Below are 144,179 nucleotides of genomic sequence, written 5' to 3'. Positions count from 1 at the left end.
TAAAAGCAAGATTTATTATTTCTAAAATTGCAATGGAAAAAACATCCGTTTGAGCTACCTAGATTGATGACTTAATGTTTGAACACTCATGTCTTTATTTTTATTTTTAATCTTGAGAGGGGAGTATATGTAGTTGTATTCTTTGAGCCATGATTCTCTGAATTTCTTTTGATGCACTTAGCCCACTGACCCGACCAATGGAAAAAGGTTTCCCACAGGCTCTTTGGAGTACAGGCCATGTCTTACATTTGTACGTGCTTGTATATCATGTAATGGCTTGATCCTAATTGGGGCCTGTAGGTACTGCTGTACTATAAATATTTATAAAAATTGCTGTAGCCCTATCCTTGAGCTTGTCAGTGTAGCACTATCAGTGTTTATTGTATCCATGACATAACCTGGCTTTGCTATAGCAAGGATTACGGTCACCAACTTTCATCCATTTGTAGGTCTGTGGTCCTGCCATTGTTACCAAGAAGTCTTAAATGAAGTAATTAGTTTGAATTATTTTATTATCCAGTTAAATATCCTATGAGAAAAATAGCATGCTGAATCATCTGATGTAATTGAAGACTAGCCTTGTTTTGTGGCAGACATGTTTTGGTAATGTCACCCAAAAAACTGTACAGAAGAACTTCCAATGAAAAAGAGACCTATTGGCTTTTCCATACAATTTGCATTTAATGTTAATGAAAAGCTGAGACTTAATACTTAGAAATGTGTTTACTTTGAAAATGTGCAGGCTTGGAAATAGGTGTTTTAGATTTATCTATTTGGATTGAAGAAACTTTTTTCCAAGTATAACACCGCTCAAATGTTACCTATAACTGTTAACTCTGTAGACCACTACAGAGCACAAAATATTTGCCCAACTGGTAAATTGAACTGTAAGTCCCACTGTGGAAAATTGCTTTGCTGTGCTCCAAACAGCAGTTATCTTAGTAATTGTACCTGAATTCTCTTGTGTCTAATAGACCCTTGATGTCCTTTTTACTGTGGTAGAATTATTTTACCTTAATATTATTAATTGCAAAACTAAGATATGATGTATATAGAGTAATTTAAAATATATTATCAGCATGATTTTTAATTGGTGTTCTGGGTAAACAATCTTTTTGTTCCAGTTTAGAGTGCACATACCCAGCATTTCACATTCTAAACTGGAGCTCACAACAAGGAGCTTATCAGAGCAAATTGTCTAGTCCATCCCCTTCCTCACTCAAAACCTAATGACCCTTTATCATCATGGTTTAGATTGCTGGACACAGATGTGAGAAAATACAAGTAATCTACAGGTAACTACAGTAGCTGCACTGATGTTCTCAGAGAACTGACTGCTGGGAAGATAAAAAGCTTCCCACAGAGTCTGTGACTTTCCAGCAGCAAAGCACATCATGAGCTCATACATGAAGTTTTATTTGCTGAAGATTCACAATAAGATGCATTAGGACATTCAGCAGGGACCCTTTTTAGAAGAGCACAAGAATTCTGTTAGGTTATTAGCTGTTGCACTAGTGCATGGCATCACACTAGAACAAGAAAGGCCAACAATGCTAACAATGTCTGTTGTTAAGAACATCAAGGATTATAATGTGACATTAATATTGAAATAGTTAATTTCTTGATTCTAGATGGTTTAATTTAGTTTGTGCACCTTTTCTTGTAGAAGGTATTCAGACTGAAGTACTGTACTAAAAGCAGTTTTGTTAGGCATTATTTGTGCTTGAAACGAATTCTCAAAAATGTAGCAGTAAATTATATTTGAAAGGTCTTATTTATGGCCAGATACTATGCATGTGTTAGCATTCTTTATTGTGATCAGGAATAACACAAAGCTATTTATATGCAATTGAGTAATTCACCAGAGGGAAAAGAAATAGTCCTTGGATAAAGTTCCTGCACCGGTAGCTTAGATAAAAAGTTAATGGTTTCCTTTACTATTTAAAAGATGATCGTTTCAGTGATATTTATTTACCTTTTTCATTTTTACCCATAAGCTGGAAGTTTGTCCATTACTGCAGATAGAAATATAGATTTTAATCCTTTTCTAAACTAATTTAGGTGTAACCACATCTTCTTGTGTAGTAAGGTGAGCTTGTAACCTAAAATCTTTCTATAAATTAGTATATTTGGTTCTTACGGTGGGAGGATGGGGGAGCAGAAAGATAAGTGGCCCCAGCGAGCTGTGTTTTTCTTGCTTCGAGGCATATACATTGCAAGAGTAAATATCTATAGAAGTAATTGTTGAATAGCATTTGTTGTTTAAGCAGGTGACAAGCATTTAATTATAATAATGGAATGCTTTATAGAAAATATTGATTCTATCAGAAAATTGATGCTAACAAGACAGACAACTATTCTGCTGATTAAATCCACTCCCTTCTACTAGGCTCCTGTATGCCTTTGCAGCTTGTCAGGCTGCTCTATCAAGAGTCAGTTTATTCAGCTAGAGAGCCTGAGAGAGAGTGGGGATTGGCTGCAAGGCTGTGGCGATCAAACCAGACCAGTGACATCTGCCAACAGCAGCTTTGATTTTGTGCGTTGCCATTGATTGACCACTAGAGAAAATTACAAGACACTGAATGCCATACAGCTGCATACTATTTTCCACTTAAAACCCGATCACTCTCATGTACTAGTCCCCCATTTCTACCTTTCTTATGGCTTTTTCTACATCTTGTGTGGACATAATTGGTAAAAACCATAATCTCATATTACAATGATCAATATAGCACAATTGCACACTGAAGAAATGGTTTGAAGCATAATCACACAGAATTTGTTTCTGATTTTGATTTCCTAATATAGATCTGAAGCAGGAAGGTTTTTTCCACTTACTTTTATTTAAACATTTTGCTAACAAAACTGAAAATTCCAAATATACTCTCTTGTCCTTGTTTCTTTGGTGAGGGAGAGCAAAGAAGCATACATAATATAAGACTTGGTTTTACATTTTTGTTCATGTATCACCAGGTTAAGTATAATAAAATCCACCTGCAAGTTGCAGAAAATGGTTAATAGCTCTTTATTTTGTTGTTTTTGTTTTTTCATGGAATATAGTGGTTTATATTCTGTAGTAGTTTGGAATTCTCAACAGCAGCAAATATACTGAAAATTTTTTAAAAAAAACCTTGTCTGTTACAAAGTTTTGTTTGAGCTTTTTAAACTGAGTGATTAGCAGAAATAATGACCCTGTCAGCCTTAATCACATTAAAATGTGGTTAACATCATTTAATTTTTTCCACTTAATATGCAAAAATTTCCAGTAGATTTGCAGTGAAGGCCATTGAAATTCCATTAGAACAAGAATAAAAATTTCAGGCATCATTTATTCAGAGAAGGAATAAAGGTCTCGATTGAAAACTGCTGAATCTTTCTATTAGAGAAACTATGAATCATTATATTGAACTGTACCTTCAGTTTCTATAGTACTGAATTTGACTTACTTTCAAATGGATGAAAAGCATTTGTAATTTAATGCTTTATGAAAATGACAAATAAAATTTAGTAAAAATTTTATAAATAGTTTACCTAAAGGCTTACTCCACAGTATTTTGTAACTAGTAAAATTTTCACTAATACAGAGTTTAAACTTGTTTTAATTAAACATTTAGAAACACTGCATGTTTACAGATTAATAAAATATAAAAAGCCTGTTTAAGTGCTATATAATCCAAAAACCTATTCCCTGTGTCACAATAACATTCTGCAACAAACTAATAAAGGCAGGAATGTTCAGATAAGGTCCAGACATTACCTTAAGTTGTCTCCTCTCCCTGCAGTTCCACACAGGTGTTGCTAGGATATGAAATATTGAAGATCTAGTATACTGATAAGGAGACACACTGAAGGGCAAAGTTTCAACTGTACCTTTAATTTTTCTGTCTGCTTTCAGTTTAACTACAACTGAATAAAACACATTAAAATTAAGTTCTTCTAAGCAGGTTGAATGTAATGAATGAAGGAACAAGAAAAACAGATGTATTTTTATGATCTCTGTGCTTTTGTAGACTTCACTGCATTATATGGAATGGTTTTTAAACTGATTACTGTATGTATGTACCTGATAAGCAGGAATGTCTTTCTAGAGCCATTTTGGTATCTTGAGTAATTAAATAATCATACAGTGGATTGTTGGAGTTTTTTAGTTTGTATTTTGTTCCTGGGCCATTTCAGACTATTACATAATTATCCTATGGTCTTCATGGTAAAAATCCTGGTTAAAATTAAATAAGAAAATATACTGCACGTGTGCATGACATTTTTAAACTTCAGCATTTTGTTGACTTGTGAGTGTGTGTGTGTGTGTGTGTGTGTGTGTGTTTGAAATACAGGGAGGAAAAACTCATAGTAGAGTAGTCTCTTGCTAAACTAATTTGTTTATTCATGGTTTTTCCAGGGGATGGGACTTGGCTATTTTATTCCTTAAGGCCCCAGTTAGCAAGGTCCTTAAGTACATGCCTAACTTTAAGGATGTGAATAGTCCCACTTAAGTCACTGGACCGAGGCCTAATTTATTACTGCCACCATATTTGGGCCCCATATCAACCCTCTCTCCAGTTAAGGATGGTTAGATACAGCTCTTAAGATCCTTTTAATTCTGCTCTGTCCACTGCCCAGTTTTCTGGCCATGCAAGCAAAAGACAAAAATATGAGACTTAAACCCCACTTCCTACATAGTAGTGCTGTGCATTACTGTTGTTCACTTGGGCCAGTTAATTCATATACTTAAAAGAAATAGGAGAAAAGATACAAGAGGAAAGTCTGAAACAAACTTCAGTTGCTTTAGCATTAACACATGAAACGCTATTTAAGTTGGCGTGGCAGAGGACAGGAGAAAACCTGTGCTTATGGATTGACCTGTTTCTGATTCTGGGTATCGAGCCCAGTACCAGACATCAAGAGCCGGCTCAACAGGACCCTGCAGATCAAGAAGTGGAGGAAGACCATCCACAGCAAGAGCTGGCTTCCTCTCCTGATAAGGCTGTCTCAGGAGAGGGCTTGTTGACTCCCCCAGATGACTATAAGGCACACCAAGAATTGTTAGGGTTGCCTTAAGTCTGTGCATAAAGGTGGAGTAGTACCTAATTCTGCATTTGTAAATTCAACTTTCATGATAAAGAGATTGCACTACAGTACACCTGTATCCCGATATAACGCGGTAAAGCAGTGCTCTGGAGGAGCGGGGCTGCGCACTCTGGCGGATCAAAGCAAGTTTGATTATAACACGGTTTCACCTATACCATGGTAAGATTTTTTCGCTCCCGAGGACAGCGTCATATCGGGGTAGAGGTGTACTTATATTAGGTGAATTGAAAAATACTGTTGTTTTTTTACAGTGGAAATATTTGTAATCAAAAATAAATATAAAGTGAACACTGTACACTTTGTATTTTGTGTTGTAATTGAAATCAATATATTTGAAAATGTAGAAAACATCCAAAAATATTTAAATAAATGGTATTCTATTATTGTTTAATAGTGGGATTAATCACGATTAATTTTTATACTCCCAATATTTCCTAATCTCAAAAGCCAAAGGAGGTCTCAGACCTATTTTAGATGTGTGTCAGCTCAACAGCTATCTCAAAAAAAAAAAAATAAAGTTTGGCATGGTCACCCTGGCATCCATTATTCTCTCTTTGGAGACTGGTATGCCGCCTTCAGTTTAGGAGAGACCTACTTTCATGTATTGAGATACCAAGAGCACAGAAAGTTCCTCACATTCACAGTGAAGCATTTGCATTACCAGTTCACATTCAGGCTTCCATTCGGGCCATCTGCAGCTCCTTCGTTGTTCACAAAATGTATGGTTGTGGTAGCAGCATTCCTCAGGAGACTAGGAGTGTAGGTCTACCCTTTACCTGGACAAATGGGTAGTCAATGCCCGGTCCAAAGCTCTGGTTATATACAGCATTCAACTCATTCAGTTCGTCTTCAGGGCATTAGGCCTACTGATCAATGCAGATGAGTTTATCTTTTGCCTGGTACAGAAGATAGTTTATAGGGGCAGTGTTGGACTCTACCCAGGCCAGAGCATTATGCCCAGAGTCTAGATTTCAGTCTATTTGATCTCTCTTGACAGACCTCCATCATCCAATCGCAACAGCCTGAAGCTGTATGAGGCTCCTAGGGCACATGGCCCAATGCACATATGTACTACAACACACAAGAATGTACCTCAGATCCCTACAGATGTGGCTGGTCTCAGTGTACTCACCAAGCAGTCTTCATCGGGATACTGTGCTCTTGGTACCTTCATGATTGCTAATTTTGCTGAATTGGTGGTTGGATTCTCTGTTTTCTGTGGGTGTTCCCTTCCTTCGCCCTCAGCCATCAGTTACTCTGATCTCAGACATGTTGGCTCTGGGGTAGGGAGCTCACCTGGGGCCCCTTCGAACTCAGGGTCTTTGGTCCTCGACAGAGCTCGCTCTTAGTATCAACCTTAGAGAGCTCAGGGTGATTCAGCTTGCCTGTCAAGCTTTCCAGTCTCACATCTGGGAGAGAAACCTGTTTGTTCTTACAGACCACATCACAGCAATGTTTTACCTCAACAGGCAGGGAGGAGCTTGCTCATTCTTCCTGTGTCAGAAAGCAATTCACCTGTGGGAATTTTGCATAGCCTATTCAGTTAACCCCAAGGCCTCTTACCTTCCAGGCGTGCAGAACAAGTAGGGTTTTTTTCCAGCCAACATGAGTGGTCTCTTCACCTGTATGGAACCAAATGCATTTTCCAACAGTGGGGCACTCCCTAAATAAGCCTATTTTTAAACAAGTACAACAGAAAATGTCACCACTTCTGCTCTTCGCAAGACCACAGTCCAGGCTCCATCACAGATCCCTTCCTACAACCTTGGACAGTAAATATTATGCTTTTTCTCCAGTCTCACTCCTACACAGAGTGCTGCTAAAGAACAAGCGGGATCACTCCTGGGTAATATTAATAACCCCAGTGTGGTCCCACCCAACACTGGTTCTCCACTCTACTGAACCTCTCAGATGCAACTCCAGTCTCATTCCCATTACATTTGGATTTGATCTCTCAGGACCACTCAGCTCCGCCCAATCCTGCAGTTACTTCATTTGACGGACTGGAAGCTCCATGGTTAAATCTCAAAGAGTAGGCTTGCCTGGGGTAAGTTTTCCAGGTCTTATTAAGAAGCAGAAAGCACTCTACCAGAGCTAGCTACCTGTCAAAATGGAAGTGGGTCTGTGTCTGGGATGGTCAAATCTTAGTCTTGCCGATGCATTCGTCAGTTCAGTATTTGCTGGACAATCTGCTTCACCTGAAACAGCAAGGCTTAGCAATTCTTTCTGTTCAGGTTCACCTGGCAACAATATCTTCTTTGCACCCTTGCATGGGTACCTGTTCTTTTTTATTTATTTATTTTTCCTAATGACATGACAATTAGATGTTCCAGAAGTCCTAGAAAAAGTGTACATTCAGTTAAGGGAGCCTGTTCGCCCTTGGGACTTTAACTTGGTTTTGTCTAAGCTTACGGGACCTCCATTTGAGCCTTTAGCAACGTGCTTTTTCCTAATTGTTATCACTTCTGCCAAAAGGGTCCCTGAGCTGCACATCCTCACATTCAATCCACTGTACACAGTCTTCTTTAAAGATAGTGTATGTATGCTCTTATCTGAGCTTTCTCTTTATGTAATTTCATATTTTCACAAAAATCAGTTTATTTGCGTGCGTATTGTACCCAAGACCAAATGCAAATAGGGACGAGCATCACACATTGGTCGTCAGACAAGCACTGGCACTCTACATAGATAGGACTAAACCATTTTGGCGTTCCACCCAACTATATGTTGTGGCTATAACAGACAGAATGAAGGGTCTTCTAAAAGAGAATTTCATCTTTGACTACTTCTTGTATTCACACTTATTATGATCTTGCAGGCATTTCATTACCAGATAAGCTGACTGCTCTCTCCACAAAATTGCAAGCATCCTCAGCGACATTCCTAGCACAGATCCCTATCCTGAACATTTGTAAAGCGGCAGCCTGGTTATCTGTGCACACTTTCTCCTTTCACTACACCATCACCCAATACTCACAAGATGATACCAGATTTGGTTGAGCTGTACTACAGTCTGTGTGTACATGACCTCTGATTCCTCCACCTAACTGCGTGGAAGTCACCCAGAGTGAAATGCACATGTGCAACACTCGAAGAAAAAAGTTACTAACCTTTCGTAACTGTTGCAAGTCCCGGCGCCGACTTTCATCCCGGCACCGGTCGTACTTGCGGCCTACGTCCTCTTCACGGCACCGATCTACATCTCGGCACCGTCAGGATCATCGGTACCGATCAGAGTCACGATGTAGTTCTCGGCATCGGTACGAGCGCCGCTCCAGTTCGAGGGGCCGCTCCCGGTACCACATCTACAGGCGGTCATCCTCATCTCGGTCCAGATCCGGGTCTCCGCACCGACATGGCCAGCAGTACCGATCCCGATCACGGTACCGCTCACTGGCACCACGCAGGGACCGATCGTCTACGCACGGGCACCAATCGGCACCGTATCACACTGAGCCCATTCAGCTGCGTTCGGCACCGCCTTCGCCTTCGAGATCAGCGTCTCACTCCTCCGACGGGGCTTCACGATCAGCATACCCTCCTCAGGGTCATGCTGCTGCTGACTTGGGTCACTGGCAGGAGGGGACAGAGGACCCTGCGCAGGACCCTACGCATTGGTCTTTCTGGACCCCCTGGGCAAATCACCAGGCGCAAGGGGCTTCACCATCAGCCTCTCGCTTGGCACGCTCTGAACCCAGAGTCCCGGAGGCCACCATCCCCCGCCCCCCCCCCCCCCCCCCCCCCCCCCCCGGGGGCATGGAGGCTCCCGTGCCTACACCACCTCAGGCCATGGACCCCGGGGCAGGGGATCCTCCACTTTAGGGACCCTTAGAACAGGACCCCCCTTTAGACCCCTTGCCCCCGGAGGCATCCTCCTCATCTTCCCCGGATGAGGCGGTGGCGGGCACAACAGCCTCGGGCCCGCCCCAATAGATCATCGTGCCCACCAGGACCTGTTACGTAGGGTGGCGCGTAATATGGTCCTCTAGGCGGAGGAGATAGTAGAGGTGCAGGACCCAGTGGTGAGCATCCTGTCGGCTGGTGCCCCATCCCGGGTGGCATTACCACTGATTCGGATGATTCAGGCTAATGCCACTACCATATGGCAAACCCCTGCCTCCATTCCACCCACAGCCAGAGGGGTAGAGAGGAAGTACTTCGTCCCCTCCAAGGACTATGAGTACTTATATACCCATCCTCCACTGTGCTCACTGGTTGTGTCTTCGGTGAACGCAAGAGAGCGTCATGGCCAGCAGGCGGCAGCGCCCAAATCGAAGGACGCTAAGCGCTTCGATTTGTTCGGGCATAAGGTGTACTCGGCGGGGGGTCTGCAGCTCAGAGCCGCGAACCAACAGGCGCTCTTGAGCTGCTACAGTTACAACTCATGGAATTCCATGGGTAAATTCAGAGTTGGTTCCCCAAGACTCAAGGGAGGAGTTCGGGGCCTTAGTGGAGGAGGATAAGAAGGTGGCTAGGACCTCCTTACAAGCCTCCTTGGACATAGCGGACTCGGCCGCCAGGACGCTAGCATCGGGCATCGCCATGCGACGCGTCTCCTGGCTCCAGGTTTCGGGCTTGCCACCAGAACTGCAGCAGACCCTGCAGGATATACCTTTCGAGGACCAGGGGTTGTTCTCGGAGGAAACGGACTCTCGATTACAGAGCCTCAAGGACTCGAGAACCATCATGCGCTCCCTGGGGGTGAATGTCCCAGGGCCCCAGCGCAGACCCTTTAGGCCCCAGCCTCAAAGGTCCTACCCTCCCCTGCCTCGTCCGAGACAGGACTTGGCCAGAAGGCGGGGACGAGGTGGTAGGCAAAGGTCGACCACCCCTCAATCCGGTCAGAACCAGGGCCCGCCTAGGCCACCTTCAGGTCCTAGACAAAACTTTTGAAGGTGCGCTTGAGGACGGCGCCCCAGCCACTACCCAGGATCCATCTCCTTCCTTTCGGGATCGCCTCTCCCGTTTCCACCGTGCTTGGTCCCTCATAACATCAGACCGTTGGGTCCTTCGCACGGTGGAGAGGGGATATGCTCTACAGTTTTCTTCGTCCCCCCCGTCCCTCTTCAGGGACCCTTCTCACGAGCATCTCCTTATACAGGAGGTTTTTGGCCTCCTCTCTATGGGAGCCATAGAGGAGGTGCCACCAGAGTTAAGGGGCAGGGGGTTTTATTCCCGCTACTTCCTGATCCCCAAATCAAAAGGGGGTCTGCAACCTATTTTAGACTTACGCGGACTCAACAAATTCATAGTAAAGTTGAAGTTCCGCATGGTCTCCTTGGGGACCATCATCCCTTCCCTGGATCCTGGAGACTGGTTCGCCGCCCTGGACATGAAGGACACATATTTTCACAAAGCAATCTACCCCCCACACAGGCGCTTCCTTCGATTTGTAGTAAACAAGGTGCACTACCAATTTGCCGTCCTTCCCTTCGGCTTGTCTGCCGCTCCGAGTGTGTTCACAAAATGTATGGCTGTCGTTGCAGCATACCTTCATCGGCAAAGGATACAGGTGTTCCTGTATCTAGACAGTGCGGCCGCACCAGGGAGCAAGTTCAAGCCTACGTCCAGATAATACTACAACCATTCCACGAGTTAAGCATCCTACTCAACAAGGAGAAGTCCACTCTGGAGCCAACCCAGAGAATAGAGTTTATCAGGGCAGTCTTAGACTCCAGACCCGCCCGAGCTCTTCTACCAGACAATCGGTTTCACACCATCACAAGCATCATTCGAGGGCTCCAGGCCTTCCCGATTACCACAATAAGGAGGTGTCTTGGCCTGTTGGGTCACATGGCCTCTTGTACTTACGTAACCAGGCATGCCAGACTTCGGCTTCGCCCACTTCAGGCCTGGGTATCATCAGTGTACCGTCCTTATCGGGACAACTTGAACATGCTGGTCACGGTTCCAAACTTGGTCTTGACCTCTCTCACCTGGTGGTTGGATCACAAGGCGGTTTGCGCAGGAGTGCCGTTTCACGCCCCACAACCCTCCCTGCACCTGGTCACTGACGCTTCATCTCTAGGTTGGGGCACTCACCTCGGGGAACACCATATCCAGGGCCTGATGACCGCATCCCAGCTAGCTCTGCACATCAGTGTTCGAGAGCTGATGGCGGTGCACCTAGCCAGTCAGGCATTTCTCGGTCTCCTACATGGCCGTTGCGTGTCAGTCCTCACCGACAACACTACGGCCATGTTCTATATCAACAAGCAAGGAGGAACCCGATCATCTCTCCTATGCCTAGAGGCTATCCGCCTGTGGGCGTTCTGCATTGTCCACTCGATACATCTCACTGCATCGTTCCTCCCTGGAGTCCAGAACACGCTAGCGGACTGTCTCAGCAGGTCCTTCCAGATGCACGAGTGGTCGATTCGTCCAGACATCATCTATTCCGTCTTCCAGAGGTGGGGATTTCCCCAGGTCGACCTGTTCACATCTCGAGCCAACAGGAAGTGCCACGCGTTCTGCTCCCTACAAGGACGATCTCCGGGCTCCCTGTCGGACGCTTTCCTTCTAACGTGGAAGGACCAGCTGTTCTACGCTTTTCCATTCCCACTGGTCCACAGGGTACTGCTCAAGCTACGCAGAGACCAGGCACGTGTGATTCTAGTCGCTCCAGCTTGGCCAAGACAGCTCCAGAAGCGTGGTGTACCAGTGCTATCGGTTCAAACACTGATCATTCTTCCCCTGTGCCCAGATTTGATCTCTCAGGACCACGGCCAACTCTGTCACCCCGACCTGCAGTCGCTCCACCTCACGGCGTGGATGTTCCATGGCTGAATCGGACAGAGCTGCAATGCTCGCATCCTGTGCAACAGATTCTGCTGGGAAGTAGAAAGCCCTTTACACTGACCACCTACTTAGCCAAATGGAAGCATTTCTCCTGTTGGTGCGGGCAGCGAGCCACGCCCCCCTTGCAGGCGTCTATCCCCTTTGGGCTCGAATATCTTCTATTCCTGAAACAGCAGGGCTTGGCGATGTCTTCAGTCAGGGTTCACCTGGCCGCTATATCGGCGTTCCACCCAGGAGGACCCGCTTCCTCGGTCTTCTCTAACCCAATGGTAGTTAGATTCCTTAAGGGCTTAGAGCGACTGTACCCACAGCAACGCCAACCTGTTCCGGCGTGGGATCTCAACCTGGTTCTCTCCAAGCTCCCAGGGCCCCCGTTCGAGCCATTGGCTACCTGCTCACTCATGTACCTATCTTGGAAGACAGTCTTCCTTGTAGCCATCACTTCAGCACGGCGTGTTTCTGAAATCAGGGCCCTTACATCTGAGCCTCCATATACAGTTTTCCATAAAGACAAGGTGCAGCTTCTCCCCCACCCTGCCTTTCTTCCCAAGGTAGTTTCACCTTTTCATGTGAACCAGGATATATTTCTCCCGGTCTTCCATCCTAAGCTGCGCTCTACCCGTCAAGACCAACGTATGCACTCCTTGGACGTACGCAGAGCCCTGGCTTTCTATATTGAGCGTACAAAGCCGTTTAGGAAGTTGACACAACTCTTTGTTGCAGTGGCCGACCGGATGAAAGGCTTACCGGTCTCCTCACAACATCTCTCGTCTTGGATCATGTCCTGCATTCGTGCCTGCTACGACCTGGCCGGTGTCCCGACACCGCACCTCACCGCCCACTCCACGAGGGCCCAAGCCTCCTCGACTGCCTTCCTGGCTCATGTCCCGATCCAGGATATTTGTAGAGCAGCGGTTTGGTCATTGGCACACACCTTCGCCGCTCACTATGTGCTAGTACAGCAGTCCAGAGATGACTCTGCATTCGGATCAGCGGTTTTACACACAGCAATGTCTCTCTCCGACCCCACCGCCTAGGTAAGGCTTGGTAGTCACCTAATTGGAATCGATATGACCAAGCACTCGAAGAAGAAAAAACAGTTACTCACCTTTGTAACTGTTGTTCTTCAAGATGTGTTGCTCTCATCCATTCCAAACCCGCCCCCCTTCCCCTCTGTCAGAGTAGCCAGCAAGAAGGAACTGAGGGGGCGCTGGGTCGGCTGCGGATTATATATCCAGCGTCATGAAGGCGCCACTCCAGGGGGCTCCACAGCCGACCCACTGGGTGTTGCTAGGGTAGAAAATTTCTCCGACGATTGTGCACGCGGCGCGCACGCACCTAATTGGAATGGATATGAGCAACACATCTCGAAGAACAACAGTTACAAAGGTGAGTAACCGTTTTCTCTCCTTTCATTTCAGACTGTATATTATAATGAACGTGAAAGTGGGTCTTTTTCTATCTTTTTGTTTCAAACAATTTACCGTTCCTGCAAGTTGTATGTATAAATCAACAGCCTGAATATAGATAGTCAGTATTTATAAATACTCAAAAATCAAATTCCACATATATTCTCTCATCCCACAGAAAGTATTCTTTCAACTTAGAGAATGCTTGTATTGACCTCCCTCAAGCATAACCTCCTTGCGCTTTCCCCACAACTTTCTGTAGTCTGCTGTTCTGTACATGAGGCATATTAATACAATCTTTGTCCCTGGATAAGATTGAGAACTTTATACAATCCAGAGCTACATTCTGTTGTCTGAAGCACCAGTTTAACTAACTCAGATTCTAACTTGAAATTAATATAACTTTTGTGTGAATGTCTAAGCTTTTAATTGCTATCTTTTTAGCCATAGTTGTGAAGAAAACTTTTAAAATATAAACTTGAGTGCTGCTTTCCTGCATGTACCACCACACAGATGGTCATCCTATATGGCCACCACAAACACAGGACAAGGAAGGCAGGGGAGGGCACTGAGCTAATGCTAGAGGCTAATGTGGGGAAGTTCTATGGCTGTAGAGAGAGGCGCAGAGCAGACTTAAGGGAGGAAGGCATGGACTCCTCCCACAAGCCTCTTCCATTCTGTCCCCTCTCTCATCCATCCCCGCTTCTGTCGTGCTGCCTATAGTCAATCTTGTTGACATGTATTTTAAGTAAAAAGTAAGAAAAAAGCATGTTTCCCATCTTCCTCTAATTTCTGTCTACTTGTCTGCCTGTGTGTCCTTAGATTGTGGGCTGTGTTGGTCCAGAACCACTCCTTCTTAACTATGGGGAGAGCACCTAGAAGATAGATACAACTGGAAAGAAATATTAATATTGCTATACACATAATATGCCTGGGATAAAAGCAAGGAAATGAAAAATTAAACCACCTAGTAATTCGTACCTTCTCCTCCTCCACTCACATATATGCACCTTACCTTTGCCTCCACCCACTACAGCCTTAACTCTGTCATCATTGAACCAATGTCTTTTACAGTAGGCATAACACATGGGGTAGATCATTAGCTGATGTAAATTTTCATAGCTCCATTAACTTCATTTGGAACTATGACAACTTAAACCAAATAAAAACTGGGCACATTGAGAGCTTTATTTGTCAAGGCAAGGTGAAGTAAGATGTAGTCAAGTATTAACATGACAAAAATATGAATCAGCATCTTGACGTATATGTGTAAAAGGGTCTGTTTTAATTCATCTAATCCCTAAACTTGGTCATAAGATAGCTTGGTAATATGCTGATTCTGAATAACTCCTAATCAAAGCACATACAGATCCCTGATGGAGTTGAGAAGGATAATATAAATGGCACCAAGAGAAATATTAGTAGGAGGTATTCTTATGTTTCATAAAAATTACAGGTGAGCATTCGAAAACGTAAAGCCTAACTCACTTCATTGTACAGGTTTGTGCAGCTCAGTGGTATCTCCCACAATCAGTAGAAATGGAGGAACAGGTCTCTACCTCACACTAACAAAGCTGCTCAAGCTGAAACGGTGAAAAAGAGGATGGTCATAGGATGCCATCATTACATTGGCAGAGTCAAGGTTTTATGGTTGGTGGTGTATAACTGATGTGGTAGTCCTTTCTTTCTTTTGTGGTTTTGTGTTAGGTATACATCAGGGAACCAACTTTCACAGCAAATATTTTTATATATGAATAATATATCATTCATTATCTGCTTTCAGCTGCAAGCTTCCAATTCAATGTTGTACAAGATATCAAACTTTCTTTTATCAAAAGAGGCACGATTTTTAGATTGTTATTATGAGGTACACAAATATGTTTTACATTTCCAGTGGTTTCATTTGAAGTTCAGCAATCTACAAATGCTGGATTTTTGGCAAGAGAGTTTCTGGTAACCATGGTAGTTAGCAGAATTCCACAGCAGTGTGGGTTACAGATAATCTGTAACTGCTGCCTATCATGCTGCTAATGTAAATTCACTCTTGTTTTGAACGACTGATAAAATCAAATTTGAACCAGCATTATAATATGACAGGTGGTGAACAATCTTTGTCAGAACTAATCAAACTATGTTCTCTTGGTAAGTAGGATTCCCTGGCCCTGCCAAAGGCTATCTCAGCTCAGTAGAGTCCCTAACCAGTATAAAATTTGCATTTCCCTTATGAATATATTGCAACAGAGGGTCCTGTGGCACCTTTAAGACTAACAGAAGTATTGGAGCATAAGCTTTCATGAGTGAATGCCCACTTCATCAGACGCATGTCTTGCGTCTGATGAAGTGGGCATTCACCCACGAAAGCTTATGCTCCAATACTTCTGTTAGTCTTAAAGGTGCCACAGGACCCTCTGTTGCTTTTTACAGATTCAGACTAACACGGCTACCCCTCTGATACTTATGAATATATTGTCATACATCGACTTCCATTCTTGCTGTGCTCTGTTGCTAACAAAGCAGTCTTTCGCAGAAGAGGTCACAAACCCATTTACATTTTTTGTTCTTCTAGGCTCTTGTAAAGATGTCAGAGAAATGTTTTTCATCTAGATTCCCATACATCAAGTCAGAGCATAAGTAATTTAATTCATTCTCATTAATTAGGACACTTATGTGTAGTTATCTGACACAAATAGTGCATTTGTATACTTTGTGAACCTGCTTTTTAATATTTAATGATGAAAAGTGCTCCATCAATACAGTCAGGGATCCTGAAGCAGAAAAAGTAAATGACTTGCCCAACCCACAGGCTGTGTCTATGCTAGAATCTTTCATGCTGCTGTTTAACACTGATGCAACTCCACCAGTGGTAGCAACCGTGGAAGCATTAGCATATACCAGGCTCCATCCATCCCCGTTTGAAGGGGAAAGCGCCGCTTCTCTCTGGCCGCTGGCTGCCCCTGCTGCTCCTCCTGAGTCCTCCGGCCCGTGCTCTCAGGGCCGCATTCCGAAAGGGGCTTTACAGCTGCAGGCCCAGGCCCTGGCGCCCCCTTAGCCCAGGGCCCTGCAGCCCCTAAAGCCCCTGCGTTCCCTGCTGGGGGAGGCTCCCAGAATCGCGGCTATGGGGGCGGTGCCACGCTGCCCAGAGCCACCTGCACCCCCCCTGCACCAAACAGGAGCTGCCCCAGATAAGTGCTCTGCACCTCCTGCCTGCCCCAGCCCTGAGCCTCCTCCTGCACCCCAACCCTGAGAGCCCTCCCACACCCTAACTCCCTCCCAGACCCTGCACCTCCAGCCCTGAGCCCCAGGAGAGGAATGGAGAAAAAAGAATGAAAAATGGGGGTGGGAGGGATAAGAGAGAATGCTCCCCCTGGGGGGGGGGGAGGGGAAATAAAGCTGAGCACAGGGCCCCAATAACTCTAAATCTGCCACTGGTGGGAGGGGGAGGAGCGGGGAAGCACCATGTCTTCGCTCCTCCCCATTCCTCCCAGGAAGTCCTAAGTGCTGCCAAACAGCTGTTTGACGGCAGGAAAGCACTGGGAAGAAGGGGGAGGAGCGGGGATGTGGCATGCTCCAGGGAGGAGGTGGAGTGGGGGTGGGAAGAGGCAGGCCTGGAGTGGAGTGGGGACGGGAAGAGGCAGGCCTGGAGCATCCCCCAGCAAAGTCAGCACCTGTTCTTCTGGGGGAAGCTGTGCTCCGCAAGGTGCTTCCTAGCGTCTTTGCCTGCCTCATTGTCTGCAGCGGGCTGTGCCTGTGTGGGGTAAGCCAGGGGCACCTCCCCACCACAGCACAGAACTGTAAGTATATAATGCCTTTTGTCTGCCCCAAAAAAATTTTCTTGGAACCTAAGCCCTGCATTTACATTAAATCTTATGGGAAAATTGGATCCGTTTAACATCGTTTCACTTAAAGTTGCATTTTTCAGGAACATGACTACAACGTTAAGTGAGGAGTTACTGAATTAGAACTGTTGCTTTGTTCCCAGTATAATCTCTTTTTTAGCTACGTATATCTTTCTAAAGTTTTAGCCTATTGGGCTGACATTTTTCAAGCCTGGGTCTCTGGTCAGGGATGACATTTTTTTTTTAAAGTTTGAGCAGAACAAACATTTTGCTGTTTTTGAGTGGAGAGAGTAAAAATAGTAATACTTTTCTCATTAATTACAAAATATTATTGAAATCTTTTTTTTAACAGCTCCAAAGCTAAAATCCAGGGGTGGGCAGGAGGGAGAGAGTTTAAATTTGGCATGGAAATAGTCTTCCCTGAGACATTCCTTTGAGCGTTCTGTTGAAAATTGGTTTTGATTTGGCTGTTGTGAGCCTTTGAGATTCACATGTTCCTCGTGCAGTATAGTTTTTCAACAAATTGGCAGTATTTTTAATGGTAGCCAAACATCTGGAAGGACGTTAAACTGTGCACAACTAACTTTTCTGCCACCATGTGAGTATGCATTCTGATAATCTTTTGATTTCATGATCAAGTACAGTTTTTTCAACAAGACCTCTGCCATATTAAGTGCACAGGATGGATGCGCAAGAGGGGAGAATTAAGTTTGCACAGGCAGCTATAAATTTGGCACTTCCCAACTTTTGAGTGCTTGATTTGGCAACCTAAATAATGTTCTTTTAACTTAGTTTTTAATACAATATGAAAATACGTCATGTAGTAGACTCTTTCTGTTCCACTGGAACTTTAAAACAATTGATATCCATTAACTATATCGTATAATAGTCAGATTTGAGCTGCTTTTAGAAAATGAAATGATGTGATGTTTATCTACAGAGAAATGTCAAAAACAATGCATTTATAGGATCTGGAAAATTTGTAAGTGCAAGCTAGCAATTGATAGCAATATTATAATTAGCTCTTAGTACAGATGGGTTTTTTTATTCATGAACATTTTCAGTTATGTTGACAACTGTCATGCTTCCACATGTGGAGCCTTTCCTTTATTAGGAGAGTTGTTGAACGTGAATTAGTGTTTTCAGGCTTACATTCTTGATTTTCTATAAAAAATGGTTTCAGGGCCATGTCATGCAGCTTATTGAAGGAGCTTACATTTTAGAATGATTTTAGATTCATGTCTTTTTACATTTGGCTGCATCTTAAGTTAAATGGTAAAACAGACATCAAAAGAAACACAGCCTAAAGATTGCATTTGTTTTCAATCAAATATTCTTTGCCATTAATATAATGTTAAAGAGAATGTTTAATAATACAGCCATCAATTAGATAAAAATAGATGGTTTTATGGCCGGGGTTCCCAAACTTGGTTCGCGACTTATTCAGGGTAAGCCCCTGGCAGACCGCGAGATGCTTTGTTTACCTGAGCAGCTGCAGGTATGGCCACTCGCAGCTCCCAGTGGCCGCGGTTCACCATTCCCAGCCAATGGGAGCTGCGGGAAGTGGTGGCCCCGGCCCATGCCGCTTCCCACAACTCCCATTGGCCGGAAACGGTGAACCGCGGCCACTGGGAGCTGCGAGTGGCCATACCTGCAGCTGCTCAGGTAAACAAAGCATCTCGCGGTCTGCCAGGGGCTTACCCTGAATAAGCCGCGAACTGACTTTGGGAACCCCTGTTTTATGGTAAGCCAAGCTTTAGTTTTGTATTTATAAAATGGATTTTAATTGATTTATAAAATGGATTTTAAAATACTATGTACATGTGTGTATTAAATTTTGACAGTAATAAAGGTTATGTCGTCACTATTTTTAGCCATAAAAAGTTCTTTAAAATTTAGCAGAAGCATTACTATCCCTGAAGCAAACAATGTACTTTCAAATAATAGTCTAAATACCTTTCGATATCACATTCTTGCAAAAATCCTACTCACTATTCCCCTGGGACAAATATTTTTTTATCCTCATCCTGGTAAAGGTGGATAAGTAGATTTTTGTGCTTAGACTGATAAATTTTCATGTCTCCTTTGCAAACTAATGAAGTCTATTTCATATAAGGCATATGTTTATTATTACATAAGGTGTAGTACACACTTATAAAATATTTAAATGTGTATTACATGATGGGTTGGCCTATTTTCTACTGACTTGCATAAATGTTAATACCTTTTTTAATTAAGTCACAAGTTACTGTGCTAATAAGAGTCTTATTTACACTACAAAAAAACAAGGGAACTCGGAGATGTGGCTAACTATTCAGGCTACATACATCCCTAATTCACTTTAGGTGAATTCTGTAAAGCTCTCATAACAATACATGTTGCTACATTTCATAAAGTTGTACAATATTTTGGTAGTGCAGTGAGTTATTGATGTTGTAACCTCGATTTTAAGGAGCTAGCTAGTTTTGGTACATGTGGGCTCATGTATCAGTTATTCAGAGATCAAGTATTTAACATGAAACTTCCAAGGTGTGTTTTGTTTTGTTTTTTAAACTAAGTAGGGTTTTTCTGTCTAAGAATCAGATTACTTAGTGTTGCCAACTCCTACGATTTTATCATAAGTCGCATGATATTTGATATTTTTCTTAAAACGCCAGCTTCTGGGATCATCTGACTTTATTCAGCTTTCTTTTCTTCTACCTTTCTTTGGACAAAAGCTTGAAAATGTGACCCAGGTGAAAAACAAGCTTAAATACCAGAAGGTATATATGACCCCCCCCATTTTATTATTTTTTAAAAAATCATGATTTTCAATCCAAGCTTAAGATTTTAGAGTGTCTGTTCATAATCTTTAATTAGTTAAGGTTAATTAGTTAAAGTTGGCAGGACTGGCATCAATGGCAGTGGGGAAGATTTATGCAGTATTCCATGATGTTGAGGAGCTCCACACTTAAGATAATACGGCCAGGGAGAGGCTGTTCCAAGAGCATCTACCCCTATTCTGTGCAAGCAGGATAGAGTCTCTACTCCAATCCAGTATGGAAAATATGACCCATTTGTTTGGATTTCACAAAACTGGGTGACTGGGCAACAAAATGGCAGATGAAGTTCAATGCTGATAAATGCAGAGTAATGCACATTGGAAAACATAATCCCAACTATAAATACAAAATGATGGAGGCTAAATTAGCTGTTACCATCCAAGAAAGAGAACTTGATGTCATTGGTAGGTAGTTCTTTGAAAACATCTGCTCATTGTGCCACAACCATCAAAAAAGTTAACAATGTTAATAACCATTAGGAAAGGGATAATGATAAACAGTAAATAGCGTAATGTCACTATATAAATCCATGGTATATCCACACTTTGAATACTGCATGAAGTTCTGGTTGCCCCATCTCAACAAAGATATATTAGAAATGGAAAAGGTACAGAGAAGGGCAACAAATGATTAAGGGTAGTGCACAGCTTCCATATGATGAGAGATTAGAGACTGGGATTGGTCAGATTGGAAGAGACACAACTAAAGGAGGATATGATAGAGGTCCATAAAATCATGAGTGGTGTGGAGAAAGTGAATAAGGAAGTGTTATTTACTCCCTTCACCTAACACGAGAACCAGGGAGTCACCCAATATAATTAATAGGCAGCAGGTTTAAAACAAACAAAAGAAAGTACTTCTTCACACGACCCCCCAGTCAACTTGTGTTACTTGTTGCCAGGGCATGTCGTGAAGGCCAAAAGTATAACTCAGTTAAAAAAAAAGAATTAGGTACGTTCATGGAGGATAGGTTCATCAGTGGTTATTAGCTATGATTGTCAGGGAGGCTGTTCTGGGTATCCCTAAGGCCTGGTCTACACTGGGGGGAGGGAGAATAACGTAGCTGAAGTCGACGTACTTAGATCAACTTACCATGGTGCCTTCACTGCGGTGAGTCGACTGCTGCCGCTCCCCTGTCGACTCTGCCTGCGCCTCTCGCCAAGCTGGAGTACAGGAGTCGACGGGAGAGTGCTCGGGGGTTGATTTATCACGTCTAGACTAGACGCGATAAATCAATCCCCGCTGGATCAATCGCTGCCCGCCGATCCGGACGGTAGTGAAGACACATACCCTTAGTCTCTGACTGCAAGATGCTGGGAGTGGACAATAGGGGACGGATCACTTGATAATTGGCTTGTTTTGTTCATTCCTTTTGAAGCATCTAACATTGGCCACTGTCGGAAGACAGGATTCTGGGCTAGATGAACCATTTGTCTGACCCAGTATGGCCATTCTTATGTTCTTATTAAATTAATCTACTGCTCTTAAGATAAAACACAGCACATATTAGAGTCTGAATTTGTGTTACTCATTGCAGGTTTTTAATTAGCACTAATGGCAATATATACCCAATTGCTCTTTAAGTCTATTGTCTTGTTTCTAGTGTTGTCAGTGTATATTTATTTCATTACATGGGAGTTTTATGTAGACCAGATCTTGCATTAGGCAACATGGCATTATTTCTAGATTGGTTTGTATATGGGTAATGGGCACAGGGTGAGGGGAATTGGATCCCATGATGTGAACATAAGGTGAAGTTCTATGTCATATTTCATGCTGGAGAGACAAGATAGTGAGATAGTATCTTCTATTGGACCAACTTCAGTTGGTGAGAGAGAGAGAGAAGCTTTCGAGCTTACTAAGAGCTCTTCTCCTCCTCCTAAAGAAGAGCTCTGATTAAGCTCAAAAGCTTGTCTCTCACCAATAGAAGCTGGTCCAATAAAAGATATTATCTCACCCACCTTGTCTCTCTAATATCCTGGGACTGATATGGGTACAACAATACTGCATACAACAAAGTATTTCATATGATATTTCCACAGTAAAGAAATTAAATACAGTAACTCCTCACTTAATGTTGTAGTTATGTTCCTGAAAAATGCAACTTTAAGTGAAACAATGTTAAACAAATCCAATTGTCCCATAAGATTTAATGTAAATGCAGGGGGTTAGGTTCCAAGGAAATTTTGGGGGGGCAGACAAAAGGCATTATACTGTATACTGTACAGTACTGTACTGTGGTTGGGAAGTGCCCCTGGCTTACCCCACACAGGCACAGCCCACTGCAGGCAAGGACGCTAAGAAGCACCTTTGCGGCAGCAGCGACAGCTTCCCCGGAGAACAGGCTTGGATTTTGCCAGGAATGCTCGAGGCCCGCCTCTTCCTGTCCCCGCTCCACTCCAGGCCCACCTCTTCCCACTCCACCTCCTCTCCGGAGCACACCACATCCCTCCCCGTCCAAAATCCTAAGTGCTGCTAAACAGCTGTTTGGCGGCGCTTAGGACTTTCTGGGAGGGAGGGGCAGGAGCAGAGATATAGCACTTCCCCGTTCCTGCCCCTCCCTCCCAGCACTTTGTGCTTAGGACTTTCTGGGAGGGGAGGAGCAGGAGCGGGGAAGCCCTGGGAGGGAGGGGGAGGAGACGGAGAAGCGGAACTTGTGCAGTGCTCCCTTGTAAAATCGCTGCTCTTTCACAGAATCTTACAAGCAGTTGGCCAAACGACATTATAAGGGAGCATTGAACAACTTTAAATGAGCATGTTCCCTAATTGAACAGGGACGTAACATTGAAACAACGTTAAATAAGGAGTTACTGTATTCTTGTCAAGTATTCTTTCTGTATATGTATCTTCAGTTCCTTGTTATGATTGTTTAGTTCGAGACATTTTTCGGTAACTGATTTTATAAACCAACTTCTTTTTTTAATACAAGGCCTCCTTTTTACCAGAATCTAAGAAGCAAAATTTTCAAAATGGCACTAGAAAAGCCCCATGTCCTCCAAAGATTGTCTAAAAATAATTATTTAAAAAATTTTAATACCATAATGTATTCCTGAACATTGAATATGGATCCATACTACTGTCCTATTGAGTATGCCTCAAAGATCTTGCCTTTTGTATTGTATTAATTTAAATTATATAAAGTTTTTTGTTAATGTATCATCTTTTATGCCTATATTTTTGTCATGTTATTTTCAGAAAATGTCCTTAACAGAATGGTATATAATATTAAATCATCTTTTTTGAACTCATGCAAAGTTCACCCATTTAAAGCTATACCAACTAATAGCAAATAAAAATAAATGTACAGTAAAATATTTTCCCATCCTCAACACATCTGCTCCAATCTGTTTTTAACCATGATTTCTGAAACATGTTGAACATGATTTGCTCTGGATTACACTTGCAGTTAAACTGTGTTCAACAATAGTTCAGTTGTGCCCATTGCTGATACCCATTGACAGCAATGTGGAATTTTCTTAGTATAGGTAAAGTTTTATGTTCAGAATTGCAGAGGCACCTAAAAGAGGATGCATGAGACTGCTGGCCTTCTGCCTGGGAGCATGTATTTGACCTGCAATGAAAAGACTGCAGTCTTCATTATTGTTTACAGCAAAAATATCTGTTACTCAAACGGAACTATAATCTGGATAAAAAGATTTGTGAACTCCTAAAAATCAGATCAAAATCAGGCCCTTTTAAACTAAATTTAACTTGTTTATTCTGGATCCTTTAAATTTGGTACTGGTCACAAATCACATTGTTACCTTGATGGACCTTCCAGGGGCTAGAGAGAGAGAGAGACATTGTAGAGCAAATTCAAAATCCTTCATTATCAGCAGCTTCACAAACTATTGTGGGGGAAAAAACATCCTGGATTCTTCAGTCTCTCTATGCTTTTATGGTAGCCCTACCATTCTGATGTTTCTTGGTCTAAGCTTGTTTTTCAGGTCGACCAGTTTGATTTCTTTGTTTTATAGTCTTCAGTATTTTAAGTTAGAAAAGTGTGATATCCATCAATCATTATCTCTGTCATCAATTTTTCAGTTAGCCTCCTGCAGTCTTATAGCATTTCTTTCAGACTTCTTACCTATTGCAACAGCTAAGCAAGTTTAACGTGGCTTGATAAGTCAAATCTATACCATTGGTTAGTATGAAATATAAAATAAATATTCCCAATATAAAGTTGCAGTTAGTAGAAACTTGGAAGGGTTGGATCTTTAGTAAAATCTCCATGTATTTTAGGGTTTACGTGATTCTTTTATCATACAAGTAGCCAGTATACCCTCCCTAAAATTTCCCCAGGCAGATGACCATACCACAGAAGCAGAAAGCCATATACCACTAAAAATCTTCTATCATCTTGGATGTCTTATCAGTAAAGTTCTTCTGTTTTGGCAATGTATGGTCCTTCCATCTGACTTTCTAGTTGAAATTGCAACTTAATTTTCATGTGCCCCAATATTTTTCTTCTGACTTGGAAGAGATCTAATTCTGTGAGGTTGCGTATGTGTGTCGATCCTAATCAGATGCCGGAGAACTATAGAATCATAGACCTGGAAGGGACCTCGAGAGGTCATCTAGTCCAGTCCCCTGCACTCAAGGCAGGACTAAGTATTATCTAGACCATCCTGACAGGTGTTTGTCCAATCTACTCTTAAAAATCCCCAGTGATGGAGATTCCACAACCTCCCTAAGCAATTTATTCCAGTGCTTAACCACTATACAAATATAGAGTAAGAAACAGTCACTGCCCTGAAGAACTTATAGTTTAAATGGACAAGATAGACAAAGGGAAAGCGGGGAAACAGTGAAACAAATAGGTGAAACAATTTCATCAAGATGACACATCAGGCCAGTAGCAGAGCTGGGACTGCCCAGGTCTCCTTACTCCCAGTCCATTGTCCAATCCACTAGATAATGCTGCATCTTTTATTGTTAGGAGTTGCCTTTCCTATTGTAATATGCTGAGAGTAGATCTAAGGTCTAATTTTAGACGTGCAAAGGAAGGGGCAAAAGAAGAGAGGAAGAGTAGCAATAGGTGGATTGAGAAGATAACACAGAGAGAACATTAGATAGAGGAAGGAAGAGAAGAGACGAAATATCTAGGGAGAAAGAGACAAGTGGAAGGGAAAATAGAGGTGGGGCAGTAGAAAAGAAAAGGGTAGCCCTTTTCAGATATAATGCCCCTTGTCATTCATTAACAAAGAAGCACTGTCTTGAATAAAACTGATTTAGGATTCAGAAAGTGGTAAGACCATTACGGATGGTCTGAATAGTCAGTTGGATGTAAAGTAAGACAAGACCAAAAAGTGCCCCGTATTAGGAAATTTTTGAAAATTAGTTTTTCTAAATGTTTTGTTTCTGATAAAAACGTCTGTTTAAACATCTATTCGTGTCCAGTTCACTTTTTATGTAATTTTAAAAGCTGGTCTTCCAAGAGGCCAGCACAGAACAGGATCTCTCTCTTTTCTCTTTCCCATTTATTTGGGACAATCAGGACTTTGTATGTAGGCTAAGCCCTGGTCTACACTGGGGGAGAATCGAGCTAAGTTACGCAACTTCAGCTACGTGAATAATGTAGCTGAAGTCGATGTACTTAGATCAACTTACCGTGGTTTCTTCACCGCAGTGAGTTGACTGTTGCCGCTCCCCCGTCAACTCTGCCTGATTCCCCAGATCATGCCTAGAGCTTTTTTTTTTTTTTAAATATACAGTCAACATTTCCAATCATCTGGAACAGTGTCTAGTTTTAATGACGGATTGCATATTTTGTTCGCAGCTCAGCCCCATAAGCACCACCACTTAAGCTCCTTCAGAACTCATGGATGTATACCATATGGGCCTGATGGCGTGTTGCTTTTTAAGTTATGTATTTGCTCCAGCACCTTTAGCAATATCTGAGAATAACTCTTCTTAATGACCAAAAAAGCAGATTCAGTGTAGGTATCTCCCCAACATCCTCTGTAGTAAAGACTGATGCAGAGAAATCATTTAGCTTGTCAGGAATGTCTGTTCTTCTTATTTTGTTTCCTTTAACCATTTATCAACTAAGACAAGAAAGTTTATTTCAGTCCATATTCATCTGAGCATCATCTTTGACACCAATATGAGGGAGACAGTGGAATAGTTCATATTGCAGAGACGTTCAGGGAGATACAGACCCCATCAACTGTCACACATTTCAGATACTGGGAATCATGAGCATTTTTGCAGAACTGCTGTCATGGACCAAGACACATCCTTGTCCTCTATTAAGAGCGCTCTTGACTCAATGGAACCACTAGTCAGATTAGTTTCAGGTGTCCATGTATTCTCAATATGGCAGACAGTCAAATCTCTCTGTTAGCTAGAACTACCAGAAAATTATTGACTATCATGCCCTCTCAAAAGCCTTAATGGACAGGTACTAGTGAAATTCTCCTATCCAGAAACGCCCAAAGGGCATGGTCCAGACCAGAAATGAAGGCAACCTCAACTTTTTCAATCTCAGAACAATGAGACTAGCCTTATTTTCTGGTTCAGGGGCATGATCAATTACCAGGCAGAAACTTTTAACTTGAAGGTGGATTGGTTGAACTGTCTGTCAGTCTGTTTGCTGGAGACTATGGTTCAGAGTTTGGGTCCTGCTTAGGAAGTTATCAACAAATTAGTGAAGATGAGTTGCTATCTGAGGCAAAAAAAAGCCCCCAAATCTTCTGTCATTTGATTTGTGGACCTGAGACACTGATTAAGCAAAGGAGCAGCCTAGCTTCCAGTTTTTGGCACACTTAAAAGAAGTGCAATTTACAAGTAGTACCAAAAAATTCTTTTTTTTTTCCATTTTTTTTTTAGGAGAAAATATTTTAATTTGGTTTTGTCCCATGATATTGTTACCATATAAACTATTACTCTGGTTATAAATTACAAAGGAGAGCAGAAAGTATTTAGTTACACTAGGTTCTACATACTAGGTCTTTCCACAGTTTCAGCTCCTCCTTACTCCTCTCATTATTTCTAGTAGTATAGACAATTGTCACTGGTTTTTAAAGTATGCCACTTTCGCATTCCTGCAAAGTTGATACCTTTGAGAGATTCATTTTGTATATAATATAGCATTTGGCACATATGAAAAATATGTGGAATAGTTAAATACTATATTCAGTATTACATAGTTTTCAGTTATTGTGTTTAAAGGGACACTGTCAACTTGAAAATACATTTTTTTAAAATGACTTAAAATTAGTTTTAGGCACTACACCTACCCCTGAATCTTTCTTCTACCAGTGGTGGTTTTACCATTATATTTTCCTATTTTAAAATATTTTTACCTCCCCAGTTACTTGTGAGAGATCCACAGAGAAACAGACTGACTCTACAGGGGAAACTGCATAATTAGTTTAACTAAGTGCTGGCAAATGCACAAAGTAAGCAAAGTTGGAGGAAATAAGTTTTCTCTTTCACTTATAGTTATTTCAGGTGTTGTTGTATTTTCTTTTAAAAAATCAGACAACTGCAATTCTTAAGTTGATAGTGTTTCTGTAAACTAAACAAACCATGAAGAACATTGTTCTTCCTTTCTGTCAAGTATAACATTAACGGTTGGAAGAATTCTCTAGGATTTGCTTACCTTAGCACAATTCCAAATAAGTGTAATATTGTCTCATCTTTTTATAGACATTTCCAGCATGTTCCTGTAATAATAATGTACTCAAAGAAATGTAGAAGTTGGCATTAATTGTTATTACCACAACAGTTTTTAAAAGGAATTTTGTTCTTTTTTGGCAACTTTGGTACTTAGCATAGGAAACCAAATTTAACATTTTGATTCTTGCATTCATTAAGTTATCAGTCACCAATATATGGTTTGAAAAGAGTTCAGAGTTTTTTTCCACCAGGCTTTATGCTTCTGGTACTCTTTATTTTGGTAGTCTGTTTTGGTCCGTGTTAGGGAAATACCTCAGTGTTTTTTAAGTATTTCCTGTGACATTGAAAGTCACAAAAGTGAAACACACAGACAGAGAAGCTAACTGTCTATATAGAGTGTGATGCAGTTACCTTATTCTTTTCGTGAGGCTGTGGCAGGTCTGATGTCAGTCACTTCAGAGACCTTTAGACCTCAGTGCTCATTTATTGCTAAAACGTACCAGCTCGGCTTCTGCATTATGAAGATCATCTGTCAACACTTTGAGATATTCCCCTTTGTTATTAAGCTTGTGATGCTCTACACTGTCAGGATTTTTGCCAATTATAGTTAAGGTACAATGGTGTATTCACTGGATCAAAGTCTCTCACTGGCGGTAGAGAAATGATTTGTAAGTCTTTATTCATCTGAATTGTACAATAGAATACCTGAGGAATGCAAATAATCCCTCCAAGGACTCAATAGAAAAGCTGTTAAAATGACAGTGTAGGACTATTATTATTCTGAATTGGTGTTTTATCCAAAGTAATTATTTCTTATCTTGTTGTTCCACAACAGTTCTTAGTTTGAGTTATGATGACCATTATTTACCAAACAAAATTTGTATCTGATTTTAGACATTATTTTTACACAGATTTCACTTTCTTTTGTTTGTATGGTTCATGCTTTTCTTTCACTTGGTCACATAGTACATTATCTAATTAGTATAAAAGCCAGAATATTAAGTGTTTACTTTTTAAACAAAATAAATGTACACCCTTTGAAGTACAGCTGTGAATAGCAGCATTTCTAGGTATTCTTTTGAGTAAAAGGCCAGTAATGGTAAATTGTGACTTTTGATATACGCATAGTTTAATAATTTGTGTTACATAAAATGTCAGTTGGAGAAATGCTGCTGTTCAGGGGTTAAATGTTCCATGAGGTTTCAGAAATGTGAACTAGTTGGTGTTATTTTTGGATTAGATACTTAGGAAGGCAACACTGTCCCAGTATCAGTCTTTACTACTAGACTATTTTCACTCGATAACTGAAGGAAAAAAGATTTGTATAATGAGCATTGAAAACTACTGGTGGGGTATTTACATAAGTAAATGATAGAAGAGCAGCCTTATATAACAAACGTGTGAAAACTGTTGAGTGAACTTTTATATTCTTTGTCCCATCTAAAACCCTACTCAGTGGGCCATACACTTAATCTCATAATAGCTCTGATCCCCTGCTATTTTCTCTGACAAATGTGTGTTGATGAACTTGTGGTTTAGTTCATTTTTTTTCTGAGGTGACATTTGCATTGATTATTTAAAGGATTGCAGGCCACACTTTCAAAGCGCTTTACCATAATAGCTGTTAAAACCTTAGTCTAAATCTGGGAGATTAGTGGGACTAAGAATAAGAACTCAGCAAGCATAAAACCCATACGTTATGTGGGTACTTTCGGTATGAGCCATCCATAGCACTATATTGAATTCTGTACCTTGGATCTCAAGAATATTTCCTAGACACCATACCTGTTAAGTTGACTTTCTGAGCATGTCAGGAGTTAATGGAAAAAATAACAGCCTAGTCTAAAATATTGCCATGTAAATAACATTACAAACACACAATCCTTTTCAAGTAATTTGTGAATGTCTTCATTGAATCTCCTAATATATAGTATTTGTAATCACAGATATGCTTACACTTTTAGTTTGTTAAATTATTTTAATGATCTTGTACTTATTTAAATATACTAGTAATTTATGAACCTACACACTAGTTTTTACAAAAACATAACTGTTTTGTGTTAGGATGGTAAACCCTTAATAAACTAGTTCTGCAAATCTATGTAGTTGTAATCTGGCAGTTCTGCTTATCTGAAAATTGGATTAGGTGGGGGTTATAAACAGCAAAGTATTACTAGTATTGCTAGAGTTATTGATAATGAAGAGAAATAGTGGCACATTTTTTTGACTCTTCATTCAAAAAATAAAACTAGTATTACTATTCAGAGGCTTTATCCTGTAGAAGTAATGGAAGGTGGGAGGAACTAAAAGAAACATGTGATCTTGTATTCATTAGCTATTATACACTCCACAATCAATAGCCAACAGAACCGGGGTGCTGCTTGCTATATAGAAGCCTATAGAGCCTTGTGTTCTTTCCACCTGCCGATGTCAGCTGCTGTAGCCTCTAGGACATGCTCATAAAAGGAGATAGATGAAGGAAAAACTGAAGATCCTATTTTTACCTTATCAAATGAAAGAAGTATCACTTTTGGAAGTCTAAGAAAAAATATGTCCATGGAACCTCAAAGTTTGACTGAAACAGGCAGCTTTACTTACACATGTTTAATGTCAGCCAAAGATTTAGTTATTTTCTAAAATCTATTCTTATTTCTTATACAATATATTCTGAAGTAAAATCAGATGATAGTAAAATATTAATGTAGTACACCTGAAGCAATTGCTGCCTGTTAATGCCTTGACCTTGGAAAGCAATACACAAAAAGATGGCATCATAAAACCGTGCAATTCTTATGAATATGTATGTGCTACTTGATAATAATGAATGTGGTACAGTCATGCATGCACTACAAGATAATGTTGTGCCCTTTTTTGTCTACAGGTTGATAAAAATTATAAAGTGGGTGGACAAGCATGACCCAGGTGCCTTGGTCATTCCTTTTAGTGGGGCCTTGGAACTCAAGTTGCAAGAAATGAGTGCTGAGGAGAAACAGAAGTATCTGGAAGAGAACATGACACAAAGGTTAATTAGCATTCATTTTCCCTACACTTTATTATCAACTATTTCCTTGCAGTAATTTAATTGCTTGTGCTGATAGAATAATAAATGACAGAGTAATTACCATTATAAAGAGGGAATCTTCTCCTTTCTTTACCATGAGACAGAGTGAAAAGATTTATTTTAAATTAAGTTTTTAACTGTCATCTGTCATCTCTCTACAGTGTTTTAATTATAACATAGGTATTTATGTATATTTTTGAGAAGGAATGATCACCAAAACTCTTTCGTCATCTATGGGGAATTAGGATGGTGAGAAAAATTTGCCATAATTTTTCTGAATAACTGTAATAAATTGTTTGAATATTGAATTTCAGTCAGACAATTGTTCTTTCATTAGCTAAGGTCCTGGAAATAATTTGCATGAGACCAAAAGTACTGTGTGATAGGATGATTTAAATTTCTCTTGTCATTCTGCATTTTGCAGAATAAACAAACCAAAATACTGTCTGTGTTGGTGTAGTAAAAAGTAATTCTCCTACAGGGTGTTTATAAAAAAAAACAACTATTCGGCTTACCAACATGTTTAAAAGTAATAAGAAAAAAGATCCAGTGTCTTCCAAATGTGTGCTTTTCCTTGTAAATTGATTACTTGAGGCATTTAGCTGTTTCTTGCCTTTATATTGAATGAATTGGTTTGATTTTATTTCAGTGCTTTACCAAAGATCATTAAGGCTGGGTATGCAGCACTCCAACTAGAATACTTTTTCACTGCAGGCCCAGATGAAGTGCGTGCATGGACCATCAGGGTAAGATTCATACTTATTCATCAGCTACATCCAGTTCCACACTATTGAATTCAGATTGATATCACTGACTTTGAAGTTTGTCATGGTGGCGGTTAGCTAGTCATTACAGATGAGGTTTTTGTCCAGGATAACTTTAATTATTTGTGAGCTGCTGAACAGTGAAAGTGGAGCTGCATTGATTGAGGCAGGTAACAATTGATTCTGCCTATTACATAGTCTGAATTTCTTCATCCTGTAGAATCTGTCTACCCTCCTCCTGTGGTCAGAGATAAGACGTACCAGTATTGTGCTTGCTTAATCTGTGTGACTGGGTTTGTCTGCAGTGAAATTGATGTTGCTTTTCATTTTGTATTCGCTAAGTTTGTTTGGGTTGCGGGTGGTTCTTTCCTCCTTTGCTTTGCTCGGATTACATTTTCAGTAATAAAAGCAATATAACATCATTATATTCCTCATGGATACACAATTGGGCTCAAAAACCTAAAATCAGTGTAATAATTAAGGTCTTTTACTGATTTGAATATTTAGAAGTAGTTTATTTTGATAGTTTTATATGTTCTGTCCAGTTACATATGTCTAAAAAGTATATTATATGTGTTTAAATATCCATGTAGACTGATTACAACTATAGAGATGGACTAATTTATTCCCTGAGGACAATAAGAGCGGAGCTGTAATGGTTTGCTTTTGAATGTAAATACATTATAATATAGAGATTAGTACTGAAAAATATTTTGAAATGCATATACTTACAAATTTCATTTTACAGATTATAAAAATATCAACTTTCAGAGGTAGTGAATGTCATTGAGTTTTAATCTGCTGCTTCCATTTATTTTAGTGCTATGTAATGAATTTCAGTGCTGCTTTGATTTCATTTCAAAGAAAATAATTTCTGTTTTCAATAACCACTGTAATTTATTCTGTTACATTTTTATTTTGATTTAATATTACTATAGATATTTAGGCATTTCAACTTAGATGTTAAATATGTTTTTCATGGGAATTTAATTGTAACTTTTCTCCACTCCATCCCCCTTGAAGTGATGACTCCTAGCCAAGGTTCGTTATATAGGTTCACAAAATAACATTAAATCATGGATGTATTGCTAGTCTGCATTATTTGCCATTGTTTGAAAAACAACCTTCCAAAACTCTAGCATTTCCAGTAGGAAAGATGTTTGCCCTTTGCTAGAAAATTTGAAAGCTGGTTTATCTTAAGACTGATTGCAAGTATCCTTGATTTAATGTGCAAAGATATTTAGTCAGGTAAGCATCAGTGAGTAGCCATATTAACCCAATACATCTTTTATTGTAAAAACTGTGCTTTACAGTGTCAGACTCCTTAGCACTTTAACATGCTTTATTAAGCAGCTTTTAGGTCACCATTATTTCTCAAATTTCTTTCCATGGTTGTGTGTGCACAGAATGTGTGCCCTTGTAATTCAAGACAGGCAGCATGCATTCTTCTACATAAATTTAAATTCTTTTTTATGAAGGTTGCATGAATATATGTAGTTATATATTTTCATTATTGTATTTATGATTAGAATATCATTGGATGGCAATTTATAAAAACATATTTGTTCTGTATTATCACTTTATTAAAATAATTTTTGAATGAGATGTAATATATTATTCAGGATTGAGATTTTTAAAATGTATTTATGGTTCCAAATATACTTATTGGATAGATGAAGTAGTCTATCTGAAAGATGGTGAACATTTATTTGGACTCAACTGAAGTCTTCGATAATTCAGCTTTAAAAGTTACTTAAAAATCTTTATTTTCCTCATTTTCTCTGGAAAGAACTGGAGATCAAAGTGAATCTCACAACAAAACACAACCACAGCTTATAAAATCAATACTGCTGTTGATACCCATTAGGAAAAAACAAAGCTGCCCTTCTTTAATATCAGTTGGTTTATCTGTGCTAAGGGCATCTATCTATATGTCCCAATATTGAGAATTCTCCAGTTGTATGCCTAACGTATTAACTGATAGGAAACAAAGTTTCAGTAGAGCCTGAAAGCATATGAGAAAGGAGAAACCTCTCTCCTGCAATCAATCTTCTTAAATGCAATTAATTTTCTTCTGGTCTTTCCTTTGACAGAAAGGGACGAAGGCTCCTCAGGCAGCAGGAAAGATTCACACAGATTTTGAAAAGGGATTCATTATGGCTGAAGTAATGAAATATGAAGACTTTAAAGAAGAAGGTTCGGAAACAGCTGTCAAGGTGAGCTCCCCATCTTTTCCAGTGCCCCTCCCCCATACACACCATTTTCCCATTTCAAGACTCTTCTTTCATTGGGAAGAAATCTCTGGTGGTAAGTGAATCTGACAGTTACCTCTAATAATAGACCACAGATGTACTGTCGTTTTATACTTGGAAAAGAATTAAAATACATTAGTTTAACTAACAGAGATGTGACAATTTTAGTAACTAAAATATGACAGCTTACAGACCAAATGTCAACATTACAAGCAAGAGTTGTAATAAAGTTTCACATAGGTTTATAATATCTAATCTTAATATTTTAGACCATGGTGATATTTTTGTAACATTTAAAAATATTTTGACTCTTTAGAAATTTGGATATTTTTAATGGGATGGCTAGCTTTCAGATTACTTTAACCTCCCCATTCCTGCCCCCTTCACCCCCACTATCTATTTCTATTAATAAGAAGTAAGTTTGTTGTGAAGTCAGCAGTGAAGGCATTACATTACAACTATGTATCAAATTTCTAATGCAAATGTTTAAGGAAATATTTTATTACTGAAATATAATAATTTTGTTGTTAGTAGTATCCTATCATAGACTATAGTAGGCACGATTAAAATTTTAACATTTGCTGTGTTCAGCAGTTAATTTTATGACAAAATGTGCAGGCTTCCTCGTAAGTATAGGACGAACTGCAGATACCATGCATAAAGTAAATACTGTGATGCAGTAACATCAAGATTTTATAGTGACCACATTAATTGTATGTAGACAATTCTGTACAATAGATAGTTTCCTGGCTATTACTTACAGAATAGGTTATAAGCTAATTAAATGAAAAACTTTTTTCTTGTACTGACGCTTTATAATTTTTTTTCTTGTGCTGTACACGTTCATGAAAATGAGGCATTTTATCTGCGTTCTCAACACTAGAGGGCAGAGACTGATTGGGTGCCCAGAGTTGTGCCCTTATTACTTCTGATAAATTAAATCTGATTTGCAGTTATTAAACATGGAGTAAAATTATACATGGCAAATAAATGTAGTAAGAAGAGCTGTATTTCTTTGTAATGCTATTTCAGTCTTAGCAGTTTTTGTTTTTATTATAAGGAAGTAGAATTTCTCTTTATTTCACATAGACTTGGTGAAAAGTCTTTTAAAAAGGTTAGTTAGGTTTAACCCACCACAATATTTGAAGGCTCCTACTATAATGAGTTAAAGAATTTAAAAGGCTCTGCCTCGTTTTTTGCAATTTGATAGTTTGAAAGCTATGCAAAACTGATTTCAGATTCCTTTTATTCTCAGTAGTATCACTAAGGAAGATGATACTGAGCAGCAGGGCTTTTATAGGTCTGTTTGAACCCCAGGAAGTGGGGGGGGGAGGGGAAATCCCAGTATAATTAGTTCATTGTAGCATGTGAACTATCTTGTGAAAAGGGAAGTAGAGTTTATAGTTGTACAACTAAACCACAGTGTAAATAAATCAAATATTCCTTAGTCAGAAAACTTGTTTACGTAGCTGGGACTCAAATTATACCAACAGTAATTGCTGAAATACACATATGAGTATCCTGCATAAGAGCTACGTCACCTTATTAGATATTGTGATCTTCAGTAAGTATTTTTCTGGTAAGTTTTGATTTAGATGTTTTCTCCCAATGTAAGAATCCAGAAATTACAACTTTTTCTGTGCTCCAACTGTAAATCATAATTAAATAGATTTTGTTATGAACAAATTTTAATATGTCTATAGAGCACAAATATTTACATTTGCTTATACAAACTTTTTAAAAGCCTAGTAAAAGGAAATCCTTGCTTTTAGAAAAATTTATGATATTACATAGGCTTCTTAAATATAAATTGAAAAACGCTGTCTCAAGCTGTAGACCATATTAATTAACTTTATATTGCTCTTAAATTTCAAAATTAAATTTGGGAGCTTTTGGATTCAGTTAAAATAACATTGGTATTTGGAGTTGCTTGTTTTGTATGTTATCAAGTTGATCGATTTTTAAGTTTGATTTTGTGTGTGTGTAACACCAGTACAGCATAACTAATTTAATGCCAATGCTGTGAACTATATACTGAATAGCTCTGTGTGGGCTTTGTAGTCTACAGGGATATCACATTATTAGCAATCATATCTGCTTAGGCAAAGCTGGCTTCTACAGATGGCTGCTTTCAAGTGCAAATGAACTGGTTAGACGTGTCTTGTTTAATACATACTCAAGATTCACAAATGGGTATTGATTTTTTCAACCAGTGTTTCTGATAGCAATGGAAATGGATTAAATGGTCTCTAGAGAATTTAAAGGAACACTGTCACTGTTAATTGTAAACTGGTAACAGAAATACATAAGTGTATATTAGTCTGTCAAAATGTATTTAATGAAAGAAGACTAGACCACTTTATGGCAGAATGTAGCGGTGTCCTAGAAAACCTGAACTGGTGCTGCTTTGTGTAAACTAGGTTATTCTGTAAATATTTGTGAATAATGCATCTCTCCTTTCTCCAGTTGAAAAGTATGTGTATTTATCTGTAAAAAGTCTACATACATGTGCATGCAGCTTACACTTCCTGATGATTCTTTGCAGCAGACTGTTTTATTAGTGTTTATGCTACCAATTAGTCTAATTACTCTTGACTTAGAGCATTATTAGTATCTTCAAAGGGAAGAACTACTAATATTACTTGAGAGCAAACCTTGTATATTCTAAGAAAATTTCCAGAAAAAGAAGTCAACATTTTTAAGGTCTTATTTCGGTATTAATAGACATGTCATATGGGATAGGGTCAATTACTGTAGCATTAAGTCTTTGTTGTATAGGCTCTTGCATCTGAGAGATTTACCGGAGGTGAAAGTCACTGGTCCTCCCATTTAAATTGGGAATGACAGCTACAAGATCATTGAGCTTCTAGATTCCTACACACCAACGTGGGAAATGTGGTGGTTTGCAAAGGAGGGTTTTGTGGCAGAAAAGTACCTAAAGTAATTATGTACCATTAATCTGACCTGTTCTGCTGTAATTAAGGTAATTAGTTAACAGCTTTTCTACAGTAGTATCTTAGCATGCCACCACTATGGTAGGTCATTGAGAAAATTGGCACAGCAAAGTCATGCATGGAAGCAGTTTCCCTTGCAGGAGAACTCTTCAAAACAGGAAGAGTATTGAGCTACAGGAGTGGGTCTCAACTTTTCCATGTTGTAGATCACTTCTTAAAAGTAAATGTTCATGTAGCCCTCCTTACAGTGTTGATCCCACACCATCCCTGTAGCCCTTACGGTACTTGCCTTAATAAAAACAAACCAACTTAGGTCAGCATCAAAGAGAAAAGAAAATTATCACACACTTCAGTGCAGGGAGGTACCAATGTGTAGTAGCATCCACACCTATTTTGTATCTGCTCTGTTTTTTCTCCCAAAGTGTAGGACTTCACATTTAAGTTCCAAATATCCTGTAATTGCCTCCAGCCTGCTTGTTCAGCCCTGTTCTAAACTCAGCAGCCCATCTTGCAGGTCACTTCTGTCCTTTTGTGGACTTGCTGTCCTAACTTTTGTGTCACCGATAAATTTGATTAGTTAAATTTACTCCAAACAAATACCTAACAAAAAGACTGAGACTTTATTTTGTGTTTCTCAGCCCTTCTCGTCCTGTGCAGAAGCATAGAAGGAAGCTCTGCTTGAAGAGTATTGCACGCCCAATTATAACTTTCTGACATGGTGGGATGATCTTTGTTTTGACTGTGCGTGCTTCTTCATTGATAGCGGCAGCTCAGCAGACCACCTGGAAGTGGTCAACAAGACCAGTATGAGAGCTGTGTAGTTAGGATACAAATCATTTTTGATTGTCTTTCTAGCAGTAAAGTCTTAGATTGCTATCATTAGTATTTACACTTGAGGACATTTTGGAGGTGGGAATAAAAAGCCTAAGAACTAAAAGAAAATGGTGTTTTATCCATTTTGTTGTAATGAGTCGCTGGTGTTTACAGACACATCAGAAATGTACCATTAACATCATGTAATAAAGCTTCACGATACCGGTCTAATCATATTTATGTGCTATCCGTTTAATGGAGAGAAAATTATGGTTATCTATGTATGTAAAATCCAGTTCTGCCCAAATCAAGAAGTCATTACAAGAATCAAACTCTGAATTTGAGATAATGGTACTGTTTTTATTTTAAACAAAAATAATGTTTTTAAATCTGGGTTTTTTTAGTAAAAACTTAATTTTAAAGTAATAACCTGTTTTTCTCCTGTCTTTTCCATTTACAGAGTGCTGGGAAATACAGACGACAAGGCAGAAATTACATAGTTGAGGATGGCGATATTATCTTCTTTAAATTTAATACACCTCAGCAATCCAAGAAGAAATGAATATTAAATGTTGCTCATTGTTCACAATAAACTGTGCTACTTCAAAAAGCATATGAATTTTTATTTAGACAGAATATCTAAAAACAGAAAGCATACAGTATATACCTAGGGGAAAAATCTCCCCCCTTCCCAATGAAATTACTCGTTTGTTTTGAATTAAAATATGGCACCCCCAGTGAACATACAAGTTCACTAAATGTGAACAGCTTTGCATTTCAAATGATTAAGACCCTACTCCAAATTGTAGAAGCTTTTCAGGAACCATATTACTCTCATGATACTTCATTAATCTCCATCATGTATGCCAAGCCTGACACGTTTGACAGTGAGGACAATGTGGCTTGCTCCTTTTTGAATCTACAGATAATGCATGTTTTACAGTACTCCAGATGTCTACACTCAATAAAACATTTGACAAAACCAGCCTTGGTGTGTTTGGGGATGTCTGTATTGACTGACTGTGGTGTGCTGAATGCGATACGGCACCTGGTGGATGCTGATTACAGAATTTAAAGACATGTGTATGATACAGTAACCGGCAGCGTGGGGCAGCTGCAATTGTATCTTAAAAGTGAGTCTTTCATGGGACTCAGAAGATTAGGATGCCAATGATTTGTCTCAAGTTAATGAATTTGTAGATGGACATTCATTGAAAGATGATAGTAAGGATAATAAAAAGATATAGCATAAGTGATTTTGACCAGAGAGAGCAAAATATATGTAGGAAAATCATATTATCTTTGAGGCTGAAGCTTTTTTGTTAAAATCATTCTGAAAAGAGTATTTAATTCCTGCTTTGAAATTGTTAAATTGCAGAGGCTGGTCCAGTGGTGCCCGATGTAAGATGTCCTCTGTTCAAGGTTTTAGGGCAATGGAGGAGTATGTAATAGTCTTGAAGAAAGAGGTCACGCTGTTCTGTCAGTCAGACAGTTCCACTGACATGGGCAGCAGCTACTTGCTTACCCCTTTAACCATGAACAAGAGCAGAGTTCTCTGGATATTGTGGACGAATGAGTTAAAATGGGGATACAACCAAAAATATTAACTCACTTCAACACTTAGAATTGCTCTGACAATGCATTCAATTAATTTAAGATACCTTGTTTGTTTTCTAAAATGCACCCTAACTCAGTTCGGTTTTAGACACAGCAGGGGCTCCAGTGGGCAGTGTTAGGGAAGAGAATGATAATTCCCAAGGTTCATAGATATGGCAAAGCTCCAGCCTTCCTGCGACCAATTTATTTTATTAAAAACTTTGAAAAGCAACTGATCCAGGCAAGCCTCCCTGTTTAAGATATTGGGAGAACTGGTAATGCTACAGTACTGGGTTCCTCCTGTAATGCTGCCTGAGCCACATTAGGTTCTCAGGAGGAGTAGGAGAAAGATCAAAGTCAGTGACACAAGGTGGCTTATTGTAAAACAATTGGCATCACTCCCTAAACTGCAATTGGCACTGGGGGGACAGGAATGCAGCTGACCTTTTGTTTTTAAAAAGCTTTATTTTTGTCATTGAGGGAGAGAGGTGAGAATGGTTATTTTGAAGCAGGCTGCAGGAGCCTAGGACTTTTATTAATCCCAGAAATTATATTGGCATCCTAAGTGCACTGTTCTCACTACCATAATTTTGATGATTTCCATATAATTGAAAGAAATTAGGACCACAATTTTGCACTGGAAGTACAATCTGTGAAGCGGAAAGAAACTAAACCAATCTGATTCTCTTGGAAGTCAGACAAGGTAATGACATCGGAGGGTAAGGGGTCATGCTGGGATTTAGCCACAATAAAAAGTTGAGAAGATGTGAGGAGATGAGAGGTCTAGCCAGTGTCCCAGGAGAGCCACTGTCTTACTTTGGTATAGAGACGTCAGTCCCCAGTTTGTAGCCCACTCATGAACTCTTTCCTGCCATAGTACAAACTGAAATCCAGCCTGAGGCCTGCAGAATAAATTAGGGTCCAGTCTTGTCTGTAAAGTTTCTATGGGAGCAGTGGAGTCCAAAGGTGAATAATGTTCTTATGTCCTTTAATCACTTCATATAAATGAAGAAATTATGCTAGAAACCAGAACTGCAGAATTTGGAGACTTCTTCATCTGACTGGATTTCTTAATTGCATTTTAATTTCATAATTTGACAGTAATTTGGTAGCTGTACATATTATAGCATTTCCAGTACCTCCCCAAATTTTAAATTTCATCACAGAAACTGGTCTGAACTGGTCTTATTAACTGGACTGAAAAGCTAGTCATCTCTCTCTGAATAATTCATCTGATTAACCTAATAATTTTAATTGCTCTTTTAAAAGTGTTGTTTAAAAAAGCATAATCTGGCAATTTTGCCTGTGATCAGTACTCTCCAGTCTCCAGTGCTGCCTGGCAGCTACCACAATAAATATTTGGGCACAGACAGTCCTCATTTTCTCCAGCAGGACTGAGAGTCTGCAGAGTTCTAAAATGTAAACCCCTAAAATCTAACTGTTCTTGTAATGCCTGTGAACACTTACAATTTTATGCACAAATTTGACTCAGTCCCACACAATCTAGGTGGTAGGAAACTTCACTTAAAACCAACCAACCACCTGTGCATACCAACCTGCACAATTGCTTCAAGACCCATATATGACCATGCCCCCACACACCTGTACAAATGCTTTGAAGTCCATACAGCTTTGCCCTATCAGTAGTGCAGGAGCCCCCACAAACTGGTCACTACAGTGGTTAGAATAGAATGAAGTGGAGGGAAAGCTCTTGCTACACCAGCCAAGTGAACTGTTGTGGGGGCACTGTTCCCCCAACCCAGAGAAAGGAAGGAAGCTCTCCCTTTACAGTTAGCAGAAGAGGGGAAGCTGTGCTCCCTTTTCCCCTTTACTTCAACACCTGAGTTACTGTAAACATGACACCCTTTGATGGCTAAAGCACAACACAAGCACTGATAGAACAAGAAAATTGTTACCTGCCCCCAGTAACCGAAAAATAGGGGAGGGAGTCTGGAGTTTTGCAACAATGTAGGCAGAGCAGAAAGAGGCCTGGTATTGCCGTTTATGGACAGCACCATCTCTGAGCAATCAGTAGTTTCCAGCATGACACTTTGTTTCTGAGGCACTCCAAAAATGTGATGTTTCAAAGCTTGATAAAGCATAAAATACATCACTAAAACTTAAGGCTTCAGACTACTGACTCAATGGATTCATTAAAGTATAGAAGGCCAGATCCCAGTATCTGGCTGACCTTGGTACAGGACCTGGATTGTCAGGGGAACAGGACTTAAGCCACCTTTCTGCTCCCTTGATCCTGGGTCTGACTGGCTCAAATCAGTCCCACAGGGAATGTTTCACCAGCCAGGGATCACCAAATTGCAGTTCTGTAGCCACACCCCCTTCCTCCCAGCCTGTCTATGCTTAAGAGTGAGGGGGAGCATGTGGTAAAGAATCAGCAAAGCTGGGTTTATGCCACCTGAGGGATCCCCTAATGTTGAGGAATCTCCACCGGCCCTTTCAGATTAGCTTTCAGGTCCCCAAGAGCAGCACAAAGGGGACGGAGATGAGGCCCAGGATCTGGTCCAGAGTGTATAGCAAAATGTAAAGTGGTTGTTTCCAGAGAATGTTAATTCAAATGACACACACAGTTGTGGAAAATCTGAAACTAATAAATGTAGTGATCATAAAAAAAAGTTAAATTCAGGTGCATCTGAGCTCCTCTTGAAAAGTCTAAATGTTCGCTTTGGAAACCAGCAGCTAGAGTGCAGATTACCGTCAGCAGTGTATGTTTAGCTGATCAGCATCCTTATGGCCCCAGAATATTTTATTTGGAATGCCGGGTTTCAGCATTTTTGTAGTTGTAGAATATAAATTCAGTATTCAGTCTCCCTGAATTCTGCTGCCTCAGGCAACCACCCAATTCACCTTTCCTCAAAGGTCACCCTGAAAACACCCATAAATTGCATCATATTTTTCTTTGCTGTGTTTATTTGCACATTTAATTGAACATTTCACTTCCTTATATTTGCTCAATTTCACCTTTATTTGCTCTTTCACTGTGTGTCTGTTTTATGGTCCCTCGCTGTTCCAGCATTACATTTCCTCAATTCTATACAGCTTGACTGGGGCCCTGTCTGCTACAATTTCCCATCCACCTCCCTCCTCTCACCACACGTACACAGTCTGAGCTCTTCCCAGACAGTAGAATCTAGTTAATCAATGAACTTATATATCAGGGAGTCTGGGTTAAAAGTAGCTGGGCAAAAGCCTTCTTTTCGTTCCTTACATACCTCTCCTGTCATGCGACACAGAAATCTTGTCACAATGACTATACTGGGGCTGGGATGGCTTAACTGAGCTCTTTTCAGAACTATATTAATTCTGGTCATGATTGCCCAACTGTTTCTGCTATGGGCAAAAGCCTCACCTGCTGAGAGCCTCCTGTAAAGTACTCTCCAGCCCTGCTGGCTCAGGCAGCAAGAGCTTCCAGTCTGGAATTCAGATGGGTGGGCTGTGTGGTAGCATGTGCTTCTACACCACCACGCTGACAAAGAACTCTTTGTAGCTTCAGATTGTCGCAGTGCTTTTCTAATGTAGTGTTTTGTTATGTTCTTAGGCCTGATCGCTTTCTACTTTTAAAAAATGTTGTCTTCAGAATTTTATGTAAGTAGAAGTCAGCCATGGTGATATATTGCCCTCTTTATCAGATGTGGTTAAATAGTGAGCATTACTCAAGCCACATGTACGTTTGGGCTATAAAATCCTGTTGTAAAACAGAAGCATAAGAATATAGCTAAATACAATTTGTAAAATTTAAAAACAAGCATCTTCTCTCTTCTCCCCTCCTGTGATGACCTCCTGGGTGCCCCTCCCTCCTCATAGACACTGGATTAAGTGAGATCATCTTTTAGAACATTAGTAATTTTTTTTAAACTAAATTGTCCATTTTCATTTTGACTCTTTGGAAAATACTAATTACATATGTTTGATTATGCTAATTCAATCATTTCACTTCAATTAAGCTAGGAAAACCACTGGATGCTTTGGGGGGGCGGGGGGAATCAAAGTGGTGGCATTCATCACTGTATTGTAAGGGATTGAAATCGCAATGTTATTTTAGCTTTTAAAGTTTTAATGTAAATTCTTTGTTTCTAGGTTCTCTTAGAAGCAGATGTTACTTGGCTTCTATCTACAGGTAGGATAGATTTCTGATCTTTGAGAGCAGGTACATATTGCAGCACATTGTAGCTTGTAAAATTGGTTACACGTGCACACCTGCATTCATAAAAGAGCTGAGTCAATATGTCTGTACATCAGAGATCAGAATAGCTCCCTACATTGACAGACTCCCATAGTCTTTTATTTTCAATATGTAAAACATTTCATTCTGTGCTCAGTGCACAAGCACTTTATAAACCACATAGCAAAATCAGCTACTGTTATTGCAAGTGCATGTGAAGTAGCAAATTAGCCACAAAATAGATCTTTCTCTGTATGAGAATGGAATTGAGTCTAAAGATTTAGGATGGATGAATAGAAGCACATATAGTCCTTACTGGCCCTTTAAAATTCCACCTATCCTGTAGAAAGGGAGTGCCTTTACTACAGGAACTCTGTTATTCAGTGGAATTCCACCTGCAAGGCAGGACATCTGCACAACAAAAGGAATTTTAAAGAGCCCAGGCTGTGTAAAACTGAATATGTGCAATCAGGGGTATGCAGTATAGTGAGGGGTGTTTCTGTGAGTAGAACTGATGCAAGAATCTCAATGCTCTATTGACTAAATTTTGAGGAAGTGTTCCTAAAAGAGTGGGCCTGTTAGCACTAACTGGGACCCGGTGTAGCATGGATAGCTACTAGGTGCTGCTCATTCCTGACTTGCAACAGCTCCACTGTCCCAGCTCTGAGCAGAGATTGACAATTATTGCAGATTCTCATGTGATTTTTGGAACATTTCTCCATCCAACTGAGACCACCAAAAAATTTTGAGTTGTGATCCAAGTCTAATTTGAACCCAGGCTTCGATCTGGTGCGTTAAATCACTTAACCTCTAAACCCTTAAGTAACTGGCAAGTTGACCTCCTGAGGTCCCTTTCAACCCTGATATTCTATGATTCTATGAACGGAAAGTTCCCAGGTGGCTGAAACCTGGGGACTAGCTAACTTACATGGTTTTGGTGAGGCCATTTAGGGGGCAACGTGCAGAGAAGGGGAGAGGGTCTGTGACAGCTGAGAAGGGAGACTGGGTCAGACTCCTTCAGACCAGGAAGCCAAGAGAAATGAGAGCCTCTAGCAGGGACTTTGGTGTTGCCTTCCAAACAGAGATCAGAGTGACACTGGTTCCTGAGAACAGTGAGTGGGGAGACCCCTCAAACAGCCAGGGTTTAATTTATCACAAATGTTTAATAATTAATGTTATTAATTTATTATAAATCAGTTTGGTTTTGATTCATACTGAGAGACTTCATCCATTTAAAGAGACCCCCTAGAAGTGTTGGGTTGATGAAACAGCTGATGAGCACCTAAAAGGGTACTTGGAAAGCGTTAGAGCATGGCTGCCCCTCACCTGCTAGACAATCATGTGGTAGCATGATTACAGCTGTAGTGTAATAAGAGTGCATCAGAGCACTGGGAGAATCCACTGCACTAATGGGCTAGTGAAGAGGCAATCACAGGTACTGTTTCAGCCCAAATTTACCTTCTATACTGGACCCAATTCCTTACCTTCCTGTTATTCCTTCATGGACTTGTCAGATTCTTGCTTTCCACTAAAAGGAAAAGCTCTCTCTTGCAACATGTGAAACCAACAAGGTAAGAGAGCTTATGTGTTTAACATCTGCTTTGATGTTTTCTATGTTCTGTTGCTGAAGGGACACATCACCCAAAACAGGCAGTAAAGGCAACTGCATTTGCTCTCCTTTAAAAACTGCAGGAGAAAACTACTAACTATAAGAGTTAAATTTCCCTAACATAATAATTATGTGCAAACTATTAGGCTTTGGTTATAAATTCTATTTAAGTTTGAAAGCACAGTATTATTGGCGGTAATAATAGTAACATCAAACAGCCTTGATAAGATCAACAAATTACTAAGTATAATTGTTTCTGCTGGGGTGTGTACAAGGAGATAAATAGCTCATAAATTAAACCTGAGTGCCTGAGGGTGAGTCATTCATGGACTCATAGCTGTCCTTATACTCTCAAGCAAAAATAATTTTCTCTTCAATAATTATACAATTTCAGCTCTTAGAACTGCAATCATAAGTACATATGCCTGGAAAATTAAGGGGAAAGTGCAATAACGGGTTACAGGAGTCTAACTTTAATAACAATAAAAGTCTTATTTGTTTTCGCAGGAATAGTTTAATTGAAGTACAGTTTTTGAAACTGGATTTAAACTCATGTAGAAGAGCAGCAAAGTGGAGTCCTGACTCTCCCAAATGCTGCTGGAAGCAAAGGGGGCTCAACACGTAGCACGGTCTCTCCTCAGGACAATTAAATCTTCATGTATGATTTTTCTCATAAGCCCTGGGAAGCCTCTCTAAACAGGGATGTTCTAGGGCCAAAGAGCACTAATACAACCCTCTGTTTATGCAAGTTCTTTTCTCCCCCATTACAAGAAGAGGGAGCATCCTAAGCCACTGTTTTGGTCTCCATGTATTTCCTAATGCTCTGCCAGCCATTTATTATGACCAAAATGCCTGTTTAAGCATTACTCTGTAACACTGAGTCAGAGATGATCATGTTAAGAGATGAAATTACCATTGTTGGACAAGTGATGGAAATCACATTTATTATCAGACGGTGGTCACCCAGTGTTAAGCTGCACACCGAGAGATAGAACCTAGTGCATTCTAGAATCATTCCAATGATTGCTGTTTCTGCCTGTTAGACCTAGAATAATATTCCTTCCCACCCTCTCTCATGTTTCTAGATGTTTGTGTGGCTGGAAAGAAGGTGGAAATTCTTTCAGTGTAGGAAGGAAAACTTGACTGTGATAATTAAAAGTGAACTGTCCACTGTGTCATATGCTGGGTAAAAGGATGCTTTCAAATTTTGAGGGACACTTGGTAGTGAAGCATGCTGTGACATTCAGATGGCTGAAACGAGTGCTGTCACTCTGAGCAAGGGAGCTGCAGCCAAAGGAGTTAGAAAAATATGTCTAAAGAATTGGATATAGCCTGAATCCCTTTCCCAAATGCCCAAGAGGAGATGGCAGTTTTGGTCAGCTTTAATCACAAGTTGGATGACGTACCAATAAGATGTTTAAATTACAGATTGGTTTACCCCAGAGAAGTGCCTAAGACACAAGATCAGGTACAGCTCCAAATTTCCTCTCAAGTTCAGGGTCTTTGTATCTTTAGCCCATCCCTAGTTAAGACAATCAGTACTGCAGAGAACGAGGAGAAAAAAATTCCCCGCTCTTTATCCCTCCAAAAACAATTCACCTCCACTCCTGCCTGCACATGGGAAGGAAAGAAAAGACGTATGCCTTCCCCACTGCCAAAGGCCTCACCTGTTCCTGGTGTCCAAAAATCAACTTTCTTCCCACCTTTGTCCAGTGGTATTTCTGCCCCCTCCACCACAGTTGAAGTGCTAACCAAGAGCTCTGCAGTGCCATTTCAGTGACTACAGAAGAGGAGGTTACTCACCCTGTGCAGTAACTGGAAATGTCGGCACCGCGTCCGTCTCGGTGCCGAACGGTGCCATAAACAAGGCAGGCAACTGAAAGCCTGAAGCCTCGGCACCGGAGCTTCGCACCGCTGCCGCAGCCTGAGGCGGCTTTCGTGCGGTGCCTGAGGAGCCCGGCTCTTCAAAAGTGCTGAGGTGAGGAAACACAGGCAGGGAAACTGTTGACCTGCCTGAGGCACTTTTGTGCCTCACCAACTTCTTTGTTGGAGAGGGCTGCCCCTTTTTTCTAGCTTTCTTCAGTTTTTTTGAAGCAGGGGGGCTGTGGCGGGCAGTAGAGCTGGAGTCGGCTCCTGGGTCTGAAACTGACCCGATAGACTTCTGCAGGAGGAGCAGTTTCAGTTTAAACTCCCTGTCCTTCCGTGCCCTGGAACTGAGTTTGGTCCAGTGGGCACATTTTTGGGGAATGTGTGTTTTCCCCCAGGCATTTTATACAATGAGAGTGGCCATCAGAGAGCGGAATAGCGTCCTTACACGTAGAGCAGCGCTTAAAGCCTGTGGAGCCAGGCATGGTAGAAGCGGCTGCGGCTGAGAGGAAAAAAATTTTTTTTTTTTTTTTTTTAACAGATAAAAGAACTAATGAGCTACATTAACAAGAACTGACAACAAACTAACTACTAGAACAGGTCATTGTAACAAAGTGAGGGATTTCCTAACGAGTCTGCTGAGCTCCGTCTCAGGCCGGGGACGGTAGAGAAGGAACTGAGGAGATTGGCCACGCATGCGCACTATTATCCTAGACTCACTGCGGGGGAGGGGGGGACAGCCTCTGCGCATGCGTGGCCAGTACGAGTACTGCTACGAAAAATCTCCGAGTGAAGGCGCAGGGACGTACCAACACCTAGAGTGGAGCACCCACAGGGACATCTCTCGAAGAAGAAAGAAAAGGTCTCCTACATCATCTGAATAACAAAGTCCATTCTATTCATTCTGTAGATGCTTCCTGGATAGTAAGAAAGAGGGGAAGCCTTGGTGGAATGTGCACAAGGCCTCAGTCTTTACTGGATTGATACCTATGCCCCAGCAAACATGGCTTTCCCTCATAGGGTATGTCTACATGTGGAGCTGGGGGCGATACTTTCGCTGTCTTGTGTCGAGCTAGTGCACTAAAAATAGAATGAAACCTTACCAGTACAACCAGCTGAAGGAGTTAGATGCCCCTAAGTCTGTGCCTAGGGTCTTGGACAGACATACAGTGTGGGTGGGCTAGCCCTTCCTGCTGCAGCTACACTCTTATCTGTAGTGCACTAGCCTGCCAATAGCACACGCCTGTCTCCTCTAGCTGGGAATCACCCTTCCAGCTCCATGTATAGACAGAATCCTAGAGTAGTAGGAACAGGCATTGCTGTGGCTAGAGAGGTGGTTTTAAAAAATGGAAAGTTCCTTCTCATTCCCATTTTAGGGTTGCCACCTGCCCAGGTTTTCCCAGGATCGTCCCTTTTTTGAGCTTGTTGTCCTGGGAAATCTGTCACAGTGCTCAATACGTGCTGCCAGCTGCCTAGTTTTATCAGTTCAGGATCATCCCACATGTCCCCCCGGAGTTGGTAACCCTATTCCCACAGCCTCGTTTCCCTGTATGAGACTGCCAGAGAGATCCCCACAGATCTCCCCACTACTGTCTTCATTGCTTCTGCCTGTCACTCACACGTCCGTCTGCTTGTTTAGCTAATGTAACATCCTGCTGCAGACACCCAAAGCTGTGAGCCACTATAACCCTGCCTCAGCAAGAGTGAGCTTTGCTGATGATTGGGCTGTCAGGTCCCTGCCACATCAGCCTGTCTTCCTCACCTGCAAACTCCTCAAGGCTCTCCCTGCCCAAACTTTGCCTAGCAGGTTACAATAAGTGATCTCTAGCCCCTGAGCTCCTCAGAGATGTTTCTCTGCAATGCACAGCCCCTATGACTGTGTATTCACAGAAGATATTAAGTTCACTGCTCTTTTAAAGAGTCAGTACATTACCCCAGTTAATAAGCTGTAAATATCCTCGTCCCTTCAAACACAGCACTGTGTTGGCTTGTACTCAAAATAAAACAAGTTTATTGACAAAAGGACATGGGTTAAGTGATACCAAATAGAAGGAATAAAGCTAGAAATGGTTACAAACAAAAGTAAAAATATGCTTTTGAATGGCTAAGACCTAATTCAACAAGCTAGAGTCTTTGTTCAAAGTAGTTTCCTCACTAACCTTCCTGTCACTGCAGCAGAGTCTACAGTGTGGACACGGGAGCACCCAGGGTCTCAGCTACTTGTATGGCTTCTATCACCATAGTACTGAGCATCTCACAAACATCAATTCGGTTATTTGCCTAAGCTCAGCCAGCGAGCGGGTGATACAGCTGGGATATGGGCTCTGATCTCTTAAGTTCCAGGCCAGACCTTTAAGCACATAACTATCCTTCTTCTCTGAACCGCATGAGCTGAAATACTTAACACATTAATTCCAGCCTGATGTATCTGCCTCTCAGATACATCACTGGGGATAAAATTCTGTTTTTAAACCACCTTTATCTAATTACAACTGTTGTACCCTGATGCCTATTGCTTCTCCCCTACCTCCTTGCTATTGAAGGCCTCTATCCAGGTTTTTCTTGCCAATACTAGCAGTGCTGTAAAGGTGCAGTCTGGTGTACAAAGTTTTAGCTGGTGTTCAAAGCTGTTACAAGGAAAAGATAATTCTGTTGTTAAACGTAGACTCATGCAGGCTGTGTTTCAGGCAAAGTCTCTGTACTGGACAGGTTCAAGTCTAAAAATGGCTTATTGATTTGAGGTAGGCATTTGACAAGCTGTGGTCAGCCATGGCTTCTCCAGCAGATGCCACTTTGGGAATAGAGGGAAAATAGTTAATTTATATTTATTGTCTAAAACAAAAAAGCTACAAGTATGCTCTTTTATTCCCGAATCAAAATGCTTTAACGACTGGAGCATTTATCACATTGGGGTTGTCATTGTTTTCAATGATGTGCCTGTCTGAAAGGAAAGCACTGATGCTTGGGCTGAATGGAGATTGGTGCTGCTGGTATTTGTGCTTTTTAAAACATTTTCTGTACTACTTTAAGAGAAAACTGTAAAATGGCAAAAATGACATATTATTACAAGTAAATTACACTGGGGAATAGCTTGAATACTGTAGTTGAAACCTAGAATTTGAAATAAGATGGAAATATTCATTTGCACATGGCTTTTGTTCTTATCAAAAACAATTTAGATTAAGAATGAGATTTACTTATGCCTGCACATATAGTCGAGCTAATGTTCAGTCACCTGGTTCTAATGCAGTCTGTCAAGCTCATCTGTCATGTGTTGCCACAATACCCCTCAGGCGAACCACAGCACACCACAAGAGTGGTATAAAACATTATTCGTTCTGCAGAGAATGGAGATATTAAAACAAAACAAAAAAGCCCATTGCTAATAAAGAGCTTGTGTTTAAAGAGAACAGGCGGATTGTGACTGGTACACATGGGGAAGGGTAATAGCTCTTTCTTTTCAATTGGACCTTGATAAAAAACAGCATGTTAAGTATACTCTGTTCTCCCATCTAATGAAGAAAAATTAATATATGGGAATTAGACGTTAATAAGGCCAAACCAGATGCAGGCTAACTAGTCAGGGTTCTTATAGGTAGCTAGAGTGGGACCAGGACTTCCACTTTCCCTTACAAAAATTGTCCCTGAATGTTTGGCAGGCCTGTTCTTGATCTGCTCTTCTATGTTTGCTAAAAATCTCCCTTTCATCTTTATGGCAAAAATCAAAGAAATCCTAGAAAGGCCACTGCTTAAGGGTTAATTTTTGCATTTATAAAGTCCACACGGGAAATCTCTCAGGGCTAGCTGCCCATAACTTCATTTGGGTCTCCCTTCTTGATGGCCTACCTGTCATGATCAAAGAGTAGCAGGAGATGCAGATTTTCAGCCTGGGGAATATTCTGGTCTAACATTTTCTCCCTGAATAAAATACTCCTGATGCCACTTGTGATGTGCCATTCCATATTCTTTATGAAAATATGCTTATGATATGAATATGACATAACTGAGATCTACTTTATGCAAGATGGCTCGTGTGAGATCTTTGGAAAGGTTATGATTTACTGAATGTGATTATTCAATTTGTATGCCTGTATCATTTCTGTATCTGAAATTAGGAATATTGACTATGTATCTATATTTCAACTGTTACTGTGGGTGACGTCCCCGGCTAACACTTCAGATACAACAATGGAAAAGCCCGACAGTGCTGATGGCCCATCAGCAAGAGCCAAATGGACTGGAAACGAGCTTAGTCTTCCTGTGGTCTTGTCACCCGATAATAAAACATAACCTGGGACTTCTTGTAACTTTCCACTGGAAGGGAAGGGGGGGGCGGTCAAACTAGGAAACAAAGGACTCCCGCCTTATGCAAATCCTATTTAAGGGTGGGGAGTGAGGCAATCCTGGGAGTCAGTTCTCCCCTGGTACCCCACCCAAGATGACTGCTGGAAACAGCTAAGACTGAACGGGGGGAAAGGGCATCTGGCCTGTGAAGAAGATTATTAGAACCATATTTAGGGTGAGAACTTGCATGTAACCTGTTTCTTTAGTGTATTAAGCTTAGTTTGCGTGTTCTGTTTTATTTTCTTGTTCTGTCTGCTACCTCCTTATCTACTTAAAATACACCTGACAGTTAATAAATGTATTTATGTGATTTCTAACGGGGGGCAAGAAGTTGTATACACCCTCCTCCACATTGAGGGAAGAGGTGAATTTTGTATAATGTTGGGTTTGTACTCCAAAGGAAGGTGGATATCTGGATGCTGTGGCAAGCCCCTTAAGCTGAGCCTTCCCAGAGCGGATCTCTGTCTCTCTGTGCAGCTGGGTGTGGCCCTGCCTGTGTGCTTGGCTGAGAAAGGCTGGGGAGCCTAACCCACAAGACAAGGTAAAGGGAACCCAGGCTGGCAGAATAGTTTGACTCAGTGGTGTCCCTGCACACCAGGTGACGTCCCAGGGGGTCCAACCTGTCACACCACTTGCTGCAAAATTTGGAACTGTGCAATGTACCTACCATTAGAATTTTAAGTGTTCTCCTAAACTCAAGCATAAACGTTGTTTGAACAGCCTCAATACGTATATGCAGGACCCCAATGTTCTTGTGTGGCAAGAAGCAGCAACTCTTCAATTCTGTTCCATCTCCATGAAATATCCTTGATTCTCAGTGTCTGTTTTGTCCCTTAGAAGTATAGCTATCTTTAAATCTATTTCTTCATGCCATAAGAGGTATTTGTGACTGATGATATGCTATCAAGGGCTTCTCCTATCTTCACTACTGAGCGTCACACCAGCCATCAAAAATGTCCACAAGAAATGGAAAGATGAAAGAGAAGACCAGATTGTTAAAGAATTGTTGCAATAGTTTTTCTGATCCATGCTTAGTTGTCCAGAAGTAGGTCCCTAAGAAATAAATATATATAAAATGCACTCCTCAGGCTTGTGTTCACCATTACCAGATTGTGAGAAAATATGTCTAGCAAAAGGCTGTTTAACCAGAAACTTAGTCTACAGTCAGTTAGGGTTTTATCCAGGCCAGCGAATCTGGGCATCTAACAAAGCAGCCAGCAACCCTGGTGATTCTTTGTTAATTTCCTCCATGATCCTACACCACTGAGGGTAGGATATGAAATACGCACTTCACATGAAAAATCAGGTCTCTAGCTGTTAACAGCTAAAATGGGTATTCGCTACAGAAGCAGAGTGAATATAAGTGGGTAGGTATGTTTGTTTAGATAACAAAATTTGGATAGAGTATTGTATACACAAACCGTTTGTTCCTAGAAGGGGAACATGGTAAATGATTAGGAGTAAGTTCTATAATCTTATCTGCAGCTGTTAGGAGGCAGCGTACGGGTATCTTGACAAGGGGTGTCTGACTTCTGGGGCAATGAGTCACCAAGGTAACTGTATATGGCACTGCTACTTACTGTATCAGTCTGTATCTAGCAGAGCTGAAGGTATCCTGTAGGACCTGACTGGCACCTGTCTGTAATAAGGCAATAAATCCCCTGAACAATCTAACTGATACTGCCTCATGGTTACTCCAGGTCCCAGACTATGTTACTGCAGGATCATGTATATTTCCTATAGGAAAATAACCCTCCTTGGGGATGCTTACTGTAGTTCTGTAAAGTGCTTTAAGCGCCTCCCGCATGAATGATGCTTCAGTGTACTGTGTAAGGCATTCTTATTAAGCAAATGATTGTTTATTGAGCTAGAAAACCACTTGAAAAGGTTGGATGTGCATTATGCAATTTAAGCTTGAAACACTTGCCCCAAAATTGTTGGGTCTATTTTTAAAAAGTAGAATGATCTCTTTGTAAAACTGTCCCATGTTAATTGTGAGGCTAGCTACATTTTAAAAGCATTTATACTTACATTTTAGCTATCATCCAGATCAGATCTTTTATTTAAAATAGGTACCTAATTCTTCTATAGCTCCTCTTAATCTGAGAACTCACTTTACAGATACTATGAATTCATCCTCACAGCATCCCTGTGGGGCAGGGGAGCCATTACAGCCAGTATCCTCAAAACTGGATACCTAGAGTTACACATCTAAATTCAGGCACCTCAAGAAGTGGTCTGATTTTTCAGAGGCACTAAGTAACCATGGCTTTCATGGAAGTCAATGAGAGCTACAACTGTTGAGCAATGCTGAAAATCAAATTGCTTTTTAGGTGCCTAACTTTAAGCACCCAGATTTGGAAAATGTCCTTCATTTCCATGTGTTTCAACATGCTAATATAATAGAGATGCCATACTAATAGCAAAGCATTTTCTCGCACCATTAACATAAACAGTGGCATTTTCTCGCACTCTGTGAACATAAACAGTGGCATCTATTCCGAGTCATGAGGTGTAAGTGTCCATATCCATTCATCATTAGTAAGAAAAAAATATTAGCAAGCAAGTTTGTTTTGAAATATCTCCCATGAGACAAAGAAATAGAACTATAGTTTGACAAAGTTGCATCATTATAATAATGAGCAAGTCTGCAAAGATGAGCACCAAGGAGACTGAAATACAATGATAGGGTGGCATAAGTCTGTCATGCCAACACAGGGGCATTAACTCTTCAGGTCTAACAAAACTAACTCAGGCCTTGATCCTGCAAAAACTTGCTATGTACTTACCTTCTAATCATCTGATTAATCCCAGGGAATTTAATGAAACTACTCATGTGCTTAAAGTTAAGCATGTGCCTACATCTTTGTCTAAATGAGAATACATCATTATAAGCACTGACTTGTAAATGAAGTCTGGGTCAAGTTAGAATACGATTATCACTGTCAAATAAGGAACTGCAGAGTTTTTCATGGTGAGAAATCAGGGGAGATTTATGTATCTTGGTTACCTAGTAGTTTCTCAACATTATATATATCAGCACTCACTGTCTGTGGCATCCTCACAGATCTTACTTGTAATGTAGTGAAAAACTAAAACAGTGTCATTAAATTCATAACCGATTTTGGATATTGCCAGCAAGACATGTTTAGGTTTCTGGATATTGTTCATAAGCCAAGCTTAGAACTCTTGAGCTCATCATGTGTCTTTTTCGTTTCCACATCTTGATAAATTCAGGGACACCCTCCTGAAAAGGTCTGTCAGCAATGGTCTCTTCCGTACACGCGCTCTTTTCCAGGGGTCTATGGTTCATGTCTCTGAATTGGAGGCTCTTGCCCACACACACTGGTTTGCGCTTTTGGTCATGCTACGCACAGAGCTGGGGGGGAATTCTGCTTCAGAAAGAGGAAAATAGATACATTTGATGGCTTTGTAAATGCATGTTTGCTCTTATTTCTGAGGCAGGGAAAGTTATGGTTTAGCATCCCTACACTACCCTCTAGGTCTTTGTGCAATCTCAGTTTCTATAGAGGACTTAATGGGGAATAGAAATCGTTTGGTTGTGGTGGTGGGGTACTTGAGACTTTTTTAAAGGCTGTATGTTGATAAAAATAGTAAGTAACCTAGACTACTTCATAATGGTTTCATCTTTAAGTTCATGCAAGTTTAGGGAGCTGTGAGTGACTAAAAAGATGAGTGGCTTAAGATTCACTGAGTGATACTGCAAATACAACTACTGAAATACCAAAGGAGTAAAGGATATGTAGACCTTTGCCCATTACATCAAGAAAATGAAAACGTTAGAAAGGGGGGGATTCCTGTGTTATATTTTTCAAGTCCTACTCCAAAAGGGGTAACCAGCCTATTAGTATAGGTGCCAGGAAACTTGCTTTTGTGACATCTTACCAAGAATACCTACATTCACTGGACCCTAGAAAGATCAATCCTGTCTGAAAACCACCCATTACCTAAGACACCTAATTTATATTAAGCTCAGTAAAAGGCACTGTCTGGCCCCCAACCTTCACTTCCAATGATAAAGAGGATGTTTTACACCATATGTGACACTTAATCAAAACCGATATTCTTTAACAAACCCTTAACCTTTACCATGCAGAAGTCACATGAGGCCAAGGGACAAGACACAGATCCAGCTCAGGGTGGCATATCCTTTGATTAAGATGATACAGATTTCCCATTTTTACAAGGGTTACGAATTCTGGATATATCCCTTTTTGATTTGTCAGCATTAAGTTTCTTTAGAGGTTCAAGCCAAAGAGAGACCACAACTAGTTCTATCTTCAACTGTGTATTAGGAGATAATTTCTCAAAATCCTCTACAGTAATGATTCTCAGATCGTCTGATCTTTCTGTAAGCAAGTTTTTCTGGAAACCTGGATTTAAACTATGGCACAAACCTTGCTTGTATCTGGGTCCTTTCTTAAGGAGGAGTATCTAAATACACTTATTCTACAAGCCCTGGAACAGACCTTTTTTCTTTCCTCAGGTCTTTTTCAAAGAGACAAATCTTCAAGTGAGTTCTTTCACCCTCCCTTGGATTTCTGGGGCAGGAGGTTTTACTTATCAAGTATACAGTACTTTTAGACAAGCGTAGCAAACTTCAGGGGGTTAGACAATTTTTACTATCTGCAGTATATTGGAATTCTCCTCAGTACAGTCCACTTTACTCCAGTGCGGTATTTTGTACATTTTTAGATAACCCATTTGTTCTAGGTTTTGTAGATATCCAATTTGGGGAGGCAAAACAGTCAGATCTTCACTGGTGTAGGGAAAAGTTTTCTGTTTTATCCATCAAAGATATTAACTCAGATTTCCTTTACCCATCTTTTGTAAAGCGCTTTAAAATCTACAGATTAGAAGTGCTACGTAAGTACTAATTATCCTCACAAGTGTTGGAAGAAAAACTAAATGTATGCTCTATCTTTTTTTTTTTTTTTTTTTTTGCTTCTCTGTGATGTATAAAGAAAGGAGTGTGTGTTTGGGGGGAGGGGTGTTTTTTGTTTACATTCTGCATATTTTAAACAATAGAAATGTAAGCCTTGTCTACTCTGTCAGACTCTGTGGATAACAGGAGAATTGGTAGAAATCATAGATGCCAAGAAAGTGAACCTCATTAATTGTGATTTTTTTATTCAGACTGTTCAAAAAAATGTTGTCTTTGCGTTTGCGAACACCTGTGTCACCAATACACTTAGGTCAAAAGCTCTTTTTGTTAAGGATTCATTCAGTTTCCCTTGTCACTTCCATTAGGCACTCATCCAAGAAGTCCTGTAGCAAAACAGGAGAGAGAAGACTTAACATGCCAAAATATACCAAGAAAAAAAAAGACAAGCAAGTAAAGCAGGTAACAATGTATTTAAAATCTTTTGGGCTTTCTTTATACATAATAATGGACAAAAAGGAAGAAAAGCCTTTTTTTTTCTTCATACAAGTTACTTTTGAGTGAGGGGTGAGAGAACTTCAATTGTAAATGGCGGCCTGTAATCATGTTAAATTATCTTTAAGGGAAACTTCTGTTTAGTGAATTCAAAGCTGACAAGCAAAAATCTGGAGGGCTGGTTCTAGTTCATGACATATAACATATGTCTTTTCTTCTCCGTCTCCTTCTAGTTTTTAAAACTTCAGTACTAAGCAGAAGCATTCACAAGGAGGACAAAGATTCCTGCTGTTTACCCTCAAATACCCACCGATCTAGAATTCTTAATCAGAGAATTAATTGAACACTGAAATCTTTAAATTTAGCAAAATCTCAAGATTTCATCAGGGCACTCTGCTGGAAACAGTCTTTCACTTAACATTTTGCAGAATTGAAGCTTAAGGAACCATGTTATTTCCTGAATCAAAAACATCAACGTTTGTTTTAACTAAATATGTCCTTTGTTTGGTTTTTTTCTTTTTATTCCAGATTGAATCTATATTGTATTTTCTCTGGGACTTGAATTTGCTGCACTGCAAAATACTTCAACACTCATACATTAATAGTCAATAAATCAAAGTAATCAGCCCCTTTGGAATACATGGAGGGGGAGCAGTACTGGGCAGGTTTTCACTGTTCCTGAAGCCACCTTTGATATAACAAGTATGTTTTGGTATTTTACATGACAGGAAGAAGAGCCAGCATCCTGTATCATTGTCTAATTAATACATTGACTATTTTTTATTTTCTTGCTATGCAGTAAGAATTGAAAAGGGCTCTAATCTGTCTTCCATTTGTGAAGTGTTTAACAGCATATTTTAAATGCAAATGCTTTTATGCATGGTTTTTTCCTTTAGGATTTTGTGGGAAAAAGAAATGCACATAATGAAGTGGTTAGTAGAGGAAGTAGAACTTGGTACTATGTAGTCCAGATTTCATCTGAAACACAGCTTAGCGTAAGTGGGAAGCTGGTCGCAAAGCACCAGGCAAACCCAAGTGCGTCCAAGAACGGCTGCACTCCGCAGCATTAGAAGGCAGCCTAGTACCGTATTCTGGTTACACAATGTTAACAAGGAGATCTTTGTGGCACAGAAGGGATTTATTCCCAATATGTTGTAGAGAGTTAATTAAGATCTATGCTTTTTCCTACTGGACCTATCTGAACTATCTTTACTGATAACAAATGTCTGATATTTATTTTAAAAATCACACGTTCCCCCGCCCCCCAGTATCTACATCAATATTTTTTAAATTTAAAGAACTTTATGTAAAGTATCAATACAATTCTTATTAAACCGCATCCACCCAAGAGCAAATATTTGTTTAAAATAGCTTTCTGAATGTGAAATGTGCTGAATATGTGCCTCTCCCAAGACTCTGAAATACTAAACAGCACTTTTCCCAGAGCTGGGGGAGAGAGAAGCCCAAGACTCTGCTCCAAACACCCCACAAATTGTGGGGAAGCCAAGATCCAAGCAGCTCATGCCTATCAATCCTTTTAAACTAAAAACTACTTCAGAAGTTTGTATTCTCAGGCATGGAACACAAAGCCCATTTTGCCCATAGTTAATGAACAGTAAACCAAATGCATAATGTCCCTGTAAATAAACACATTTATTCTCAAACTACATTCTCAAATGTAGGGTATTTAATGCTTCAGATTTAAAGCTTTCTTTAGCAGAACTTTGGCTCCACAGTTCACAGGAAAAACATGCCTCTAGGGGGCTGAAGGGCTGGATGAAAGTATTTACAGCTCTCTCCAGGTTGACTTACATGTGGGGTCAGTTAAAAGCTGCAGAGTCCCATGGCAAGGTGCCAGTTCTGTGTTTTGTTTTAAATTGAAAGCTTTTAAGGGGACTGGTCAATGGTTTTTAAGACCAAGAATTGACCCCCTACTTAAAATTGTTATGTGATGAGGGGAAGTCTTTTTGCATTCATTATATAAAAATAAACAAACATACCCCAAACCAACCACTCTGTAGCTTTGTGCTCCCTCTACTGACTCAGCTGCAATATTCCCAGAACTTAGCTCATATGTAAATCAGCACAGATCTTTCAAAACAGCAGACACTGGAGGAGTTGAAGTTGTTTTGTTAAATATAAAACCACCAACCCAATTTCAGCTCAATTCAAACACAAGAATAAAGAAAGATATATTCACTTTCACCATTTTAAGACAGTGCCCCAAGCAATGCCAAATAAATACTGAAGTATATAACAATGTGTCTCATCCTCTTTGGCGGCAAAGTCACTAGAGATTGTACCTTCTTTAGTTGTGCTGATTTAACCTTCTTTGAAAAAGGTAGGAGCTCAGATTCCCCAGCTTTAAGTGAGAACAAAATTAGTTCCCTCCTGTAACTTCATGCTCCTGCAAGTCTGTGGTGAACTGTTGCCTATTGACAAACGAAGTGGCTACCACAGTTCTGAGTGCTGTGACCATAATAATAAGCAATAGAAGACCCAGACTTCTGGGCTGGCAGGAACATTTCCATATCTGCCAGCCTTACTTAATATAGCCTGATACCTACTCTGTGCCCAGAGCCCGGTCAGCACTGGCAAAAACAGGAGCTCTAATTCACATCTGTGCAGCTCCACCAGGAACTTTCAACATGGAGGATGATTTTCGGTGGTTATCATTCTGTTGGTCTAAGCACGGTTTCACATCCACCGGTGCTAGCACTGGCATTTCTACCACCATATTGTTTAGACCAACTCCAAGCAGACTAGCTTTTAAAATGTTTGTTTATTTTTAAATCAATAGCTGGGTAACAGAGCAGCTGGAATGGTAGCATCATGTTTGACTATGGGGCATCTGTAGGAATAGGCAATTGGAGCTAGTGCCCCCTTTCTCTGCACTGACTTTTGACATGAGGTGGAGCTTATGGCCTTTCCACTCTACTGAAGTACATTTCAGAGTTGCCTTCACTAACTCTCAGCCTGCAGGGATACACAAAAACTTAACTATGTTTGCTGCTTTGCAGACACAAAAACAGAAAAATCATGTTCTCAGACACTAGGGAATTAAAAAGTGTCTTTTAATCAGTTCTAGCAATTGGAATAGAATACAGAAAAAAGGCATCACTTTAGGCAACATTATGGTATAGTATTGGGATCTCCTGTGCTGAACTGTTGACAAATGTTAATAGCTAAAACTCAATTAAATATTAGCCTGGGCAGCGAACATGAGCTTATAATAACTGCATGCTTTTTGGAAACTTTTTAAATGGCTAGTATGACATGCTTATTAAAAACTATAAACCATGTACAGTTAGATCTCAGCTGCCTATTTTCTGAAAAATAAATTGAATAAATGACCAGTTATTGCCATTGCAATTAGGCTCCAGTGTACGCTGCTGACAACATTGAGAAATTTCAGCGATGAAAATATCAAATGTCATGAGTTGTCAGAGACAAACAGGAAATTATGTTGCACTTTAAAGGTTTGTCACAGGCCAATTTTAATTTTACAAATAAAAGCCAAAATCAATTTATGGACTGTTATTAATTCTTTACACCAGTACAAGAAAACTTTATACCCCTTCCCTGTCAGGTGGAGTGAAAAAATGGTTACAACCATGTGTAATAATAAATCACAATGGATGGTGTTGAAGGGAGGTATATGGTGGATTACCTGAGGGGTCAGATTTCAGATGAGTTTTATTTAACACTGTCATTATTAATCTGTGAGACGGAGCACATTAACAAACTCACAGATAATACTAAACTGAGATAAGTTATGAACACTAGTGAAAGTAGAGAAATAATGCAAATGGACTGAAACATGTTAGAAAGATGAGCAGACAATATCAATGAGATATAACTTGGAAAAATACAAGCAATGCCTGGCAAAAATAATCCAGAATGCAGATAGTTAATAAGAGATTGAGACCTGGGAAGCAGCAGTGATGAAGAAGACCTAGAGGTGATAGTGGACAACAAATTAGACATAAATTTGTCAGTGGGCTAGGGCTTTAATACATAACATCATGAAACAGGAGGCTTTGGTGCAACTGTACCTGGAACGTTCCCCTCAGTTCAATGTACTAAATTACCAGTGAGATACAGTATTGACAAACTGAAGGAATATACAGAGAAGATCAAGCAAAATGATTAGGAGCAGGAATGAGTTATTTACAATGAAAGATTAACACAGGTAAATATGCATAGCTTGGCTAAGCAAGCATGACCCAGATTTGTAAAGGTACTTGTGTGTTGCTTCACTCAGCGTTGCAAGGCCTAAGTGATTTACCCAGCTAAGTCACATTTTTCAAAAGTAACTGAGGTACTTAGGCACCTAAGTCCCCTGGGACTTAGCTGTTTAAGGGTGCCGCTGCACTTTGAGCTAGAGAGGTAATGGCTAGTTTTAGGAGACTTACCCATGCTAGCTCTGACTGTGCCAGCATGCTAAAAATAGAAATGTAGCCTAGCGTCTTGGATGGGTACTCAGGGCTGCTAACCCCTCCCTCCACCCCAGCTACACTCTATTTTTATGTCTTCTAGAGCTGGAATTTACACCTCTCCCTCAAAGTGTAACATACCCTAAGTAACTTAGGCCTTGCAATGCTGAGCAGCACAACACCTAAATACCTTAAAAAATGGGCAATGAGCCTACAGCTATTTGAAGGGTGTAAATAGGAAGGAGAGAGATTATTCCTTTAGTATGTGATATGGATGCATCAACAGGGTAGCAAGATGAGATTAGAAAGGAGAATATCACAAAATCTTCCTGACCCATTAAATGTGTTAGGCTGCAGAATACCTCTCCCTAGGCAAGAGGAGAAAGCCTCACGGCTTGGAACTTTTAGAATCCTACTGCACAAAACATATAGAAGCAAATCATTCTACATCTGCAGGAAGATAGCGTGGATGCGCTAGTACATCTTTTCCATCTCTAACTTCTCTGTGCTCACTAGTAAGCTGTAAAGTTCCCTAGTCTGTCTGATTTTTAATTGTTAAAGTATAATTAATATGCTAATAAATTAATGCAAATTATAGCTAAGAGTAAATATATTTAAATATTGTGAGTTCTTTCCTTTCGATCTCTGCCATAGACCTTTTCTCTCTACATTTTGTCAGTATCGATACCACTGAAGGGAGCAATGGTGAGAGCACTAGTATACAATGGTGAAAGCACTAGTATAGGCTCTAGTGGGTGCTGGCATTTTACCCATTTGTGTCATCTAACTTTGCACTACATAATAAAACTCTAACATCACCCATGCCTTGGCTATGCTAGCGCTCCCTCCAGCCTCTTGGCTAGACTGGAGCTACTGCTGGTGTTGGTTATGGTGTGACATATAAGTTTAGGCCTCTTGTAGACACTCCCCAAGAGTAATTCTAGTTATTAGTTTAATTGGCCCAGATCATCCCCACCCCACCCATAGGAGGTTGTTCTGAGGGAGGAAAGCTCGGCAAGCCTCGGCCTCCCCGGGGGGACATCCCTCATTGTCCCCTATGTGAGGTGGGAGTTGGTTACCCCCTACCATGGAAAAAGCTGTGGGGCCCGTTCCCAAATCTGAAGGCTCCACAGGAGGCCAAGGCCTCTGCACTAGCTCTGGTCTCCAGTGTTCCCTGTTGCAAGGGTGGTTCAGGTGATGAGGGAAAGCTACGTAATTAAAAGAAGACAGCCTGGGGCTGTATTATCTTCTCCAAGAGGTATCTATGGTGCTGGATGATATGTATTTCCTCCGACCCTGTTCTCTCCCCACTAGCAGTGATGCTGGATCAGCAGGGAGGTCTCTGAGGGCTCTTGAAGAGCTAGGAGATAGTGCCCAGGAGGTGGGTCTGAGGAAAGCCTCTTCCTTATACAGATCTCGAGGGGATGATCCAGGGCATTGTATTCAAAGGATGGAGTAAAGTGGTGTCTATTATATGCATATGGGTGGAGAGACTTACTTAAGCACACATGTTATTGAAAGTAATGAATTTTGTAAGGTACATATGCAAATTCCTATGTTAGGGTTGGCTAATGGCCCTTAGCCAGCATACAGAGATTTACATACAATGTAGTTATTGAGACTGTAACTGTATACCAATACAAAAACAAAACCATGAGCCAATTGGCATGCAGAGATTTGCAAAACTGAGAAATAAGTGTATTGTTATGGGTCAGTAATTGTATAACATCCCTGTGTGCTGATTGGCTGAGACAATACAATTTCAGTATAATTTAGAGTTATTAAATGGATTTGGAAAATCCTTAATAGTGGTTATTAAGCCATTGACTTATTTTGACGTGTTTTGTATATTAATCCATGTTTTCATTTGTAGCTGCGATGAAGCTACTGTGTATAAAAAGCCTGGTAAGTAATGTTAATTACCAAGCCATGTGAGCTTTCTGACCAATCACGCCAAGAATGCTTGACCATTTTGTAATACTTATTTTAAACCAAGACTAGAACATTAACAAAATGAGTTAGAATTAATCGGGGTCAGGAACTGGGTTTTTCTTTTTCATAGTCACAAAACCATTCTGTGCAATGCCATCGGTGTCTGTTGAGTTTGGCTGAGCTACAGACAATCCTCCCTCACCTAGCATGCTTCCTGCACCTATCCAGAAAGAAATGAAGGACAGCAATAATTAAAATAACCATTGTGTTATTTTAATCTCAGGTGCAATATCTGCCATGTCCCCATGAACAATTACTGGTTCAGAAAGGATACAAACATATTTATGTCACACCGTAGAATTAATTTGCTAAATACTCATATTGCATATCTGGCAATGTGTGGACAACTACTTGAACAGGCACGAAGAGGGCTGGAACAGAACTCTTCTATCTGATCACCTGGCTGTTTTAAGGGGACTTGCAAAGGATTTTTTAAAAAATCGGGCTTCTGCCTTTTTTATTTTTATGATGGATAAAGAGAACAAGGAAGAATATTTAAAACAGATTTTTTTTCCTGCTTGTTTTTTTTAAATCTTAGAAATACCAGGAGTATCAGCTTTGGCGTTCCCTGCTTTTCCTAAAGAACTTTGTAGGGTCTGAGGATGAATATTGTTAGCTCTGAAGCTGTAGCGCATAAGGCCAGTTTGTTAGCTTGCTATATTACCTAATGTGTTTTCTTCATTGGTTTGATTATATTATTTTCTTGGGTTTTGTTTATGCTGAATTCCAGTATATGTTATTCATAATAGTTATTTATAATAGTTGGCTGTAATGTAAGGAACCTACAGGCCTGTATCCTGTATGATTAGCTAGAGTAAGTTAGTATGAGTGTTTGTAACCTTTGACATAGATAAATGGCCTACTGGTTACCCCTTTTGACTTTGGGGAGCTGAATGGAGAACTGAACAAAGAACTGAATATGTTTACCATAGGTCTGGAACAGACTGGTAAGTGTAAGGTACTCCACAGAACATGGAAGTCACAAGTTAAGCCAACGATAACGGTTTTGGGGATGAGATAATTGATATTAATACATATGATTATATGTCATAATATGTTAACCTATAAAGTAAGTCTACCCAGAGATTTATCTGGGTGAGGAAATAAGATTTGGGCATGGTAGATTGGGCCTCGATTAAGGCAGTACCAGGACCCTATAAGAGGGCAAATAACCATGCAGAGTGGTCGCTCTTTGCTATCTTCTATCAAGCCATTGACTCAGCTTTGCAATATAGCTTAGCTACTCAACACTCGAACCTGATCTCTACCAACTTGGGAAGCTTGGACCATTGAATTCATTGGGCATGGCAGAGATGAGGCTGGTCCTCTGTCTCCAACTACCAGGTCTTCAGGGAAGGGTGTGAGTATGCTAGTTTAAGTAGCCTTTTAGAATAGCCATGTTACCACCAGGGGCCATAGAACTGTATTACTTCTTTGTGACTCTGTTTTATATCTTTGATTATTCTTTCATTCATTTTAATAAGGATCTTAACAATTTTTTATTGTTCTCAGTATAAGTGTCCTTGACACACAACCCGAGAGTCCTCTCACGACGTTGAACTCTCTCTGTTCTCTAACCCTGAACCTAAATATCTTCTGGTCAGATCATTGGCAAGCCATAATAAACTAGCACATAAATTCAGGTCAACAGGCTTAGTTGAGGGAGCAGTGGTGTTGAATCTATAACAACGATGTCTTTTTCTCCAAAATGGCAGTTGAATTTAAATAGATGTTAACAAGAAACAGAGTTTTACACAGTCAGACTAAACATACCTTCCCTTCTCAACTGCTCAACTTTCCCTTCCTGGGCTCTTACCATATCATTATTTTACTAGTTGTCCAGCATTGCAAGTCTTTGGTTATACAGCACCTAAACAAATGGGGCCTTGGTCCATGATTGGGGCTCCTGGATGCTACACAAAGAGAGGCTAGATTCTAATACAAATAAATAAATAGTAGTAATAATAATCCTTCTAGCCTAGACAGGCCACAAATTTCAAATGTAAAACACAAGCAGAACCCTCCCACCTACTGCTACTATTTTAAAAAGACAAAAGTCAGGCCTCTCTTAAATATCATAAAGAGGCAAAAATGGCCACAAGCTCAACTTTACTTCCTTTGTAGGTCACCTTTAAGTGTTTCTGTGCTGCAGCAGACTATTGTCTGCTGCTGTGAACTTTGCCTGCCTGTACTGCAGGACAACTTCCAAGCAGCTTGAATGCCACTCTGTTATTAATGGCATGTTTTTATTCCTCATCCTCTGTTAAGTTCACGGCTTTTGAAAGAGATCTTTCACTGGGAATGACTTGCTCCACTGATACTTCTTAGTTGTGTTGCAAGCTAAATACAAACTAATAATATAGAAACAACTATAGAACTGCCATGAAGCTCAGTGTCTTGAGTAATAGCATTACATGTTTGCTGGGGTTAACAACATACCCTTGGATGCATCCTGGCCTGGGTAAAACCTGCACTAGTATAAAAGCCTCCTGTTCATGGTTCTCCTGGAGACAGGAATCCTGAACAAGGTGGTTTGCATGGTGTGCTCATTTGCATGTCAGTAATAACCAGGATGCTTTTCCAGGTATTTCACAGCTCCAAGACCAATTCAAAGACTTTCCTGTTTGTGTGTTCTAAAGCTCTTTTTCTGTGCTTTAGCAAATAACATAAAATTAAATACCAGCAGAGGCAGCACTAGCCACTTAGAAATGTAACTTCGATGTAATCAATCACATCACAATACATCCTAATTACTCAGGTGAATGCTTTGCCCCATTGATTGCACTGTCCCCAAAATAGCAATATTGTTTCAGCATTCCAGCACTGACTAGGCATTTGCATGGATCAAACATTTCTGATTCTGTTATTTGTCTCATTTTCTACCAGTGGCAGGTTCCTGTGATGCTTCAAGTAATCTCACATGGTCTTAAAGTGTCTTCCTGCTTGCTATAGGAGCTTGGTTCTAGGTGGGATTGGTCTCTGTCACAGCATGAGTTGCTTGCACTATCCTGATCCCTTGTCAGGAGGGCTCATAGTCAGTAGGCTCACTCACTTCTCTCTTCACAAATGGATTCTTTAAGCTTTTATAAGCACAGTCTGTGAAAGTCTCTTTCTGTGTAGCAATTACTCACACAGTTGAGATGATCCTACTAATGCACTGAGTGGAACAGTGTCTCCCTCCTTTTTGGCCTGGCTTTGACTCTGGTAATTTGTGCAGTTTCAAGGTCTTATGCAAACTCTTCATGAGGTTTCTACACAGGCATTTTTATCATGAAAACCATTACGTCTACATACATTTTCTGTGGCAATCTGCAAGATGCATGTATTCCAATAGCCTGTCTCACCAGAATACCAAGGTTTATTTGAAAATCAGGAAGAAGGGTCTGTTGATTTTATGTTGTGCAATGACAGCATGCACGTCCTCAAGCTGGATCCTATGACTTTCTATACTGACTTAGTACATGGGTAAGATGTTGGAGGAAGGAGGTGATATATTGAGAAGAAGTTTTATTTCTTCTTAGTATTTTCTTACTTATCCAGAAAGCTTTCCCCTCCCTCACATTTTTATTAATGGTCATCAGTGTTTCAACAGGAAGAGAGTAGTGTTTATTTTCATGTCAAATTGCTCTCTAACTTGCTTATCAGCTTCATAGCAAAAAGACACGTTTTCCCATTAGGATCCCTTGTAAAATGGTCCCAACGTGTGACTTGAATTTTGCACATATGGAGCTAGTAAACAGTAGAAAGGGCAATAGGATTTTCTATAATGAAACCAAAAGCACAAGTACATCTTTCAATGCTTAGGAATGAAATCTATTTCAGAAAATGCCGTTTTATTTATATTCACATCTAGACATCCTGTGCTGTCATTGCTACGGCACAGAAAGAGAGCTAGAGAAATCTGCAGCTGTGTCTAGACAGGGTGGATGGGTCCTGAGCAGAGAAATGGGCTCCAGGCAAGGGGTGAAGGGAGAAGAAGTTTAAAGCTCTACAGGAACGGGTGAATGAGGAAGGAAGCAATGTTGGGAAATGGAGGCTCACAGATAGGCAGGTAGCCTGTCATAAATAGTATATGTAATGCCACCACCCATAGTGACCAATGTTAAACAAAATCAGCAATTGGGAGCAATTATTACAGGGTGATCTCTAAGTGTACATCTACTAGCAAAAAGTCTCGCCCCTCCCGACCCTGTGGCAACAAATCTCAGAACCTAGGTCAACTGATTTGGGCTTGTGGGGCGGCAAATAGACGTGTGGATGTTTGGGCTCAGGCTTGGCAAGGGCCTTGGAGCCTGGGTTCCAGCCCAAGCATCTACATTGCTATTTTTAGCCCTGCAAGCCCAAGTGAGTTGACCCACTTCCTCTATACTTAGAATAGGAAATAACATCACTAATGCATAGGCCACTGTGTGAAAACCATTGGGATTTTTTTTAATGGTGACCATATAATTTCCAAACAATTTCCACATTTATTGTGGTTCTGCAGACTCTAGGACTCTAATCCCGCAGTTAGATCCGTGAAAGCCTCGTGGATCCAATTGCAGAATCAAAGACCAAACATCAAATATCCTGAAACAGCTGTTGAGGCTCAGTCCCATTAGTTTTGACCAGTACAGCAATATGCCAGCTCAGAGTGGACACTATGCATCTGAAACAGATGCAAATGAATTGGAGATTTGTTAGTGACAGAAAAGGAGACCAATATATACAGCAATCATTATATCAATATGAATGTACAATCATATTTATGTGCATATTTCTCATTTTAAATGATGAAAACTATAAATACAATATCACACGAGAAGCAAAACACATGTGAACAGTATGAGATCCTATTATTTCTCCAGTAAAGAGAATTTTCATAACTCATTCCTAGTCCATTGAATAAATGCTAAGACTCACTGCTGGCTGTTAATTATCCTCTACAAAGATCTGGTTATTGTGTTCAGTCTGAGTAAAGGAACAGTTGTTATTGTAGTGTACATAGAAAGAATGGTACCTGAGAGGAAACATGCCTGTGCAGAATTTTAACAAGGAGAGCTTTGTTGCACAGAAGGGACTCGTAGGTTAGGATTTTGACATCCCATGCTTCAGAAAATTAAGGTTTTTTAAAATTTGTCTGTCTAGCCATATATTTATGGATGGCAAATCTCTGATTATGGGTGGAATCTCTCTATATTATAGGGACATTGTTGACAAAAATCACTCATTGTTAAAAGGCACACCTAAGATTACTATGACTAAAAGAGATTAGAGAAAAGAAACCCATTCCTCTGTCTCTTCAGTTTGTCTATGAACATTTGACAGCTCTTTTGTTTTCCCTGTACAGTTAGGTAGGCCCTTGTCCTACATCTGGATTAAGGCAGGTGTAAACTCAAATCCATATGACCCTATCATCTTATTGGGGCTCTGCATATGGTGTGTAGATTTACTGCAAGACTGGGAACCTAGTTCTCAATTAAGCTCTGATCCTGTCTGCAGAGCAATCTGCCTGAGCAAATAAAGTTGCAGGATTAGGGTTTTAGTTAAAACCTTCTCCTGCACTATTCCAACTCATGGACTCCCAGTATGCAAAGTTAAACCGATACATCTTTGCAGGACTGGAGCTTTAAGCAATGGGAATTTTAACAATGATTTAATTTGGTGTAAGAGCCAAACCTTATACCTCCATTTATGAAAATATTCCTACTCTGCCCAACACCCTGCTTAACTTTAAGCAAGTGCTTAATTTTGTAAGTAGGGGCTTAAGTTCCACTGAAGTCAAAGGGACTTAAGTTTATGCACATGCTTAAAGTTAAGCATGTATTACGTGTTTTCTTGAATCAGGGTCTTCGTTTTCTAAACAGCAACAAAGTAAAGAAAATATTCTGAAAAAAGGAACATGCAATTGTAGCAATAAACTAGCAGGGAATCTATTATATCTACTATATGCAAAGAGCTCACATTTCACTCTTCCATTTGATTAGTATTAAAATCATTTTTATATTAAGAATCTTTAAAAGAACTTGAGTCAACTAATGCAAATGTTATGTGCTCCACTCTAGTGATATATTTGTACAGGGAAATCAGGGAATTTTCTCACACTTCTGAAGTAGCTTTTCCCATCTGTAAGCTAAAGCTGAGCAAAATATTCAGAGCAAAATATTTTTTAAATTGAAATTAGCTTTATTTATTTTTGTGATCACAAAATTGGAGCAGTTTTATTACATCTTTCAACAACATTTTTTGCATTAACATTTTTTTTGCTGCAAAAATGGACACCATTCACATTAATTTTTCTAATTTTAAGCTGGGTTGCTGGGTTATCTCTGGTCTCAGGTCACATTGTATTGGTTTTGGTTTCCTGATGGGCTGAGTTTACCCTCTGTGGTCAGGATTAGTAGAAGCCATTTTGAGTCATATTATCTGAGGGAGTGGATGCATTTTGTGAGTTCTCGCTTAACCAGTAATTAAAAAAAAACTGGTGGTGACAATAGAATGATTCTGTGTATTGCTCCTAGATACAGTATGTGTGTGTAGGAAGGGGTCCTCCCCACCTCTACTGGGGACCAAAGGCCTGGCTGATGTCCCACTAAAGGGCAGAGCAGACCACCACCACTAGTCTTTTTCCACAAGAAGGCAACTGTAGGTATGTGTGATGGAAGGAGGTCAGAGAATGTCCTGTTGCAGGTCCTCTTGGGTTAAAGGAAATATATGGGGATGCTGGTATTTGAATCTTCTAGTTTGGACCTATCTCCACTTTGTCTCTATGTGTATTTATTTGTAAAGACATAACTAAAAGCAGTGCTTTCCAATTATTTTTAAAGCAGAACTCCATTTTAGTAGGGAGAAAGGAGGGTGCCCTCCAACTATGATCCAACAAAACCAAACCGAAAACTAACCAGGAAAGCCTATATAACCATTTCGTCTATTGACCCTAACCAGGCAGCCTGTACATAAAACGTATTTCACCGTCATCTCTGACTGTATCACTATCTGCATTTCACATTTTCTTTGCATTGTTGTAAATAGCAGCACACTACAACAGTGGAAAGTGTGCTAGGTGCTTACCTTTCTCAGACTCCTGGGACTTGTGCACAAGGGATAGCCACTTGATAAATTAATAACTGGGGTCATTTTTAAGGATAATTTATTCTTGTCTAGGGGAAGAACTACATTTTTTCTGATAGCAGCACCCATAGGGTTCAGTTAGATTAGGACCCTGTTGTGCTGGGTGCTCTACTGACCGGGTTTAAGTGACAGTCCGTGCCCTGAAGAGCTTAAAGTGAATGGTTTCCCCATGCCTCTTGAGTAAGAGAGGAGGAGGGGTGTGACTTAGTTCAGGGAAAGGTGTCATTTCAGGGTCAGATTTTCTTACATGGTGCAACTACTTTCCATTTCAACAGGCCCATCCCAAGATCCCAAGAGGATCAAGCCAACGTAAGGGTGATATTCTCGTGGTCTAGAGGCCTTTATGCCACTCCCCCTCACTGCTGTCTGTATATCGGGGAGTGAGGGGACATGAGACTAGAGGAAAGAGGGCATGAGGCCACACAATCCTTGGCTGTGGTTTTGACCCGTTGACTCTGTTTTGTAGCAAAGATAGAACAGTGTTCAGGGTGTCTAGCTCCACGTGGGGGGCCAAACCCAGCAGAGAGGCAGCACTAGGAATGTGAGGGAGTGCAAAGGTGAGGTTTAAGTGTGCACATTCACCTTCCCCCAACCCCACCAATATGTGTTCTATATGGATAAACCTCACTCCAGAATCTGTCCTGGTATACCTTGATCTTGCCCTGCTTTGTGCTGTACAATATTCCACTCATTCTCCCAGACCTTCATATAAAAAAGCAATGATCAGAAATATTAATGTTAACAAAATCAGCCCCCCTAAATCAATTGAAAATCAAGCCCCTCCCCCATTTCCCTTTGTCTCTCTGTCTTCTGTCCTGCAGCTTCCTTCTCCTTTGTCCTGTGTCCGTCTGCGGGGACATCTTCCCTACAGGCCCACACAAGCATTCTGTCCTTTCCTGCCTATCTCACTAATATAATATATCAAAATGAAAGAAAAGGTTTTTCAGTGGAAAGGCTGTTAGGAGTGACAGCAACAAAAAACAGAATAAAGAAAGTTAGACAAAGGAGAAGTAAAACTTCTGTAAATACCAGCCAGTGCTGGGGAGGAGGAAAAAACACAGAATGGGAAAACAATGAAAGAACTTCGGAAAAGAATTTGATAAATAGGAAGACATGAAAAAAAATCAAATATTGTTCTGGCAGCTTTGTGACCTACTGAGATGGTTGTCTGATAAATCTCTGTGATCAGTCATCTCACACAGGTCCAATTAAATATAACTCTTTTATTTATGGAACTGTTATCTCAGTTTAGTTAAACACAAGATACTTTCTCTTGTAGACTTGAGTTAGTAATCTAGTATAGCAGTAATACGCCATTGAGTGAAGAGGGGGGCCATCATACCCTAAGGATATGTCCACATTTGAGCTGGGAGGTATGATTCCCAGCTTGCATAGACAGACCACGTTAGCTCTGCTGGAGCTCGTGTGTTAAAAATAGCAGGGTAGGTGGGTAGCATGGGTGGTGGCTTGGGCTAGCTGCTTGAGTATGTAGCAGAGGGTCTGGGCAGATCCCTACCCTAAGAGACTGTTTTGTTGGAATTGGTGTAGACTCTGGAAGACGGTAGTGCATTAGTTCAAATTCAGAATCTTTTCATCATAATTGTAGGGGCTAGAAACGTGTTCATTAATGAAAGCCTAAGTGTTCTGATGGAGCAGAGATGTGCCAGCAGGGCACACCACCAAGGACAGGCTAAGTGCACCCCCTGTTTTTGCTCTCACAACATTATGGTTGTAAGTATGCTAGCAACCACACAGTTTAAGATGGGTATTGCTGTGTGCCCCTGGCAGGTGTGCGGGGGTTCTTTATTAACCCGGTTCTAACAGCATTGTAGAAACATGCTCTAGACTAGTAGAGATAGGGGAATGCATAGCAGTTTGGTTAGCCTGTTTCCCAGGGAGGAAAAAAATCCCTACGTTCTCTGGCCAGGGAAACCCAGTTTGTGTTCAGAGCGAGACCAGCTGGGATTATTAATTACTTCTATTCTGGCTGTGCCCCAAACTGCGCTAAGTACTTTCCAAGTGTAGAGGAAGATACAGTCTTTGTCCATTGAACATACAATCTGTGGAACTGGACTCTAAGTATGTTCCAGCCGGGCATAGTGTAGCTTCTGCCCAGACAGCCCCCACCTACGGTAGGCTAAACCAGGCATATGGTCTGGGCTTAGCTTACACCGGGGTAGGGATAGGTGGGCAGGAGCCACATTATTGAGTGTGGGGGAGTAGGCTTGATCTTTCCCCTGTACAGAGAGCTAGTTGGCAGATCTCATCTGGGCCAGATACTGCAGTTCTTCAGTGGTTTCTTCCAGGCTCCCTGATAATTAGCTGGAACTATAGTTTGACAGCTCCACCCATCCCAATGAACACCTGTTTAGAGGAAGTAGGAATGAAGCTGATGAGTGGCTGCAGTAGCTGTGAGAGACAGATCAAGACTAGAAGGATTCTGGTGAACACTTCTCTGTAATGGGATTGGAGACAGAATTACGAGGTCACAATGACCGTGAAGGAGGGGAAGCACTAGACATTTGCAGACCCAGGGGTATGTTACAGCAGAAGCAGCACAATTCTCCATACAGATCAGCATAGTCCCCACTGAGCTGAAACAGGCTCCCACCCCTGTCAGCCTCCCCCAGAAGAAGAGACCTGAGAGATTAAGATGATTCACCCATTTCTAATCATGTAAGGGGGGAAATAGGTTCCTTTCACCTCCCCTGGGGTAGCAAAGAGAGGCTAGTAAGGGAGTGGGCAGACTGGAGAAATAATTGTGTGTGTGTGGGGGGGGGATTTGAGAAGGAAGAGAGAGAAGAGGGAACTTGAGCTGAGTGGAAGGAGGAAATGAAGGTGCTTGTGAGAGGGAGGATTTGAATAACTTATATTTTTACATAAGAGACTGAAGAAAAGAGCCAGCCAAGCATAAAACCATGGAACAACATGGAGTGAAGGAAGGGAACAAAAAACAACAGAGACTAGCCCTTAGTCCTCAGCTGTGCCTGGTATGTGCTGGGTGCATCTGAAGGGGAGGGGCCTCAGAGCTCATCTGGCTAGCTCTGAGCCCAAGGGGCCAGTGTGCCTGGAAGGGCAGAGTGAGAGCTGGCCACTCTCCCTCCTGCTCCTAACACTATCTCTGTGCTGGGGATGATGTGGATTCTCCTGCTGTGGGTTCTCAACCTAGGGGGATGCAAATAGGTCCGGGGGAGGGGAGTATCTTTGACCACCACCCTCCTTTTCTTTATGGCTAGATAGAGGTCTTGAAACTGTTTTCTGTTGTACAGGGTCATGGCATGGAAAAATTAACCACTGCTCTATGCAGAAAGAATTCCTAGCTGGGAAGATCTGCCAGCTTTCCATCCCCCTTGTGCCACGTGAGTGGGGCCTAGGATTGACCCATAGTGTTTAAAATAGGTACGTTTGCTGCTAAACTACTATATGTTACAGAAGCAGATAAACCTGCACAGTATTCAAATGCATTTTTGTGATTGTTTGTAAATGTGCTTGAAGGGGTGGGGATTGGGGTAAAGACTATTCTTCAATGGGTAGAAGAGATTTTGGCTTGCTAGCTGCGTGAAAGGGAAGATTCTAAAGATCTTGTGATTTTAATTGTTGTCAGTGCAAACTACGTACTCTTTCTAATAGCTACTTAGAAAGATGTTTGCTTTTATTTTTGGAGTGATTTACAATTGAGTAAAATAGAACAGCTTTATAACTGTTAATGCCTAAAATCAAGCCATTTTAAATGTTTTTTTTTATTTTGACCTTCATGAGTCAAAATATTTTTGATTCTCCTTTTTTATCTCTGTGATATTTTGACCTACTATTGTTCTCTGGTTGTAACAAAGGTATGTTGTTCCTCTAGGCATCTTAATCCAAGAACTAGGGGAAGAAATGGTTCATAGCGAAGCTTTGTGAGAGGCATGCTGTGTTCTATGTGTAATATTAGTGGGTCAAAGATGTAAAATGAAGATCTGTTGGATTTTTGGTTCATGCAGGGGTGTGATAGTCACCTTAACTAGATCCGGCATCTTTACTTCTAGGGTTGTAGTATCAGTGTTTTTCTTTTTAATTCATCAGCCTTCAAGTTATGTGACCAGAGTGTCAGCAGAGGAATAATAGAATGAATGTGTGCAAAATGCTGTTACAGAGAAGATAGCTTGGTGTGTGAATGCATCTTGGATCTGTGTCTGAAAAACGTTAGCATAGTAATGCTTCAAGTGCTGTTTCTCATACAAGTATGGCCAGACCTTCAGTGCTCAAGCTGTAAAGAGTGTGATGGCAGGGCCAGCTTTAGGGCGATTTCCCCCAAATTGGGCCCCGTGCCCCTAAGAGGGCCCCGCAACATCCCTAAGGACCCTCTGCCGCCGAAGGCAACGGCAGCCAATTGAGCTGCCGCCAAAGTCCCGCTGCTCTCTTCGGCGGCAGCTCTTTCGAATCGGGCCCCGCAGTGCCTAATGCCGGCCCTGTGTGATGGTTTGCTTGTCTTCCTCTCCTTCACTTTTCCCCCTATTCAGCTGGGCAGCATAACCACCTCTCCCTGCAGATTTTAAGTGTTAGCTTGAAAAAACACACATGGCCTAAAACACCAGCAGGTATTGGTCTACATACATATTGCTATGTGATTGTTATGACTCCTTTTCTTTATCTTTACCTTTCTATTTCTAAGTAGCCTGCCTGCCTCTAGGAACAGTGGCCATTTTGTTAGGCACGGTTCATACAGCATTCATATGTTACATTGGAGACGCACACTGTGATGGTTCTTGGGGCATCTGTGGACTGGGAGTCCCTTTGTTACCTCTGCCTCTGGTGAGAGGGAGTCTTGCTTGTGATAGCTGGGTGTCAGCTCCCTGTCGCTGCCAGCCCTTCAGCACTCAAGCACTCTCCTCTGGGCTATGCCAGCCCTAACTTTCCCCTGTATATTAATAATATTCCCTTGACTTGTTCCTCTGTGATATCTAGTCCATGATATTGGCTTCTCACAGAAATTGCAGATCCTCTGCACCCAAAGGTGCAGCGTACTCCAGGTTACCAGTTTTCTTGTAAGCCACTGCTCCTGTAAAGCTCACTGCACTTGTGAGCACTTTGATAAAACAAAAGTAAGTTTATTTAAGAAAGAATAAAGATTTAACTAGAAGTGAGAGAAAGCGATGGAACCAAATGGTTACAACTCAAAACAAAATCATAAAATGCAAACCTGGGTCTACACTTACCAATAGTTATCTTTCCACTCTAATATAGCAGGTTTTCCTCCCAAAGTTCAATCTGTTGCAGAGCTGGTTGGTTTCATAAGAACCAGGATTCAAAAGTACTTGAAAGCCCCCCGCTCCTCAAGGGGTTTCCTCAGTGAATGGATCTAGAGTGCCTTTCCCTATGCTGTTATACTGAAACTGTCTTTATTCCTAACCAGGGTGATCTCCTGCCTGCTGTAATGTTTCAATAGTTTGCAATTGTGTCTCATGGTTTTCCATTGACTGTTCTGGGATGTGGCAAGGGTAGACAATAGAACCCTGCATTACCTCACTGGCTGACTTGGGAGGGTTGACAACTCCCTCTTGCTTAAACGGGTCATCAAGGAGACGTATTACCTCCTGGGGACCAAGTCCTTAAAGCAGTATACTCAGACTGAATTTTGTGAGCCAGAAGTGGCTCTTTAATGTGTCCCCTGGGGCTCTCTGCAGCACATGATATTAAAATAGTGTGATTTAATTATTAACCAATCAGGATGCTTTTACTATGTTGTTAACCAATTGTAATTGATAAAATAATACTTGGTCAGTCATTTTGCTGTGAGAATAATGTATATAAAAAGTAAAGGAAATGAATTCACACTACTATGTCTCTTTTAGAGATTAGTTGATCACTAATTTGGCTCCTGAACCACTGAGGTCTGAGTATTGCTGCTTTAAAGCATATTTTCAATATAAACATGTAATTCCTTAAAAATTACCCATACATATATCTCACAATGACTCTGTATCTTGATAAGTTATGAGCTTTCTTGTAGATATGTTACTCTTTATGGACAAATAGCCTGTGTAGTGAGTTTGTCAGGGGTGAGGTGAAAGTTGTTTGCAAAGATCAGGGGACCCTTTGGCAATGGATCTCTGTGCCCCAGTGCTCACTTACGTAGACTTTGCTCTTGTACATTCTTGTTTTGTGGTTTACTTTCAGCCTGAATGACTCATCATAAATTGCTCCTGTTTTTGTACGGTGAAAATCATAATGGTGAATATTATTCTGTATATATCTGAGAAATTTTGAGATGAGCTGATTGAATCTCTTAGTAACTGTTTTTTAATATTCAAGTGAATAAGGATAAAATATGGACTTTACTGTGCATGGGTGTATGCAAGCATGCATTTCGTACATCATGGCCACCAGTGTATTTTTTTTTCAAAGATCTTTGTTTCTTATGGAATGGAGTCTTAACATGAATGCATCATGTACTGGAAGCAGCAAGGTGCAACTGACTGGAATTGTGGATTTTAAAGCACTGTCAGGCCTGAGCACCAACAGCAAAATTCTAAGAAGTTTTGCTTTGCTGCTCTCTGGCCTGCACAAAGAAACACATGAAAAGAAAAATAACAGGTGGAGACTGCACGAGAATAGGAGGAAGAGCTGGGAGAAAGGGAAACTGCACAGAACAGAAGGGGAGAGTAGAGAATATATGAGGAGAAAAATCCTATGTCGGGAGGGCAGAGAACACAGCTGAATGTGGTTGTGGGTGCCAGTTGCCTAAAGCCACTACTTTATTGAGCCTTTTTGATGGTGTCATAGCTGTGCTCCCGATTCCTAATGGTGCACAGCTGGGATATCATTGATGAAATGGACATGTATTCATATGGCCATTACGTCAAATGGCTGGGGAGGGGAGGGGAGAGAGTGTTTACAGTTTGTTCCTATTTTAAAGGGAGTCCGTGGGAAAGATGTGAAGAGAAGCAGTGAGACTGACAGGGAAGGGCCAAAAGTGAAAATGACAATTTTAAGCTCTGCTCCCTTTCAGTGGCAGTCCGTGGGCCTCCAGCACTCTAAACTGAGTGCCTACAGTAAGGACTATACTGGGAACTGTTGATTTTTTTTTTTATAATAAAAAATGATATTGACATGGCTTTTGGGGCACAAAGTGCTGCTAAAAAGGCAGCCTAGTTTCCAGGGCACAGAAGGTGGGAAAAGGGATCTTAACAATTCAGGAAATCTTATAAGAGTGAGTGAGAATTTCACTTTTTCCCTACTCTTCTGATCCTTTTCCTAGGAAATATTTTTCATGGTGGAAGGATACATTGCATGAACACTCCCAAAATTGTTTGTATACAATAGTTTCATCTTAAATTTAAAAGCTAATATGCCTTCCTCTGAAAGCACTAGGCTATGCCACAATGTACAGCACCAGCCTATTTGTGCACTTTTTGGGGGGCGGGGGTGAAGTTGTCCAAGGCATGTACCGATAACCTACTAACACTCCTAAAGTGGCTTAGTGCTGTAACAGGAGCTAGAGACAAACAACACAGAAAGGAAATAGAAAGAGAGGCTGCTTTGTGACAGTGCAGAGTGTTTGGTGCTCACGTGGGAGAAGAGACTGTGATTCTGTTTCCTGACAGCAGTGGTTCTCAACCAAGGGTACGTGTATCCCTGGAGGTGCACAAAAGTATTCCAGGGGGTACATCCACTCATCTAGATATTTGCGTAGTTTTACAACAGGCTACATAAAAAGCACTAGCAAAGTCAATACAGACTAAAATTTCATACAATGACTTGTTTATACTGTTCTATATACTATGCACTGAAATGTAAGTAAAATATTTATATTCCAATAGATTTATTTTATAATTATGTGGTAAAAATGAGAGAGCAATTTTTCAGTAATAGTGTGCTGTGATACTTTTTGTATTTTTATATCTGATTTTGTAAGCAAGTGCTTTTTAAGTGAGGTGAAACTTGGGGGTATGCAAGACAAATCAGACTCCTGAAAGGGGTACAGTAGTCTGGAAAGGTTGAGAGCCACTGCCCTACAGCATAGAAACAAGGAGGTTCCGTGACAGCTATTGGCATTTGCATGAGTTTATAGGAGGACCAATGCACCATAGGTGATGGGGATTTTTAAATCTTTCTTACTAATTATGTTGTTACTTTATGTTGTTACAAATAATTCCATCTAATGTACTTTCACTAATTTTATATGTAAATGCTTGTACATCTTTAAATGTCTGCTGTGCTTGGTGCTGCTACACCGAATGCACAAAGAGTCCTTGCCATGAAGAGCCTTTATGCTAAGGGCCCAATCCTGTAACCATGTAATATGTGAGTAATTTTATTCATGTGAGGAATGCCACTGAAGTCAGTGGGACTACTCAGATAAGTAAAGTTACTGTTGTTCATGTGGTTGCGGTATCAGGCTCTAGTGGAGCTTATGATCTACTCGTGTACCATATTTGACAGCGTTTCTTAGGTATTTTTTCAGCATTACCTTTTCCCACCGTTTGATACTTCGTGTGGGGAAAGTAGTATCTGTTGAAAGAATAGGTTCTATATTTGGTAATGAAGGCAAGAATGTGTCTGAAAGAAAAAGACATTTCAAGCAGCATGCTGCTGGCTCAAAGATTCCTCAACAAATTCTGTCGTGTTCTGTCTCTGAGGCCTGTTGCCCTCTTGCCAGCCTAAGCCATGATGGATCAATTCGGGAACTGCTTGAGACTCTGCACGATATGCTTCAATGTCCTCTTTCTTCTCTTGAAGAAAGATGCAGGAAAATGTCAGAGAATTAACAACTTAGATGGGCGGGTGGCTAGAACTGAAAACTGTAAGGAGATGATTGAGAGCAAAGCACTATCCCACAAGGAAATCGTTACTAATACTGCGAAGGCAGGGTTTAAACAAGTTTTTTAAAGTACTCTGCAACCCCACCCCCACCCCCCCAAAAAGAGGAAAAAGAATGTCTCCAGGGCACCACCATTAATTATCAAAATAGCCCCAAAAGACTACGATTTAATACGCCATGTTCTAGAGTATTGCAGCATCTAGCCACTAAAATGATAAGCACTCTATAAATACAGTGGATAATGATATTAGGCTAAAAATGAAAAAAATTGGGATTGTGGAGAGGTTTATGGTGGATTTTGCAAATTTCATCAGCCCTCAACCACTGATGTTCAGTCCCCAGTATCTCAAAACCACTCTGACTATTGGTGGGCGTGGGCTTCTCAATCAACTTTTCGTTATAGCTTTTTTTTCTGAGTAATCCAGAATGCAAATACATGAAATTGCTCTTAAATCTGTTCGAGTTCTGTCAATGCTAACATAGGGAATCCCATCATTGACCTGGCCCTCTTCATTTTTCCTTTGCAGAGAATGCAAAATGCATTTTATATTGCCCTCACAGTTGCATTACATTTCAAATGGTGAAAGTGTGTTAATGTAAAAAAATCTCCAACAATAAGGGAAAATGTTTCCCTAAAACAGTAAAGGGACAGAGGCAGATTGAAATAGGCCCCATATTTAGGCTGTATTAAAAACAAGAATTTACCCACAAAAAGAAAATATCTGGGTGAAAGACCTTTAGGTAAAACCCATCATTGATGATACAACTAGTTTACTAATGTGTATTTTTAGTATTTGCACGTTTGTTCTGAATGAATTTGCAGGGAGTTAATTCCATGCCTTGCTATTTTTTATTTCTTTATTTGGTGTAGGCCCTCGAACCGGGGATGTAGCAGAAACTTTCATTGAAAGGTGAAACAGAGTATTAAGTTTATTTTGAAATGTATTTTATTAAACATAACCAAATAACAATGGAAGTACAACTCCTCTATTAACTTGTGTTAACTAAGGTGTTTCTATGTGGGTCAGGAAGGATGATCTAGTGAGTGCTGGACTGGGACTTGAGAGACCTGGGTTCAATTGCCACAAATCTTCCTGTGTGACCTGGGACTAGCCCCTTCATCTTCACCTGTGCCTCAGTTCCCCATCTGTGAAATGGGGATAATACTCTCCCTCTCTCACATGAGTGTTTTGAGGATAAAATCCATTAAGGGTGTGAGGTGCTCAGAAACTATGGTAGTTTGAAATCTTAGGTCATTGCTTTGATAATAAACACTTCTGGAGATCTGAAGTGTTGGTCTTGTTCAATAGTAATATGTCAAGAGAGATGACAATACTTCATCCTGCAAGCTGTAAACATGAAAATAATTGTCTTCAGGCAGGGTTAGTTGCAACAGTGAAGATGCCTGTGTTTTCAGCAGTTGGAAGTGCTCAGATTTGTATCTCCATACAATACATCTGAAACAATTTTATATAAAATTACAACAGGAAATGTGAGATACTCTACAAGTTTCATCATCTTTCCCTAGGAAACCACTGGCCTAGACTCAGTGTTGGGTGTCTATTGAAATGTCTTCTGTGTTTCTTGATTGAGTATTTATACTGATGACCAAACTGAATTTGGACAAATGATGGTTGATTCAATGAGAAAATGGAAGAAATGTATAGGACTTAGCTCATTATCATCCTGGCTTCCAATTTTTTGATGTGTGATTGGCTGGTGCTAAACAAAGTGCTACAGACAACTCCATCAGCCTGCCTGTGGGAAATACTCGATTAACATTTTTAATTCTTATTGATTTCTATTAGACCAGAGCAATATCTGGCTGAGTTGTTTTTTTTCAGAAGTCAGTTAGTACCATTAATTCTTTTTAATGGTAAGTTACTTTCCCCAAAATCAACAAAAAAGGCAGCTGACAAGGTTTTGTGGAACAACCAAGAAATGGTTTTATATATGACTTCTTGAAAGCCACTTCTGAGTGGTGCTTTTTCATTTCTTGCAAATAAGTGATTAATCTCTTGACTTGTATGAAGTGATCTAGCATTGCCTGGTTCACTATTGACATTATAGCAGACTAGAGAATCATAAGGATTTAGACCCCAATTCAGGAGAGCACTTAAGCATGTGTTTAACTTTTAAGTCCATGCTGAGGTCCCACTGACCTGGGGCCTTAGTTCCTTGGAAGAAAGCAGCACTTCAGAAAATGCATTGTCCCCTCCTGCATAAAATTAACTTGCAGATTTAATTGACTAATTTTATTATGCATGTTTGTCTTTCTAGTAATAATACTAGAGTGATTATCATTTATCTGAGAATATAATGGCTCCAGTGACTAACCTTAGTGTCACTAAAAAAATGTAATACTGCTAAATATCTATGGTTTTATGGTAGTATTTAACCTAAAATGTGCTAAAATGAAAGTTCATTTGTTAAATTACATATCTACTGTTCAACATGAGCACAGACTATAATTTCTTACACCCTTAACTGCTGAATGACAGAGTGGAAAAAGAGACCTACTCTTCTAAATTATTTTAGACCTGTTTTAAAAACCAGGGAAAGATAGCTACAATATGCGGAAAAGGATGGATATTTATTTTTCCATAAAATTACAAAATGTAACTGGTTTAGAAGATTGTAACCTAATTTCATTGCTTGGAGACATGGAGATTCCTATTTGTGCCAGATAATTATTATTCTCTCAGCAACAAAAGACTAAAGAAAAACAATCAAAAATTCATAAGAGCATCTCCGACTAACATCATACGTGTATAACAGCAAGAGGGGTAATAATGCCACACAGTACCTAACTTCTGTTGCACTGTCAAAAATGAACACTGCTCTTTTTCTTACAATTAATCTTTTCAGAAGTAGGGAGAAATAGTGGGATTTGGCTGCCAAATTCTTTCATTATTTCTTTCTTTTGTGCAGGGTCTGAAGGACTGAGGAGTGGTAGATGTGGGGCTGGTATCCAAGGGAGTATATGTGCATTTATTTCCTGAGCAGCTAAGAGCAAGATTGCTGATCTTGAGAGCCAACTTTCCTTGCTACACAATGTTACGAAGAATAAAAAGTTCATGGATGATATTTTTAGAGAGGTGAGCATGCCAAGCAAAGGAGGGTCTGAAGTGTACAGGGTAGAAGATAGTTGTAGATTAAAGATAAGTTACTGTGGATAGCGTGGGGGTGGGGGAAGGCAGAGCCACCCAGAAGAGACTGTGAATATTGAAGTGCAATAGTTAAGACCGTTCCTCCGTCCTGTAAGCACTTGATGGCAAAGCAAGCCTGCAGAAATTAACTAAACAAAATCAGTCACCCCATCAAACATGCCCTGACTCAAGAAGAGGAAAGAAATGGATATAGCAAAAAGCAAGCATTAAAGTACGTGTTGGGGGACTGTGTACTTAGAATTCTAAGTTTTACAGTATGCAGTCTTGATTGTGCATTTTTCACAATTTCTCCTCTGGAATCCCGGATAGATCAGAGAACATCATAGAGGGGACACACTCCTAACTGGAGTTGAAAAGCACCTGTTAGTTCTGGCCTGTGTTGGAACCTGGTGACAAAGAAGCAGGCTAGTGTCTTTTATTAAGGTTTATACAAGCTGTTATAAAAGAGCAGCCATCTTGGGAACGCTTGACAGCTTTCAGAAAATGCACTAAAATAAACACACCTGTCAGTTCCCAGAGAGCAACTCAAATACACAGTGACAACATACAACAACTGAAGTTACTCAAACACTCCCATCCTTAAAGTCCCACATTCCCACTCCAAATGCCCATCTCCTCAAAGAATTTCCATCCCGTGACAGTACTGGTACCTTTGGAGCTGCCATCTAAGACAGGAGACTGCCTCACTCCCAGGTTCCAAAAGTGCATGACTACCACATCTATCTGGGAGTTGTCACTTCTGATAGCCTAGGAGAGCACTGGTGCCAAGGGACACATGCTGCCCCCTGAAGAATGGGACATCCTCTAAATCCTAGAGCTTGGAAGCATGGGAGGGGCCAGAGAAGCCTCCAAATTGCACCCTACAGGAGTAGAGGTCCAGCATGGTGATGTTCTGGGTGTTGTATCCCTCCCCATAACTTGCTGTAGCAGTTCTGGGAGTCTGAGCTGCTTCTCTGTCCGTTCCTACGGCTGGGGGTTGAGGGGGAGATCACTGAGTTTATGATGACCTTATGGACTTCCTGCTGGAGCCCTGGGGTGGGAAAGCTGGATTACCCACTCCACCCTGCTGTAACAATTGCTGCATTCTAAGGGCTGAGTTCATCCCAGAGAGTCTGAGCTGTTCCTCTTCTGCTACATCTTCTATATGGGCAAACCAAACTCTGCATGGAAAAAATCATAGGAAATTAAAAGCAGGCAGTTGTACATTGCTGTGTAGGAATCTCTCTTGCAGAGGATGATAGAGCCGTTGGACAAGAATAGTATGCCAGATTACAAATGGGATTAGATGTTTAACTACAGTGAATCTTGCTAACATAAACAATATTAAACTAATTCGAGACTGGAGAGCAAGAAAGAATTGCCCAGATTCCCTGGGAAATGGGGATCTTGGAATTCCCCCACCCCCTTTAGACCACTGGCTAGGAATCATCAGTTAGGATATGGTGAGACCATCCCAGACCTCTAAATTTCCTGCAACTGTGGCTGATTTTGATAGAACTTTTGTCATTCCTGCCATCTCAGGTTTCAGTTCATCAGGTGTGAGGAACCAGGAATTATTTAAGAACAGGATCTCAAAAGTCTGGCCAAGCTTCACCCATTCTTAGCATATTGTAGGATAAGGCTACTTTGAAAAAGTTGCTGATTTCAAGGATAGATGTTCTCCTCCCTTTAAAAAACAAACAAACCTGCCATATTCTGAATTAGACAGGTATACACTAGAAATCTGACAAACAAAAACCTTGTAGCATGTGCACAAAAAATAAAGAGCACTAACTTCTTTTTTGGGGGCGGGATGTGAAGGAGGAAAGGATAGATTCACAGGTGTAGTTTGACTTCAATATTTGGAGGGGCAGTTCCATTCAGGCTAATGGGGCACATTGGGGGAGGGCAGTATGGGGGAGAAACACCCACCCTGCACCTCCCCAACTATGCCCATAGATAGATTAAACCATTCTAGGGAAACATACCCAATGTTAACGGTCAAATTTTGTACAAGGCAGTTTATGTGCAGGATTCCCAATCTTCCTAAGTGCAATTTATGCTATCGAAAATCAGACTTTAGAATTATGGAATAAAGGATGTATTGAAAATGTGTCCTGATCCTGCAAACATTCATGCCAATGCTTAACTTTAAACACTCAAGTATCCCATTGACTTTGATGGGATACTTGCATGAGTAGAGTTCAGCATGTGCAAAAGTGTTTGTGGGATCTGGATTCTGAGATTAAATCCTGTCCCCATTGATGTCTCTGGGAGTTCTGCCATTGAAGTCAATTAGACCAGGATTTCACTCTTAATTTGCAATTAACTGACGACATAGTCCTAGGAAGAATGTTGTCATTTTGGAGGGTGTTTTTAAATTTATGAAAACAAAGTAGTACTTCAATAATCTAGATTAATCTGGCCTCAAGAAAGAGAAGCAATACATTGAAAAATATTTTTAGAAAATAATACAGAATCGTTCTCACTCCTATTAATTTTTAGGAATAGAAGAGGACCTGCAGAAAGTACAGACATTTGAGAATGATATTATACTGGGAAGGCTGGCAAATAATGCTGAAATAGGACCAGTTTAAAATGACTGGGAGTAAACTGGCGCATGGTCTGAGAAGTAGTCACCTAGTCAATGGTGATCTACAATAGTGGTAGGGGAGAGGTGGTTTTTATTGTATTATTTTAATAAACAATGCACACAGAAGGTCTGAGGTTGGCTAGGGTTTTTTAATTCAGTAAGTGTTTTACTTTACCAAGATCAGTGTGAAGTTTTGTTGTTGTTTTTAAGTCTCTCGGATGTGATATTTTCAGTCCTTAAGTGGGGGAGTAGAAGGATGTTGTATTTTCCTGCTAGATGTTTCTAAGTAAGAGAGCTGTTTTTATTACCACCTAGTTAACTTTGATGGACCCCAGTATTTTACACAGTCAACTGAATTTGCCAACCTCTGTCAGGTATTTCTTGGTATTTATGGTGATTGTAAACCTGGTTGTCACTATTTTGCAGGGAAAATAGGGTAGACATATGAATTAATAATGTTTCTTCCATTGGGTTTTTTTTTTTTTTTAAATCCTTAACTTCTCCTCCAACCCAACCCCTTCAGCCTACTTTATAAATCATAAAGAAGCAAAAAAGGGCACAAACCCTATTCCCTTTCCTGGTCCCTTTATTTATATATATATAAATATATAAAAAAAGTTATGAAGAAAGTAGTGAAAATAGCAAAAGGTTTATACATTAAGGCCCTAAACCTGCAAGCTGCTCCACATGGGTGGATCTCTGCACCTGTACAGATCAATTTGCAAGATCGGGGCCTAAAGGGTCACAAGCTCCAAGGAACTGTTCAAGAAAAGGAACTGTAGTTGATACTGGATAGAAAATAAAACCCTCAGTTCACTGTTCCGTACAAATAGGAAAATTCATAGAACAATGGAATTTATAAATGGCAGGGAAAAAACACATATCAGAAGCAGCTGTAAAAATGTCTACTAAGGTCATACCTAGGGCACCACGCACAACTTTCAGTATTATCAGTGTTTGGGAGGAGAAATGAGGTAATCCAATGATTCTACAAGAGACGTCAGTTTGAAAGTTAACTAGTTTATTCATATGACCAGAGAAAAGTCTCCAATTGATTGGTAACCTCAGTTTTTACCTTTGTCTCCACGACCCAGTCTCTTCCAGCACCATTTGTTGATTTGGAAAGCTGGACTTTTAAAATGGAGGCCGTCATGTGAGTGGCTGGCCCTCATTTGATTGTACTCCAGTGTTACAATATACATGTGTATAACAAAAAAAGACCTAATTTTTTTTCTTACAGTGCCTATTGCGTACTAAGCTCCATTGCAAAGTATTTAAAACTCCTAGAAACTTACTGTTTAATCTTCTCCCTGCAGAAATGTTAGGCTTGTTTCACTTTCAGATTCCACCCCTTCCTGGCACCTACTGGTTGAATTCTCCTTTTAATGTGTTTTCTTTTATCATGTGGGACCATTTCACTGGTATTTTCTAGCAGAGGAAGGGCTCGTCTGCTTTCATGATTGAGAAGGTTTAAATTCTTTCCATGGAATCAATACCACTTAACATAAAAAAAACTCTTCTTATTAGAAGGTGAAGAAATGGAGAAGAAACGAGGTTTGCCAGACTCTATGTAAAATAACAAGAGATGAATTTTTCCAGCAGGTAAGTCTCCACTATTTCTTTATTCCGATGCTGTTCTTATGTGGAGGGTAGAAGGATCATCTGATGAACACTGTTGACAATGGGAGCCACAATTATGGACCTTTTCCAGCAAACACTTTACCTGGTGTATATTCATTTGCAGCAGTATATGTTGGGCCTGGTAGTTTGTAGGATCAGGTCCTATTAAGAATACAGTCCATTGTGATAACGTTGGAGGGTACAAATTGAAAAAGTAAAGAGAAAGCAATGTGGATAATAAGGAGCCCAGAGGTTAACTTCCAGGAAGTGAGAAAAATTAGATTTGTTAGTTTAGTAAAGTGGAGATTACAAGGTGAAATGAATGGTTGACAGGTGAGATCACAGAAGTCAGGATATTAAAGTACAGGTTTTTTCTCCCTGCCACCAATAAAAATGTTCTTGCTTTGTCCAGAAAGTGAAAGGAGTATATGACCGCTTTCTCTTTGTAGAAAACAAAATGCTGCTTTGTATTATCTGATGTTACTTTGATAACTTATTCTGCCTACTAATTAAATAATAAAGCTGCTCAAATTTTAGAGGAAAATAACTAATGTACTCTTTATTTACATGTATTCATACAGAATCAAAAGCCAGGCAACAGGATGAATAAAAAATTAAAATGTAAATAGCAAACTAAACTTTGAATAGTTACTTCTCCTTGGTAAAAAAGAAACTACTAAGTAAAAGGGAACAAAACTTGTCCTGGCTCAACTGTTTTAAAATACTAAGGAATGTTTCAGCCCCTGGCAGTTCACTAATGTCCCAGATGATAGTCAGTCCCTTTATTTACAATATATAGAGTCTGAATCACAGAGTCTCTGATGGTCCTATTCTTTGGAGATCTGTCACTTATGCTGGCTAAGGGTCAAAATCTGGTTTGTGAAAACAATGTAGTACTGTGTGCACTAGTGTCTGGATACATGTCTTGGATAGCTATTCTCCTGATGACTTTCATGTTATGTCCACATGGGTTACCTCACATTGACCTCCAGCCAAATGCAGATAGTATCCCGGGAACTGGTGCAAACCCATCTTCTCATTCTGGTTTGCTAATTTCCTGGGGCCCAGTGGACTTTGATTTTTCCTGCCTCTTGGCCAGCCCCTCGTTGAGTCTGAATAGATCAAATGGAAAAAATGGTGTTCTTAATCAGCTGTAGGGCTACCCACTTGAGACATGGGTCAACCTTGCCAGTGGCTTGCTCCAAATGCTAGCGTTCTCCTTGACCTACTTGCTAATAGTCATGGCCCTTGTTGGCTAGCAAGAGATAGAGGTTAGTACTTTCGCAACTGCCTTATCTATTCAGAACAGCAATCTACCCTTCTAAAAAGCAAGTGTCCTTTAAAGCAAAAGAGCCTTTCAAGTTCCATTACCTTAACTGGGATTTTCCTTGCAGACAGAGCTCCTTCATGAGCTTTATTTACCAGGCCACTTCCCTTGGCTGCCTTCTGACACTCAGATAATTCTAGGATGGGGAGCGTCCAAGTACCTAGAAACCGATGGCAGTCTGAATACTGAGGTGGTGCTTTTCTGACCTTTCAATATTTTATTATGATTATTATCCGAATTATCCAAAAAGATAGTCCCTGACCCAAAGTACTGCTCACTGGTTGCAAACTTCCTGCTCAAACAGCAACTTTTCACTGGACACGTGGTTGTCTTCTGGGCACCAATGCTGTGTTCCTGCCCAACAGCCCTTCCTGTTGACTCTTACCAGCAGAGGGATCCTTTTTGTGACTTCCTCAGCTAGAACCAGATCTCAAGGTTATCGAAGTCGATTGAAGGATTCCTACCCATTTTCAATGGGCTTTGGATCAGGTCGCTAAACTGTTGTTTGAGCCAGCTGCATGACCTAATACTTGCTGGCTTCAGGAGGCCTTTACAGTCAGCCTGTTTTTGGCCCCACCAACATCTCTCTTTGAAAACTGGTCCTCCTGCAACTTTGTTATGCAAATAAACCCCCATCTAGTAGAAGGAAAGCGGAGAATATTTAGAAAATAACAGTTAAAGGCTCTTTCTCGTTTACTACAACCAAAAGAAAACTGCTGGTAGAAGAGAGGGCTGAAAATCAGGATGGAGTTGGGCTCTAACAAGTTTAATAAGTTTGCCTCTGACCTATGTTACTGCTTTGTTTTTAGTTGTGCTGACAATGTGCTTGGCACTTAAACACAAAAGAACGCATGGTCCTCCAAATTTTATTACAATATTAAACAAAGGACTGAAATACAGGAGGGAAAGTGAGAGGATTTTAAAAACACAGTCTCTGGGTGGTATCTGGACCTTCCTCTCTGAGTAACTTCTTCAGGCACAAGACTTATTTCTGCCTTTTCACCCTTTAGTCAAAGCTGTATGATTTAAGATGACTTATTTAACTGAGTCCCTACTGATTCTTCAACTTCATCTTAACTCCCAGCCTTCAAAAGTAAGAGACCCTGGATGTCAGCTTCCCTAGTGACAAAGAACACATGCCACCTTCAAATTTTTTTCTCTTTCTCATCTTACCTAGTTCTATTCTAGGATACTGCATAATATGCACACACCTTCACTGAGGTATAACGTAACATGAATGTCCCAAAACTATGAATTGAGCAAGTATTTTTTTTTAAACAAAGGTTCTGTAACTTAATTATGGACCACCAAAGATAGCAACAGAAGTTGCAACTGAATATCTTTAGAAAGGAATTGCATGCAAGTAGAAGGAAAAGACATTTTCTAAGTATTAAAGATGACAGAAGAGTTGTATGGCTTCTTATAGGAGCCGTAAATTTGAAGCTTAAATTACAAGTGGCCAAGACATTGCTTTGAAGTGACACTTCTGCAAAAGTTGTGTTTTAGTGTTCTGCCCATATTCCATCTTATATAATTACATTTGATCTTTCTCAACTTCCTCTTTAGTTCAACAATGTATATTCTTCACTTCCTGTCCTGAACTCTCACTGCAAAAGAGTTGCTACATTCACCCTAGAAATGCATGTATTTCAGAGGTTAATGGAATGAGATTATATAGATACAGGACTTCATTCAGCCCTGAATTACATCTGCTTTTTCCAGTGTTGGTGTAACCCATTAGCAGAAAGTCTACCCAGCCTATTGTAGGGGGCCTGCATTTGGCCACAAACAGCCCGAAAATAAAGGCACTGGTTATGGCCAAGTTGTCTGGAGTACATGGTGACTCACTGCATCTGCTGGGTAACCACTGCTGGCTTGATTCCTGTGCAGTCCAGATTACAATTCATAGCTGCCCTCAGGAAGCTGGAGGTGGAAACATTACCTACCCTTCTCTGACTGTGAATCCCCCTATTAGACCACAGCAGCCCCTTCAGTCCAGGGGGTGCAATTTGCACTCCCTATGTCTTCAATGAATCAGGCTCGACTCGTTGGGGGAAAGTCACTCTATATATTGTTGCATATCTCTGGCTATGTAAATTTGTTTAAGATATTAGAATTAGCTAGAGAACTTGTTCTTCTGTGATCCTGATTTCCTTGTTTTTTTTTTTGCCTTGAAATCTGTCTCCTCCCGATCTGACCATTATAGAAAATACTTAAAATTTTAATAATAGTAGTTTATTATCAATAGATTTTTTTCCCCATTCAGGCCTTTTTTTAAAGACATTTCACACATTTCTTTGCAATTTTCCTTTCATTTTTCAATTTACCCTCTTTTTAACACTTATATTTATCTTTTAATATCACCAGTCCTCCTTTTCACCTGATTTTGTTTTGTATACCTCTGCAGTGCCCCAGTAGTTTTACTTGCTCTAATGGAAAAAGCTACTTGCACTTCTTAAATGGTCAGAAGAGAAGCTGAGGGAGCTCCACCCTGGGACTGAACATGATTAATAAGGGATTATTCCAATTAGAGTTTGGATAGTTGATGATAATTTGGCATTTGGGCCGAAGTCATGAGAGGATGTGAAGACTTATACAGTGAGAAAACAAAATAATTTGACAGAACAAGGGGAAAACAAGTCTCTTGTAAAAGAAGCAGGAAAATAAGCACTGTGGTAGTGGGGAAAGAAAGTCTAGAAAAGTAGGTTTAAGTTAGGTAAAATAAAAAGTAGCTTACAAATAAGTTTAAATAAGCTTACTAAATCAAGCAGTTAAATAGAAAAACTGCTTGAACAAATATATACTTTTAATAATGAGTTGGACAAGTAACTTGCCTGGAATCAATAGTCCCATCAGCAAAATGGCAGCAAAGAGTCTGCCATTAATAACACTAATAACAGCTGACCAGGATTTAGTTTGCAGACTTTCTTTTGTTTGTCAAAAAAATGGACCTAATACTGTTTCCTGTGGCAAGCCCCTAGCCACCTCTGTGCTGATCTTTCATTTGTACAGCATCTTGCACAATGAGCGCTCAATCAGGATTGGAGTCTCTGGGAACTATGATATGCATATTAAATTACAGTCTGTAGCCACTTTCTGACCAGTGTTTTGAAGCCAGTTTTTATCTAATGGACTCCAATCCTTACTCTATTAGATAAACATAGTAAATAATGTATACTGCGTCACTCACTTGCTGTAATCCCTGCCTCAAAGGAAGTTAGACTTCTGGGTTAGGGAAGATACTAGAAATGTTAATTGGAAATAGACTATGAGGAATAACTTGGTTACCTAAAGAAAGCTGATGTGGATTCAGAAGGTGATCATTCCTATCGTCAAGTGCAAAAGAATTCCTTGACCAAGTGACACAGTCTATCAGCAGAAGATATGGTCATAATTTATTTAGGATTTAAACAAATATTTTGATACAAACAACTAATTTACAATGTGTTAACCAAATACTAAGTTTGGCCCCCTGTTCCTGCAATTGGATCTACAGTATGTGGGTGGACCCTAACTTCAGAGGTTCACCTGCATGGATTTGATTGCAGGGCCAGAACCTTAGATATCAGAAAAAGACATCATCATTGGGATCATGAATGAAAGAGTATACAATAAACTGATAATACAAAACTGGAGGTAGGAACAGTCAATATAAAGGAAGGATTAAATGACTTGAGTAAACTAGCAACATATGCAGAATTTCAGTATCAACAAATACAGTAAGTACACCTCTACCTCGATATAACGCTGTCCTCGGGAGCCAAAAAATCTTACCGCGTTATAGGTGAAACCGTGTTATATCGAACTTGCTTTGATCCACCGGAGTGCGCAGCCCCCCCCCCGGAGTACTGCTTTACCACGTTATATCCGAATTCGTGTTATATTGGGTCGCGTTATATCGTGGTAGAGGTGTGTAAGCTAAGGACAGGTAAAACAAAACAAGAATATTCTAAACAGCAGAAATTATTCAAGTACTATGTAACAAGTCATAACTGGATTATGTAAATTAGAGGTGACCTGTAAAGGGAGAAAAGTTGGACTTGTTCTCTTTTTTTGCTGCCTTTGATATATAGCAGTGGTTCTCAACCTTTCCAGACTACTGTACCCCTTTCAGGAGTCTGATTTGTCTTGCATACGCCTAAGTTTCATCTCACTTAAAAACTACTTGCTTACAAAATCAGACATAAAAATACAAAAGTGTCACAGCACACTATTTTTGAAAAATTGTTTACTTTTTTACCACATAATTATAAATCATTTGGAATTTAAATATTGTACTTACATTTCAGTGTATAGCATATAGAGCAGTAAAAAAGAGTCACTGTATGAAATTTTAATTTGTACTGACTTTGCTAATGCTTTTTACATAGCCTGTTATAAAACTAGGCAAATATCTAGATGAGTTGATGTACCGCCTGGAAGACCTCTGAGTACCCCCGGGGGTACGTGTACCTCTGGTTGAGAACCACTGATATATAGAATACCTAAATAGGTATGGCACTTTTCCTCCCTTGGCTTCTGTCTTAAATTAGAAATTCAGGTCCTGTTCTAGGCTAGAAGAGTGTACACTGTCTACACTACAAAAAATATTTATAGTTTGACAGAGGGTGTGAGCAACAAGTGCTGACAAACTGTATCTGAACACTGTCTGTAAGTATAGACATGCAAACTGCTCAACTCCAAGTCTCATATGTCAGCATTAGTGTGAATTTTCCTCCCAATTTCAACTCTCATTTCCAAGAATGTTGTGTTCATAAGCTATAAAAATTATATACTCCAAATCATATTAACCAGCTAACTATATATTGGATATACTGTTTAGTTTCCCGGCAACAGATTCAAGGATGAAATCCCAACAGAAAAAGCAAAACGAAAATAGAAATTCCAAAATGGAAAAAAAAAATTCTGCACTTAAGAAAAATGAATTGTGAAAAATGGCTTTGGGAGTTTAACCGCTTATTGGTAAAACACTTAGGATAAAACTACAGAAGGAATTTTCAGCACGATAACTAAGTGAGGACAGTTAAGACTGGACATATTTCTGGAAATGTACATTGACAGGGAAGGTGGAGATGGGGAAAAAATCAGAGAAAATATCCTGATCTCAGTTTCTCTCAATAAGTTTCCTGTGTTCAGAGTAGAAACTACTGTAGAGGCTAAGCCACCCAATAGGAAAGATGGCTAAGATCTGCAAGAAAATGATGTTGGGCCCATTTTAAAAAAAAGACATAGGATATGTCTACACTGCTGGAGCCCAAACAACTACACTGCAATTTTCTAGCCCTGCAGCCCGAGCCAGTTGACACTGGCCAGCCATGGGTGTTTTACTGCAGCGTAAATATACTCCATGTCTCAAGATTCTGACCAGGTTTCTGGACTTGCTATTAGCCTCCTTTTTTCAGGAATTCTCTCTGTATGACCCAGGACCTTTAGAAACTAAATGCACAGATTCTAGGTCACTACAGTATCTTCAGGGCAATTCTCTGTAGTTTACATTATGTCAAAGCCTAGAACCAGAGAACAGTTTTGGGCCTCCTGGTGTATACCACTGTTTTGTCAGCCTTCTAGTCTGGTGAGTTCCCTCTAGGATGAATTTAGGTGTGGTAGGGAGATGATGCATTGAGGTGTCCACCTTCCATATCAAATACCTATTATTCCTGACATGTAATCAAGAGCTAAGCATTATTAATAATACATATGCCAGCATATCCTTATATAGTGCTTTACAGAGTAAAACCCATTCCTTGAGTTTATAATCTATGGTTTCTTTAAAAAAAACAACAACAAAAAAAGCCGGTTATGTTGCATTGCAGTTGACATATCAGGAATGATACATAAACAGTCTCAGGAGTTCCTCTTAGGTAAGCACTGTTGACAAAGGATTCAGGCTTGAAAAAGCAGAACATAACCCAGGGCTTCTATATGCACTTGCTTAATTTAGTGGCTTCAAAGAGAACATTAAACATTTTATCATGTGTAACATAACTTTCCATACAGATATTAAATCTTATTCAGAAGACATTGTTTTTAATGAGTTGTATTTAACAGAAGCAACAGCTCAGCAAGCCTCAAGTATCGCAGATGGACCTTTTTGGACTTAGATCTGACGTGTCAACCAGAGGTGGATTTGTCAGAAGAGTCACAATTTGCAGTAGCAAACTACGGATTTAAGGTATGCCTAGTGTGACTAACTCTGCTGTGAAATCTATCTTGGCTTTGAGTTAAAACATTAAATTCAGTTGCTTTATAGAATCAGTAATCATTTGGGAGCATATCTTTACGTTTTTAAGGGAAGCATGAGCACGTGAAGCATTTATAACACACGTGAGTTTCCCACCATCATGGAGTTTGAATGCTACAAAGAGGAACTGTACACACAGGGCTTGTCTGCTTGGGCCCAGCCATTTTAAAGCGTGTGCTACTGCTACGTTAGGAATCTGTTCCTTACTAAATGAATCCGCTCCCGTGGTAACAAAGCCCCTGCTGCATTTCAACTGCACTAACTACTGTGTGGGGTTTTTTTGTAAGGCGCTGCCTGCCGCCGCCTCATGGGAGCGGCTGTCACAAGCTGTGAGTGACAACGCGAACGAGGGAGATTTCAAACCCTGCTGCGGGAGCGGAAACATCTCCCCTGAAACACTCACGCCCCAGGCCCGCGGGGAAGGCAGCCGGTTGTAACCAGGCCCTGCCAACTGCCCCGCACCGAGCGCGCAGCCTTAGTGCAGGCAGCAGCAGCTGGAGCTGCCAGCCCGGAGCGCGGGCTCCCGGGGTGTGAGGCCGCCAGAAGCCCCCGCCCCGAGGGAGCACGGGGCAGGCTTGGGGATCGCTGCCCGCAGGCTATCCCAGAAAAATTCCCCTGAGCGGCCTTGGGCGCCGAGCGCTCCCGGGGGCCCGAGTAGGCTGAGGGCCCAGCCGCCGAGAGCTCTCCGAGGAGCCCGCTCATTGTTTCTCACACAAACCCAGGCAAACAGGAAGCCACCTCGGCATGCCCCCCTCCCTTGGCAGAAGAGTGACAGGCGGGGCGGCCAGTGAGAGTGGCGGTGCTGGCGCAGCGCAGCCAATGGGAGCCTGCGAGAGCGGGTAGGCGGGAGTTCCGGACTGGCAGGCGGGCGGGCGGTGGTGGTGTCGGCCGGGCCCCCTCTCCCGCTGCAAGCCCCACCTTTCGGCTTTCCCGCACCGTCAATCAAAATAGGAAAAAAAACCCGGAGTGGGCTCGGGCCGCCGCCGCCGCTTCAGCCCGTGAGCACAATAAGCATGTCCCCGGCGGCAGCCGCCTAGCCCCAGCCGGCGGGGCCTGTGTGCGAGCCAGCCAGCCTGCCTCCCGCCCAGCCAGCCGCTCGCACTCACACCATGACCGGTACGTACGCACAGAGCGAGCCGCCAGCGGGGCTCCCTGCCGCTCCTGGTCCGGCCCTGCGCTCCCCTCCGGCCCTGGCGCGTCTGCGTGTGAGCGAGGCGAGAGCGACACTGAGAGCAGCAGGAGGAGCAGGGGGAGGAGGGAGAAGAGGGGCAGGGGCAGCAGCGCGGGGAGGAGGAGGAGGAGGAGGAGGAGGGCTCCGTGCGGGAGGGCGGGGGGAGCGCTGGGGTTAGGGGGGAAGGGAGGGGGTGATCTCTCCCGTCAGTGACTCTCCCCTCCCCCTCCCCGCTCGCCCGCAGCTCCCGAGAAGCCCGTGAAACAAGAGGAAATGGCTGCCTTAGACGTGGACAGCAGCAGCCACAGCGACTATCTCCAGCACGGCAACGGCGCTGCCTCGGCCTCCGCCGGGGCGGCCGCTCCCCAGGTAAGCGCAGGCCCGGCCGGGCCCCCTCCCTTCCCCCCGGGTGACACGTTGGGAGCGAGCGCGGGAGCCGGTGCCGCCGCTTCCTGTGTGCGAGTCTGAGGACGGGAGCCCGAGCCGCTGCCCCGCACTAACCGCCACCCACTTTCTCTCTCTGAACCCGCCCACTGTGGGTAGGACACTCAGCCGTCACCGCTCGCTCTGTTGGCGGCCACCTGCAGCAAGATCGGCCCGCCGTCGCCGGAGGAGGATGAGGCCGCCGCCGCCGCTCACTCTGCCGGAGCGGTAAGTGCCCGCCCCGCCGCGCTCGCACGGCCTGCCGGGGGGAGAGACCGCGCAGCCAGCCCGCCCGCCTGGGGGGAGGGACGGGACACACGGCACTGCCCGCCCGGGGGAGGGACGATGGCAGGGCCGACCTGCCAAGCGAGGGGTCCCCAGGCTCCCTTGCCTCTCCCGGAGGAGCTGGACTCCCTGGGGGAGGCGGGCGGGTAACTACCCCGCCTCGCCTCTGAAAGCGGCGCGTTCTCCTACTTTAAACGGGGGGAGGCGGGAAATCCAAACCCCCACCCCTGAGACCAGCACAATCCCGCCCTCTCCTCCCCACAAAACAGAGAGGAATCTCCCCTACACCTGATCACAGCCAACTCCTTCTCGAGCTGTCAGCCTGGAACCCCTCAGCGAACAATACCACAAAATGAAGGCTGGCTGAAAGGGAGGATGCAGTTTCAGACTAAAATGGCTGTGTAGAAATGGTCAGAGCACTGGAAACTAGCTGCCTATAGGAACACGTCTCCTAGGTGCAGTTATTTTGCACTCTGAATTATAGACCAAGTTTCTACCCTTATCTCTCTGGTGCTGCTTGTTTTGAAAAGAGTCTTGATGACCTTGGAACCCCTAATAATGAGCTGGATCAAGTTGTAGACTAGAAAGGCATCCCTGTAACACCTTCTGCTGTTTAACCATCTAAATAGCAAAATGCTAGTGGAGACTTTTTATAGTTTTTTTTTTTTTTTTAGTTTTTTTTTAAATTGGTCAAGTCAAATTAGTGAATTGAGTGTCTTTTGATTATTAAGTTTTCTGATTTTTTTATGTATAGTAAGAAATATCTGCTTCAGAAGTTGTACATTCTAAATTGACATATGACATCTATTACCATAGGTAAGGAGAGTTACTCAGGACCGGCATTGATGCAACATAAATATTAGTGTGTTAAAGTACATCTTTCTAGTCATTAGGGAATAATACACACTAGATGAGTAAATGGGTTTGCTAGGCTTTTAAAAGACTTGGTTCCAATACATTAATGCTATCAAGATTTTATTAAATTATCTAAACATTAAAGAGTTAATGTTAATAGTACCAAAGTTTGGTGTTTTCATGTATACATTTCAAAAGCCAGTAAACATTATTTCCATTTTACACAAGGAGAAACTGAGTCACAGAAGGTCCCCAAGGTCACACAAGTAGGTCTCCTACAGGTCCACAAGTAGGTCAGTGGCTGAACTAGGAATAGATCACAGTTCTCCCAGTCCTTTGGCCTGTTCACTACTGCGTGCTTGTCTCCATCTTAATAGACTCTTAACTATAAATTAGTTTGCAGCATGATCTATTATACAGGAGTAGGTTTTTAAAGGTTTTTAGGTTGCTAAGTATCCTTAAAAATCTGATTGGTAGTTTCAAAAGTACACAGTGCTTTGCAACAGAACTGCCATAAAGATACATATTGGAAATATGATGGTGCTAATACAGCTCTTCTCCATGTGAATACTTTAACAAGTCTGTCACTACTTTACCTCTTTGGAGAGGGGACATTTTGGGAGGTGGGGTGGTATTTGTACAGTGCTTAGCACAAACAAACCTGATTCCTCATTGGGACCTTAGGTGTACTTTGACAGTGTAGCTAGTACCAATAACCTTTAATTATCAATATTCATTTTTAAGCCTTTAGCTATTTCCCTTTTTGTGTGCATTTTTTAATTTTTGTTTTTCTAGTAGATAGCTTTCCTGGGCAAGATCCACCAATTTAGGAGAGACTAAAGCCTTGATGTGAAACAAAAATGTGCACATTTGCAGTATTTTCCAAGTTTGCAGACAGACCGTCCCATCATTTGGTACCAAAGTTTTCAATTTAGGAGAGATGGGGAAAGGAGCTGAGTTAGATTTCTACTTCCTTTTGGATGACCGAATAGTAGCAGAGGCAATAGTTACTGCTTTTTCTTAATGTGCATCTGGCCAGGAAGTTGTGATCGTTACATATGTTTTGCTACTGGCGTTTATGCTGCCTTCACCTCTAGATTGGACTTCTGCAGTGGGTTCTGTAGGGGGCTACACCATAAATCCATTCAAAAGCTGAATCAAATGTAGAATAAGGCAGCTCACTTGTTAAGTGAAATATTTCACCATGTGCATATCACACCAGCGCTTTGTGATCTACCTGTTGGTTTCTGGATTGGGTTTATGTTGTTTGGTTTCTGACATAGAAAGTCCTGAATAGATCCATCCCTGTCATCCACTTCCAGCTTCCGGCAAACAGAAGCTAGGGACACATCCCTGCCCATCCTGGCTAGTAGCCTTGATGGACCTATCCTTCATGAATGTGTACCTACTTCTGTTTTGAACCCTGTTACAATTTTGGCCTTCACAACATCCCCGTCAAAGAATCCCACAGGTTGACTGTGTTAGATCAGGAGTCTCAACCTTTTTCTTTCTGAGCCTCCCCAACATGCTATAAAAACTCGACGGCCTAGCAGTGCCACAACAACTGTTTTTCTGCATATAAAAGCCAGGGCTGGCGTTAGGGGGTAGCAAGGAGGGCAGTTGCCCAGGGCCCCATGCCACAGGAAGCATTGAAAACCTAAGTTGCTCGGGCTTTGGCTTCAGCACTAGGTGGTGTACTTGAGGTCCTGGGCTGCAGTCCCATGCAGTGAGGCTTCAGCTTTCTTCCTGAGCCCTAGGGAGTCTACTGCTTGGCGGACCCACTGAAACTTAACTTGCAGCCCTCCACAGGCCCCTGGTTTAGAATCATTGCGTTAGATAGTAGTGGAGAGAAAGGAAGCCAGGAAAGTATAGAGGACTGGGCAAATGGCATTTGGCCAGTACATTGAATCTCTATAGTTGGACCAATATTAGTTGATAAAGAGTCTAAACTTGGCAAATATTGGTCAGTTGTTTGTATGTTCATTCAATCCTAAGGTACGCTTCAAAAAAGTATCAGAAAGTTGACAGTGGTAAAACAGTATGAACTATATTGAATGTAGTCTGTCAAATTGCAGGGAAACATGCCTTTTAGTGGGGTCTAGCGGCATGGGCTAGTATGTTGAGTTCTTGAGCTAGTTGCTGTTGGGTAAACTTTTCAAGTCCTGGTTATTTTTAGGCATTTCTGTTACTTATCAAACATATTAATGCGTCTTAAATTAACTCTCCTCACGCCAGTAAGGTAGAGGAGCATTAACATTCCCATTTTACAGATGGGGAATCTGAGGCATAGAGATTTTCTCTCTTTGGCCTTGTCTACACTAGGAAAATCAATTAGTGGTATGCTTTCCCCCATGAAATGAGTGTGTCCGCGCTACCCACTATGATTGTCATAAGGTTTGTCCCTGTGTCTGAATTAGAGCTGCCTTACACTGATTTCCAGTGGGGAGGCTGTCACTTTTGTATACCTCAAATGACAAACAGGTTTGCCAACTTAAAATCCTCCCTGCCGTACCCCTTCCTTCCAGCTGCTACGTCCTGTAAAATGTGCTGTTGGCCCCCTGCCCAACAAATGCCTCCTGGGCATGTCTGGAGGAGGATTTTTAGAAAGGCGTGGGTAATATGGGGAAGTAAGGCAATATGATAGGAGGCACTCAGGATAGGAGTGAGTACTCAGCTGGTGGAAATAAGAATGCTGGCTGGCTGAGAAATTTGTCGGTTCTGACAATGGTCAAATGGTGGGAGCTGTGAGAATTGACTGCCCCATTTGTGGTTGTGAATTGCATCTTCTGCACTGATTCAAGCTATACTAGTTCTTCCTTCTACAAACTTTCAAGGTAAGTTACATTGATGGTTCCCAGCAATGCTTTTCCATGTATTAAAGGGTGAAAAGTTGGTATAACTTCTGTAGTGTAGACAAGGCCTCTGTTTTACGTTCCTTTGACAAAGTAGGGTGACATTGTCTTCCTGAAAAACAGTAGACTTACTAGTTTAAGGTTACTATGGTATAGGTTGATCCACAGAACTAGCCATCAATGCTTCATGACATCTGAAAACCTAGATGCGTTAAATTCTAATTGAAATGACTTGTTTAAAATCATGTTAGAATGAATTTGGGGAAGAGGACTGGTGGTAGAGAAAATCAAGATAGTAATTGAAATGAGAAGATTTTAAGGTTCTGTATTTTGCAACCTAACAAGAAATATGTGCTTTATACCATTGGAAAGGTGAAAGTTGCTCTTTTACAATTCTATAAATCACTTCTCTCCCAGATGGTGTACAAGAAATCAGATCTTAAAATGCTCATTGGTTTCTTGTTCTGGTAGTGTTTTCTTGGTACTTGATCAGAACTAAGTATAGCAGTCCTGGAGCTTCACAAGTGTAACTTTCATTCCCTTTCTTTTAAAGATGACCTGTCAAAGACTAAGTCTTGTTGCTTCTTTTGATTTTTAAGATGTTTAAAGAAGGTTTGAAAGATTGTTGGGGTTTTAAAAGATTTTCTGTTTTGTTTTTTATTAAATATATAAACATCAAGAGCATAAAACACTCGCAGTATTGAAGCACTAGTCGGGAGGTACGAGTTGTGTATGTGAGTTCGTCATACCTGAAATGAAGAGTTAACACTATTGAATCTTTTTAACAAAAGATTAATTCAAAAGGATTCTTCTATCAACCTTACTCTGTCTACCGTAGGGGTTAGGTTGACATAACTATGTCACACAGGAGATGAAATTTTTCACAGCCCTGAGTAACATAGCTAGGTAAGTTTTAGGTGGAGACCAGGCTTTAGCTTAAATGGACTTCAGTGTCTAGTGTTTTTAAAAAATAAAAATTAATAAGCCTCCTAGCCTGCCCTATATCTCAAAGAAACAAAAAAGGGCACAAATCTGCCTTTTTTATCTCTACAGGTGACCTTTAAAGGAAATTGTCCACTTGAATTACATATTCTTAAATATAGTGTATAAAATTGGAATTTCCTTCTTAAAAAAAAAAAAAAAAATTCAAACAATACAAGATGGAATTTTTCCTTTTAAAATCTTAAACTTGATACACTGCTCACTTGTTTCAGTGCACTTTATAGGGAAAAATGAGCATTAGGATGAGTTAAGTGACCTTTCTTGGTCATTTATATAAGTTTTTAAACATTTAGGGTATTTTGATTCATTTCCTCTCCCTCATTTTTCTGCCCAGGCAGTTACAACACTGTGGGGAGCAGGGCCAGTGGGGCCAAAAGTGGCTGTGTGAAGAAGCTACCCCCCAAGACTGGCGGGGGGGGGGGGGGCTGGAGCAGAGAAAGGATCCCCCATCCAAGGAGAGACTCCATAGCTTTAATGAGGAATGCTCCTCTGGGCAGCCCACGTAAGGGAGTGGATGGGAGATATATAGGGTAGGAAGAGGAGATTACCACCAAGGATCTCAGAGCAGTTAAGGGGATAAGGGTGAAACACGTCAACCTCTCCACCACACAGAACTGCCCAAGACAGTTGGGCGAGTCTAGAATCAGCATATGATGCCCGTTTTCCCTCCTCCCACTGGAAACTGAAGCAACCTTGGAATTAGGAGGGAAAACAGTGTTGGTTACTGGCCCTGAGTGCTCTGCTTCTGCTGCCACCGCTTCGCTGAGATCTGCTAGTGGCCCCACTGTGCTAAACCTCCCACCCCGTCAAAGGGCCACTGATAGTGTAGTGCAGTAGTTCTCAAACTTCATTGCTTTGTGACCGCCTTCTGACAACAAAAATTACTACGTGACCCCACGGGGGGAACAAAGACGGAGCCCTACCACCCCAGATGAGCGGGGAGGACAAAACTGAAGCCCAAAGGCTTCTGCCCTGGGTGGGGGACATGTAACCTTAGCCCTGGGTGGTGGGGTTTGGGCTTCAGCCCTGGGTGGTGGGGCTTGGGCTTCAGTCTTGCTGGGGCCCAGGACCAACACCAGCCTTAGTGATCCCATTAAAATGGTATTGTGACCCACTTTGGGGTCCCAAACCACAGTTTGAGAACCCCTGGTGTAGTGGGACTGCTTCTGGACAGAGCTACCAGCAGAGTGCTCAGGGCCATGCTTGCTACCTAGCCCCACTGCCTTTCTTGAAGTGCATGCATGTGTGCACGCCTGTTGTTGTAGCTTTCATATGAGAGGGAGGGTGTTATTCCATCAACCCTTCCCCCACAATTGTGCTAGGTTACCTCTTGGGGATAGAGGGTCCTCCTCTAAACTTGTGCACCCCCCCCCCCCCCCCCACACACACCATTTGACTTACGGTTGCTGCGGCCTCTCTTTTAAAAAAACAAAAATACAAAATTAGTTATCCTGACCATCATTCTTAGAAGGGACTTCAGTAATGAGAACCTCACCTTGGTGGAGAGCACCTTTCTGTAACAAGCTTGTTGCAATTCCCAGTAGATAAAATAAGTAACCAAAAGACTGAGCAAGCAGGAGTCATAACATGTCTCCCTCCTGCAGCACATGAAACATTGATAACCCCCAAAGGACACTGACCTTTTCAGGTGGGTTTACCGTTTAGTGCTTCCTCCTCTGTCACATTGTCCCTGGCTGCTGCTTTTGCTCCGTCTCATTTCTGTGCTCCATTTCACTTCCTGGTGCTCAACTTAAAGACTTTTGCCAGCTTCCTGTTAACTTCCCTCATGTCCTGTTCCCTTCTCGGGCGAAGTGGGTTCTGCCACAGACCCTGCCCTTTCCTCAGACCCTTGTCCCTCCCTCTCTCAACTGACATGGAATCTTTGGATGCTGGCATTCTGCACCTTCCCTTCTGAAAGGGCAACCCCCAAAGCATTCTGCTGGCTGAGTAGCCGTTGATAGAGAAAGGACCACCACTCTCTGAACCCTGTTCAATATGGCTCAGATGTTGTTAAGAGCTTGAAGGCAAACAGTGTGTTATTTAGGTTTGAACCTTTGAGCTCAATAGTAGTCTTAGTCTAAATTAAACATTGCTTCTTTTAGGTCAGTGGTAGGATTTATAATTATTAACATAACTTAGCCCCTGCCCAGCTTGGGAGCACAATAGGAGCTGTTACCGCTAGAAGAGATGGCAAGGTACAGTTCCAAGAACTGCTGTACCAACTTTGTGGTTTGTAAGAAAAGGGCAAAACAGTAAAGTTTATTGTGATAGGAATAGCAGAAGGCCAGTCAAGGCTGGGGAAAGCTGTCAAACATCCATCTCCACCATGGAAGCTCAGTCTGCTGTTCTGATATTAGCAAATTGGGATAGTAGCCAGCAGCTCCTTTTTCTGCCCCTCCCTGCTCATGGTTCACATTGTAGTCGGTGATAGAGCCAGCTGCAGGAGCAACACACTTGGCTAGCAGATGTTTCCAGGAAGCATCTGCTAGCCAACCACACACCATATATGGCAGGGTTGCTTCAAAGCCCCCTGCCTGGAGATCCTCATTGCGACCAGTAGACCTTATTAGTGGGGGGCGGGGGTGTTGAGAGCCAAAACACTTGGAGAGGGAAGTGGGAAAGGATTCCAGGGGACTGCAGAAATTTGAGGAGCTTCTTGTACAAGGCGGGTGTGTGCTCCCAGCATAAGGAGAAGGACAAAAGCCACTGGACATGGTGAGGGGAAAAGATAGGTGTTTGGGGCATGGCACTCCTGTATTGCATAGGAGGTGGGTCTGGTTTGAATTAGTGCTGGAGGAGAGGTTTTTGTGTATAGGTACACTATTGGTTACTAAGCTAATCCCTGTTTGTAGCCTTGGCAAGTATAGTAGAACCTCAGAGTTATGAACACCAGAATTATGAACTGACTGATCAACCACATACCTCATTTGGAACCGGAAGTATGCAGTCAGGCAGTAGCAGAGACAACAACAAAAGCAAATACAGTACAATACTGTGTTAAACATAAATTGCTAAATATAAGGGGAAAGTTTAAAAAAAAAATGATTTGACAGGGTAAAGAAACTATTTCTGTTTGTTTCACTTAAATTAAGATGGTTAAAAGTAGCATTTTTCTTCAGCATAGTAAGGTTTCAAAGCTGTATTAAGTCAGCGTTCAGTTTAAGCTTTTGAAAGAACAACCATATAGTTTTGTTCAGAGTTAGAAGTTATGAACATCCTCCGTTCCCGAGCTGTTTGAAACTCTGAGGTTCTACTGTAGTGCTGTTCCGTATGCAACTTTCTTGTTGACTTATTTAGGCTGTTGAGTTAGGGTTTGCTGCAGCCTCAGTCTTTTGTTGTTTGTTGTTTGCCTTGCTTTTCCAACAGATAATAAAAGTAAATAATAGAATGATTATTTTTTAATTAATGCAGAACAGGAGACGACTATGATTCTCTTGCCACAGAGATTTACCCACAATTTTTTTCAGTTTTTCTTATATTGTTTACTGCACCTTTGGCTGGAATAGATAGTGTCTCTACATCTCGATAGTCGTCTGTTTTTAGAATAATCGTCTATATATTTTTCACAGCATTTCAGCAACCAAGGATTCTCTTAAAATGATAATACAAAATTATGGGGCTAACTAGATAGTGGAGGAGAGCTGCGTGTGATATGACTGTTAGGGGAGGGTGGTGCATTGCATTGCTTGGCAGAAATTCTTCTAGTCTCTTAAGTTGTGATGTTGAAAGACAGGAGGAGGTTAAAACTTGTCCTTTCGTCAGAAAGGATTGTATCTAATGCAGGAAGAACTGTAAAAGGTTAAAGGTGGGTGGGGGAGTCTGATTATTGGATCTGCCTTTTTTTTCCCCTCCCTGCTCCCTAAAGCCTTAAAATCATAAAGAGGGTTTGCTTCTGGGAATAGTAGATATGCTTTTTCGTGGAAACTTCCAAGTAGTTCCTAGTATTTCTACTAAGGACAAAAGTACAAGTTTGATTTTTATGTAAAATATTCTCTAAAATTGACATTGCAAGGCAGTTTAGGTCAAAAATGTAGGTTTCATTATTGGGTAGGAGGCTTACAAAATCGCATAAAACTATTTCTACTAGGGCTGTCAATTAATAGCGATTAACTCAAAACAAATTAACTCGATTAAAAAAATCTCGCTTAATCGTAGTTTTAATCGCATTGTTAATAGAATACCAAATTAAATTTATAATAAATATTTTGGATGTTTTTCTACATTTTCAAATATGTTGATCGCCATTACAACGCAATACAAAATGTACAGTGCTCACTTTATATTATTTTTATCACAAATCTTTGCACTGTAAAAATAAAAGAAATAGCATTTTTCAATTCACCTCATACAAGTACTGTAGTACGGTCTCTTTATTGTGAAAGTGCAACTTACAAATATAGAAATTTTTTTGTTACATAACTGCACTCAAAAATAAAACAATGTAAAACTTTAGAGCCTACAAGTCCACTCAGTACTATTTCTTGTTCAGCCAATTGCTAAGACAAACAAGTATTTTTGTTATTTACAGGAGATAATGCTGCCCTCTTCTTATTAACAGTGTCACCTGAAAGTGAGAACAGGCGTTCACGTGGCACTTTTGTAGCTGGCATTGCAAGGTATTTACATGTCAGATATGCTAAACATTCGTACGCCCCTTCATGCTTCAGCCACCGTTCCAGAGGACATGCTTCCATGCTAATGATACTCATTTTAAAAAAAAATGTGTTGATTAAATTTGTGACTGAACTCCTTGGGGAGAATTGTATGTCTCCTGCTCCATGGTTTTACCCTCATTCTGCCATATATTTCATATTATGGTAGTCTTGGGTGATGACCCAGCATATCTTGTTCAATTTAAGAACACTTTCATTGCAGATTTGACAAAACCCGAAGAAGGTACCATATGAGATGTCTAAATAGCTACAGCACTCAACCCAAGGTTTAAGAATCTGAAGTGCTTTACAAAATCTGAGAGGAATGAAATGTAGAACATGCGGTCAGAAGTTTTAAAAGAGCAACACTCCAATTCAGAAACTGTAGAACTTGAACCACCAAAAAAGAAAATCAACCTTCTGTTGGTGGCATCTGACTGAGATGATGAAAATGAACATGTCAGTCCGCACTGCTTTGGATGTTATCAAGCAGAATCCATCATCAGCATGGACGCATGTCCTCTGGAAACATGGTCGAAACATGAAGTGGCATACAAATGTTTAGCATATCTGGCACGTAAATTCCTTGAAATGCTAGCTATAACAGTGCCATGCAAACACCTGTTCTCACTTTCAGGTGACGTAAATAAGAAGTAGGCAGCATTATTGCCGGTAAATTTATTTAAATTTAATTTGTCTTGGCGATTGGCTGAACAAGAAGTAGGCTCTGAAGTTTTACATTGTTTTATTTTTGAGTGCAGTTTCGGAAAAAAAAATTCTACATTTGTAACTTGAACTTTCATGATAGAGACTGCATTATAGTACTTGTATGAGGTGAATTGAAAAATACTATTTCTTTTGTTTATATTTTTAAAGTGCAAATATTTGTAATAAAAAATATAAGGTGAGCACTGTATACTTTGATTTCAATTACAACACAATACAATGTATTTGAAAATGTAGAAAACATCAAAATATTTAAATAAGTGGTGTTCTATTGTTTAACAGTGCAATTAATTTTTTTAATCATTTGACAGCCCTGTTTTCTATTAAAAAAAAAAATTACGTGAAAAGATGAGCATTGCCCTGCAGTGCTTGTATCCAAACAGTGTTGTTGCTGCTGGTATGGGAATCAGAAAGTGAAACTGACTAAAGGAGATTAGAATAGTTTCATTATTCTAGATGAGCAAGCTGGAAAACATCAACAGCATAAATAATGAAAAGTAAACTAGCATTTAAGTAATTACGTTAATCTACTGTAGTGGTAATAGCACAGGTAAGGAGGAATTTGAGTATATGATTTTTAAACTGATAAGAAGTTTTAACTATCAGGAATTCAAATGAATACACACACATGTAAGCATTATGAATGTTAACCTGAATTCTTAATATTGCATTTTGAAAAAGCTCTATTATTTTGTTTCTAATGATAAAGTAATTTATGTAGTCTTTTCATTTGTAGGACTTGACTTTGGGATATATTTAGGCACTCGCTGACTTACAACGGTGTATATCTTGAAGTTCTGAATCAGCTACTGCTGTTCATGTGGGTTATGTTGCATGTATGTCAGTAGCATACCAGCCTCTGGTACAATATAGTATTGAATGTAATGCATGCTTGTTTTAGCATATATGATCTGTATATCGTATTTCAATGTTTTTCCTTTTTTTGTTTTTGCTCAGACAGGGGATTTGTCTTCTGTACAATTAGCAGGAACTCCAAATAGATGGGAGGTTTTGTCTGCAGCTCCTACCACTATAAAGGATGAAGCTGGTAATATAGTACAGATTCCAGGTGCTGCCACAGTAACTTCAAGTGGACAGTATGTCCTTCCCATTCAGAGTTTGCAAAATCAACAAATATTTTCTGTAGCACCAGGATCAGATTCATCAAATGGTACAGTGTCTAACGTACAATATCAAGTAATACCCCAGATCCAGACGGCCGATGGTCAGCAGGTTCAGCTTGGCTTTGCAACCTCTTCTGATAATGGTGGTATAAATCAAGAAACTGGTCAAATTCAGATCATTCCTGGCTCTAATCAAACCATAATTGCCTCTGGAACACCTTCAGCAAATATTCAGAATCTCTTATCACAGACTGGTCAAGTTCAGGTTCAGGGAGTTGCAATTGGTGGTTCTTCCTTTCCTGGCCAAGCACAAGTAGTTGCTAATGTCCCTCTTGGACTACCAGGAAATATTACTTTTGTACCCATCAATAGTGTTGATCTAGATTCTCTGGGACTCAACAGTGGTTCTCAAACCATGACTGCAGGCATTAATGCAGATGGACATTTGATAAATACTGGACAGGCCATGGATAGTTCAGACACTTCTGAAAGGACTGGTGAACAAGTTTCTCCTGAAATTACAGAAACTACCACTGATAATGACTTATTTGTGCCAACATCATCTTCATCACAACTGCCTGTTACCATAGACAGTACAAGTATATTGGAACAAAATGCAAACAGCTTGACCACAAATAGTGGGCAAGTACATAGTTCTGACCTTCAGGGAAATTACATCCAGACATCAGTCTCTGATGACACACAGGCTCAGAATATTCAGGTCTCCACAGCACAGCCTATTGTACAACACATACAACTTCAGGAGTCTCAGCAACCAACCAGTCAAGCCCAAATTGTACAAGGTATTGCGCAACAGACAATCCATGGTGTGCAAGCAAGTCAAGGTATATCGCAACAGGCTCTACAAAATCTTCAGCTGCAGCTCAATCCTGGAACTTTTTTAATTCAGGCACAAACAGTGACCCCTTCTGGGCAGATCACTTGGCAGACATTTCAGGTGCAAGGTGTCCAAAACTTGCAAAACTTGCAGATTCAGAATGCACCTGGTCAACAAATAACTCTAACACCTGTGCAGACTCTTACTCTTGGTCAAGTTGCAGCAGGTGGGGCCTTGACTTCAACTCCAGTTAGTCTGAGTACTGCTCAATTGCCAAATCTGCAGACAGTTACAGTAAACTCTATAGATTCTGCTGGTATTCAGCTGCACCCAGGAGAAAATGCTGACAGTCCTGCAGGTATTTATCTTACTCTAACTCTTTGTGAAAAATGGCTTTTTTTTTTTTTTGCTGTATGTAGTTTGTTGAACAGTGATAATCATAACTACATTGTTTTGCTGAGGATGCATACAAAATACAGTTAGCTGATCAAGCTATACTAGTACTTTGAACAACTGATTCGCAAGAAACTATTGTTGCAGAACCTAGTCAAATATACTCTCTAAAATGTAAGTTACTGTGAATTTTCAACTATTCAAATTTAAAGTAGTCAACATTAGCACCTTCTAAAATGGTGTCTCTATGCTTCTAAGTTTTCTGAAGCAGAGGACCTCTCTTCTAAATTGCTGGGAATCTGACCATCAGATTTACAGGGCAGCAGTGCCGTTACCTTATCTCCCTCCTAGCAGGGACCCTCATCGTATAGTCTATCGTGTTTTATAGGAAAAATCCAAATGCTTCTGAGGATACCACTCCTACTTCTCTGAAAACGTTCATGGACCCCAATGTGTCATGTATCAGAGGTTGAGAGCCTCTGCCATTATTGATCTACCATTTTGTTAATCTTGTTTCCTACCAATTTAATTTGAACAAAACTATGGTTACAGAACTTGTATAAGTAGAAGGGAAACAAATGCACAAACATCTAAATGGTAGCTATGTTTAAGAATGAGTGACTTTACTTTCCAGTACAGCTTGTTTGCACAATGTTTATTATACATACCGCTTATAAGTTTATTATAACTTACCGCTTTGTAAGTTATAAACAGCTAACGGCTTGTAAGATGATCCTTGTAGATATCAAAAGTTAGAATGTTTGACATTTATCTCCATAGGTAAGATAAGAATTTAATTATTTCAGAAAAATGTCTTTCCAACAATGAATTAAAAATCCAAACTTGAAGACCATTTACTCTTAGCCTATGTGATTTAAGATAATCATGTTAATTAAGGCTCTGATTCAGCATGGTACTTAAGCACACATGTTAACTTTAAGTGCATGAGTACGTCCAATTAAATCAGTTGGACTTCTCATGGGCTTAAAGATAAATGTGTGCTTAAGTTCTATGCTGAATCAGGGCCCAAGTGTCAAAGACTTGGTAGTTTTGGGCTTGAATGGTTATTACTATTGTGTATCCAGCAATTTTGCTTTCCATTCAGAATCCAAAATTTCATTCTAAAATAATAAACCATAATGCTTTCTTCTAATTCGTGTCCTTGTGAAGATGGCCTCAAATTCATGTGCTGTTGCACCATTAAGTTATTAAGGAAAATTGTCTAGACCAACAATAGCCGAGTAAAATATAGCCTCCATCCATGATCTTATATTACATAGAAATATAAATTTCTAACAGGGATCAGAACTGCTTTATTTCTGTAAAGTTTTACATTTGGTACAGGATCATGTAGACTCTGCTGATGCTTCTGGAATAGTACTAGAAACATGATCCTGGGTGAGAGAGAAGAGATGAGAAGGGAAAGCATACAGAAACTAAAAGAGAAAAATATGCACACAAGGAGTGAAAAATGAAGACTGTCATGTTATAGTGCCAGTATCAGTTAGTTTAGCCCCTTGCTTTCTGGGCCATTTCAGGAGGGGAATGGCTTGCATCACAAAGTTTGAATGCCGTCTGAATGGCTACAGGGATAACTCATCAAGCCTTCCCTGACAGTATTTCTGCTATGGCCAGGGAAGGGAGATAAGTAAAGGGGGCAATGTGGACAAAGTTCACAGAAATAATGGATTATGGGAGAAGGAAATTGTATTTAAACTGGTGGATCAGCAAAATTTGATTATAATTGAGACTGAGTGGAGATAATAGTTGAGGTTTTCGCTGTCTTTCTGATAATGGTAAATGGGCTAGTAGTTTTTTTCCAAAGTCCCTTCCCTACACTTTTTGGGAACTTAATCTGTCCCTCCTGCACATATCACACCACTCCTTTCCCCCAAAATCACAAATAAAAAAATTTAAATCCATTTTATTTGGTGCATGTCTCCACAGAAACTTTCAACATAGAGTTTCTTCAAACCAGTAGAATCAGATTGAATATTCACCTCCAATATTTCAGATTTACCGCACAGATCTGATATTGTGTATTAAAATGGCTAAATTCTGTCTCCATTCACCACAGCCTTCTACTGCTGTAATATAGTGTTCCATTCCTCCCTTTTTATTTATAACTCTTTGTAGCTTTTGCAATATCATAGATTTCCTCTATTTTAGAGGATATGCATAAAAAATAGGTATGGGGAATAATCACTAGGATTGGAGAAGAAATTATGCTTATCAGGCCTAAAAAAGGGAGAAAAAAAGCTTAGTTTTTTTTTTGTTTTTTTTTTTTTTTTTTTTTTTTTAAATGAAAGGGGAAGAGATGAGGAACGAATAATAGAACAAGAGAAGGTAAATCAATAAGATACATGTGACAGGTTATTTTATTTTGGGCAGTAGGAAGGATCCCTCTTCACCACATATGAGGAGGATTGCAAAATTTTAAGGTGAGGTGAGGGGAAATGTTTTCTTTGCATTTCTTTATTTTACTAGACAAACTGAAGCACTAAAGCTCCTCCTTTCCCAGAAGGCATAATTAGGTTGTATTCCGCTTATACTCTTTAAAGTTTTCCCTTTGGGGTTGATAGCCCTAGGAAAAATAAAAGCTGCTTATGCTTTGTCTCAGGCCAGAACTGATTGGTATGTGTGAAGTTTGAATAAAATCATGTGAGCTGTCACGCAGTTGTGAAGTATGTAGGTCAATTAGAACTTGGTCCTTCAACCTTGATTTACTGTTAAGAGGTGCTCTTCTCTACCTTGGTTTCAAGGTAATCTGAAGAGGACATCTTTACTGCTGAGAGAGATTTAGTCAGCATGAGACAAAAATGCCTCATGAGTAAACAAAGTGGTGAATCAAAAGGAAAAACAGTCAGGTACTGCAAAATAAGTTAAGTCTAGTGAGAAAGGGACCATTTGTCACTTTACTTGAAAAATAGGTTGTTACTGCTTTTAGTTCAAACAGTGTGTACAATACCTTGCATATATGCAGAACCTTCCATTATACTGAATCAATTCTGAAGGAAAGTCTTCATCTTAAATTAGTTAACATTCTGTTTTGGGATGTTTACAAGAGCTCATGTTACCCCCTTCCATGCTTATTATTGTCCGGAGTGGGGAAAAGCAATTAGTAGACAGTCAGGTCTGAAGCTATCTAGATCTGAGGAGTGCAGAACAAAGTACAGCAAATTTCCAAAATGTCAAATACTGTCAAAAAGGTAGTTTGCTCACCTAGGTTCTGGGTTCAGATCCTGATGCTCTTACTAGAAGTTAACCATAAGGAAAGATCTCTAGCAGCTTTCTCCTTTTACCTGCACTTATCCAGGAGCGCCGCCAGCTTTTCTGCCGCCCTAGGTGGCGGAAGGTCCCGCCCTGAAATGCCACCCCCCGCAGAGGCGGCGGAAGGTCCCACCGCCAAAATACCACTGCAGTCGCTGCCCCCCAAATTGTAGCGCCCTAGGCAACGGCCTAGGTCGTCTAATGGGTTGTGCCGACCCTGCACTTATCAATGACATATTGCATGCCTGCTGTAAAAACAAGAGGCTAGGTGCACATGACTCGTATTTGAAGGCTACATTACTGCTTAGCTGTCCCCCAAAAATATTCAGTTTGTTACATAATATAATTTCTCCTTATCCAAACGTAGACTTTAGTTGTTGCATTGCTTTTGGAGACACTTAAAACTTAAACTTAAAAAAAAAAAAAAGACAATGTACGTTAGCTCCTCTGAAGACATTTCTCTAGATAATTGATAAATTGCATAGAATCTAATTTTAAAGGCTTCTCAAATTAGTTTGTTAATTATTGAATCCCACTTAAGGGTGGTTACTCCCCATAACAAATATAACTTGATTAGTTCTGATCAGGATTTCTTCATTAGAAGCTGGATTTAGTTTTATGATGGTACAGTACTTTTGGTTCCCAAAAGTAATGTGTAGAAAACTGATAAAGCAGTTGGAATAGTAGTGCTCTAGCCAAGGGAATGTGCACATCTGGGTTGATATTGCACATCTGTCAGGTTCAGCTTATATTTAAAAAAAAAAATCCAGAAGTGAAGGTCTATAAACATTTTGCTGACTATATCCAAATATAATTCCAGCTATAATTCCAAAGTAAATTATATAATGTAAAGCTTGTTTAATTTAAGATCTCTTGAGGAAGGAGTTCTGAGTCCCAGTCCTTTTTTTCTCCTGACAGTGTCTTCCTGTAGAGCTATATAAACAGCTGCTCAGAGAATTAGGTACCTGCTGCCAGTGAAGCTCATCATCATTCATACCTTATAATCAACTCATGCTGGTTATTAGAGAGCAGGAGAGGTGGTCTGTTCATGAAGGAGATTTAATCCATACATGCCAGAGCCTTAGGTCCTTATCACACTGACATAAATGTAGCATAATGTAGTAATTTTAAATTTGGCCTTAAAAGGGCCAAATAGTTTTCTGGATAAATACTTGCCCAAGTGACAAACTTTAATATCTTGCCAGGTATCTTTCACCTCCAAGAGAACTACACCACATTAATATAAAACTTTTCTGGCATCTTTCTTGCGTAAACTGGCTGAAACAAATAAGAGGTTGAGGGCTAACATATGAAATGTGGTTTTCAAAAAACTAAACATTTTAACATCTTGGTAATGACCAAAGAACAGAATACACACATTTGTAGCCCTCAGGTTAATTCTCAGAAAACTTTAGTATTTCTGGTGAAATACTGTGAACCATTGTTTATAAAGGAACTGTCGGTATGAATTTTTGAACTTGACTCATTTCACATCAGCAGTTTTCTTCTCCCATGTTATTTAGAAAAAATTTGTGTATGGGCCTCAGATCAGAAACGCCAAACATGCTTAGGCCTTTCTGTTTATGCTCCTGCTTGCTGCCTAATAAGTTTTACTTTCAGCTTTGCTGCTTCTATTACTAAGAGCCACCTTGACAAGTTAGAGCTTGTTCCAGGGGCCTCTGGTTGTCTTGGGTAACTTCCCCACATCAGAGATACTTAAAACAGCAATGTGAAGCTTGATCCTCACCTTTACCACTCACTTATTCCTTGGTGCAAGCCTCCAGTTTGGATGTTCGTTTTGTAGGGCAGTTGTATACTACTTTTCAAGCAGGCCTCCATTCACTCACATCCTAGCACAGGTAGCACTGTTTGATGGTCACCAAGACAATCACTTGAGGATGAGAGAGTGGCTTACTGGTTCTTTGAGGTGTGTTGTCCATACAGATTCTATGACCTGTCCTCCATCTCTGCTGATCAGAGCCCTTCTCGTATGGAATTTTTATGGGGAACAAACTGAGTGAGAGTTGTGGCCATCCCAGTTTTTATGCCTTCAGTTTTGGGGCATGAGTGTGCATACATGGCATAGATAGGGCTCAGTGAACACCGCTATTAAAAAAAAAATCTGATCTCACATGCGCACCAAGAGTGGAATCTGCATGGATAACCTATCTCGAAGAACCATAATTACTATATGGTAAGTATTCTTTGCCACATAATATGTATTGTGATACTGACTTAAGCTCTATTAAGACTATTTTTAAATGACTGACTGACTGAAGCAATACATGTGGTCCTTTAAAACAGGTATTCCGTGGCACACTTTGCAAGAATGGTTTTAACTGCATTTTTGCTGATCTTGGTGATTGATACAGTACTTTAATACTCATTACTTTAATTGTGAAATGAAAGACTGCCTACCAAGACCTGAGTTTAGCATTTTGGGTTTCTATTCTCCATGCAACAACTGATGATTTTAATAAATTAAGGCTTGATTTAAAGCCAGTTAAAGAGAGTGGTATACTTTCCATTGAGTTCAGTGGGCATTGGATCAGGCCCCGAAGTATTGCAGGAGTGATATACTCTAAAATTCCTTCCATTGGTTTAGGATTTAATGTTGTAGGAGAAATACATAACCTTGAACAGAGGTCTTGGCAGGAAAATCATAAAGAGTTCCTGTTCTGAAGAGTTTAGTCTGAGACACAGAAGACTACTGCTATTGGGAGACTTGGAGGAGAAAGTTAGTTTAGATTAGCACAAACAAAAATCTCACCCAAGAAATCTGACTCTTGCCTAATATGATTCAGCAGAGTTTCTTCCCATCCAGAAGTATAAGTAAGGAAAGCTATGACGTTGAGAGGAGCTGTATTGTACATAGAGATGTGGAGGACATTGCTGCATTGCAGAAAAAGAGAGAGACTGAATCACAGAGACCTGACATCCTATAAGAGGACAAGGTGGTGCCTTTTGTCTTGCTTATTTAAAAAGTTCTCAGACTTTCAAAGGGACCCAGCTATATAGAATGAGTTAATGGGAAATGCAAGTTGAATGTCTGCACTCTTAAGACCTCTCTATGACTTAACTGTGATATTCATGAGGAAGTTGACTTAGGTATACCAGAGGGCCATTGCAGAATCTATATGGTGTCTGTTAGAACCATAATTCTACCTCTCTGATGGGAGACATGTAAAGCTTAACTGAGTAGGTAGACTGGATGATTTTGGTGTCCAGGGGAAGAGGCTGCATTTGGGTTAATATTTGCAATTATACAGCTCATCAGATCCAGTGATGCTTCCTGAAAGTGTTTGTGGATGGATGGATTACATCAACGGTGTGGGGGCATCCCCCCCTTCCCTACAGTAATGGGGAGATCACCTGAAGTAAGGACTAAAATGACCAGATTAATTCTTAAGTAGTTTAATAATAATTCTGCATAAATAGAAGTACTCAAGCAGAAACCATGAAGTAGACAGATTCTTCCTCTCAGTACCTTCTGGGGTTTAAGATCGTGTCTGTGACACTACTGGGGAAAAGCAGCAGATCCACCACTCTGGTCACAGTAATTTCAGGTAAATGCCACAGGCACACTTACATATGGGGACTGTGCCAATTTTGATAGCCTTTGACTCTCTCCAGCCTATCACTTCATTAACTCAGAAGGCATGAAGCCATAGGAAGAAAATGAAGGGAGGAGAGAGAAAGTGAAAAAACTGTGGGCCAGTAGAGCCAAGTCTCTCCCTTGCTGGGCTCGGGAGCCTTAGAGCCCCAGGATACCGTTAAAGGTGTTGCACAATCTGTAAAAGTGGTAGGAACAAACTTTTAAAATAAATCAGTGGATGTTTTACCTGAAGAAAGTCTCTGCATAGTTTGTCTGGAAAGAGGCAGGAATGGAGCACGCCCCTGCCACAGTGTCCCAGATATTGACAGGATCGGAAGTAGCAACTGTCTCATTAGTGGACTAGAAGATAAAGAGTTTGATAAGAATTCAAATGTTTAACAACTCTTCATAGACTTCTACAGACCGATTATCATTGCTAACCTTTCAGCTGTGCTAAAAGTCCTGATCTTGATGGTTGTATTAAACGGTCTAATGTAGCTGCATTCTGGAAAGTAGATTGCTGATTTGCTCATCTTAACAGTGAGGAGGCTGGTTTGAGGAGCTAGCTTGTACTTATGCTTTTATAAAAGCCTTGGTTCTGAGACAAACTACTTTTAGGCAGAATTGCCAAGAAATTAATAAGTGAGCAGAATTTCATTAATATATTTTTCTGTACCACTGGACAGGTTCACCAGACTTTGAAAACCACAGATATCTTTGCAATAGTATCAGTTGACAGTCCTGCAGGCAGGAAAGGTAGATAAACCAAAAATTAGTTGAATGAAACTCTCAATTTCTCATTTTAAAAAAAATAATGCAGGAGTATACTACTTTAAATTCAGTTGAGGCAGAACAGGAATGGGAATTTAAGAGAGAAGGGCCAGAGCCTTTTGCCTTAATTCTGGTCCAGTTTGACTGACGCTTTTGTCATGTGATCTGAGAAGCAAATGGCCCAGTGGTACCAGACTGAGATATTCGAAACTTTAGAAAAATCCTCTCCATATTAGATTACCCAGTCATGGTAGCTTCAATAGCAAACCATGCTTAAGGACAGTTTTCAAACATGGCATTTACATCTGCTCATTTTCACCCCATTACTGGACTAGATGAACTCTCGAGGTCCCTTCCAGTGCACTTTTAGAAACTGGAAACAATTAGCTTTTGAGTTTGTGAACTGCTCATTTCATCTTAATAAGATATACTCCTTTACCCCGATGTAACATGAATTCAGATATAACTCGGTAAAGCAGCGCTCCGGAGGAGCGGGGCTGCGCACTCCGGTGGATCAAAGCAAGTTCAATATAACGTGGTTTCACCTATAACGCAGTAAGATTTTTTTTTTTTTTTTTTTTGGGCTCCCAAGGACAGCGTTGAAACTGAAAGCAAGCGGACAGTGTGAAATAGAATAGAAGCATAAAAATGCAGTGGATATGATTGCTGGCACTACTCGTTTCATGCTTAATAAAAACCTGTATATTTAAAAAAATGTATTTGAAGCTGCCACAGAATTTCCACCAGTTTGCCATAGAATCTAGGGACCTCGCAACAGAATTTAGGTCCAGCTTGTCACAGAGTACAAAAGGGCCATGTCCACAAGTCAGGCCTCAGAACTGTAATTCGTTGGAGCACCAAAAGGCAACTATGGAAATACAATACCAACATTCAGTGTTGTGGCATACTAAAACGTATGTGAGGGCATTTTGATTAGTTTTTATATGTCTGACTCTTTCCTGCCTGGTTTCCCCTTGGTTTTCTTCCTAGTCCTTGAAGCACAATTAACTGAACAAAAAACTGAATGAAGGTTATATTCCTAAATTTTAGCCCTTGCCCTTGGCTCTTCTCACACGCATTTGAGGACGAGAATGATGATCAGTTTGTGGTAGGGAGTTTTCTTTTGAAAAACCCTTTATTTGTGGAGTTTTTTTGCATAGTCCTATTTGTAAATTATAATTTTTATTATGTTTGTGTATGTGCTCAGAACTTAGGATGGTCTCATTCTTAAAAAAATCTAAAGAAATGGTTATAATTTACAAAAATGCAAACAATACTGAAATACTTGTTTTGACTTCAGTTTCTAGGGGTTTTGTTTTAGATAAAAATTTAAACCCCAAGATGATACAGTAAATTATTGCAGGTTCATGGCAACTGTTTTATTTTTTCCCCTGTGTCTTTAGCGCTTTCCGAACTGCCCTTTGTGGGGAGATGTGCAAGACACTGCTTAAAGATAGCTGTTAATTTAAAGAAACAAGAACTTTGCTGTGTTTACAGATTTATTTTTAATAAAACCTAACTGAAAAGGTCTTCAAATGCAGAAAATTGTTATCCTGAAAAAGTTTTCCCCCGTTTCTCACTCACCTGCCGCTACTCAGGTTCAGGTTTGTGCAGTTTCTTTCTTGCACATATTGAAATTACAAACGCTTTCCTAATACTGCTTTAAACTCCATTTTCTGATGTACTTGTTCAGGGTGGTGGTCTGTCTTGCAGAAGCTCTGAACTTGGTTCTCACGGTTTATAAAACAAACACTGAATCTTTCAGTTTACCTTTAAAATGTGTCGTTTTAAAATTGCAGATACATGCATTCAGATAATGTAACATCTTTAGTAGTTTTGTATTTATTTTTCAAGCATTTTAATTTACCTTTTACCATTCACTAAGTTTCTGAATAAATGTAGTATTAACATTTTTTAACTTTAGGCTTTGTCTGCATGGAAAGTTGTACCAGTTTAACTTTAACTATATCAGTTTAAAAACAGATTTAAGGCTGTGCAAACCCCTGTAAGGACTCCACTCGCTGAACCCCAACCAAAAGAAATGGTCTTGGTGGCCGTCTCTACCAAGAACAGTTCAAACTTTAAGTTTTAGACGTATTCTAGTTTTGGCTTGCTCTTTGAAAGGTAAAGTTAAATACACTTTTTAAATATGGAATAGGCTACAAGGGCACAGCAGCAATGTCAGTATGCACTAAAAACTGTTGACTTCAGAATGACACACAGTGCTCTTTGCAGTAGAGATTTCATCATTATGGTTTGCTTCTCTCTGTTTAATGGGCTATTACGGATCTATGTTTTGTTCTTTTCCTTAGATATTAGGATTAAAGAAGAGGAGCCTGATCCAGAAGAGTGGCAGCTCAGTGGCGATTCTACACTAAATACCAATGATCTATCACATTTGAGAGTACAGGTGGTAGATGAGGAAGGGGACCAAGCACATCAAGAAGGAAAAAGATTGCGACGAGTTGCTTGCACCTGTCCCAACTGTAAAGAAGGTGGTGGGAGGTATGCTACTATTTAGGGTCCATATAATACTTGTTATGCGGAAAATAAATAATGAGAAAAAATAAGAAACTCAATTATGAACTTCTTGACTGTAGCTATTGGAGATCTTCGGGCACTGAGCTTATGCAGTAAAACGTCTCCAGCTCTTGTTTTGTGTTTATGGGGAAAGGTCAGAATCTGCAGTCTAGTGAGACAAATTTTACTCCATGCTTGTTGAATTGTCCTACTGAAATGAATGGGACTATTCAACATGAGTATAGGTTGGCAGAACAAGGCCCTAAATAATATGAAAGTGTTGAATTTCTATATATGCAGATCTGAGATTGACTTTCTACCATATCTCAATTTTTAAGGATTTGATTAAGTCCTGTGTTTGTGTATTTCATGATTGATTAAACAAAAGCTTTGTCTCCTATAGTGAAGGGAATGGTATGAAAACCTGAGACAGCCTGGATTTTTTTCTACTTATAACATTTTTACTCTTTAGAGACCTATTGTGTTTTGACATATTTTCAGTAAAGGATTTTGTTATGGGCGTCAGAAACTGGAGGAGGAGGGAAGAAATTGTTGGCTTTCTGAAATGGAAATATCTAGGATAGCATTATTGTATTTGAAACTATTGTATGTTGGAAAATAGCCTTTGTACTAGAATTTTCATGTCCATTTTGGCAATCTTATGTAGGTAACCATTTTAAATGGGCACCTAGTTTATTTGAAAATCAAATATAAACTTTTTGATTCTGTTTTGAGGACATATTGACATCCTAAGGTTCTACAAACCTGTTACTGTCTAAGGATTGTAAGAGGCTAGCTAAGTCTGGCTGCCCCTGTTGCTTCCACGTCCTCTCTGTTGGTTTGTTGATGTGCTTGCAAGGAAAGTACCTAAAACAGACAGCTAAAGTATTTCCTGGCAAAATGATACAGTAGAACTTAATTATGGGAAGACCTGTTAGCAGTGTTTATAGTTAAATTAGCTTCAACACTTTGTATTATAAAACCCTATTTTCAGTTGCTTATAACTTTGCTGGACTCTAACCATTTGGGCTGAAGTTTTCTATCCCTGGTATCTGCCTCAGGCTGACCACTTTTTTATTTTTTTATTTTTAATGTTTCAGAAAAACTGGTTCAGTAGTTTCTGATAACATAGTTAAGTTAAAATATGTTGATTTGCCCACCTTAAACTTATATCTGTTTCACTGAGAAACTTTATCACCTTCACGCTTTGGAGTTGGGACTTGAAATTTGGCAAGGGGGTTGCCTTGTTGCCAGTGATGTGCCTTTTTGAGTCTCTCCCCCTCCTCCCCCCCCCCCCCCCCTGTGAAAATCTCAGATTTGGACAAATAAGCTTCTGAAAAATCAGATTTAGCACATGCTCAGTAAAGGTTTGCTATAGGCCGGCAGCTAAATTCTCTGAAGGTTTCTTCTGCAATGGTCATGCTCCTGTATGCCAGCTAGATATTGCATGCACCATCCTCACAGTGTGACTGAGCTTGATTCATCTGAGTGCTGCAGGGGCTAAGAAGGACTTTCCCTACAAATGCTCCTCCCAGTGGTGGGTTGCTCTGGCACCAGGCATCAAAACTGAGAGCAGGAATACCATCTTTCCTGTGCTTTTAGTGTTCCTTCTGCAATCTGCACCAGCCCAGTCAGCATGGAAAAAGTAGCCTGGCTGGACTTTAGAGGGTGGTAGGTGGGAGAGTCCGAGACAGGAGCTCAGGGAGAGGTGAGAAAAAACAGAGTGGTACTGGTTTGGGGGAAGGGAAAGGGGAAGACTGAGACAAGGGGGAGGAAAGGGTAGGTAAGAGGAACACTGGGACAGGAACCAGGGGTGTGAGGAGGACTGGTTTGAGGGTGGAGCTGTCTAACCAATAGAGTGCACTCTCCTCCAGAGCCTGGAGTTACACGCAGGATTTTTGAGTTTCAGTAGTCGGATGCTGTCTAGTAAATAACTGCATATCTACTGACAAAATGTATGTCTGTTCCACCTCTAATGACTCGTGACCATTTAAAACAGCCTACTACTGCTACCAATTCCTCAGTTAGCTCCAGTGGTCAAGGTCTGTACTGATGGTCTAAAGTCCCAACCTCACTGATGACTCATAGGGGACCAGCATAGTTCTACATCGGGGTGGCCAATCTGTGGCTCCAGAGCCACATGCGGCTCTTCAGAAGTTAATATGCGGCTCCTTGTATAGGCACCGACTCTGGGGCTGGAGCTACAGGCGCCAACTTTCCAGTGTGCCAAGGGGTGCTCACTGCTCAACCCCTGGCTCTGCCACAGGCCCTGCCTCCGCTCCTCCCCCTTCCCCCACGAAACAGCTGATCAGGAGGCTCTGGAAGCGGGGAGTGGAGCTGGGGGGGGGGGTGGGGGCGGCTGCTGACGTATTACTGTGGCTCTTTGGCAATGTACATTAGTAAATTCAGGCTCCTTCTCAGGCTCAGGTTGGCCACCCCTGTTCTGCATTATGGAGTTTGCTTTTGTAAAAACTTAGGAAAATACATTTTTAAAAGAATGTTAGCGTTGCAAAGTCAAGTGCTCAAAAGTTAAAAATGCCAGAATTAAGGTTGTCTGTGCAACCTTAATTTGGCCCCTTATGTGCATGCATTATCATAAAGTGTTCAATACATGATCACATACTATTTTTTCCACAGGACCCTTGACTTATTCAGAGCATAGAATGGCCTATGCTCAGGGAATTAATTGGGTTTGTGTAGTGAATGGTGTTATTGTCTGTGGACCCCTGCTTCATTTGTGGCAGAAGTTGGAAGGCGCCTAGTGAATGAGAAAAGATGGTGTCATGGTTAAGGCAATTGAATGCCTTAGAATTGGATTCTGTCCCTGTCTCTGCCACAAAGTTCCTCTGTGATGCTGGGCAAGCCACTAAAACCAAACTTTTCACAGGTAGCCACTAATTCTCTCTGCCCAATTTGAGACATCTGAGGCTAATTTTCACAATTGTGGAGCACTCAAACTCACAACTGCAACTGAAGTCAATTGGAGCTGTGCTTTGAACTTATAAAGTACTCTGAAAAATAAGGTCTTTGGTATCTCAAGCTAGGCATTCATAATCGGTGAATGCTTGACAGTTTTGGCTTTAATCTCCCTATCTGTACAATGGGGTCATTTAATATCAATTTACTTGTTTGAAGAGCTCAGATAATACAGTGATGAATGTGCATGATGAACAAAGCCCATTAGGAATTTAATAATTCTATATTTAATATAGGTTTTAAATGGTTAGGGACTAAATAAGGTGTGGAACCATACCTTGAATGGTACATATGTAGAAAAAGTATTGAATAGCTTCCCATTCAGTGAATGCTGTCCTTCCTCTACACTGAATAAGACAGGTATCCTGTGGAAAAGGTAGACTGTGACTCTGTAGTTACAGTCTGTATCATAATCCAGATTCTTGTGCATATTTGTTAAGGTTGTATAGGCAATCTTAACGCTGGCATTTTCTACCTTAGGTACTTATCTGGTCCCCATCACATAGTATCCAGTTGTCTCACAATCTTTATTGTATTTAATGAAGCACTATTTATCCCCATTTCAAATCAATTTCATTGAAATCAAATAGGACTTATATGCCTAAATACCTGTGAGGCTCTGGGCCTATGTGACTTACCATGGGTCACACAAGATGTTTGGCACAGCAGGAATTGAACCCATGTTTCCACAGTCCAGGTTAGTGCTCTAACCACTGGACCATCCTTCCTCATATGCTTCTGAGTGTTTGACTACGCAGCCTTAACATTCTTCTAATGAAATCTTTTTGAATATAATTGTATGTCTTACACAGACACTCTCCCAAAATGTTTTAGTGTTAATTACAAGATAGGGAGATAGAATGTGGCATATGTTGCTGAACAGTGGTGTAAAGATAAAGTATACAAAACATATCAAACTATTGGATTGTAAGATCAGTAAGTAGTGTGGAAGGCATAAGCAAGGGGTGAACATGTCTTGTGATTATATGAAATAAGAATAATGATCAGAGGTGGCAAGAGCTTTCAGAGAATACTTCCACCTGCCATGACAATACTCGGGGTAGGGTGTGGGGGAGGAGGAGGAATACGTACAAAAGGCAAGTGCTAGACACTCAGCGAACCAGCACTTAGGGGAGAAAAGAGAGACAGACTGGAACAAGTAAAGAATAAGGGGTTTTCAAAACAAAGGCGGTCTTGAACTGGATCCTGAAATGAAGGTGGATCCATTGAGTTGAGGATTGAGGGAGCATGGTCATATTAAAAGGTGACGAGGAATAGAGTAGGTAGGTCTCTTTCTTGAAGTCAGGCTACTTTCAGCTGATGGATGAGTCAATATGGAATTTTTGCAGGCAGCATAAGTTACTTACACTATGAGCTACTGTGGTTCCCAGCCATCTTCAGGATCTGGGCAATTAATTTTTTTTCTAAAGTTAGGTTTCTAAATCCCTTTGGAATCAGCTGAATACTCTGCTCTATTGAAAATCGGTCTGTTTATTTGGGTGACTTAATACAGGTTTAGAAGCCTAACTTTAGACACTTTAAAAAAAATCTTAACCCGCAGAGAAAGTGGTGAGCTAAGGATATATCTACACAGCACCATTACCCCATGGCAGCAAGTCTCAGAGCCTGGGTTAACTGACGCGGGCTCATGGGATTTCACTCTGCAGGGCTAAAAATAGTAGTGTAGATGTTCCGGCTCAGACTGGAACCCAGGCTCTGAAACCCTGCACAGGAGGTGCTGGAGTCTGAGCCTGGACTCCAGCCTGAACCTGAACGTCTGCCCTGATCTTTTTAGCCCCTCATTGTGAACCCAAGTCAGGTGACCTGCACCCTTCGACTTGCTGCTTGCCAGTCTTCTTTTTGCTGTGTAGACATATCCTCGCAGCCAAAGTTGAAACTAAAGTTAGGGGCAAATGGAAGGACTCAGTTGAGATTTGAAGTAGAAGAGAGAGATGTTTGAGATGTTCCTGTTCGCCAGAAAAACTACGTTTCACTTTGGATATTTAATTGAAAAATGAAGATGAAGCAAGAAGTGTTCTTGGTCAAGACTGGTGGAGATGGAAGAGTCAATTCTGTCAAAAGATATGTACAACTTGGTATCATAAGCATAAAAGTAACAAGTAAGTTGATCTAAGAGGGACAAGGAAGAAAAAAAGTACAAGGCAGAGAACCTAACTTTGTATGATGCTGTAAGGGTTAGAGGTGTCTCCAGCAAGAGTGATTTGATGGATGGGAGTAGACATGTGACTGGGAACCAAATAGGCCCATATGGCTATGGAATTGATTCAGGAACATTGTTATGCCATTTTCTCTTTGATTGAATTGCTGCAATGCATTATATTCTGAGCCCTGTGTATTCGTAGTTTTACAGCTATTGGATTTCTTGTGGTGTCAAACCACTTTTACAGAATTGTTCTCTGGAATTGAAGCATTCATTTAAAAAAACGGGGAAGGGGAAAAGGGGTGCAATTCTGCCTTCATTTTTGTGAGGAAATCTTGAAAACACTAACAAAGTGCAAAACAATTCCATTCCCCCCCCCCCCCCCCCCAAGTCATGGACAGCCTGAAATGATAACTTAGGTATAGATAGATTGATCCATTGATCTCATCTGGCTTTAAGTCTGACAATTTAAATGTCAAAATCATTAATCATTTCACTTCTGCTCATTTTAGCAGAAACTTGTGTGACAGGAGAGAAGAAGTTTGTCTGTCCGGAATGTTCAAAACGCTTTATGAGGAGTGACCACCTTGCCAAACACATAGCAGAAACATTCAGCTAATTTTTTTATTTTACAATCTGAAATAGCATTCTGTGCCTCCCTAAGGTGCCAAAAGCCCTATCTGTCCCCTTCCCAGCTGCCAAAATCTCCAGCTTCCCCTTTCACAACTTCAACAGTGCAGTTGTTCTTTGTGAATACACAAGTCTTTGCAATATTAAAATCCTGAAAATATGGGGATTATAAATGGACTTTCTGCTATCTATTTATATATTGGGCTACACGAATGATTGTATTTTTCAATTTCATATTTCTTTAAAAGCCTGCACTTTGTCATTTCAATGAAGTTACTGCTGAATTTTCAGTCTACTGCATTAAAGTGCTGCAGAATCCAGGAACTGTGCTGCAGAATTTAGATCCAGCTTCCTGTGGAGTACACAGGGCTTTCATTAGATGTGTAGTTACTCTGAAAATCCACTCAGATTAACATACGGAACTATTTAGATACATTTTTCCAAATGGTACAAAATATCTATTGTTTAGGAGAAATAACTTAGATTTGCTGAATAATTTTAGTATTTGTTTTTTTTAAACAGAGGCTCTAATTTGGGAAAAAAGAAACAACACATCTGTCACATCCCAGGGTGTGGGAAAGTTTATGGGAAGACTTCACATTTGAGAGCTCATCTCCGCTGGCATTCTGGAGAGCGCCCATTTGTTTGTACTTGGATGTTCTGTGGTAAAAGGTTCACTCGCAGTGATGAGTTACAGCGACACAGAAGAACACATACAGGTTATCAATGTTTGATTTTTGGCAAATTTGATTGGAGGAATATGAATGATAAAAATTTCTTAAAATCGGCCAAATTTTTCCTCTGATTATTCTTCCACTGACTTCATGAAAGTTGTGCTAGTGTATCTGAGAGCAAAGTTGGTCTGTGATCTGTTTATTTTGTAATAATAATGAGATGTCCCCCTCCCCATATTAAATACCAAATATTTAATTTTGAAATCTGTTTCTATTAAAAATAACTTTTTCTACAATATCTAATACATCATGAAGTGGTAGGGGCTTCAGAACTCTAGAGCTTAAAGGGACACTGAGAACGTAAAAATCACAGTACCATTTGAAAATCGTGCACATACTGTTGTTACAAGTGACCCATGGATTACGATAACTGAAAGCAATTTAAAAAAATCTATTTTTAAAATAGCTTATTTTATGCTTTTGATAGTTTTCTGTATAATTAATGTACCTACTAGTCATGTGCATCAGTCTCAAGCCCCACTCTGGGGGAACTCATCTGCACTCTGTTTTCCATACCTGGCAAGAGGTTACAGCAGCATTGAAACTGAAGAGGCAGCAAATGGGTCCAAGCATGTTGGTTGATGTCAAAAAACCCTTTGTAACCTCACCAAAGGAACAGAAAAATGCTTTTAAAAAAAAATCTTTTTAAAGTGTGTGGAGGAGAAGGGTGTGTTTGTGTGTGAAAGAGAGAAAACCATGTCCTTTTAACAAAAAATAAGTTGACAGTGTCCCACTAGTGCACCTTGCTCATCAACGTGATCTATGGATATATGGTTTATTGTTCATAAAAATAATTTCTCTTTGTTATCTTGTGTGACAGGAGAGAAGAAGTTTGTCTGTCCGGAATGTTCAAAACGCTTTATGAGGAGTGACCACCTTGCCAAACACATTAAAACACATCAGAATAAAAAAGGTATTCACTCTAGCAGTACAGTGTTGGCATCAGTAGAAGCAACACCTGATGATACTTTGATTACTGCAGGAGGAACAACACTTATCCTTGCAAATATTCAACAAGGTTCTGTTTCGGGAATAGGGACTGTTAATACATCTGGCACCAGCAATCAAGATATTCTTACCAACACTGAAATACCTTTACAGCTTGTCACAGTTTCTGGAAATGAGACAATGGAATAAATATTACACAAGATACCTATTAATTGTGGTTATTTTTATACAGTAGTGAGAAAAATATTGTTCCTAAGTTCTTAGATATCTTTTTATTGATGTGCAAAAATTTTTGGATTGACAGTAACTTGGTTATACATGACACTGAAATGCCTTACTTTGTATGATATTCCATAGTATATTAAAATGGTAAAATTGCATGGGTTTTGTAGGTACTTTTGGAATCTAGAAGAGATGAAATTTTACCAAGTTATATTAAAAAATGAATTTAATGATGGGAATGGTAGTCTAACCAAATGCATCAATCCTGTGTGGTTTAGTGTAAAAATGAGAACATGTTGGTATTTATCTATTGTAAGATAAAAAGAAGTTGATGGGTGAAAAGAAATCATGTTATGATAAAAGAAATTTTGTAATTTTCTTGATGACTGGAATTTTTATTATGCATAACTGACAAATCAAGTTTCCAAGCAAATGTTACATAGTGTAGGCTTTACTTAGCTCATCAGCTTGTCATTTTGAAGCTAATTATTTTAATTAGGTTAACTATGTACAATATTTTAAGCATTACTCTTGTAAGATTTTGAAAACTACATTTTAACATGGAACTCTAGGGATAGTCACCTTTTAAATCCTGTTGAAAAGCCATGTTTAAGATTTAATTTGCCAAAATGATGTCTTGTTAATATTCTTTCAATAACCAAGTTGGGCAATATAACCAATGTTAAAAAAAAAAAGTTTAAAATGTTTAAAAAAATGTATAGGTTGAGGCATTTGGGTGGTAAGGCAAATGTTATAGTGAAATATATCCCTTTCCTTGAACACTGGAGGACCAAAAATTAGGTGTATTGCGTCTCAGCAGTGATTTTTATCAAATCTTGTTTCCAAAAACATCTGTCTGCCAGGGCCTTAAAAGCCATCATGTAATTTACCAGTAAAAATATAACATATGCAAATATAACAGAAAATCACTTCCATAGTGACAATACTCCCAACCATATGGATATTAGTCATAGTGAACTAGGGGTTTTACAAGGTTTTTTTTAATTTGTTGTTTAGCTTTTGGTTAGTCAATCTGCATTTAAATATCAACCATCTTTCCTTTTTCGCTTCTTCCCTTAAATTGTATGTATCAAGTACATTTAACTGATAAACATATATGTTTTTTATTATGCTGAATTTTCTTTTTATTTTTAATTACTGTTTATATTTTCAATTATAGAAAATGTACAAAATAAAGTTACTTAGCCAGTCTGTAAGTTCTATACCATTTTCCAGAAATGTACAACAATAATTACAGCAGTTCACCTATTTACAAACATTTGGAAATCTGTTCGTTATCCTTAAAACCACCTCAAATTTAAAGGCTACCTTATTGTACGTTTAAAGTGTATTATAACAGTGTGGTAGTTAATAAAACACTATTTTTTTTCTTTTGACTTGGTGTTTACTGCATTCCTTTGTGCTACGTTACAAGGTGTGATATGCTAACACATGTTTAATAGCTCCAGTTTTTCTTCAACAAACTTCATAATGAAAATAGTTGTATTTTTTTCTGACCTTGCTCTGATATAGTTGACCCTTTAAATTCCTGTTGCGCAAGGGAAGGGTCAACAATGGAAAGAGGATGTGACAATGGCCTCGGTGAAAAGGAAGAGGAGTTGCAGAAGAATACTGAGCTTATGAGTTCTGAGTAACAGAGAGGATGGTGTTTTCAGCTGCAGCAAGGAGGTGGAGAGCTCATAGGAAAGAGCAGTTTTTTAACTATGTTGTGAGAGTTGGTGGCAGGACATGCAGGAAGATGTCTCAATCAGCAGTGCATGACTAGACTGGGGAGAGGTTGGGGTGCCAAGATAGATTTGGGATGCTGATCTGGGGGAGAGTGTAGAAGAAGAGATGAATAGAAGAGTGAGACCTACAGAGCGTGGGAGATGTTAGGTGGTAGAGATACTGAAAAAGGCGGTGGAGAAGGTAATAGAGTATAGAGTCCAGGAATCCAACAGAGGGGATGGGGTTCAGCACAAGAATGGTGATGCCAAATGTAGCAGAAAAATCAGAGGATGATCATGAAGAATCCTTGGATTTGGCCAGGAATAGGTCATTTGTGACTTTTTAAGGCAGCTTTGGTGGAGTAAAGTTGGGCAAAAGTCAAAGTGCTGTGAGTGACAGGAACAGTCCAAGCGTTTAATTGGGTCGCCCTTAAGAGAGTTCAGGAGCCAGCCCGTTTTCTCAGATGAATGAATTGCAGCTCAACACTGAAAAGCGTTCTTAAAAATGATGTTTTGGGTTATTTTGTGACTTGCACATCAAATCTGTTTTAGTTTACAAGTAAAAAGATGTTTTCTGTCTGGCCTGTAAAGTCAACCTGGAATCTACAGGTCATTCTGGATTCTTTCTACCTTGCACTTGAACAGCAATAAAGATTCTGCAGTTGGGGCGTAATTAATATTAATCTGTTGATGATGCTTGAGTCAGAACAGAAACTAGTTCTCTCCAATAGCTGTATTGGCTTTGTAACAAAAATGTATTTTAATTATTGAACAGGTATGACTTATTGCATACATGGAACAGATCTGCTGAGTAAGAAGGTGCCATATTTACATAACCATTTTTCAGAGCAGAACTGCACATTAAAATGTGACTTTCTAGTCTATAATTAGAACAAACATCTTTGAGGAACTATTCATGTGTCCTTTCTGTTCTCCTAAAAAAGAAGTAAATTGAACCCAAAGCAGTATGATCAGTGGTGATGCAGGTCATAGTAAATCTTTGTAGAAGGTTCTTCAGTATGTTTGTATGACAGCCAGTCAAAGTGCATGATATCAGAATTTTCAAAAGCTCATTTTTATGAGTGGGGGGGAAGGGGGTCTTTTCCTGCCAAACAATATTGATATTAATGTCATAGTTTGCACTGTAATTTTGCTTTTACCATTGTTAATGCTTCCTGATCGCCAAAACCTGAAGAGGGATCAGTTCATTTGTGCGCTCAGGATGGCGGTAGAACGTTTCTGGCAGATGGAAGGAGGATTGTGAATCAGAAGACATCTCAATGGCTGTTCAGTGACTAATTCCTGCTGAATTTCACGTAATGTAAAATGAAAACTTCTATGAGCAGTACAGTAAAGAGTTATGCACAGCCAAGCTCTTTTATCTGAGGCTGTAATTTATATTCTCTAAAGACGCCATCTGTGCAGGATTCTCATTCTTGGGCCCTGTGTCTCCACTGCAAATCATGTAGGAATCTCCCCTAGCTTGTAAGATTTTTGGCTCTGATACATCCGTAGCCCTGTGTGAGGGGTTCTGCCTTTTGGAGTATGCACTATTAAATCCCAAGAAAATTCTAGGTACTTTTTTTGAGACTGCAGTCAGCACAGGCATTTCCCAGAGAAGCTGACTTGTGTAGTTTTGGTTCTATCTGGCTTAGCAGCTAAAGGGGTTGGGGTTTTCCATTCCAATTTCTAACCAGTGTTCTAGTTCACTGAGCCTGGTAACCTGGCTTTTTTCAGCACATACTTTTTTATGTTTTCTTCTGTTTCCTCTGCAGATCCGCTTGAGGTGTCATCACCATAGCCAAAGATTGCCTGGATATGACTTGAGCTCCCAGCAGAAACCCATTGGGAGACTGTTCATGTATCATTATTTGCAGAACTGGATTAAAATTTTCCATCAAAACTGTTTTTTGGTGGAAAATTGGGTTTTCAGCTAAACAAGAATTTTTATCTAAATAAATTTTCAGTGAAAATTTCAATATTTCATTGAAAAACTGAAATATGTTGACCAACAATTAAAATATTTTGATTCAAAATAGCACTCCCATTCTCCTCCACGGATAGTGCTCTCTGGCTAGATTCCCATGATGCACCATGGCCAGGGACTCCTATGGTGCACCCCCTCTACTCACCAAGAGTGGAGAAATTGGTGCATCATAGGAAATGTGGTTTGGTCAGAAAGGCAGGCCCACAGAGAAGAATGGGAGCATAAGGCACTAGAACTACAACTCCCAAGAAGCACTGCAGCATGAGTTTGAATCAAAATATTTTGGGGGTTGGCCAAAACATTTAGCCAGGAAGTCAAAATTTTCTGGAGAGAAGAATAATCCCTGTTTTCTGACCAGGTCTAATTATTTGGGATCCTGGCAGAAAGGGCTGTTGACAGACCTGTGTCCACTGGATCTCCAGTCTCATTTGATACTATATTAGGCTTCTCTTAGAAGGTACTGTGAGGATCAGTATCACAGAATCCATTTCAGCCTGGGGACATTTGTATCTTGTGGAGAATTTTGGTATCTGAAAACTTAACATCTTGTAGCTGAAAACTTTGGTATTTTGATATATCAACACCTTGAGGCTGCACACAGATGGCTCTGAATCCTGTCCGCCTCATCACCATAGCCAGTGTCTGAGTGACTTGGAGTATTTTTGGTGTCTTGGCACCTGACCACAGAGAGAGCATAAAGTCCTGTAATATATAAGTTCTTCTGGACACTTGCATTCACAACATGTCAATATTCTGCTAACTGGGCCCACTTGCCTACTACCACAGAATGGCGTTAAAAACCCTTTGCCTCTCAAGATGTGTTGCTGGAAACAGTGTAGGATGCAGGAACAGGGAAGCATGATGATGATGTCATGCCTGTTGAGAGATGGGAAGGCAACAGAAAGCCTTCTGGTATATTGGGCTGTATTAGTAGGAGCATTGCCAGCAGATCGAGGGAAGTGATTATTCCCCTCTATTCGACACTGGTGAGGCCACATGTGGAGCATTGCGTCCAGTTTTGGTCTCCCAACTACAGAAGGGATGTGGACAAATTGGAGAGAGTCCAGCGGAGGGCAACAAAAATGATAGGGAGCTGGGGCACATGACCTACAAGGAGAGACTGAGGCAACTGGGGTTATTTAGTCTGCAGAAGAGAAGAATGAGGAGGGATTTGATAGCAGCCTTCAACTACCTGAAGGGGGGATCCAAAGAGGATGGAGCTTAGCTGTTCTCAGTGGTGGCAAATGACAGAATAAGAAGCAATGGTCTCAAGTTGCAGTGGGGAAAGTCTAGGTTGGATATTAGGAAACACTATTTCACTAGGAGAGTGGTGAAGCACTGGAATGGGTTACCTAAGGAGGTGGTGGAATCTCCATCCTTAGAAGTTTTTAAGGCCCAGCTTGACAAAGCCTTGGCTGGGATGATTTAGTTGGTGTGATCCTGCTTTGAGCAGGGGATTAGAGTAGATGACCTCCTGAGGTCTCTTTCAACCCTAATAGTTTACGATTCTATGAACAGGAAAAGGTGCACAAAACCTTCCTTCTGCTCGAAAGCAGCTTTTCTTCCTCCACAGCATGACTGGGTGGTGGTGGTCCAGGTATGTAAGATTTTTTTTTGTTTTCTCTGTCATCCCAGAATCAATCATCTTTAGATTCATATTGCCACCTCTACTTACTAGTACTCATCTGTATCCCACTGTACTTTAAAGTAATTTCTGGCTCTTAGGATACTTGCCAAATATTGGACACCTCCCATGGAGGGAAATGGCAAGATTATTTTTGTGTTTTGCCTCTTCAACTGGCATCACTACAGTATTCTCCTAAATAGTGTGGCAGTAGGCCTATCCTACCTGCACAAACTTGCAGTGCATCTGTTCTTCAGTTGGACTGTTTATTGAATAAATAACATCACTTTGAGATCTGATGCACAGTCCTTATCAAGCTGAGTGTTGCAGGCCCTAGTTAGCCTGAGTCACAACTTGCCCCTGGTGGGCAATTGGTTTGGACACTATAGAAAGCCTACCTGAGGCTGCCCATCTATGATCCTCTTATCTCAGGTCACCACAAGTTGCTGAAAATGTTACTGAAGAGTGAAATGGATAGTTGTTTGGTCCTGCTTACCAGGACTTCCTTTTGTTGCTAATGTGTTGGTACTTACCATAGTATATTATCATATTATGCTTCCTAAACTGAGTTCCCAGTGGAGGATGGAAGTCACAAGATTCTTCCATTGTCACTCACAGGGATATAAAGGTGACCTGGATTTCGTATCTGGGGTGCAGTTCAGAATAATTTCTAATTAGTAAGGTTCTCTGAGACTGCCCTTAAAACTGGCTGGGCTGGAGACCAGGTCTATACTTAAGAGATGAAAGAGACTTATGTGACTAAGCTTCAACACTCAGGGTGCTTATTTACAATAAGTACAAGACCTATATGCCCATGTGCTTGGACCTTGGCATTCCTGAATGTACTAATGACACGTGGAATCCTGTCAGATTACAGGCTTCTTGTGATTATCTCAGACAAAAACAGGTTCTAGCCATTTCTGTTAGCTGCTTGCCTAGCAGAGAGGAAATGTGATCACAAAGATAATGATGTAATCACTGTAACACTCATATGGAGGATCTCTGATGGGGGGGATGAAGGTTCAGACTTTCCTCTGGGAAAGGAGCTAGAGAGAGCTCATCTGAGCAACAGTTATCAATCTTTCGCTCAGGGCATTTAGAAGAGTCAGTGTTAGCTAATTATTCTTTGAGTAGTGTCCCTATGGGTGCTCCTCTGTAGGTGTGCTTGCGCCGCTGATCAGAGAACTTGGGAAGCAGTGTCTGTTAGGCCTGCACCTGAGGCTAGTCAGCGTGGGTGGGCTAAACCCTCTCCCCCCCCCCCCCCCCACATCAGTTCCTTCTCAAGTGCCCCTGGCTAGAAATGGAGCTATTCGTAGTTTTTTTTATTTTTATTTTCGTTCTCTCTCAATAAATAAATAAATTAAATAAAATTTATTTTTCCTGCTTTTTCTTCACTGGGGACCCTTTCCATAATGGGTATGACCGGTTCACTGGGCTTCAGAAGTGCCTTTCTCGCCAAGAGGCGATCCCCGTTGTAGACCAGCACTGCCAGTGCATAAGCTGCCTCAGGGAAGACCACATTCAGCAGTTGTGTGATCTCTGCCAGCACCTCAAGCCCAGGTCTCGTAAGGATAGAGAGCTCAGACGGATCATAATTGAGGCCGTTCTCCGACCCTCTCTGGACATGCGCTATGAGTCACCTGGCAGACGTGAGTTTCTCTGCAGCCCTCAACATCTAAAGGCTATGCGTCAAAGAAACAAGCTGCTGACTCCTAATAAATCATCGAAAAAAATAGCAGGAATTCCTCACAGGGAGCCCTGAGATGACTGCAAACGATCTCTGGCATACTCGGTATCCTTGATATCATCGGCACTGGGACAATCCCACCCCGGTACGTATGGCTCACGGAAATCTACAGAGGCAGATACCATTGACGAGCCTACAGACTTGATGGGCGTGGGTACCAAGTCAACGGCACTGAGGGACCAGAACAGGAGTAAGCACTCCACTAAGAAGGCATTGCCAGTATGCAATTCTCTATCGGTATTGCCATCAACACATCATCCGGCACCAGAATGACTGGTATGGGCGGGATCTCCATCTCTCCCGGTACCGCCAATGGCACCACGTTGGTCGGTACTGTCTGAATTCCAGCACTTGAAAGACCTCCATGTATTCAACATACCGGAGTTCCTCTTCTTGGCACGAGGACCCCTGCACTGAGTCATTGCCCAGCCTGGGAGTCTTCCCCGCTGCCCTCCCATGCTCCCCCATTCTCTAGTGAGGGCTCAGATAGTGAACTGGAGGAAGTGGCATCACATTACTCCTCCCTAGCTCCTTATGGTGCCCAGTATCAACAGGGGCCCTAAGCATACCCTCAGATGGCTCCACCACCACCACCTTGGTACAGCCACCCATGGGCACCACCAACGAGCTCTATGCCAACACCATCCCAGTGGCCATACTGCGACCCTTGGGCTGCATATTGCCACCATATCTCTTGAGCATCTAGTGCTCCCCACCCTCCCAAGACCCCTCGAGGCACACCTCTTTGTGGCATCCAGAGCTTCGGAACCTCCAGAAAAAATTGTGGAGAAACAGGAGGGCGGTGCTCAGAAAGAGGTGAACCTAAGGACCATATTCTCCTCCTCCACCATCTCTGGCTGATTACTTATGCCTCTTCCAGGACCTAACGTAGAAAGTGTCAGACACTCTTCAAATACCACTAGAAGAAGTCAAAGACACCCACCATCATCTCCTTGACTTACACCATTCATCTGCATCCTCAAAAATCTTGCTACACATTAATAAGGCCATTCTGGCCCCTGCAAAAATCATTTGGCAGACCCCAGCATTGGTGGCACCTACCTAGCAAGGGAGACTGAATGCCTCTTCTCCAAACCTCCACCCAACTCCATTGTGATGGATGTGGTAAATTCCCACAGCTGTCAACACCCAGATGAGGTCCACTTCCTATGATAGCAACTGGAAGTGTTTGGTCCTTTTCAGGAGGAAGGCATACTTCTCAGCCACTCTTCAGTTTCGAATCACCAATTACTAAGTCCTGATGGCGAAATACAACTACGTAAACTATTAAAAACTGAATTATTTTATTGAGCAGTTGCCTGAGTAGCATCACAACCAATTTAAGGCCATCATCCAAGAGGGACAGTTAGTTGCCAAGACAACACTACAGTCTGCCAGTGATTCAGCTGACACAGCAGTCAGGTCCATCTCCATGGCTGTGGTAATGCGACGTGCGTCATGGCTCCATATGTCAGGCTTCCAGAAGGAGGTACAGTCGACCATTGAAGACCTTTCCTTTGAAGGCACTAAGCTCTTTGTGGAGAAGACTGATGCCTCTCTTCACACCCTGAAGGATTCTAGGGCTGCTCTCCATTCATGAAAAAAGAACAAGGAGTACTTGTGGCATCTTTGAGACTAACAAATTTATTTGGGCATAAGCTTTCGTGGGCTAAAACCCACTTCATCAGATGCATGCAGTGGAAAATACAGTCGGAAAATATATATAATACACACACCATGAAAAAATGGGAGTTGCCATAACAACTCTAAATCTACATGCCAGGACAAAAGAGAAAATTTAGTCCACAGCCCCAGCACAAACCATGCACCTCCCAATACCTGGCTCAGCATTACTACAAGCCACACAGAAAGAAAAATAGATTTTTGAGGTGTAAACCTTCTGGCCTGCAATCTTCCTTGTTTCAGCCATCCATGTCCAAGTACCAATTTTGATGTGTTGGTCAAGGCGTCAATAGACCACTCCCCACAACCTCTACTGCTGACCACTGCTATCCCATGGGGAAGGGAGATTGGAGACCCATACTAGACGTCAAAGCTCAAAAATTCAAGATGGTCACTCTAGCAATGATCATTCCAGCATTGGAACAGGAAGACTGGTTTTTGGCCCTTGACCTTCAGAATGCCTACTTTCATATCTCAATCCTACCGACTCAGACAATTCCTCAGATTCACTCCATGACGAGACCATTACCAGGACAGGGTACTCCCCTTTGGGCAATCATCAGCCCTGAGAGTATTTTCCAAGGTGTTCTTAGTAGTGACTGCACGCTTATGCTCCCAGGGGATCATGATTTACCCTTATCTCGACTATTGCATCTTCAGAGCCCAGTCTCTCCAAGAGGCTTGCCAAGTCACCAAAGCTGCAATGCACTTGTTCATAGAACTGGGCCTACTGATCAATGCCCAGAAATCAACCCTTATTCCAATGCAACACCCAGAATTCATAAGCACCGACCTCGACTCTTTACAAGCCAGAGCTCTCCTACCTCAGCACAGATTCGTCTCCCTGGCCACACTCATAAAGATTGTTCAAGCAGTCTGCAAATATCAACCAGATGCTACTTCCAACTCTTGCGGCATATGGCAGAAGGCACAGCGATAATACCTCACGCCAGATTGGTTCAGCTCAGCGTACAGACCAAACAGGGACCGACTAGACAAACCCCTGTCACTGCGTAGCAGGACCAAAAACTCCTTAGACTGGTGGAAAGACCCAGACAGCATTTATAAAGGGACCCCCAATTGTGGGGAGTGCATCTAAATGACCGCATGACACAAGTCACGTAGTCACCCACAGGGAGATCCTTTCACATCAACCTCCTGATTTCTGCTTTTGTCCCCTCCTCTCCCATATAAATTGAAGGCATTTTATAAACTTTCATGATATTCTCTCTCTTTCCAAAAGGTTGATCTTTACCAAATCATTCTCCTGAGGTTTTCTAAAGCATTATACTTCAAAATAGTTTTCATTTATATAGTGTTTCCCATGACTGTCTCCATCTTTCATTCTATTTACGTGTTGTTGCCGTAATATCCCACATAGGAAGTAGCAGTTACACATGGTATAGAATGAACTGGGTTGTTTTTTGGAGACGGGAAGGTGTTAAATTGCTCCTTATTTCCCTACTCAGTTGCTTTCCTAAGTGACTAGTTCTATTCAATAAGAATGTAATTAACAACAGCCTCATGGACATGGTTCATTCTCTGTGTACTATACACTCCAACCAGCAGTATCACTTCTATCCCACAGGCCACAATGTAGTATCTCCATTTTTTAAACAGTTCACTTGTCTGCTTATGCTGGATGCTTTATATTCTGATGTTCAGCCTTGCCCCTCTATATTTTAGACCTGAAATTCTCAGTCTGTGCTGGAATGTGCTGGAGTTAGTAGGCTGTTCTCTGCTACATTTCTTTTTAAAAGATTACTTAACTATTTACCTGAGGGATTGAAATGGCCCGATTTTCAGTCAGGAAATTAATGCCAATTTTATTCTTTCAAAATAGCCAATTATATATTTACTCATCCTTGAGAGCCAGTAAATACATGAAAAAAGAACAGGAGTACTTGTGGCACCTTAGAGACTAACACATTTATTTGAGCATAAGCTTTCGTGGGCTACAGCCCACTTCATCAGATGCATAGAAGGGAACATATAGTAAGAAGATATATATACATACAGAGAACATGAAAAAGTGGAAGTAGCCATACCAACTGTAAGAGGCTAATTCATTAAGATGAGCCATTATCTTCTGTTGTCACGCAAGCACATAAAACCATATTATTGTGGACATTGCTCCACCCATCAAGACTCGGGTTAACAATGTCATCCTGTAGACCTTTTGCACATTGCTCAATTTCTCTTTCATACACTTTATCCAGCAATTTGCCTGTGACATCTGCTCTGTTGGGTGGACTGTATCTTGGTCTTAATGACTGAACCAGTTAATGAAGTGTGGATTCTCAATCATATGGAAAGGAGAGTTTGTTGCATAAACAAACCGGGCAATTTTTTCATCAATTACCTCTTTTTGTAATCTGTTGGTTCTAATCACAAACTAATCTATGGTTGTTTCTGGATGACGGAGATTTTTTTATTTTTTTTATTTTTGCTACAGGTGATGTACTGTAGCTATGTGACATACATGATGTGACTGAAACACTACCATTTGCAGAGAACTGTGAAACTATAGAAAATGATGGTGATCTTGAAGGTCGATATTCTTCAGAATCCTGTAGGTTGAGGATGGATTCTCCTAAACAAAATAAGGCAATGCAGTTATTTAATTATTACCACCATACTGCTCATTTAGTATGTCTCATTGCATTCACTGACACTCAGAACTACTTTAAAGGTGAAATTGTGAAAGGAAGATCTGCCTATTTCAGCTATTTATTTTTTGTCACGCCTGCATCTAAAGTGATAGTAACATAGAGTAACAACTATATTTTTTGCTCAAACATGAGAATTCAAGAATAGTCCAGAAAGAAGACAGGCAGTCCTTAAGAAAGAAGTATGAAATAAAAAAGTTTGCCAACCCGAAGACCCTGTATGTTCAGACATGTTCCTTTCATCATCTTCAATGCCGCTTCCTCCTGAGAAGAAACACTTCTGATGACGTTGTTTCATTCGGGTAACCACGCCTTGCATTTCTGCGTTGCACTGTTTGCATTTTGCACACATGCCTGTCTTACCCACAGGTAGAGGAATATTCCCAAACTGGGTCTCTTTTACGGCCTGCTGCCATTATAGGTTTTCCCTTCTAGTGAGAATGGTATGGTAGATATCAAATCAATGAAGGCTACACTCAGAAGGACTCAAGACTTCTGGAATATGCTGCTCAAACCGTTTCACTTTTGTTTCTACTGCCTGTCCCTCCCTTCTCACATATATCTCCAGACTGCTTCTCCTTGTCCAGATCTATTCCGCCCCCAACAATCTTCTATTCATTGTACTTTTTGAAACTTTGCACTTTAGAGAGAGGTAAGGGATTGATTCTGTGTATACAAATTTGCAGAGGGACAATAGGGTTGAGGTCTGCTATTTCTCACCTCTATATATTATTTATTTATTTAAAAATATTTTTGCTGTTAACAAGCACGTTATCTCTGGAGACACACATCCACAGTTTGAGACCTTCAAAACTAAGCATCTCTGATGGTATCTTCTAGACTGAGCACTGAGTCCCATTGCAGAGTTAGAAAGATTAACCTAAATAATCTATACAGAAGCCCCTGGAACCTCATCAGAATAGGTCCCTAATTCATGAATTATTGGAACTCAATTACAAAACTTTTCTTAAACATTACATGAATATATATTCTCATACTATGGGATTATAAATTCTAATTCTTATTCCATGATGAGATATCTTTGAGCTATAATGTATCTTAATTAAACTCTCTTTAGATAGGTTTTTTCCTCAAAAAGCATTTTATCAAAAAAATCTGATTTAAATAAAACTGATTTTTTTAAATCGATTTTTATCCACCCTGTTTGTGTGACCTTAGACAAATCTCTGTGCCTCTGCCTCAGTTTCCCCATCTGTAAGTGGAAATGATACTTTCTTTGTAAATTGCTTTGAGATCTATTAACACACACAAAGTGCTATATCAGAGCTAACTATGAGTATTTCTTGGAGAGATTATTTCTTTCACAGCTGTCTATTGTATTCTATTTAAGTTCTTATGCTGTGCTCAACCCTGTGATATTGAATGGCCTTTCCAGCTAACAGTGTATCCTTATCTACTCTCTACTCTTTTCCATCTTATTTCTTAACAGCAGGAGTTAAGGGAACAATGTCTGTCCCAGCTTGAGTTTCGTGGAGTTCTTTGTTGGATTTAAGATGACAGCACTGAGCTAATTAGCCAGACATTCCTTGTTGTACAAGCCTTATGGTAACTGCTTCCTGTATTGCCTAGGTTTTCTCCTAAGCTTCAAGACTATCACTCACTAAAGTTTGTGTCAGAAAATGTAATTTAATGTGGTTTTTAGTACTTAATAGTGCTCTATAATTGATATAATTGTCCTCTGGTAAGACAACGCCTTTACTCCACACCCTGGTTTTCCTTTGGGCTGTGACAACAATTACTGATCAGGCCTCGTCTACACTAGAAAGGGTGTGCTATACTCGTATAGCTATACCAGCAAACGCTCCTAACACAGTTGCAGTTTATGCTGGCAAGAGAGTTCTTTTGCTGGTATAGCTCATAGCAATTCCCTGGAGGGGGGTGGGAAAGCTATGCCAACAAAAGCACTTTTTGCTGGTATGACTGTCTACACCAAGGCCTTTGTCAATGTAAAAAAAAAAAAAAAAATCACACCCCTGAACACCATGACTGTTCATAAGGTCTCTCCCTGACTTGCACAAACATAGGTGTCATTTGCAGTAATAATAATGAAAGAAAATGCAGTGCAACCTAAGGCGACTGCCTTTCTTTGGATGCAGCTAGAGACAGGTGTCACGTTACTCGACTGCCATTGTTTGCTCAGACACAGGTAGCTCAATTTACTGCTGTCAGTTCCTAGGAGCAGGTGACACTGATGGCACAGTGAGGGAGGTGTTCAATCCTTTTTCGGGAAGCTTGAACACCAGCATCAGAGCTGTAGTTACTGCAGTGAAGTCTTGCCAGCCAGCAGTCCTCCCTGTGTCTCTTTCACCTTTCAGCAAAATGCTTGCAGCCACCCCTTCTCCAAATGCTAGTGTAGCCACTGTGCATTGCATGGAAGTCAGAGTGCCTGCTGCTTTGGCTGACCCTGAAAAGCAACGAGAGTGGAGTCGTACTGCATCGTATGAATGTTCTCCGCAGGCACCAGCTACAACAGTGCAGCATAGGGGGCTCCTCAGGGCACAGTGGCCCAAACACCATTCAAATACTACCCAGATACACCTTTCAAAAGCCAGTGCTCCCACCACCAACGCTAACTCAAGTGCACAGACTATTTACAGGACAGGAGCAAGCCTTGAAGGCCCTGAGACTGAAGGCGGAAAAATGGAATTGCTTTATTTCGGCTGAAGAAAACGAAATGCTCTTCCTGGATAATGGCCAACAACAGCAGCTAATCATTGTCACTGGAGCTGGGGCAACCTGTATGCAGGTGATGGGCAGATACCAATGCTGTGCAATAGGCATCGGAGGGTGAAATCCTGACCCTCTTTCATTGACTTCAGGGGAGGCAGGATTTCACAGGTCAGATAAGGGAGGGGTTTGTGTGCTCATTTTGGCATTTATTAGGCACACGTTACTCTTTTTGACCCAAGCTGTTAGCCAATATTTGGGATCTTGTGGATTGTTTGCGTTAAGAGATGGATGATAAAGTCAGGAATTTCTTTAATGCAGTCCTATTTATTTACAAAGAATGTACAAAATCCTGTGTCCTTGCACAAAGTAGGACTCAGACAGGAGGGAGTTTCTTCGCTCAAGATTCCAAGTCTCTTTTTCCAGCGTGCACTCTACCCAAAAAGCTCCCTCTGTCAGCTTTTTCTCTAAATCATACTACAAGAGCTTCTCTCGCTGTCTTTGGCTTTCTGCTGCCTCCTCTGTCTGCTTCTGCACATGTACCCAATGCACCTCTGCCAAAACAATACCATCCCCTTTGTGTTTGCATTCAGCCCACAGTGGAAATCCTTCACCCACACAGCTCAGCTCCTGAGTCCTGACTAACCTTGCATGTGGCCTGAGTTTTGGGCAGTAGCTCCCACTGTTTCAGCTATCCAACTGGCGCTTAACTGCTTCTTACATTTATCTGGAATGAAGGGCACCTATTACACCCACCAGCTTCAGTGAGGTTGTATCCTATTCCCAACTTAACAAAATAATGCTACAGTTAAACACAAAATGGGGTCCATTTTTGTAATCCCTATTTTCACTCACTCATCGCTTTCTGAAAAATATTCCCTTGGGCTGAATCTCATGATGCTTTCTTTGTGTCAAATGTGAATTTCTTTGTGAAAAATATGAAGAAAAGTGTTTAGTTTGCTAGAGAGAGTGTGGCCCTGGCTTGTTTGTAGGTACCATTCTTTCCCACACAATTACATTGCAATTACAATGGTTGGCCGAGGAGAGTGTTGGGGGATGTATGAAAGGATGTTGAAAGCTAAAAAGTAAAAAAAAAAAAAATGTGCTGCATGGATTGATAGCAGGAAAACCATGCTTATTCTTCCCCGCATATACAGAAAACCTTGATGAAATTCCTATGTAAGTATCTTTAATACATGTACAACTGGAATATTTAGCCAATCCATACACGAAAGCATATATATACACACACACACACACACACACAATTAGGAAAAGTTCACATTCTCTTATACTACATTTTCTCATAAAAATCAAGATATTTTTATAAAACAAGCTTTTCATGGGTTTAGTTCAGAGTGATGATGCACAACTTTACTACATGGCAATAGTAATGGGGCACTGTTTTACTGAAAGCATAAAAAGGGGAAATGATCTTCATTTTGTGCCATTAATAATTTTTCTTTCAAAAAAGACACTAGTTTTCACACAACTCTGAAAAAGCTGAACTTTGAAACTCCGCCTCCAAATTGCAGGATTGGCGCACTAGCATGGAAATAGTTCTTGAGGATTTTGACCGAGTTAAAAAAGAAAAGGGTTAGAAATTAGTTATGAAAGCTTGCAAATTGCATACGGAACTTATGCAATGTAAAACATTACAAAATCAGAGTTAGCTTGTCTGTGCATTCATACCTTTCTTTATAAAAGTGCATAGGTTTCAGTGTATTAGAGACACCTTCAGCTTAAAAGGTGATAATTCTCTCTGAAATTTTTTAAACCAGCTATCAGTATAAGATACATTTGAGATAACTATAATTAAAAAAGGCCAGAGAGAACAAACATTTCTATTGTTGTTAGTTTGTTTACATTATGCATTTGAGAACATGTGCACAGTTTAACTGTTTCCTCTGCACAGTCTATTAATTAATGAGTTCTCCTTTTGTTTGTGTGGATTTTCACATGGTTACAGGAGAGTTACAATTTCTGTCAATTTCTGCAGTTTTAAAAACAGGGATGGGGTGTTATTTCACTGAGGGTGAGGCTTGTGTGTTGTGAGGTTTTCTTAAGACCGGGTCCCCGTTGTACTAGGTGCTGTACTCATTCTTATCTTTTGCCCCACCAAAAATAGAAGATGCAAAATGTACTGTATTAAGCCTTTCAGTGCAAGTTTTAATTCCTCAAGTCTGCAGGAATGTTGTACAGTAATACACTGATTTATTATAGACTCCCCTCAACCCAGCCCCTACCACTTCATGATGTATTAGATATTGTAGAAAAAAAGTTATTCATTGTAATCTGGGCTAGTTTATTTCTTTTAAAATGGATTTTGAATGCTGGAGCATCACAAGATTAAGGTAGTTTAGCCTTCTGAGCTGACTGATACTTCTGATTTACAGCGGCAACATCAGTGGCAGATCAGAATCTGGCCCAGGGGAAGCTCATGTCCCACATTATTCAACTATGTGAAATATTAATTTCTTCAAATATTGTGATCCATGCTGAAAGACATCTGACTTTTAGCCGTCATTAAAATTTAGTTTCGGAAATGTGACAAAAAAAAAAAAATACTAAGTCAAGTAATCCCACCCTCTGCACAGAAAACTACCAGTCTGGCACTTCTGCTAATAAGGCTATTTCTAATACTTTAAAAGCATATCTACAGAGATTGCAGACATATGTTTATATTCTGATGACAAATACTAGATCAAGAACTGAGTAGAATCAGGGGAGGAATGCTTCTCTCAATTGGATGGTGCAGTGATTACACAGTACATCATGAAGACAGAAATAAAACACAAATTGGCATAATGTCAACAAGACTCTTGTGTGATGGTGACTGTCTTAAAGGAAATAATTTTAGATTTGTAGTCTTCCCTGAAAGACTGAAGGAAGAAAAAGGTTTATTTTGTGATTATTATAATAATAAATATGGGGCAGCTTGCTCCATTGGCAGTAGGGAGACAATGAAAGAGAAAAGCTTTTACCAAGAGTAAAAAAATTATGGAGAAAGTGGTTCAAATCCTCTACTGAACCCTACATAAGATAACCCTGAGAGATGCTTAGGTGGTTATTCATACTGAATGGGAATATTACAAGAGATAGGGAATTCCTGGAGAGAACTTTCATCCCTTATCTAGATTAAATAGTTTGGTCAGCCCATGAACCTGTTATGATGACTGTCCGTCTGGGCTTATGGTGAAGCTCAGAAAATCTTGTTACTACATGATATGTTAAGATATCGTATTAGCCTGTGAAAGAAGAGGTTACACTACCTGGAAAATGGAGATTCTAAAGACGACATTGTTTGTGAGATGCTTATAAAGATATAATGAAAGACAAACTTATCAGCTTTGTCTTTGGCAGTGAAAGGGAGGGGAAAGCTGATCGACACAAATTATGAGATGAAATAAAAAAAAAACTTGGCAAAACAGCAGAGAAACAGATTCTGAAAGAACCTTCAAGCAGCATATTACCCTTAAAGGCCAATTAAATGTGAGTCCGTCAGGAAAGATAGAGCCCTCCTCAGGCCTAATGAAAATTTATACGAGAGGGAAATAAAGCCCCCAGATCATTGGCATATAAATTTAGAATTCTAAGAGAAACAGGCTATCTTGGTTATGAGGGATACAATGAGTGATAGTTACATTTAGAAGAAAATATATTTGTAAGGTATTTTTGAAGTCTTCTATGTCCATCTGTATATCAAAACAAACAAAAAAAGCCCTGTTCTCATTGACAAAGTACATATGATGCCCAAGCTTCCAGCTACCCAAATCACCATTTTTAGCCATTTGAATCAGAAGAAATCAGAAATCATCTAAAAGATGCCAGTGGGAAAAGCATTTAGCTCAGTCAGCGTTTTCTGTGAGTACCCATAGATACCCTACCTGAAAATGTGCATTATTCTCTAGTATATTAGATAGCAAATGGCTCCCATATTGGGGAAACTAATGCATCAAACATTTATAAACTTGCCAAAGATGAAGTGGAACATGACACTCACAGACCCAATTTTTTCTTAACGTACTGTAAGTAAAAGGTCCTAGCTTGTAGGCTAGGGTAGCTGTTACTGCAGATTGTAAACAGGGATCAGACTGGCTTTCCGTAGGGGTGACAGATGACTGACAACACTGAGATTCCTGGACATGATCCATTTATTCCAGTCACGAGGCTAGTCTAGCATGTGGTCCTCCTTAAGTGCAGAGAAGTTTTTGACTGTATC

The 144,179-nt window shown here is 40.6% G+C and overlaps 2 protein-coding genes and 1 long non-coding RNA gene across 6 annotated transcripts in view; 2 read left to right on the top strand and 1 right to left on the bottom strand.

Moving 5' to 3' along the window:
* The window catches only part of OLA1 (Obg like ATPase 1), a 199,587-nt gene extending 161,182 nt beyond the window's left edge, over window positions 1-38,405 (top strand). For all 3 annotated transcript variants that reach the window (XM_034785649.1, XM_034785648.1, XM_034785647.1), the window contains 4 exons: window positions 30,458-30,598; window positions 31,287-31,383; window positions 33,495-33,617; window positions 37,881-38,405. In XM_034785649.1, the coding sequence (XP_034641540.1) occupies window positions 30,458-30,598; window positions 31,287-31,383; window positions 33,495-33,617; window positions 37,881-37,982 (463 nt within the window). In that variant the 3' untranslated portion in view covers window positions 37,983-38,405. The remainder of the gene's footprint in view (window positions 1-30,457; window positions 30,599-31,286; window positions 31,384-33,494; window positions 33,618-37,880) is intronic.
* A 41,278-nt stretch (window positions 38,406-79,683) lies between these two features.
* Window positions 79,684-91,608, bottom strand: LOC117884613. The gene is made up of 2 exons (XR_004647605.1): window positions 90,732-91,608; window positions 79,684-88,079 (listed from the first exon to the last, which is right to left on the bottom strand). It is a non-coding gene; the product is annotated as an uncharacterized LOC117884613 (long non-coding RNA).
* Window positions 85,966-127,229, top strand: SP3 (Sp3 transcription factor). Of its 2 annotated transcripts, XM_034785089.1 has the most exons (8): window positions 85,966-86,098; window positions 93,492-93,615; window positions 95,100-95,224; window positions 95,399-95,506; window positions 106,608-107,970; window positions 117,954-118,146; window positions 124,451-124,647; window positions 125,483-127,229. In XM_034785089.1, exons 3-8 carry the CDS (start codon window positions 95,129-95,131, stop codon window positions 125,797-125,799), a joined length of 2,274 nt encoding a protein of 757 aa, XP_034640980.1. In that variant the 5' UTR covers window positions 85,966-86,098; window positions 93,492-93,615; window positions 95,100-95,128; the 3' UTR covers window positions 125,800-127,229. The 2 variants fall into 2 exon arrangements, with proteins under 2 accessions (XP_034640980.1, XP_034640979.1); XM_034785088.1 differs by lacking the exons at window positions 85,966-86,098; window positions 93,492-93,615 and adding an exon at window positions 94,297-94,800.
* The last annotated feature ends 16,950 nt before the right edge of the window (window positions 127,230-144,179 follow it).

The sequence above is a fragment of the Trachemys scripta genome, chromosome 11, assembly GCF_013100865.1.
Source record: "Trachemys scripta elegans isolate TJP31775 chromosome 11, CAS_Tse_1.0, whole genome shotgun sequence".
NCBI classification, from domain to species: Eukaryota; Metazoa; Chordata; order Testudines; family Emydidae; genus Trachemys; species Trachemys scripta.
The sequence above is the reverse complement of the archived record's forward strand: the minus strand, read 5'-3'. Positions and strand labels throughout refer to the sequence as shown.

Coding starts and splice junctions, on each gene's coding strand:
- SP3 (XM_034785088.1), top strand. Junction 95,507..106,607: donor CCGCTCACTCTGCCGGAGCG/GTAAGTGCCCGC, acceptor GTTTTTGCTCAG/ACAGGGGATTTGTCTTCTGT. Junction 118,147..124,450: donor TGTAAAGAAGGTGGTGGGAG/GTATGCTACTAT, acceptor TTTTTTAAACAG/AGGCTCTAATTTGGGAAAAA.